Source organism: Vulpes vulpes, chromosome 5 (genome assembly GCF_048418805.1).
Source record: "Vulpes vulpes isolate BD-2025 chromosome 5, VulVul3, whole genome shotgun sequence".
NCBI lineage: Eukaryota > Metazoa > Chordata > Mammalia > Carnivora > Canidae > Vulpes > Vulpes vulpes.
In genome coordinates, this window is record NC_132784.1 from 22293338 (window position 1) to 22437516 (window position 144179).

The 144179-nt window shown below is 35.0% G+C and overlaps 1 long non-coding RNA gene across 1 annotated transcript; it reads left to right on the forward strand.

The window, feature by feature from the left end:
• Positions 1 to 1824: 1824 nt before the first annotated feature.
• LOC140598873 (uncharacterized) lies at positions 1825 to 74768 on the forward strand. Its single transcript, XR_012001423.1, has 3 exons — positions 1825 to 1894; positions 48205 to 48376; positions 74702 to 74768. It is a non-coding gene; the product is annotated as an uncharacterized lncRNA (long non-coding RNA).
• The last annotated feature ends 69411 nt before the right edge of the window (positions 74769 to 144179 follow it).

Genomic DNA, 144179 nt, shown 5'->3' on the forward strand with positions numbered 1-144179 from the left:
AAAATTATTCTTCTTTTATGTATTCAGGCAGAACAGAAGAACTTTTGCATCATAAAACATATGCATGTGTGCACACATTTTTACATCAGAAATCACTGGAGATTCAGACCAATATTATGAAAGAAGTCAGACTTCCTCCGATGTATCACTGTTGGCTTCTGGCTCCCCTTAACTTGACATTCTTGAGCTACTCCATTTGTCTGATCCAATTTTGGTAAGCAGCAGAGAAATAATGATGGCCTCCTAGATAGGCCAGAACAAGTTTGTCAAGGCACAATGACAAATGTTGAGTCTTTAACTCCCGCTTCAACCACATATTGAGAATATTTTAAAGCTTACTGCAACCACATATGGAGCATATCTTACTGGATTTTCTCATTATATCGGGGCAGAGTTTTCTTCAGCTGGTTGTACATAACTCCTTGTTTTAACTAACTGCCTCAACCATTATCTATTATAAAAACACATTAAAAAATAGAAACACATTAGATTGAGAATATGAGAAACAAGGACCCCTGATCCAAACTACAGAAAGGAGCTCCATCACTCACAGCATGGTTGTGGACAGGTTACTTAAACTTTCCGATTCTCAGTTTTATCACCTTTAAAATGGGGAGTGTAATAAAACTGCCAGCACAGGATTATATTAGTAAATAATTGAATATATATTAAGAAGTTAGAACAATACCTGGTACTTAGAAGTACTATGTAACTGTTAGCTATTAACTACACTCTAATATTTTAAAACAACTTTAAAAGACTCAGTTTATGCTCTGTGGGATAAAACATGTGGGCTGATGGATTCAAAAGGGGCATAGACAAGGTGAAGTAGAGGCATGCTGTGGAGAGTGCCTTGGTTGCTGAGGGAACCAAAAGACTAGAAATAGAGTTAAGGTGATTTTTTGAATGAGAAAAGGAATTTTTAACAAGCAAAGCAGAGGAAAGCAATTCTAGGCAAAGGGGACATTTATGTAACGGAATTATACTAGGAACAATGCACAGAGCACAGACCATCAAGAGGTAGTCTCTGCCCTATGCAGGCTTACGTGTAGGAAAGATGGGACACATAATACACAATCATAGAACTGGAGAGAGTAATACATTTCATGTTAGTATTGAAAAGTAGTAAATAGCCACACAATTATAACTGTTCTTTATTGAATATCACTTGATCCTCATACCAACTTTATATTGGTGGATATTTCTTCCATTTTACAAATAAAGCAATTGAGGTATACAAAGATTGAAAAAAAAAATCTACCCAAGGTCACACAACTAGTTAGTGGTAGAATGAGTTTTGCAACCTAAATTCACTTATTAAGGTGATAAAATTAACAACAAACTAAGTTTGATTATATTTAACCATATATTAACTGAAGAATAGAATTTATAAGAGGGAAGTTAGGGTTTGAGGGGTGGCATTAGGCACATGGTTCCCCAAAGTCATATTTTGAAAAAGCGATTCAAACTGAGAATCAGTTGATTTAGAGAGGACTTCTCCTCTTTTCTTTTAAATAAAGTGTCTCTGAAGTGGCTGTTTGATTATACAATAAATAATTACCATAATTACGCCACCCATGAATGTTCACTGAACATCAATTTAACTGACTCCTCCCCGCCCCCTGAAATGACTTGACACTGAGGAGAACAGTAGATAAGTAGAAGAATATCTATCTATTAACATTTATTGAATAACTCTCTGAAATTGTCCTTAACAGACAGAGCTTATCGAAATAAAACTAAAACCTTGATAAACATTAGTCATGCTAGTATAAATTGTTGGTTTGAAGGTTCTAACTGAATTGTGTGCCTTGTACATCCTTCTGGACAGTCGAGATTAAAAAGGAAACAGCAAGAGCAAGAGAAATCAGGCCGAGAAAATTTGCAAGAACAGGTTTGTTATTTTTCTACCAATCACCTCAGTCCTATCGACCTTTCCTTCAATTTAAGCTCTTCTGGTCTATTCTGCTTTGCTGTTTACTCTCTGTGCTGATGCATTTTCATTTCTGCTCTTTTTATTGACTTTTGGTTCCCATTCCACTCAAGGTCATGGCTCCCTGACTACCTTCTCCCCCACCCTTAACAGGAGGCTGGGTCTTCATATACAAAACTAAGAGCGCTAACCCAGTTATCCAAATAGTTGAGATAAAAGCATTTATGCATCCTAATCATCCATCTAATTGATTCTTTTTTCCACTTTACTTATCACATCTGTCCTGTGAATACTGTCAGTCACATTCCAGCTGAAGCCATAATTACGCCCATGAATGTTCACTCCATTCAGTCAAACAATCAATTTAACTGACTTTTCCCCCTCGCTGACTTGACTGGTCAGTGGGAGTGACAGATTAGTTGTTTCAGAGTCTTACAGGAACGGCCTTCGAATTTATGTTATAAAAGCATGTCTTAAAGCTAGTTCTGGGAGGGTTCTCTGAGGCTTCTTGCATACTGTGCACTTATTAAAGACTCTCTCTGAGTGAGTGGCTGAGCCCCTTTAAAACAATTACAAGCATTTAAAAAGCAATTACCAGAGAATTCCAATGCAAACAAAATATCTATTTTGACTACCATGAACAACTCTGCACATTTTTTCTTTTCCTCTCTCTGTCTCTCTCTGTCACAGATGTAGCTATCCATTTCACAGAAGATTTAATTACAAATTTGTCTTCCTTATCTTCTGGGCCCACACTGCTGCTTGCAAAAAAAACAGAAATAACACAGGTGGTGGTGGCAAAAGAGTTAGAGTCCAGAGAGGTTGAGAATAAAGATTTAAGGTTAGGGAGGACTTTTTTTTTTTTTTAATAGTAGTACACACAGCCTTGTAATCATTAACTTAAAAATACGTCATTTACAATTCATCGGTAATTAACATATTCTGAGAGAAAGTCGAATCTTCATAATATCATACACTGTACCACTTGTTGCTTTATAAGGAATATTTTTTAAATGAAGGACATTTTGGATTTAGTTTTTTGTTTGATTTACTCTCTTGTTTTGTTTCTCTTATTGAAGTAAGTTATACCATCACCTTTTGGAGAGAGTATGTATCTCTATAAATACAGGTGTGCAAATATAATATATCTGACATATATGCTGTTTTATTTTACATTCTATGCTTTTGTGGAACACAATCTCAAGACATGGGATTTTATGCATTTGTTAAATTCATGTCAACACTCTTCGAAAATACTCAGTCCTCTGAACCTGTTATGTAGTATAGTAGCCTTTAGCCACATGAAGCTGTCTAGTACTTGAAATGTGACTAGTCTGAATTGGGATGTGTTGCAAGAGTTAGTTAAAAGAAGAAAAAAAGACTGGAAAGCATCTCATTAGTAATTTTTATATAATGATTGCCTGTCGAAATGATATTTTGGATATAGTGGGTTAAACAAAATATATATTAATTTTAATGTCACCTATGCCTTCTTGCTTTGTCTGTGACAAGTAGAAAATTTTCAATTTCCTATGTGGCTGGCATTGTATTTCTATTTGCTAGCACTGCTCTAGATAAGGAAGGGCTGCCTCATGAATCTGTAAAGGCATTGGGAGATGAGATTATTCTATCTGTACAATTTTGTCCTCAGAGGAGATGGAAGTTGGCACTTCTGGGAGGAATGAAACTGATCACTGACTGCATTCTTAATTAGCCTTGGAATTAGAAGGCTTCTTAAGTCTGCAGTGGTGCCCACTGGCTAAATTTTTGGCAGAAAAGTACTGCCATTTCAGCTACAAGGAAAATTTGGTTAGAGGGAGTAGAGGAAGCAAAGAAACAAGAAAGGAGGCCGAAACATGGCTAAAACTTCACCATTAAACATAATAAATAAATAAATAAATAAATAAATAAATAAATAAATAAACAATTGCCTAGTTTGATATTATTCAAATAGAACAAAGACAGCTAAGTAATTCAAAGAACAAAGACAGCTAAGTAATTCAATAAATTATGTACTTTCTGCTAAAAAGCAATCTGTTTTTCCATTTGTTTTCCTGGTAAGGACCCCCAGAGGCAATTTTATGGTTTAGCTTAACTAGCCTTTTGTGCTTGTAGCATATTTTTTGGAAATTTTGCTTTTCTTTGCCAAGACTTTCCTCCTGTTGATACCTTAATAAATAGAAGGCTTTCTACCACTATTTTTTATTTTTCTTTTTTACCCTACTTGTCAGGGCTAGAACTACACTCTTTGAGACTAAGTTATTCAGCAGTGAATTGCCTCTGTACAATAGCTAATGTCCTAGGAGAGAGTGTTTACCACCCACATGATAAAACAGAAAGTTCTCGTGTAGGAGACCAATGCCATATATAAAAGGAAGTTTACTCTTAAATTCTACGACTATAAGAGAACTTATAGTCGTAGAACTTTATAGTCGTAGAACTTTACTTTAAAATATCCCATCCAAAAATAGGCAGAAAATTAGCATATCCAATCAGTCAAATTGAAAGCCTGGCTCCTGTCTAACAGTCCCTTGTTTGGGGACCACCTTCCATTCTTTTGAAACACATGGGAGAGCATGGTTGTCATGAAAATGTAATGCTTCTCCTTGAAATGCTAATCTTGTTGCCACTTTATCATCCCAATGAACCTGAACCTTCTAATGGGAATTTTATTAAGATAATGGCATTCTTTGTGGTGTTTGGAAAGATGATCTCTTCTGAAATGGATAAAACTCTAAATCATTCCCAAGCATCATGATACTCTGCTGCAAGTCAGGCAATGACACATGTGGTCAAATAAATGTAGGGAAAAAAATGTCAATAAACAGTTATTGCTGCTTGTGCATGCAGACTGAGTCTGTACTGATACCGATATTTTCTGATCAAATACATTCAATAAACAGTACTTTCACACAATTGTAACACAGAAAGTTTTGTTTTTTGTTTTTTGTTTTGTTTTGTTTTTTAATTTACCTTTACTGGTCTATTATAAGGGACACAATTTAAGAATAGTCAAAGGGCAGGGATGTATAGGGCAAATATGGGGGGAACGAGAGCTGTAAGTCTCCATGTTCTGTGTACATCACTCTCTCAGTGTTTCAGTGTGTTCACCAATCCAGAAGCCCTAGAAGGTAAGTGTAGCACTTTAAAATATATTATATACTTCATCTTAGCAACATTTTTAATCATTTATTTAATCAGAATCACTATCTCTCACATATCCTCACTATCCACAGCTTCAACCTATATCCCATTCTAAGGGGCAGTCAGTATAACCTTGAAGTACCTGAATTTCAGGACCATCCTTGTCCTAACAGAAAGTGCATGCATCTCGCCTTTTGTCTCCTGAAATGCAACTTTTCATATGGAGACTCAGTGCAAGGAGATTATACATTTCCCTCATCTGGATTAGGAGATCATTTTTTTTTTTTATGCCTAGAACCCTGCATGAAGTTATTTTTCCACCTGGCTAACAATTGAACTAAGTTTCTCTTAAAATAGTGACCATCTGACTACATCACCAATACCTAGGACACTTAGAATATAGAAGGTGATTAGTACATTGTTGAACTTTTCACGAATACTGGGCAAATTTGATTTTTGCCTCAGCGGGAAATTCTCCCATGCTTTTATTGTTAGTGCTTTATATTGTGCTTCCAATAAAGCATTCAGTAGAAATGCTTCATATGTGCAAAAAATTTGTGCCAAAGGAACAAATGAATTTGGGGAGTATAGGGAAGAGAGAGAAACTACTTAGTGATTATGAGTTCTTCTAATAAAGCACCTAATGAACATTTAGTCCCAGAGTGAGCATGAAACGGAAGATGTACATTTGTGATTCCTGTAGTTTGCCTCAGTTTGCATTTATTTGCCTTCCAGAATGTGAACATCTTGCTATACAGATTCTACTATTTAAATATCTATTTATTTATCTATCATTTATCTATCATCTAATCTATCTAAGGTAATGACCAATAAGAAACCCATCACAAAAGAAATAATGGTTTAATCCCATACCAAGGAAAAACTGCCTGGCTGTTAAGTATTGAAGAATGCTATTTTGATCCCAATTTGTCGTGTTTTTATTAGAGATTTAAGGGATAATCAAGAGTAATTGAAATGCACAAACTTCTTCTAATTCCTCATAGTAATTAAGAACATGCACTTTCATATCAGATAAATCTGGAATTGACACCTGGTCCTCTCACAGATTAACAGTTAAATTGGAAAGGTTATGTAATGTTTTTAGCCTCCAGTTTTTCTATCTGCGAAATGAGATAGTAATAGGGTTGTTGGGAAATCGATGAAGAATTATATTTGGAGAATGGATCATTCTACATAGTTATGCTAGACATAGTTATGACAATGCATTCAGCTACTAGTATTATTCTTCTTCTTTCCAGTTGTTTTGCTATCCTGCTTTTCTGACTTATTATTCTTGAAACCCACCAAGCCATTCTTTCATTGGTGATCACCTCTCTGGAAAGTCCCATTACCTCACAATGACAGTAATTTTCTCAAGTTTACAGTATAAATAAATGAACTATTCTGAGAGTGTTTAAATTCAAAAAGGGGATTGATTTTTGTAGTTATTAAGCATTTTCAATGTCAAAACAAGTGGCTAAATGTCATATGTATCTCCTTTATGTCATATTCACCATAGTAGCAATTTTTAAATTATTTTAAAATATTCTTTTTCTAAAATTCTGCAAATAAATAAATGAACAAACCCATCATTAGATTTCTCATCTTTTAGTTAACTGGATTATGAAATATGTTTCATTATCACTTTGGAATTTGTACACTATTGATCTGTAGAATCAACACAATAAAAGCCCTAAAATGGACTTAGAAGGAGAAAAATGCTATTTTTTATGTAAACCTCATATTAGTTATTTATGTAGTTCTTCACTGTACTCAGAATAAAGACATTAATTTATTTCTCATACATGAATGGTTAATATTTTTTAAACGTGAAATTTATCACTGGATATAATAGTGTATAAAATGTATTTGTAGATTAACTATATTTGAAAATTCTTAATTATAATTTTAAATTGAGTAAATGGTCATTAAGTTGGGTAATGACCATTTACAGAGCAATTGGTGATTGATACACAGTCATGTGAAGTTGCCATGTCTGATACTACTCTAATAAGACATTTATCTTAGATCTGTGTGTCTAAAATTAATGATTAATTAGTTTAATTTAGTATAATACCTCATGGAAGCCCTGTCCTCTGTTCTTATTTTTTTTTTTTTTTAAGAGAGCAGCTTTAGCATGGGAAGAACTATTCAAGATTCAGTTTCCTGCAAATTCCCAGTAGCAATCATCTCTTATTTGCAATATTTCTAGTGCACATATTAGTTACTTTCCTATTCCAAAGACATTTTGACATATTAGCATTATCCCTTGCTGAACATGTGAAATTAACATAACTTTTTTCCAATCTCTTTTGGGGAAAAATTATCTTTCATCTAAAGATCAGGCATTTAGTTGAATGCCATTCTACCTTACAGTCCAAAATGAACCCAATTTGAAGGGCAATTTCTTTCTTTATTTGTTAATAACAAAATAACTCATCCAGTTTATGGTCAAATCATTGAAATAAATCTCAGTTATAGTTCTTCCAATTGATTCACATTGATAACATCTCATTTTCAAGAATCACCACTGGTAGAGGGTTTGTCAGATGTTTCCATTTATGCTCATCACCTGTGCAGATGTCCTGATATCAAAAGGGAGAGGTAACTCCTTGGTAGGGGTTTATATGAAGTCATGCTGACCCAGGTGTTCATTAAAAATATGATTTCTTCAGTCCAACACCAGAGGTACTAAATATAAATATTTGAAGATAAGCCAACTAAATCTGCATTTTAAATATTTTAAAAATATTTACTAATATTTAGATAATAGCATTTACTAATCATTTTAAAAATCTTTTTGCTTTTTTTTTCAAAGATTTTATTTATCCATTCATGAGAGACACAGAGAGAGAGAGAGAGAGAGAGAGGCACAGAGACACAGGCAGAAGGAGAAGCAGCCTTCATGCAAGGAGCCTGACGTGGGACTCCATCCAGGGTCTCCAGGATCATGCCCTGGGCTGAAGTCGGCGCTAAACAGCTGGGCCACCAGGGCTGCCCCCTAATCATTTTCTTATGCACAAAGACATAACTGGTAAAGTCAATGGGTAGATCCTCATATTGACAGATATCCACCCTCAACGATGTTGAACATGAAACTAAGTGACTATCTGTCACTTACATTGGATCATGTATTTTCAGTTCTGGATTATGGGCAACATATACATTTGTTAAATATATATATCTGGGGCAAAACCTTTTTAATCATCAAGGCAAAGTGTCCCGCTCAGTGAAAATAGAAGCAACATTGGAAGCTGAGGAGAATGCGTATTCTAGTAAGTAGAGGGAAAATAATGTTTATAAAGTAAACAAGGCTGTAGACTGAATCACGTTCTGAAAAGTGAGGGGTATGGCAAAGGAAAGCATCAGTGTAATACAGAGAATTTAGGACTTAAGTGGAACCAGCTCCCTGAATGTTAGAGAACTTTAATACAAACAACTAGGAAGTTGGAGAACCCAGGAGAAACAGGCTTCCGCTGAATCATTTTCCTACATAGTACCATTGCTTCAGTAAATGTGCACATGGCTCAAAACATTTACTTTGAAGCTCGATGGAATCAGCCTTGCCTAAACCAGTTGTGGTTCTTGGACCAACAGCATCAGCCTTTCATGGGAATTCATTCCATATGCAAAATCTCAGATCACACTCCAGACTGACTGATTCAAATCTGCACATTAACCAGATGCTCACGTGACTCACGTTTCCATAAAAATCTGAGAGGCACAGGCCTGAAAATTTTTCAGTTCAAATATGAAGAAGTGACATCTACCTTCTCCTTGTTTCACTGATGCTTCTCTCTTGCTAGCATGCCCTTCTAATCCTACTTTTTATCCTGGAGCCCACTGTCTTGTATGAAGCTTTCCTCGGGCACCAGATTTCAGGAAATCCTCTCTTCTAGGATTCTATATAAATTTAAATTACGTGCTTCTTCTACATTAATTCTTATTTATGCTTTTTTAATTGAGAAAAAATATGATGTTTATGTATGCCTTCATCATTCAGCAGTGTGCTTGTCTTATTATTTATTTTTTAAGCACTTAGTTACAGTAGAGATGTTCTAGATTTGGGGACTGTGCTCAATGATGCACCAATCATATAACTCTCTGTATAACAAACAAAAGTTTGAAATTTTCTTTTTTTTTAAGGTTTTATTTATTCATGAGAGACACAGAGAGAGGCAGAGACATAGGCAGAGGGAGAAGCAGGCTCCCTGCGGTGAGCCCAATGTGGGACTCGATCCCTGAACTCTGGGATCATGCCCTGAGCCAAAAGCAGAGCTCAACCACTGAGCCATCCAGGCATCCCAAGTTTGAAATTTTCAAACATGAATGTGCAGAAGTAAGAAGAAAGTCCACTGTAACTGTGTGGTTTGGGCTCAGAATACCTCTTCTAATTTTCTTCTAGTGTGGCTTCCCATTCCAATGGGGAGCAAAAAGCTAAAAACAAACACTTCTCCAACTTTTTTCGGGCTGGTGATCCAAGTTTGGTTCAGATTCCACATCAGATGCAATCACCTGAGATTTGACATTGGAATGGAGATAAGTGGGGTATTGAGCATGTGTTTTATCAATGTGGATTATAGCAAATATGGCATAGGTCTGGAACAAATTCTGTCTCTGAAGCTTGTTGATTTAGCAGAAATGGCTCCTTGATAGTAGAAAATGTGGCACAGTGTGGGACCCTGAAGCTATAATGGCAACATCCTGATTTTTGCACATGAGGTTTCCTGAGTGGAGCACAGTGATTCTGATCTGGAACCAGTTACTGTAGCCAATTTAGCAGCTCGTACTAAGGCAGTCCTTTATTGATGTGTGCAACGAGAGATGTCCCCTGATTTGATAAGCAGCTTCCCAATCACAGCAGGTGAAAGCAACTCCTTTGGAAGCCTGGTTCTGTAGTGTAGATCTGAGAATAGATTCTGGAATCTCATCCTACAGATTTTTATTCAATCATTTTAATAAGTCTATAAAGCCATCTGACATGCTGTAATAGATACTTTTATTAAAATTATCTAAAAAAATAAAAATAAATAAAATTATCTAAAGTGGAGGGGCAACTGGCTGGTTCAGCTGGTATAGCATGGGACTCTTGATCTTGTAATTGTGAATTCAAGTCCCACACCGTATGTAGGGATTACTTAAAAATAAAAAATTTTAAAAAATCTTAAAAAAATATTATCTAAAGTGGAATATGTTCCCTGCAGAACATTGACCAACATGAAACACCAAAGAGAATATATAGAACACATAAAAGGACAGTTTTTAAAGGCTATTTTTTTAAAGTAAATCAAGTAATCCAGCCAAATAGTATGTGACTCTGATAATAGGTCTCTCAGGTGATCTCTTTATTTTTCACTCCCAGTTAATTTCTGCTTTCTTCTCTCTATTCCTCATCTGTTGTCTTGCCATTCAGAGAAAAGGTAAGTGTAGACTATACACTTAGCCATAATAGCTGGGAGGAAATGGTTGTTTGAAATGCAGTGTCATATATCTCATTTGCAGTGTTCGATTTCTCATTATGGTGCAATGATATTCATCCAAATCAAACTCAGTCTCCATTTTATCCTCAACTGTACACTCTTTTACTTTTTTTCTTTCCCTATAACAAAAATCCAAACCAAACTAAAATAAAAAACAAAAACAAAAACAAAAAAAACAGCCAAATTCCTTTTTTTTCCTCATTCCCTTTTCTTGAAAAAATTGCATTTAAAAAAATTACTGAATTTACATAAAACAAAATAAAGCAACACAGTTTACTTATTTCTACCACCTTTCACTTCTCACTGCTTACAAACACCAATCTGTTCTCTATATTGATGAGCTTGTTTTTGGGTTTTGAGTTTTGGGGTTTTTTTAGGTTCCATATATAAAAGAAATCATATGGCTGACTTGTTCCACCTAGCATAATCCTTTGATGTCGTCGAGGTCCAGCTGTGTTGTCACAAATGGCAATACTGAGTTCTTTTTCATGAATGAATAATATTCCATTATGATTTATTCATTCATCCATTGATGGACACTTAGGTTGTTTCTATAACTTGGCTATTATAAGTAATGTTGCAATGAACAGGGGAGTGCATATATCTTTTTGAGTGAGGGTTTTATTTCCTTTGGATAAATACCTAGAAGTGGAATTGCTAAGTCATATGGTAGTTTTATTTTTAATTTTTTAAGGAACCTCCATTCTCTTTTCCATAATAGTTGCACCAATTTACATGCAGAAAGGTTCTCTCTTGTCCCATCCTTGCTAACACTTGTCAGTTCTTTTTTTTTTTTTTTTTTTTTTTAATAATATCCACTCTAATAGATGTCCTGTGGCACCTCTTGGTGGTCTTGATTTGCATTAACCCAATGATTCATGATGTTGAACATCTTTTCATGTACATGTTGGCCATCTGTATGTATTCTTTGGAAAAGTGTCTTTTTAAATCTTTAACCTATTTTTCAGTCAGATTGGGTGTTTGGGATTAAGTTATATGAACTCTTTATATATTTTGGATATTAGATCCTTAACAGATATGTGATTCACAATTATTTTCTCCCATTCAGGAGGTTTCCTTTTTATTTTGTTGATGATTTCCTTTCTGTGCAGAAGTTTTTTGTTTGATGTAGTCCCACTGATTTATTTTTGCTTTGCTACTTCTACTCTTGGTAGCATATTAAAAAAAAAAAAATGATCACCAAGGCCTATGTCATGGAGCATAGTGCCTTTTTTTCTTTTAGAAGTTTTATGGTTTTAGTGCTTACATTCAAATCTTTAATCCATTGTTAGTTAATTTTTGTGTATGGTACACTATATACCATACATGGTCTACTTTCATTCTTTTGCATATGGCTGTCCAATTTCTCCAATACTATTTACTGAAGAGACTGTCCTTTTCCCTTTGTCATAAATTAATTGACCATATATGTATAGGTTTATTTCTGGGTTCTCTATTCTATTCCATCGACCTATGTGAAATCATGGAGTAACTTTGTTCTTTCACAAGATTGCTTTAAGTTTTTGGCATCTTTTGTAGTTCTATAAAAATTTTAAGATTACTTGTTCTATTTCTGTGAAAAATACCATTGGAATTTTGATAGAAATAGCTTTGAATCTGTTTATTGCTTCATGTTATATGGACATTTTAACAATATTAATTCCATGAGCATGAAATAGCTTTTCATTTATTTGTGTACTCTTCAATTTCTTTCACCAATGTCTTAGAGTTTTCAGAGTATAAGCCTTTCATCTCTTTGGTTAAATTTATTCCTAGGTGTTTTATTCTTTTTATTCAATTGTAAGTAAGATTGCTTTCTAAATTTCTCTTTCTGATAGTTTACTATTAGTATAAAGAGACAGAGCAGATATTTGTGTATTGATTTTGTAAAATATATAATGTAAAAAAACATATTTATGTACATTTGTATTTTTAGCATTCTGCTGTGTGCTTGTCTTATAATTGGTAATTTGTAGAATTTTATGGATTATAAAAATCCAAATGATCAAGTGATTTGGTCAAAAAATAGCAAATTGTCATAAAGGCAGGATTATGATGACAAATAAAGAGATATATGTAAATAATAACTTAATCAACATTAATTATTGGCAAAATTATATCATGATAATGATGACTGTTTTGTTTTCATTTCCAGTGACATAGCTGTTAATTGTTAGGCATCTTAAGCTGGTATGTGGACCAAAAGAAGAATTCCAAATAATTAAGCTAAATTTCAATATTTTCAGTCTTTATTTTGTATATTCAAAGTAAAAAGGAAATTATACTTTAAAATAAACAAATAAAGTCATTATGTCTGAAGTGGAAATAACTTGCATTTATTTAAATATATATATTTCCTTTCTTTTCTCCCTAGGTCTCCTATGTGACTCTCACTGTAGTTAATATCTCTTTCCTGAAAATGCATAGCTAAAAGACTTTAAATTTTTTAGTAACTGAAAACTTGGAGATGAAATAACTTACGTATCTAGTTACAAATTTTATTTTAAATAACAATAACATGTGAGCTTATGCACAGAGTATTATAAAATGTCAAATTCCCTCTTGAGAATTCTTTCTCAGGAAAGTAATTATATTAAAGTAAAATAGTCATTTAAAAGGACCAGCCACTGGATTAAAAGTCACTTTTATTGTTGTTTTCTTTGTTTTAGTCTCTATAACAAAAAAGTATTTCTTTTTTAATAAAATATTTTAAATGGAATGTAAGAAAAAGTATTATCTAAAAACCAGGAAATATTCATTAGACTACACAATGTATAATAAAGACATAGCTTTGAGCTATGGCTACATAGTCTATGAATGAGATTATTTTGCCTCTTTAATGGCAAACTCTGTCAGATAAATGTCAAATTAGTAGTCATGTTGTCAAATCATGTTAAATCTAACCAGTTTAACTGACTTATTTTTACTTTATTTGGGTAGACAGTATTTTCACCTTAGTTTTTAAAAATATTTAAATGCACAGGGTGAAAAAAAAAAGGTACCAAAGGACTTGTATAAACACCATTCTCTCATCTTACTTTTCCCACCAACCTCTACCCCATCATTCTGTTTTAATCTTTGGTGGTTATTGCAATAATTTTATAGTGTTACCTCACACACTATTTCCTATTTTAGATCAAAGTCTCCCGCTACATAAGGTGATAATTTAACTTATAATGTCTCACCTTCAGTTTGCTCCCTCCTATTCCTCATTTGTACAGTTTGTCTAAGGTCTTATATAATTAAACCTCTACTCTGTGTTTCATTTACTTTCAGTATTATCACTTGGCTTCCTACTATGTCAGACGGAAATATTAGCACCCTTACATTTCCTCATTCCTCTCATTTGCTAGATTTTTTTTTCTTCAGATTTATTTATGTATTTGAGAAAGAGAAGGGAGAGAGCCTGAGTGAGTGCAGGGGAATGTGGGAGAGAGAGTTTTAATGGTACAGGACTCAGTCTCAAGATCCTGAGACCATGACCTGAGCTGAAACTAGGAGTCACATGCTTAGCTGACTTCACCACCCAGGCACCCCTTCATTTGCTGGTTTTTATGAGATGGACCTGCTCTTTTTCATTTTCAAAATGTGTGTATATTTGTGTGTATTAAATTTGTTTTGCCATGTCTGTTTCTTTTGGTCAGACCTTTAGAGTTTAATCTATTTTGTTAGTATTTACGAGAACTAGATTCTGGATTTGTTTGACCTTTTGTATTGGGTCTTCGTTGGTTTTTGTAGCAGTCTTTCCTTCGATGATAGTAACTTGGATTTTTTTTTTTAAGTTGCATTCTAGTTACAATAAAATCTTTCCTTCTTTCCAGGTCAATTGTTTTATTTCTTTGGTTGGTTTATATAGGTCTTTTCTCACTTATTCTGCTGGTGATCCATTGATATCATTCATATATAAGAACAGAAATCATGTTATCAATGCTAATATTCTCCTACCACCAGCCCTGATGTGGGGTATCTGGATCTGTGCTCTTGTTAAATCTCTCCTCTAATTAAGAAGATGAGGAAATGCCATATTCATGGGCAGAGTTTGATAAGCAGTATGAGTTCAGCAGATGGAGAACTAGCCATTGCACTACTTTCTTCCAAAATGCTAGAGTAAAGAGAGTTTTATTTTTTGGTGTCTATGCTAACAGTAGGAACCCTAGTTCTCCATGGTTAGCTAAATATTTTTAGTTTAATGTCTCTGATTTTTGCTTAGGAGTAAGCACCAGGATGCTGGTAGCTGTTAGTAGAATTATAGGGGGCTGGGGAGAGATGGTGAAAGGTAGGAGAAGAAAGTCCTAGGGCAGCTTTCCAGTGAAACTTCCTACGTCCAGCCCCTTTCTCACTCTATCACCTTGCACTGTGGACACCAACACTGAAGTCTTTCAAAGTTCATTAGTTAGAACCACCCCCCCAAACATTATTCTAGCTGGCATATCATTGATCTTATTCTATTTTTACATTTGTTATCAGGCTTCCATCAACATTTTCCCTTTTTGAGTGTGTCAGATATATTCATGGGCCTTTCTTGTTCTTTTTGCTGATGGCTATGGGATTATTTTGTTTGTTCTCTTCCCATTTGCTATTATATGTCAAGAATTATGTTCAAGTTTATAGTGTAAAATGATCTTTAATGTAGAATGCTGGTAAGAATCTAAAAAAGATCTAGAATTCCATGGAAAAACTCTTCCATATCTTTAATATATTATGCCATAGCTAACAACAGCAATACAATAATTTCCATATACAAAAACTTAGGTAAGTATGTATTTCTCCGAGTTGGGCTGAGTGCCTTTCCTTCTGTTTCTCCAGGGTGATTCTTTGTATGAGTTTCATGTGCTTATTATGCTGATAAAAATGCAAGTGTTTAAAGAACATGTAAAAATATGCCCAGCCGCATCTTAGGGACACATACTTAAGCATTCTACAATTAGAAAATATAAAATATAGTAACATAACACTGTCTTGCACATGTTTAGCATGCCAAAGGATTATATGTTTCATGCCTAAGGTTATTTAATGTTGACAACACCCCAACTCGTATGTGGTAGGTAGGATATATGACCTCTTTTTACAAATGAGAAACTGAGACCCAGGCTTATTAAGTAATTGTATCTGTTAAGCCTCAGATAGTAGGGATTCCTCAATTCCACAGCTTTGGCAGCTTTGGAAAAAAAAGGCTCTGAGGTTGGAGGTGACTCTTAGAAGTTTCTGAGACAAGCTGAAAGAATAGAAGTGGGGCAGTGGGAGTGTGGCTATGGCCACCATTCTAACCAACTCCCAGAATGAGAAGCATGTTTTCATCCAAGTTCACAAGTATTTCATGCAGCTGATAACTCGTGGCCTGAACAGGCAAACCCACTTTAGACATAGTAAAACAGGGCCTGCAAGATTTCTGAGCAGAGCAACAGACTGGAGAGACTGACCAGACCACCCTGACTTCTCTGAATATAGGGAATGACTCAATCACAAAGATCAATCTAGAAACAAACTACAACAAACTATTCTGAACACACTGACTGTCCAATCTGCATCCACACCTAGCACCTAGCACTTTAGATACTTCCTGTCTTGACTAAAAGCCTAGGCTTCCAAACAATAGCTACAAAAAAATGTAGTCTGACGTGATACCACTTGTCTTATGTAGAAGATGATTCTCTCTTCTGCTGTATAATATAAGTAGGCTCATCTGGGCAGTTTTTATGTACTCACTTTAGCCAGCATCCAGTGATCATTTGAAAAGAACAACTGCAAATGTATAGTCTCATGACAGATGACAACAGATCATTATATTATTTTTAAATATGTATGCATTTATGAAAATTAATTTACTTATCTGAAATTAATCTTAAATTTTGTAAAATATATTACTTGTCATATTTTGAAGTTAATTATCTACATAATTCCTGTAAGAATTTTATTAATTTTAACTGAATTACAAGAACAGATATTTTTCTAACAGAATCTGCTTATGCCCTTTAAAACATGTATTTAATCATGTATTGCTCTCTCAGACTTTCATTATTTCATATTGAGAGAAAGTAATAAGTTACATTTGAAATATGGAATACAACTGAGCAGTAAAGAGGAATGAACCACTGATACACACAGAAACTTGGATGGATCTCAAGTGCATTAGGCTCAGGGAAATAAAAACAAATCCAAAAGGTCACATAAGGCATAATATCATTTACATTATATTGAAATGGCAAAATTATAAGGATAAAAAATGAATTAGCAGTATCCAGGTGTTAGGAATAATGGCAAAGGTGAGTAGTATTATAAACCTTACTACAAGGGAGGCTTATAGTGATACACTATAGTGTATGTATACACTATAAAGAACAATAGTGATGTATGTATAGTGTATGTATAGTGATGATTGATTTTGTGTCTTGACTGTTCTGGTGGCTATAGGAATCTACAAGTGATCAAATGACATAGAACTTTACGTACATATTGTACCAATATCACTCTCTTGCATTATAATTATGCAAGAAGTCGGTATTGGAGGGAAGTAGATTAAGAGCACACAGGACTTGGGACACCTGGGTGGCTCAGGGGTTGAGCATCTGCCTTAGGCTCAAGGCATGATCCTAGGTCCTGGGATAGAGTCCTACAAATCTATAATTACTCAAATAAAAGATGTTTAAAAATAAAAATTAAAAGATAACTAAAGTAAATATTTAAATAGAAAAATGTATTATGTTTGGAAAGAAGAGATTTGCTAGTATTATGTATATTTGTTTGGTATAACTGCTATAGAGGGAGCATAGTCTACTGCTTAAACATGAATTCTTGAGGTAGACCACTTATGAACTTCATGACTTTGGGAAAGTTACTTAACCTCTCTGTCTCTTAGTTTCCTCATTTATAGGATTTACATAATATTAGTACCTACCTGATTGGGTTGATGTGAGGATTACAAGTGCTTCAATTTGCAAAGCATTTAAACAGTGCAGAGAACACCATCAGGGGCTTATAAGGTAAATAAAAATACAGACAGTAGTATCATTACCATAAGGGCTTAAGTAATTTGTATAATGAATATGTACTATCTATTATAATGTAGACCATATTCTAGGTGCTGTAGATAGAACCACTAAAATCAATCAATGAATCAATCAATCACACATGTGATTTCATCCTGGAGTTCACACTCTAGAAGAAAAGAAGAAAATAATAGGTAATATAAAGGCAACTAAAGCCAAAAATAGAAGAGGAAATACAAAAGAAACCCAGCCCAAGGTTAGAGAGTTTGGATGCAGTGATCAGGGAGGTGTCCTCTAAGGAAGAAGAAATGAAGGGAAAGTGAAGAAGGCAGGAATATGTTTGATGTGTCCTGGGAATTCCATAGAGTGCAGTGCAGCTGACAAGGTATAAAGGAGGATGAAATAATAATAAAGGAGAGGTGGTAAGCACCAAACCATTGAGATTTTATAGGCCATGGTGTAGACCTTGGATTTTATTCTGAAATAGGGCGTCATTGGAGCATCTTGAGCAGGGGAAGTGAAATGACTTCATTTGCATTTTGAAATAAATATACTATGCACCTTATTATCAACAGATTATAAGGTCATGAGAGCATAAGAAGGCAAATGTATTAGTTTTCTGTTTCCACTGTATAAATTGCCAAAAGTTGGCATCTAAAAATAACAAAAATTAATTCCCTCACAATTCTAGAGACCAGAAGTTCAAACTCAGTTTTATGGCGCTGATGTCATGAGATCACTGGCATTCCTTGGCTTGTGACCTGTTTCCTCCCATCAATCCCAACTGTTGCTTCCATTGTTTTCTACTTCCTTCTTTGACTTTCCTGCTTCCCTCTTACAAGAGACCTTGTGATTACAGTTAGGTTTCAACTGGGTGATTCAAGATACTCTCCTTATCTCAAGATCCTTAATTCAATAACATCTGCAAAGTCCCTTTTGGCATATAAAGCAACATTCACATGTTCTAGGAATTAGAACATGGATAATTTGGCACTATTACTCAGACTACCACAATAAAATTCTTAGAAAGCTATTGCAGAAGCCAAAGTTAAATCTACATTTGTAGGTTGTTTGGATTAGAAGAAAGTAGAGGAGGTGAGGACATATTCCAGAAAAATTATCTTTGGAATATGGAGTAGATTTGTTGGGCATTGGATATAGATATCTGATGTAGAGTGTACAGGGGAATCAGGATGTCAAAGTTATTAACCTGAGCAAATGAGTGATTGTAGATGCTATTGAATGAGAGGGGTGTAATAATCTCTGAAATTATCAGAATAATCAAAAATGTTGATGCAAATAGTGGTAGAGGAAAAAATCATCAAGTTGATATAACTTTGCCAGATAAGAGTGACTAGGGCAATAATTGGCACCTGTTCTAGGAAAAGGCAGCAGGATTAGTGTGAAGTTATTGGTCCATAGGATCTGGAGTATTTTTTTTATAGAAGGTAGAGGAGGATAAAAAGCAATGGTCTAGAAGAGACAGTGAGAAGCATGGTCTAGAAGAGAAGTAAGAAGTTTAGTCTGAGACTAAACTCAACCTCTGCTGAGAAGATGTATGTGAGCTAAAGAACAGGCATCACTTGCGAGGGATGTGTAGGATCAGGGTTTTTGGTTGCAGGTTTCAATTAGAGCAAAAACATGGAGGAATGACAAAGAAGAGACTGAATATTCTGTGGATGCCCCCCATGGCAGATGGGAGTAACTCCTCTATGCACGCACACGCACACACACACACACCCCTAAAATTTGTTTGAATGCCAAGACTAATTATGGTACACATGAGGTTCATGTTCAATGGGGACTTTCTGGAGAGATCAGAATAGGCACTCAAAAATCTTAACAGCTTAAGTGAAAAGAGAAGTGATGGCATTTGTATATACTGTGAAAGGGGGTGGAACTAGGTGACAGATCCAGAGCCTGGGCTGAGATTTGCATGGTTTGAACTTCCATGCTAGTGCCAATGGGAGCGTCTGGACTTTACTATTGTTTTGTCAGATGTGTTGCAAAAGGGGAAGGCAGGGGTGTTGGATCTGTAACCTGTCAGCAGTGAAACATTAACATGAAGTTGGACCTTCATTACACTAATAAGGATATAAAGAATTTTGCCAATGACAGGCCATGAGTTCCATACGGCACAGTAGACTGTTTACTGCCAGGGTCTGATTGGTGGCAGCTTGAGTCAATTTCAAAGATATATAGGCAGAGCCACAGAAATAAGAGTGACCTGAAAAGCTCTGAGCTTCTTGTAGTAATTGTGGTAAGTTGGGAGATGGAGGATGTTGAAACTAGTTCTAGTTATGGTCTCTATTTGGGAATAATAATAATAATTATTATTATCAATAATAATAATAATAAATGCCACATAGCCAGTATATTAAAATGACTTTTTTTAAAAAAATAATTTTTTAATCCTAGTCTATTCAGGTATATATTTCTCCCCCTTTGATTTACGATCAGATTATTTATTATCGCTGATAAATGTCAGCTTTGAGAATCCAAAACAGGAGTGTGTGATTTTAGAGGCTATTCCTTTTCATCAGGCTAGGCTACTTTCTTCAGATGGGAGTAGCTAATATTCACCATATGATTCCACCTAGTAATTTCATTCACTTAGCAGAGAGGCATCTAGGTTGAACAATTTGCTAATATTGATTTGATTCACCCAGGAAATTCTAGCCTGAAGAACTCAATATATTTTCAAAACATTTCTTGTTGCACTCTGACTGATGCCAAAATATCTGAATTAAAAGTAAAAAATGCAATCACAATCCATCATCTCCAGATAGTCTTGTGTCATGTAGCTACTGACTTTGACAACTACCAGAGCCACTCTTTGGATGGGTTCCTCCTCTAATTATATATACAAAGCCAAGAGCTGATAGTTAATCCTTCACTGCTTTCTATTGAAGGTTCCATTCTGCAGTGATTTATCACATATCAATTTTAATTCTTGTTGAACCAAAACTTGTCATGCACGATTTCTATTCTGTTGTATTTTCTGGTGAAAGAAAAATGCTTCTAAACACCTTTATTTAATATAATTTTTTTCTTTTTAGTTGTAAACATGAGAAGATGGATGTTGGTTGATTCCAGGGCTGAGAGTGAAGGCCTATTAGGCTCCATATGGAATCAGTAACACTGTCTCCAGTGATGTATGAATTGTTATGGTTTTGAGTTGACATCTTCCTGAATCTGAATGAGCTGTAGCGGTATGTATACTGTCACTTTTAAAAACAGGTTTCATACATCTGAACCCATACACTGAACAAATGAATAAAAATGGTTCTATAAAAGCAGTGTAATAAGGACTTGATTAACTTTGTCACACAAAGCTATTAGGGAAAAGCCTGAGGATCATGTCTTATATTTAACTTAGTTAAATACTTTTCTCTCCAATGTAAAAAATGGTCATTTACAATAAATACATTTAGATAATAGCTTAGATAATGTGAGGCCCCCACAACAGTATTTTTAGTCAATATTGAGGGAATAATTTTAAGAATTAAGGATAGATTTTTAAAAAGAAAGTTGCTCAAAATGATGGTATGTACTAGATTAGAAAGCTAATTACACTAAAATAATCAAACAATGGACATACATATTTATAGATGCTTCTTCAACTGAGACAGAACTTTTTATTTTTTTTTTTAATTTTATATTTATTTATGATAGTCACAGAGAGAGAGAGAGAGGCAGAGACACAGGCGGAGGGAGAAGCAGGCTCCATGCACCGGGAGGCTGATGTGGGATTCGATCCCGGGTCTCCAGGATCGCGCCCTGGGCCAAAGGCAGGCGCCAAACCGCTGCGCCACCCAGGGATCCCCGAGACAGAACTTTTTAAAGTTATGGCCATATCTACTTCATTTTTTGGTTTATTTTCTCTATAACTTTTGTGATTGATTAAAGATAACAATGAATGTTCGCATACTCTTGTACACTTGACAAAGAATATTCATCTCTACTGTCTCAGGAAAGAGTGATTATGATCTTTACCTAATAGCTTAGATCACCAAGACTCAGAAATTAATAGATTTGCCCAAGATCACACAGCAATCTGAGACAGTAACACACATCATTTATTCCAGATTCTTTTCTTCTATAGCATTCTGTGAATTACAGAAACTTAATTGTTTTATTAATTATAGATATACTGCTACTTGCATATAAAGAAGGTACTTAGTAAATATTATTGTGTGATTACAGATTATTTTATGTTTTGATTAACTGAAGATAATATATTAATAAAGACTGAATAACCCTTTAAAGAGACAAAGGGAAAAATGACATCCCAAAGTCATTTCATATACTGGTACATTTAGTGTATAATTTATAAACATAAAGCACATAAATTTTTTGATTCATGGCTCACATTTATGTTTCAAACTTCCCGACTTGAATAGCAGACACCGAGTCCTCTCTTTCTTTATTCTCATTTACAGTGCCAAGAAACATGCACTATCCGCAGTAAGTGCTTGTTGTTAGAGAACTTTCAGATTCAGGGCCGATTCTGTGTCAGTGCAAATACACTAAGGGATATCGATCTAAAGCAATTTCATTAGAATGTAATGATGATGCACCATGCCATGAAAATTTCACTTTTATGCCCTCAATAGGTTGCGGTTAGCTCAGAAACTAAAAAATAAAGGTAAAAAAAAATTGTTTTGTTAGGCCAATACACTTTCTCATTGTTTAACTGAGACAACATTTAAAAACAATGAGATGCAACTTAAGCCTGGACTTTTCGACTTTCCAGAATATTGACAAATGGCCCTCCAATGACCAAAATAGCATTACCTGGGGTAGGTCATGAAAAGCAGCTGTCTCCTGTAAGCAACTCCTTTACCCTTCTGTTTGCTACTTTCCCTGTCTGACCTGGCCCTTGATTGTGGTGGTCTCCTGAGTTTGTAACTTTATGCCAGGGGAAGTGCTCCTTGACTCATACTTAAAAGAGAGGGATGTGGTAAAAAGAACAAATCATGAGACTAGTTTACTTTCTTTTTAATTTCAAAGAAATGAAATTAATATCTCAATAAGAATACAATTCTACTTCATTCTATCCATTTTCATGCTGTTTTCCAAGATCAAAATCTCATCAGCTTATTTTCCTCCTCCCAGGAAGTCAGTACAATGATCTTTCCATAGATCTGCGTAAAGTACTAACATTTATTTTTAAGTAAGCAGAATTGCTAACAGGCACAAGTAAATTATTTTGCAGAGATAACCTGCACAAGTCCTTAAATTTTCTTAAAAATTACTGAAATACTCCTTGAAAGAAATGAATATACTTAGCTTACCCCTCTTCTTTCTAACTTTTGTTGCAAGATAATGAATGGACTATCAGCACTAAAGTTGGTATAATTTTAATGATGTTTAAATTTAAATTTAAAAAATTAAAATAATAGATTATTATTCTTGGTGAATCAAGTTAAATGTTTACATCAGTGGTTCACGTTTATGACATTTTTCAACTCATCTCAAATTGCATATAATGCTTTATAGAGTTTAGAACTTATTTAACAAGTGTTCTTAAGACTATAAAGAGAAAATATTGTTTTAAAACTTTGCTCATAGGTAGTAAAAACTTTAAGGTTTGGCTTTAAAAAAATGTGTATGCCTTCAAAATGTTTAGCTGAGATTTCATTCTTTTTAATAATTTATCTCAACATCACAGCCACATTGACTTACCCATATTAACGACAGAGTCTGTTCAACTGCAGAAAGCATGAGCAACTAGAATGCAGTTTTTTTACTCTATGAGGACACAAGATGTATTATGACAAGTGTGTTAAGAAAATGGGATTGCCACAATATTAAAGAAAAAGTTTATTACAAATAATTGCTTGCTCTGTTTATGCTCCTTCTGTAGAACTAGGATAAGCAATTTAGGTTACAGAGATTTATAACAGTTTTCATGAAGATGTATGAAATCCCAAACTTGCAAGCTTTTTTAATCCACCTATAAATCATTTTATACATTTAATTTCTCCCTGTATAAATTTTATGGGACCATATACAGGCAGAAAGTTTAAATTACTACATGCTTTCTGAAGAGGGAGATATCTCTGGGATTTTTTTTCACATGTTTCTTATCTAATACATGATATAAATTCCAAGGGTTCAGTTGTAAATAGTTAGCAAATACTATTTTATTGCGCAAACATCTGCAGTCCTGTGAGGTACTAGACAGACTCTATTTTTGACATAGAACTACCTCAAAGTTGGGTTTTTCTATACAACATGAGAGACTATAATATTATACATTCCATAAATCTCAAGAAAAACAAGTTCTAATCCCACATCAAACCAATATATTATTATTATAAGGATTTGATCTACAAGTGGGATATAACTGACTTTCAACTTGCATACTTGAATTCAAATCATTATTAAATCTATAGTGCTGTGCATTGCTAGATGTAGAAATGGTGTTTGCAATCTACTGAAAACTTTCAGACAGTTTTTCTATCATAGTTTACTAAAGGGAAGTCATGGGATCTTGGGATGTTGTGACAGGCCCTAACTGGGCTTAAGAAGAAACATTTTCACAGTCAGATTTTCAGTTGGTAACCTAATCTTTGAAAGAACATTAGGTCCCTGAGAAGTTGTATTATTATTTTACTACTGAGAGTTCCAGCAGTATTTAACCTAATTTTATGGAACTATTTGACTCATTCTAGGTGACAATTTGCCTATATACGATTTGATATGAAATGTGTGAATAGCCTATTTTTCTCATGTTGATTTGGGGTGGATTTTTGCGGGGAGGGTGAGGAGGTGATGATAGGTTTGATTAAGTAGAGCATATGTATTTCTGGCTCTTTTTCAAACAGATATTTTGACTCTTTCTTTGACCAAACATTAATAATTGGAGTAAAACTGAAAATCAAATTTGAACTCCTTGGGAAACCCCATGGATTTGACTTACCATTCAAGGTAATGAATCTAGTGCATGTGGTTTTGTTCAGATGGGCTCATTGAAATGGGACTTTGATTTATTTAGCTGGTGTCTTGTGCTTTCCCCAACAACGAGACCTGCTTTGGAAAATGCAATTTCCTTTTGGCACAATTTCAACTCTTTATAGGGATCTGTCTCCATTCATTTCTTCTACCTTTTCTTTAGGGAAACAAAGCTTTTGCATTGTGAACATTTTAATTTCTGAAGAATAGCCTGTCTATTCATGCAGATATACAAATTAGAAAACGACTAGCTTTTATATCTGACTACACTAAGAAAAAAGTTATATTTAAATATTAAAGTAACTATTACAATTACATAAAGACTTTAAAAAGAATCAAATGTTTTATCTGTTTCTGTTTTAAATTAGGTATGTTTAATCAAATATATATGGGTTGGAATGTAAATTTTTTATTTTAAAACATCTTTGAAGAATGATTTATGATCATAGAGATTTTTTGCTATCTTTGCCTTAAATATTTCCCCACGTATAAATTATTTAATGAATATGATTGATATTGACCAAGCTCTTTGCAGATTTATGGCATATCCATGGCTTGGAGTATTAAGTCTTATTAAGTCTACCTTTTAAAATATGAAGTGGCATTGACTATTGCTCATAAAGTAATAAAGTTTAATTCACTTGAGAGGTCAATAAGACTTTCAGAAACTCCTTTAAAAAGACAATACCAGAATTACTTTACACATGCACATTTGAATGTGTGTGCCCAATTTTAAGTACACTTCTATGCTTCAAAAAGAAACTTTTATAAGACCAGAAGTTTAAAAATTAAGTCAGCTATGGAGCTGCCTTGACAAAGTCATTTAATCTTATAAACATGATCTAGAAAATGAGAACACTAGTTAGTTTCTGTTTCCATGAAACTCCAAAATTCTGCAAACCTATTTACTTTAAGGTAAATATTCCCTAATTTTAGTGAGCATCAGAATCATCAAGAAGCTTCATTAAAACACAGATTTTTGGGTCCTCCCCCAGAATTTGATACAATAGTTATGAAGATTTGCCAAAGAATGTACATTTCTAACATTTTCCAAGGTGATGCTCATGTAGATGCAGGGACCATGTTTATGGGAACTAATACACTAAGGATCTGACTGAGGTGTTAGTTCATCAACATACCAGACTTTTGCAATTGTGAACTTAAGGACAGGTGAATTTACCTGATTTCATTAGAAAAAGGGCAACAAGTTAGTGGGGGTCCCAAGTTATGATGAGCAATATTTATGAGCCAAATATATCTTCAAAAGCATCTCCTATATATGAGATCTTATTGTGAATTTGAACACTGATCTATGTATCCTTAATATCTCAGTAGAAAATGATATTTAATTGAAGATTAAAAATAAAGATACCTAGATAGTTGTATAGATAAAAAAATAAACAACATATCCTTCATGTAATCACTGAATATACTAGGGACTCTAAAGAAATCTCAATTTTATTTAATACACTATAAAAAATCAATGAGTTAAGTATCACTTTATTACTGTAATTCAGGTTACCTGTTGGGACATTCAAACACAAGTAGTTAGTTACTTGTGCTAAAATGAAACCACTGTTGATTATCAACTTGCATTTTAAAGCAATAGGTTAATAAACTTGTATTATGCTTATTGTTGTCATCAAATATAGCAGGCAACATTAACCTTCTAGAATTTAATTTTGCTTTGATTTTAAATCTATTCTCCATTGCCACAGCGATTTATAGAATTTTTTTCATATTTGACTTCACAGTTTATGCATGAAAAAACAATATGCTACAGTACTAAGGTAATTTTCTAGTTGATAGTTTTAGTATCGTCCTCTTATTTTCCAATATTTTACATATAACAAAAGTTCTATGCTACTAAATTTTTATTTAGTTTAACAGAAACATGATGCCTCTAATATTTCCCTAACAAGATAATCAATTCAGCCAGACACACCACCCACCATCAACAAAAGTACTTCGTAGTTATATGCCAATATCTTATTAGAAACAATGACATTAATTAATCTAAATTTAACACTGATTAATTTTGAATGTGATGTTATAGTAAGTTGGTTGCTCTAGGGACAAGACTAATTGCAGAAAGAACTGAATTCTAACAGGATGAGAGCCAGTTTTTAAACTCATAACAGTTCTGTTTCAAGAAGCTGTTTCATTTTTATTCATAAAACACTTACTGAACATGTATATTTGCAAGGCCTTGAAAATAAAAGTTAGTTCTAGTATGGTGAACTCAAAAAATATTACAATGTAGTAGATAAAAGACAAAGGCAAAGAAACCATGAAAATTCAGTGATAAAATGTAGCATCAAATCTACATATATAGTTTGGGATATTTTAGAGGTGGATTATTGCCTGGGTATGAGCAAAAACACTGATAGTTGATCTTGTTTTCAGTATTTTATTGTTTATTTTTTAACATTATTATTATTATTATTATTATTATTATAAACTCTACACCCAATGTGGGGCTTAAACTCATAATCCTGAATTCAAGGGTTGCATGTTTTCCAACTGAGCCAGCCAGGTTCAAAAGCAAGACCTGAAACCTGGAACCACCAACATTTATGGACAGAATTACAAGTGGCTGAAAGGAGAAAAAGAAACATCCACAGAGGGATCAAGGAAGCCTTGAAAAGAAAAGCCAAGATGGACAATTTTTGAATAAAAGACCTTCTCGTCCACTTATTTATTAATTCAGCATATATATATATTTTTTTTAAGATTTTATTTATTTATTCATGAAGGACACAGAGGAGAGAGACAGAGGCAGAGACACAGGCAGAGGAAAAAGCAGGCTCTATGCAGGGAACCTGATGTGGGACTCAATCCCGGGTCTCCAGGATCATGCCCTGGGCTGAAGGCAGGTGTTAAAGCGCTGAGCCACCCAGAGATTCCCTAATTCAGTATATATTAAATAAGTGTTTACTATGTGCCAGTTACTATCTTGGGAATATATTGGTACACGAAATAAGTGTGATCCCTACCACCATGAAGGTTTAAGTTCAATGGGAAGGAAGAACAATTGTTTTTGCAAAGTTGTAATAATAAAGTACAAGGTGCAACATGAGCAAATAGGATGAGTTTCTGACTTTTCTTGGAAAAGATCAGAAAGGTTTTTCAGAATACATAACTTTAAGGTTAAAGCCTTAAAGGATGAACAATCACTAACTCAATAATAAGCAACATAAATTTTCCCCAGGCAGATTGACCAGCAGGTGTGGAAGCTCAGAAGTGAGGCAGACCATCGCATGTTTAGGAAGCTAAAAATTTGTATGACTGGAAAGTAGCATGGGTGCTCAAATGAGATTGAAGTTGTTACCTTACTTGACTTGTGAGGAACATCTGATGCTGGTGACTATTTTCTTCTTAAAATATTATTCCCCTTTGGTTCTCAGATAGCATATCATTCTTTATTTCTTTCTATTTCTCTGCACTCTATTTTCAATTATTTTAGTCAGGTCTACCTCCACTAGACAGCTTTTAAATCGGTCTTCACTATGTACCACCTCTCTGCACAATCTTACCTACTCCCATCACTTTGCTGGGCATCTCCTTCAATATCACACAACCATCCCATATATTTTACTGTAGCCCAGAGTTCTCCTCAGAGATCTAAACACAATTATATCCAGCTGCCAATTTGGCATCTTGCTTCACATATCTGTCATCTCAAACTGAACATATACAAGATGAAACTGATCTTTTGTGCCAAATCTGGTTCATAGCCACTACTCTCAACTTGGAGACACCCAGCCATTCAATCAGACTTAAACCCAGATATATGGCAGACATTCTTGAGCCTACCATTTTCCTCAATGTATATCCAAGACTCGTAGGGCAATTTATAAGAAAAGTAGTTTGAAATATTTGAAATATTTGTTCTTCTATTTTTCTTTCCTGCCACTTGAAGCAAGTTTCTTTGTTCTATTGCTTAAAAAAAAAATGTTTGTTCCAGGACTGAAAGTATAATTTTTTCCAAGATGATAGCTCTTTTTTCCTATGGTTAGTGGATTCATTGTGGTTTCAGACAAAAAGAAGAGAACACTACCAAGGAGGTGACCAATCTGAGAGCTTTATGCTGGCCCTGAGGAGGAGGGCAAAGAAGGAGATGGGACCTTATGTATGATAAAAAGGAAATTCTGGGTTTGGATAATAAGATTAGAAAATGGCCTTTGAGAATTGAGATTAGAGGTATTTCTAAACACATGTTTATGGTATAATTTTTGGTATACACATTTAAGCACGCAAGAAATAGCCTCTCTATATTACCATACCCCTTCACAAATACCCACACAGACACTCACTGACAGGTCTCAAAGTCCAAGAGACTATCTATGTTGTAGCTGCCATATTGGGGAAAGAAGCTTTAATCTCCAATCCTTTGTCATCAGTTCTCACAACCTCATTGCACTCAATTTTCTCAACCATTTTTTTTAAGATTTTGTAAAATAAGGGTAGAGTACTTGTAGTCACCTGTAATGTGCCAAGAAACGAGTGTCTTATTCTAGGAACACTCCTGAAAATATCATCAATTAAAGTGAGTTATTGTGGTTTTGTTTTCATTTTGTGAGACTCCCCTGCTAGATGTCTTAGATGAACACATTTGTTTGTGGGTGTATTAGGGGAGTTTCTTAATGTGGGAAAAGATAGGTTATAAAAATATTTTTATCTTCTAATTTGAAGGCCCATATATAATCAGTCTTGAAATATTTATATCCCCTCAGTAACTGAGTGACCCAACCATCTGTCACTGAACACAATCCTGCAACAATAATAGGCTAATGCTGATACAGGAGAACTTGTATGTTTAAAGGTCCTTTAACTTATGCTTTATTTATACTTGAGAGTTTTGGGAAACTGGAACTCTGATAGCGTGTTATATATCTTTCTTCTTCCTCCTCTTTGTCCTTCTTCTTTTACTTATATTTAAATTTCAATAACCCAGACCTAAAATAAAGGGCGAATCTTGACCATTTCTGTCACTATCTATGTGACTTAAGATAAGTCACCTAATTATGTGAACTCTTTTTCTACTAAGTGGTAGATGATCTCAGGTATTTCCCTAAGTTTCACCATTTCATAATGCTATCTATGTAATTTTTTTTCTTTAACTATATTAAATATATGTATTTTTCTGTTTTATTTTTATATAATGTATATTAGAAGAGTAAGGTATATATATTAGATATATATTAGAAGAATAAGTTCCATTTAGAGGAAAATCAATCAAAGATGTTTGATATAAGGATAATCTAAGTATTTACTAATGTTTCCCTCATCTATGTAAAAATATTTGTGACTGGAAGCATGCTTATTCTTCACAATGTGTCATCATTGTTCTAGCTATCTGTCGCTGCATTATGAAATACCCCAATATTAGAGGCTTAGAACAACAGCCACTTATGTTTATTAGTAGTTCACAAGTTGAGTAGTGCTTATTTCTATTCCATGGGTCAAGACCTAGGGCAATGTAACTGAGGCTGGATGATCCAATTCCAAGACTGTTCCTTGCATGGAGGGCAAATTGGTGCAGGCTGTTGACTAGGAATCCAGTTCACATTGTCGCTTGGAGGATTCAATTCCTCCCCATGTGAGTCTCTCTGGAAACTGCTCAAGCTTCTTCACAACGTGATAACTGAGTTCTAAGTGTGAACATCCCAAGGAGGGCATCCTGAGAAGGAAATGTTCAAGAGGCCCAGTCAAAGTACCAAGGCTTCTTGTGGTCTGGCATCAGAAGTCCCAGAAAGTAACCTTAACTACATTGTTTTTAGTGAATCCAGTCACAAAATCAGCCACTTCAAGGGTGGGCTCCAGTTCCTCTCAATGGGCAGAGTTAACAAAGATTTTTTTATTCATCCTACTGCAAAGTGTCTCTCTCAGGATTTTTTAAAATATTTATTTATTCATGAGAGATGCAGAGGCAAAGATACACACAGAGGGAGAAGCAGGCTTCCTGAGGGGAGCCTGATGCAGGACTCAATCCCTGGACCCCTGTCAGGACCTGAGCCAAAGGCAGATGCTCAACCACTGAGCAACCCAGGCGCCCCTCCCTTAAGATTCTTTATTAAGAACTGATAACTGAGGCCTTTATCTTCTACTGCAATTATATTTTCTATCTAAGGTAGACTTGAGGATATGGTTAGGTTTATAATTTTCTATTTCCATCTTATGGATATAGACATAAAAATCATTATAATTCAAAATGAGAAATTTAAAAATAGAATGTGAGGTTCATAAAAAAGCTGTGGATATACAGAATTTTAATTTTTCTAGATAACATTGAAAAGATTAATTTAAAGTATGGGGTCCTGTGATGCTGGCTAAAGCCCTGGAGCAAAATATTTCTAGTGTTAATTTTTTAAAGAATTTTCTCTTTGTTTTTCAATAATTCAATCAGGTATTAAGGCCAGTGCTTTATTACCTCTGAGAAAGATTATGGCAGAGTAGAAAACAGAAGTAGCTAGGTTTGAGAACTTCTTTTCTCTGGGTATAGAGTAATAGGTACTAAATTAGGGAAATCTAAAAGAAGATTTAAAGAAAGAAGTTAATAACTTAAGTACTTATTTGTTAACCTTTATAATAATTTTCAAAGAACTTCATACAGAACCATCGCATTTATTTTCACCTATGTCATTCATTAGTCTTGTTTTTACATGGACTCAAGCCAAAAGAGAAGAAATTACACCATTTTCTCCATTTCCACTCAGTTTATGGAAATGCAGCAGACTACATTGTGCACTTTAACTAAAATAGTCTTGCTGAGAAAGGCACTTCTCAGACAGGAATTTCATCTTTCATGCAGACCCCAGACACACTATATAAATAATGCATACATTACTCCTGCCTGGGTAGGGTGATCTTTCCCTTCTATGGCTGCCTCTCTGGGAAGCCATTGTTGTTTCACTTGTAGTCATGCTCTTCTAATTTTTGAAAAGGTTAGCACAGTTTTATCTTTAATAGCCACTTGATCATTGTAGAGATTAACAAGTCACGTTGGAGACATTAGTCAAGGAAGCCGTGGAACACATCGTGAGGTCTTTACATCCCCCTAGACTGTGCAGCAGCACACTGATGGGTATTTTCATGCTGCTCTCTCTAAATTACATACGGGAATTGAAAGGGTATGTTTATTAGATATGAGCCCACTGGTTCTTAATCAAATGGAGAGAGTTGCGAACAGAGCTATCCACCAATCTTTAACTTCTTCTCAGAGTAATGAATTTATCCTTCTTCTCATGACATTCCTCATAGGGATGCCACACTACTTTCTATTAGATTCTCCTTAAAGGCTTTGTGATGATCTAGGGGAGCAGTGACTCACTGTGGCAAAGGCAGAGCTACTAAATTAATGTTTGATTGTAATTTAAGCAACATTGACCTAGAATAAGGATAAGATACGTAAGGGATATTTTAGAGATTAGTTCAGATTGCTGGCATAACAATAAATAAAAAAATATAGTGCAAGAAATAATAAACTGCACCACTGAAATGTATAATACTCTTTCAAGATTCTCTCCTTAATGAAAATTTCCCAGACTCTTCTTCACTGACATTGAACTTAAATATGTCTCAATCCCCAAGATATACCAAAGCTTTGGTAACTATCTTACAGAAAAGGGTCAGCAAACTCTCCTGTGGAGCATATCTGGCACTCCACCTGTTGTAAAAAAGTCATCTTGGAACACAACCACACCCACTGCCTAAGGAATTTCCTGTGTCTTTCATGCTAAAACAGCAAAGTTAAATAATTGTAACAGAGACCAAATGACTGGCAAATCTAAAAATATTTTTTCTCTGGCCCTTTACAGAAAATGTTCACCAATTCCTTCAAAGGTATGAGTACTAAGAAAATAATTCTTTCTAGATAGGTGAATTTTGAAAAGAATTTATGTTTAACACTTCAAATGATTAATCTAAAATTCTCTTTTATAAGGTATGTATTTCACTAACATCCTAGAACAGTTGATACAGATATTTTTGTAAATATACATTTTTCTGTCATCTCTAACAAAGAACATGCAAAATGACTTTAGTTTTACCTGAAGACTATTTAAATCTAACTTGATTTTTTACTGTTAAGTGCAATATTTGTAGTGTGCAAGAGATTTTAGTCAGGGTGCAGGAGTAAATGAGCACTTATCCTAGAAATAGGCAGGCACTTACTTTCCAAAAATAAAGAAATAAATCCCCTGATGCTAGCTGGGTTTCTGCTCACTTGATTCTTTACACTAAAGGTAAAGTGAAGGACATAGAATCAGGTTTCACTCTAAGGCTGTATTTCTGCAAAAATGAATTTTATAATGAAAGATTGAAGTAGAGTTTTCCCAGGTGGTTTTTCACCCTTCAGGAAATCATTATCATCATCACTATTTCTATCCTTATCCTTAGATTTGTCATTGGCATCCAAAACATTGCCGGTGAGTTCTACATCACTGGAACAATGAAGATAAGGTACCTCCTTGTCAGACTGTACCTGTTTGCCAATTTCACAAGGTGGAAGACAGACGTATCTGTTGCCATTAAAAAAAAAAAAAAAAGATAAGATATTTTGCTAAGGACTAATCTTAGAAAATCCTTACAATTTGACAAAGTGAGGTTTTATTCATATGAAAAGAGTGACCTTTCTTCTTTCAAGAACACTACAGGCATCCATATACACAGTAAAAAATGATAATGGTAAGAAGCAATGAATCTCATGTATTGTTGCATATTTTTTGTCAACTCTCATTTGTAATGGTATTTTATAGATTGAATTCTGCTCTGATTTATAGGTTAAATAAATAAAGCAAAATTAGCAAGAAAGAAAATGGTAAAATAGAAATCCTTAGTCATTAATCTTGCTTTCACAAAATGAGTTATAGAGTAATCTAGCAATAATTTTAGCTTTGCCAAATCATATGTCTATAAAATAACTTTCCAACAATGGAAATGCAATTCTGACTGGTAAAATTATTTTATTAATTATGATTTCTTAGATATAAAGAGAAGATTATAATTGTGCATACCTCACATGGTATTTGTGAGTAAAATACTTATTAATCAAGTACTGAATGGTATCTCGTACATAAGTAGACTCCATTAAGAGTAAACATTATTTCTGTTGTCAGTCCATCAGAGCGCTGTTTGAAAGAATAGATAAAAATAAGGTAGAATTGAAGATTTTTCGGTAAATTTCAATTAAAAATTAATTATAAATTTTATTTTGTAAGATTCTGAAGTAATAGAATATTGAAAAAAGTAGCATATAAATATTCAATCGTGTTCATGATTCATTAGTATACACATACACACAGAAGTCACCATAACAATTGAATTTTAGCAGTAATTTAAAACTGATTGATTATACAAAGAAATATTCTCTATAACACTGATATACACCAACTTGTATATAATTATAATATTTAACCATTTGTTTTGTTGTGTTTTGTTTTGTTTTTTGACCATTTGTTGCTAACTAAACATGTGACTACCACTATTCTAAGGGCTTATATTCATTAACACATTCAATCCTCAGGTGTATCTTATCATTTCAGCTTTCAGATGAAGAAACTGAGACATGAAGAAGTTAAGAGAATTTCCAAGGACAAAAGGATGATGATTGGGGGATCCATAATTTGAACCTAAGTAGTATAGAGCTAGACCTATGTTCCCTATATAAGCTCAATCACAAGTATCAATTCTATATTTAAGCCTATATTTATACTGTATATTTATACTGGCTCAATTTATGAAAGCCAAAAATAATATCTTGGAGTGATGTCAGGAAAATGGAACTCTAGGGGACTCCTGGGCCTCTTTCCACATGAAAACATCAAAACAATAGGAATTTGAACTAACTTTATGGGACCATGAAAAATAGCCAAGCAAATAGTCAATCAAAAAAAAAAAAAGACACTTTTAATAAGGTGAGAAATTTCATGGCATTTTTATTTGCCTTTTCTTTATCCCTTTCATGGCACAGCATATTTTTGATCTGGAGAAGTCATTAAGCTAGTTCCAAATTCCCTCTTTCAAAGAAAAGGGAACATAATCTACCAATTTTATGGAATGCAGCAAAAGTAGTGTTAAGAGTGAAATGTACAGCTATAAACACTTAGGGTAAAGGATACGAGAGGTCTCAAATCAACAATCTAACTTTATACTTTAAGGAACTAAAAAGAGAAGAGAAAACCAAACACAAAGCTAGCAGGAAGAAATAAATGTTAGCATGTAGATAGACAATATTAAAACAATAGAGAAATCAGTAAAACTAAAAATTCATTCTTCAAAAAGATCAACAAAAATAATAAGATTCCCTAGATACACTAAGGGAAAATGAGAGAATTCTCAAATAACTAAATAACTAAAATTAGAAATAAAGGTGAGGACATTATTGCCAACTTAACAAAAATAAAAGGAATCAAAGAAGAGTACTATGAATAATTATAAGCCAACAAATAGTTTGGCCTAGATGATATGCACAGATTTATAGAAACACAAAGCCTATTAAGACTTAATCATAAAGAAATAGATAATTAGAATAAAGTATAACTAATAAGGAGATTGGATCAGTAATCAAAAACTTTACAACAGGGATCCCTGGGTGGCACAGCGGTTTGGTGCCTGTCTTTGGCCCAGGGCGCAATCCTGGAGACCCAAGATCGAATCCCACATCTGGCTCCCGGTGCATGGAGCCTGCTTCTCTCTCTGCCTGTATCTCTGCCTCTCTCTCTCTCTCTGTGTGACTATCATAAATAAATAAAAATTAAAAAAATAAAATTAAATTAAAAAACAAAAAAACAAAAACTTTACAACAAAAAAAATCATGGGCCAGATGGCTTCAGTGGTATATTATACCAAACATTTAAAGAACAATTAGGACCAATCCCCTTTAAACCCTTCCAAATAATTAAAGAGAAAGGAAAAGGTTCTAGCTCATCCTATGAGGTCAGCATTATCCTGATATCAAAGTCAGACAAGACAACCTGTGTTTATGGATCACATGACAATATTGCTAATAATACAGTACTACCCAAAAGCAACCTACAGCTTCCATACAATTCTTATCAAATCCTTATATCAAGTTTTGCAGAAATATAAAACTCCAAGCTAAAATTCACATGTAATTTCAAAAGAATGTGGATAGACAAAACAGTCTTGGAAAACAACAAAGTATACGGATTTATACTTCCTTTTCAAAACTTACTATTTATGTTAGGGTATTCAAAATAATGTGTATTGGTCTAAAGACAGATACATAGACTAAGAGAATAGAATAGAGATTCCAGAAATAAATCTTTGCATATATTGTCAAATAACCTTTGATAAAGGTGCCAAGATTATTCAATGCAAAAAGGACATTCTTTTCAACAAACAATATTGAGAGATATGGTATCCTCATGCAAAAGACTAAATTGGAACCATTACCTTACATTGTATACCAAAACTAAAATGGATCAAAGACAAAAGCATAAGAGCTAAAACACTTAGAAGAAAACCTAGGAGACACACCTCATGACAATGGATTTATCAATGACTTCTTGAATATGAAACAAAAAGCACAGGCAACAATAACAACAAAAAGAGAAAAATTAGACTTCATCAAAATTTAAAACTTTTATGTATCAAACACTATCAAGAGAGTAAAAAGGACATCTATAGAGTAATAGAAAAAATTTGTAAATCATATATCTGATAAGAAGTTAATATCTAAAATTATAAAGGACTCCTACAATTCAGGAATAATAACACCAAACAACTCAATTGAAAAAATATTGTCAAAGGACACAAATAGACATTTTTCCAAGAAGACCCACAAAATGCTAATAAGTACATGAAAGTCCAATATTACTAATCATTATGGATATGCAAATTAAAAATCATACTGAGATATCTGTTCACACCCATTAGGATGGCTTTAAGGGAAAGAAAAAAAGAAAAAGAAAGAAAGAAAGAAAGAAAGAAAGAAAGAAAGAAAGAGAGAAAGAAGAAGAAAAGAAAGAAAGAAAGAAAGAAAGAAAGAAAGAAAGAAGAAAGAAAGAAAGAAAGAGAAAGAAAGAAAGAAAGAAAGAAAGAAAAAAAGAAAGAAAGAAGAAAGAAAAAAAGAAAGAAAAAAGAAAGAAAGAAAGAAAGAAAGAAAGAAAGAAAGAAAGAGAAGGCGAGGAGAAAGGATGGAAGGAAAGGACAGCAAAAGAAAGAAGTAAAAACACCAAGTGTTGGCAAGGATGTGTGGAAATTTTAACCATATGCATTACTTGTGGAAATGTAAAATGGTATAGCTTCTGAGGAAAATACTATAATAATTCCTCAAAAAAATCAAACCTGAAAATTATCTTATGACCTAGAAATTCTACTTCTGGGTACACAGAATTGAAAGCAGGGACTTGGATAGATATTTGTATAACAATTTTCATAATAGCATTATTTATAATAGCCAAAAGATGGAAACAACACAAATATCCATTAATGGATTAATGGATAAATAAAATATGCATATCCATATGATGGAATATAATTCAGCCATACAAAGGAATAAAATACTGATACATGCTACAAGGATGACCCTTGAAAACATCCTAAGTGAAATGTGCCTGACACAAAAGGATAAAGATTGTATGATTCCACTTATATGAAGTACCGAAGAGTAGACAAATTCATAGAGACAGAAAGTAGAATGGTGGTTATAGTTACCAGGGGCTGACAGGAGAGAGAAGTGAGGAGTTATATTTTATGGATACAGAGTTTCAGTGTGCAATGATTAATTAATTGTTCTGGAAATGGGTGGTGGTAAGGACTGCACAGCAATGTGAATGCAAATGTGAATTCCCAGTACCTTATAGGTCCCCATCTGTTCATTTAGATTTAAAGAATACAAAGAAGGAAATAATATTCAGCCAAACAGCAGTTGAAAGAGACATCTCACATCTTAATGTAGTTTCCATGCTATTCCACTGCAGAGGACACACTGAGATGTAAGATGTGAGTTTGAGAAAGGTACATATCCCTTCAGTGCAGGGTACACATTCTCTGATACACCACCTGAGAAGTTACAAAGTCACATGTCCCCAGTAAAACCCATCAATCATGAGTTTCACTGAAAAAAATGTTGCTATAATCAGTACAGCGTGGAGCTGATGACATTCCACATTATCCCAACTTACTAACTAGTCTGTGGAAAGTATTAGAAGATAGATAAGGTTCATATCTATCTTCTCAATGTCTCTGAGTTTGGGTTACACTTTAACACCAGCTGTTTACCTGCAGATGTCATTCCAGATGTTTGACTCTGGATCTGGAGGTTGGATCCTCCAATTATAACACTAAACTTAAAGGCCTAGAATACAATTCGGCACTTGGTTTTGCAGTGACATTTTAAGTAGTTTTTGCCTGTCAGTAACAAAGTGAGTCAAATCAGCCATAGCTAGACACCAAATAAAGAAAATCTACACAAAGTGGACTGTCTATGGTAGAATTAGCTGTGCACCTCTGCTGGGTTCCAGATAGACAGACATACTATAAGAAGGGCAGACAGGAAGACATCATAGCAGGCAACATACAACTATACAAGCAGATAGAACTTTAGAGTCAGGGGTTCAAGTAGATGGCTGGCAGGATGACAAGATGAGTTAGGGACAAATGGGGCTAGGCAGGGCTAGGTAGGGGGCCAAGAAGCAGACTCTTAAAAATCCCCAAAATGCTGAGGTATAAGAAAGCCAGAGATAAAGGAACAAGCCAGATGACCCTGTCCTAGGTGTGGGCAGGGAAGGCATCTTTTTTGACAGTCATCTGTGATCAACAAAGAATAACTAGACCTAAAAAAGAAATAAACCATTAAAGATATAAATAGTCCTTCTCAATGGTGATGTCAATAGATAATGTTAAAAGATTTAGGTTCCCTGGTTGCTTTCCAATAAAAGACCAACCCTACAAGCCCTCAGTGGCAACCCTGTGGGGAACCCTCTCACTTCTGAGAGCTTTCTCTATATCTTTGCTTAATAAACTTCTATCCCTTTACTCACTCACTGTTGTCCACAAGATTCATTCTTCAACTATGTGAGACAAGAAGCTAGCTCTCTCATATCAAAGATATGGCAATGAGAGATTGGTAGCAGGTACTTTGAGGAAGCTTGGATGTTAGTCATCAAGTAAGAGTTAGTAGGACTCATTTCTTGATCTAAGTTTCTGAATATCTGGGGAGACCAACATATCCAAGGCATGGTCCTCAACTCAGAGGGACAGCTTACCAATAGTAGGACTCTTATAGTATCTATGGGGAGAAAGACAAATCAGGATACCAACCCCTGGAACTGAGGTGCAAAGCAAGATGAAGAACATCAGTAAGACATTTAATGCTTAGTAAATAAGCTAACTAACATGTACTCTAAATTCTCCTCAACAGGATGAAAATATGTCCTTATGGTATTGATATAAAGATGGATACATAGACCAGTAGGATAGAATAGAGAGTCCAGAAATAAATCCTTGAGAGTCATACATTCCAACTGTGGTAATGACCCAGACCTGCTGATGGAGCAGTCTCCAACATCATCATTATTATCGTATTGTTAGGATACTTAGTTGTCTTTAACTTCCCCTCTACATTCACCATTGCTCACAGAGTTAACTGATTATTCAGGAGGAGCTGCATAATACTTACTAATTTTTAGTAAATTCAAAGAGAAGGAATGTACATGATATCAAGAATGAGAAAATGTACACTTTCATCTGCTTCTCATAGAATTAACTGATACGATATTTTTCAGAGGGCTGTTTAGCAGTATCCATCAGTGTTAAAATTCCTATCTATTTGATCTAGAAATTCCACACCTAAACATTTTTCCCGAAGATTGTATGAAGGTACAAGTCTAAAGACACTGATTAAAAACTTGTTAAAACCAAAAATTAGAGACCCTACATCATATAGTTGTGATGATGACTCAATATATTAATACTTACAAAGTGCTTAGGATAAAGTCGGGCATATAGTAAATGTTTGTTGAACAAAATACCACATGTAACCTAAAAGGCAGAATGGACAATAAATATTGTCTTATTTAAACAATAGAATGTATGATGCTCTTAAAAATAATGAAGCAGATATTCATAAAGATATGTTGAGTGGAAAAGTAGTTTACATAACCACTTATAATGTGATTCTATTTTTATAAATATATATGCACAAACTATGTAATATAATACACATAGACATAGTTATATTATAAGGCTGTTTTTCCTAATTATTATAATCAAATGTCATACATTTGAGTATTATGCTTGGCAAATTATTAATTAATTTTGAGTTAAGAATAAAGAATAAAGTTCTTAGCATTCCTTCCGTGTCTCTGAAGGACTAAGAGGACTCTGCATGCTTCATTTACGATACAAAGGTACAGTAGTACCAGATAATTCTCACTGAGCCTCCGGAAAACTGGAAACTTTGGAGCTCTAAAGAGTGGCACTGTAGCGAAAGAGACAATCTGTGAGGTTGTTGGGGACAAATACTAAAATCAAGCACTTGCCACCGTCTTTAAAAGAATATGACAATAAAAAGGCTCAAGGTTTCTGAAGATATTCCTATCATCCAAGCCATAGAAAAAGCAAAGCACAGTCATAGAATTCCCCAGATGAAAAAGACCAGATGCTGGGTTGACCCTGAGAAGGTGTGTGAGTACTTGAGATTGAGGGGAGCTGAGAAATCCTTCATAATTCCCTTAATTATTGAAGTTTGTTTTACTGAAGCCCTGATTTTACAAGAGAAGTTTCCTTTATGTAAACAGCAAGGTAAAATGCAATTTTTCAATTTTAGAATTTTTCCCCGCAAGCTAGTAATTCTGACTATTTTCTTTCATCTCACATATCCTTCTCACTTCTGTTATTTCCTATTATTGTATATAAAACTTAAGTTGATTGCCTCACATTTTCTAAACTGAAAACTTCTTGGAGTAGTGACCATACATCCTATTTCATAACTCCATCATAGTTTCTAAGGGCACATTTTCCATATTACTGTATTTCTCTAAATCTTAACTAAATGGGTAAACAAAACTCAGCTTTAATAGGATTAAAGAACAGAGAGTGAGGCCCAATCGTAGTGATGGATGGCATGATAATTATGATTTTTTTACCATAATAATCACTAGAATTTTAATGCAATTAGAAATCTAATTATTTATAATTGAAATTCCTGCTGTCCATTAACATACTTATCTGAATATATTTAGATTTCCCCAATGTGTTATTTTTATTTTCATATTTTCGGCCTAGAAAAAAATGCATAGGGTACAATTAATGTTTGCCCATAGGAGGCTAAAGTCTCTATTGTACATGAAATTTTTATAACTAGAAACTTAAAAGCTTTGCCGTCGTTCTGAGATTTAAGAAAAGTACTGCATGTGGCTTCAAACATTCTTCTGTTTATATCTAGAAAACTATTACAACTCCTTAAAAAAACAGAAAACTATTAGCGCCACTAAATATTCAGAAAAAAACTACACTACAATCAAGTAAAATTAAAGTGCATCTTTTTTTTTTTAAGGCTCAAATGTTAAGACAGATTTAGAATTTAGCTCAAGTAATAATTAGAGTCAAAGTAATGTTAGCCCTAAGAGCCTTCTCTATGCTAATATCAGTCCTTTAGAAACAAATGAAAACCATAAATGAGGAGTAAATAGTTTCAACTGCACTCCTCTTAGTCACTTTTAATAATGTACAGTTTGTATTTTTGTTTTAGAATTAGGTGAATAGTAGATATTTAGCGGCTCATACTTTCATTTCCTATTATACTTTGTTACCCACCCCAGTTCCTTCCAGAGTCAGTAACTTCCTCAAAAATAACTCCTCAGAGGAGTCACTATGAGACCAAGGTCACTGTTTCCAGTGATTCCGCAATTATCTGAATTATATCTCTAAGGCAATTTTGCTCTTTGATCCCGGTTTTCAATAACATTTCCTTGGCTTCTAACTGTATTAGTTTTTAAGAACTTGCATTTTCCCCCACAAGATCTAATGACCTCTATGTCCGCTTAGAATACCTCTAACTTTTGTTTAACAGCTTAGAACAATGCAAAAGATACTTGAGAAAAAGAAATCACTTAAAAAGGCAACAATAACAATAACAACAACAACAAAACATTGGTGAGGCTTATTCTGAAAATCTTGATTTTCATTGTGGTTATAAAGGTTTGAAAAGGTTTAAATGGGAGATATGAATGTGTTTTCAACCTTCTGGATCCCCCAGTTATTTTAGTCCCGCTTCCCTCCAGTATTATGTTTTACTTCTCTATCCACTTGTATATGTGAATCACTGACCTCCAAATAGTAAATCTGACGTGAGTTATTACTGCATCATCTTTGCTACGACTCTGTAGTTATAACATCAAAGACAGCTTAAATGTCACCAATTCTATCTTAAAATCATCATTATTAATTTTCTGACTGAAATAGAGATGTTTTGATTCTCATCACATATTTGGATAACTAAGCTGGATGTTTATACTGGACAATATAAGTCACTATTCTGAATTCGTTTTAAAATTTTGTGTATGATGCTTATTAACAATGAATATAGTCTCCATCACCAGGCAACCAGATCCTTTTGGAAATGGATCCAGATTTTCTGGGATGTGAAGCTTAAACAAGTATAGGGCCCTTTTAAAATAAAAGAACAAAAATGATAAATAAAAATTAAATATAAGCATGAGTGTTATTTAGAGTGAACAAATAAATATAATACAATGCAAATATAAAAAGAACTGTGATTTACTGAAAGTATCATAAAATCCTTAAAATAAAATTTTTTACTATTTGTGTTTAATAGAATTCTAAAATTCATTTTTATGCATTTTTACTATAGATCTTTAGTTACTTTTTGAAATGACAATTATTTTACAATATCTTTTTTTTCTAAGGAGAATATATATGTAGTTGAGGTTTGCCTCTAGAGTGCTTGATTGAATTTTTTTATTATTATTGTTGTTGATGGGATGCATCAACTGTAATTGGTAATTATAGCACTACTATAGATTTGGCTTACAAACTCATGAATCGTGATAAGTTCTACTGTGTGTGATCTTCTATCCAAAATAAAAATAGTGCGTTGTGCATTTAAAATGGCATATGAGTATATTCCTGACAGAATTTATGCCCTTAGTTGGCATCTTTAAGAATCATATCCTTTGCTTACAGTTTTATGCATTTAATGGTAAGAACAATTTTCCACTTAGTAGTCTGTGGTTCCATACATTTCACCTTATTTCATCTCCACTTCTCACATATTCTCAGTGGTGCCTATTACTTTTAAACATAATCATATTGCAAGATGACTTCTCATCTCTGCACTTTTGGACTCGATGCTGAGTGGGGGAGGGATCCTCGCAGTGGAAGGTAGGCATATTCCTGGAACCCACACCTAGTTTTGGATAGCTGCAAACAACATAAATATATTTCACTCAACCTAAACTAAAAGTATTTTAAATTCAACATCCCTTAATTGAATCTTAAAAATGCCTACCATCACATCACACCAATACACACAAGGAGGAGTTCACATTGTATGGGTCATAGCAGAAGGAGCAGTGGACTTAACTGATTGGAATAAACGTATCAGAGTCAGCAAAAATATATGGCCATGTGAGGATGTAGTTCTAGGGTCCATTCCAGAGTCCTGAAAGGAGTATATACAAGTGCATTTTATTTAACATCTACCTCTGCATATGCACAGTATTTTAAGCCCATGGTTGGCCATTTTACATATATCTCATTTTATTCTCTCAATCAAACTTGAAATTTTGGAAATAATCTTACAAGTAATAAATCACAAGAGTCAGTTAAGTAAAAAAAAAAAAAAGAGTCAGTTAAGTTACATGATTCTAAGACTCTTCAAGTAGTAAATGATGAAGCCAGAATTTAATTCAGGTCTGTATTTTTCTGGAGCTCATATTAGGCTCTTTATTCAGGTTGGTCATAGACATTAATGGGTAAAGTAATTGATGCTTTATAAAAAGAAAATTTCTGAACCTTATCCCAAGGATCCCAGACTATTCTGATAATGATGGAATGAGAACAACCCACTGAAAAACACTATTTTATATCATGCTACTCTAATATATTTTAATTCCTTAATGCTTACTAAAATTATGAACCAAGCATTTGCATACCTAGTTAGAAACCTTCCCTCATATACTTGAGCCCATATACTTGAGCCACACGGCTCATATACTCACACTTGAGCCACACACTCATATACTTGAGCCACACGGCAAATCTTTAGCTCTTCCTAAGTCCTATGGCTGACATGAGTGGAGGAAGATAATTTCATTTCAGTCAGGGAGGTGATTCTGGAAGTGAGCAGCAGAAAGACAATGAACTTCAAGAAGATAAATCAAAGGTACTCAGGGAGCCCATGAATAAGAAAATGTGGAAGACTAAGACAGGTGAAATTCATGCTACAGAAACTTAATCTTTCATTTATTTACATGGTATATACAGGACCAGTCACATAAGTAAAAGCTTCTGTGTTCACTCTTCCCATTTATTTTTAATTTGGTGGGAGGCAATAGGAGTAGCTATAGATATATTTGTTTGAGAGTGGAAGTGGAAGCCTATAGAACTACTTTTGACCCACCTGGTCATGGCGTTTTCTGACATAGATGAAAGTAGTCCATGTGATCTGCCTGAAGAATTGGTGGAGGGACGCCTGGGTGTGTCAGCGGTGGAGCATCTACCTTGGGCTCAGGGCATAATCCTGGTCTGGGTATAGGGATAGGGCTCCCTGCAAGGAGCCTGCTTCTCCCTCTGCCTGTATCTCTGCCTCTCTCTCTGTGTCTCTCATGAATAAATAAATAAAATCTAAAAAAACATAGCTGGTGGAAACCTTCCCTTTTGCAAGGCCAAGCAGATTATTTCACATATATTTTCTTAAAATGTATTTTCTTATTTATTTATATATTTATATATTTTTTTACATTATTTAAAAAATTTTAATAGGCTCTGCACTCAATGTGGGGCTTGAACTCATGACTCTGAGATCAAGAGTTGCATGCTCTACTGACTGAGCCAGCCAGGTGCCCTTGAAATGTGTTTTCATTGCATTGTAATTCTCATCATTATTATTAAAACATTTAGTAAGTATTTTCTCTACTCAAAGTAATATGTTGACAGATGTAGTACTTGTCCTCTAGGCAGATTTGGCAATTAATTAAAACTACATGACCTTATTGAGCAGAACAGACTGTCCCTTTTCTTCATTTATACTAATGACTATTTTGCATACAACTGGTGAAATATAAACCCCAACAAACCAGGTCAGAGGCTTGCATACCATCCTTTTACACCCGGTGGGTTTTGCACACAGTACACAATGAGTCAGGAAATAATAATGCTTTCTCTACTATAGTATATTATAATTCTATCTAGCTCCTACTGAGGTTTACAGGCCTAGTGAATTCACAAAGATGACCTTAGTGAAGAATATTAAAAAAAAAAAAAGGAAACAATTCACAGAAAATGTATTGGACCATTTGGTGTCCTCTAGATTTTTACAAAATCAGGTGTTTGACAAGATACGATGCTACATCTACAGACTCAAAGTAGCTACAAACAAAGCACCTTTGCAAAAGTATTCTGTAGTTAATATACTGTCTTGATGGCCACATGGGGTTTGATTTTCTATACCATGTTGCCAGAAAAAAAAGAGTTTGAAAATTTACACACTGGGTTTCAAACAAATCCTACTTTGTCAAGTTTAATTTACAGGAGTAAACTCCAAGCATGGACTAAAATTGAACAACATTCTTTTGGCATGAGATTCAGCAGTAAATGTAAAGGCCAACAGCATGCATATACACATGTACAAAGGACAGGAGCACCTGCTCTCCACCTGCAGAAAAGACTACTGGAAACCCAGGTCAAGGATACAGAATGTGACTTACAGCCGACTAAGTCAATTTAATGAATTCTTTTTCCTCAAGAGAGAAGAAAATTGGTGTAGTTAAAATAACAATCCTTTAGTGTTCTTAGAACTAAAACTCTAAGGATCTCCTTAGGAATGTCTATCAGACTGTTCTAAATTAGTCATCATTAACAAATATTTATATATTAATATTAATCAACTTACTGTTAATATTATATCAGTTTTTTTTACCATTGCATTAAGGTGTAATCAGCATATGACATATTAGTTTCAAGTGTACAATATAATGATCCAATATCTGTATATGTTGCAAAATGACAAAATGGTCACTACAATAAGTCTAGTTAACATGTTACCATACGTAGTCACTATGATGTACATTATATCCCATGTTTATTTACTTGTTTATATCTGGAAATTTGTGTCTTTTCCCCCCTTCCATTCATTTTGCCCACCCTTTTGGCTCTGGCAACCACCAATTTCTTCTCTGTATCTGTGGAGTTTTTTTTGTGTTTGTTTATTTTTTAAGATTTCACATAAAAATGAGATCATGTAGTATTTGTTTTTCTCAAACTTACTTCTCTTAGTATCTTGCCCTCAAAGTTTAACCATGTTGTCATAAATATGTCAATTTATTATTAATCTACTTGAACTCTGAAGGGGACAGGGGATATGCCATCCCAAAATATTCCACTTTGGCATAAGACTTATTTTGAGTCAAAGGCATTTGAGTTCCTGAAATTTTTTGTCTTCTACAAGCAAAACTTCCTCAAATAGCTCAATTTTCATAAATCCCATCCAAAGAATTCTCTTCTTGGAGACAAGAAGCCAGCATTATAGATGTGTGTGTGTGTGTATATGTGTATATATATATATATATATATATATATATATACACACACACATAATATTATATATAATATAATGTATTATATTATTAAAATTATATAAATTTAAAATTATATAAATTAAAATTATATAAATTATATATATAATTATACACATATTTATAATATATATTATATGTGTTTGTGTGTGTATATTATATATATAATATATACACACACACACACATACACATACTATATACAACCTATGTATACACACTATATATATAGATATAAATATATAGATATACAGATATGCATGTCTTAACAAACCCTAATGTATAAGGAAGACATATAGTCCAATGTCTTTTTAACATTTGGTATTATAATTCTTTATAAAGCTAAAACATAAAAGAAAAGAATGAGCCAACCTAATCTGATTTTTGGGTTAAGCAGAGAGCAAACTACTACCACTACAGTACTCTAATAATGATAATAATAATAGATAATTAATATTGAGTTTTGATTTATTAGGTGTTATGCTAAATGTTTTCGATATATTATACTTTTAATTTTTACACATGTCCAATGAAGTAGATAGAAATTGTATTTTAATGAAAAAGTTAAGTTTTAGGGATGTTTTGATACTGTATGTAAGGAAGAAAACAGCAACAACAACAACAAAAAACTACCTTTTTAGTTTCAATGGCTAGGGCCTGCCTGAACTGAAAAACTGAAAAAGAGACAGATAATATAACAAGAGGAAAACAAGAAAAAAGAAAAAAACAAAAACAAAAAAAGATTTAAGCACACACATACACATGGGAATTCACAAAGAAATACGGTTCAAGGAAGTAGCCAGAATTTGTGGGATATATACTTCACCTTAGGCCAGTCAAAGAAAAAAGGATTTGAGGGGCACCTGGGTGGTTCAGTGGTTAAATGTCTGCCTTTGGCTCAGGCTGTGATCCCGGGGTCCTGGGATCAAGTCCCACATCGGGCTCCCTGCATGGAGCCTGCTTCTCCCTCTGCCTATGTCTCTGCCTCTCTCTTTGTGTTTCTCATGAATAAATACATAAAATCTTAAAAAAAAAAAAAAAAGGGAAGAGAAGAAAGGATTTGGGACTTCTGGGAAGGGGAAGGTAAATTATGGAAAGGGAACTAGAAAGTATGTTGTAAATGAGGGTTGTTTTGTAAAATTTCTTAAGCAGATTTAAATGGGTAGCTCCTCCACTGATGAGTTGTTAAGAGACCTCCTCCTGCCTGGTGAAGGAGAGAGAGACATTTTTTTTGCAAATGGCAATTTCCTTTATAAATGTTCATTTCTTTTACAAAAGGGAAATTTATGCTCTCTTTTAGAGCTTTTCCTTTATCTGCTGCTCCTCAATTGCCTTCAGCTCAAAATGGTCCTTATGCCAAAGAAGTATATTTTGGTTCCTTCCCTTCAATACTTTACTAACATTATATAACTAACAAGTGTGGCACAAAGATTTGACATCTGGTAAGCTATTTCTTAATTAAGGACATTGTACAACAAACACACATAATAATCTGATACATTTAACAATACATATTCTATGATCCTTCACGGCCTTGAAACATTTATGGTAAAATACTTCCTCCAAATCACTATAAATTATAAATTGGAATGATATTTGTAAAGTAAAATCTCACTTATTTGCTAGGTTTCCTGAAAGCAATCACTTGTCTGGCTTATTCACACATCCACTGATACTAACATAGATGAGTCCATTAAAAACCTGGATAGATCTTCTCAACAACTTTCCCTCTCTATCTGTTCATGGGCTGTAGACATTTGGGGCTGGGTTCTGGTGTTCTGGGTTTCAGAAACGAAAAGGCAATCAGACTGTGGAAAGGAATGAGGAATTGTTTTTTTCTAGTAGGCCTCTACTAGAACAAGGCAGCTTCCAGAAAGGAATTAATGAGAATAAGTGTTGACTAATCTGTTTCCCAGAAACTGCCTTTGAGCAACACCAGTCAAGACAACCAGAGCCCACTGACCACAAGGAGGAATAACATTAGCAAGAAAGAAGAACAAGAAAGATCCTAAAAATGCTATCCTAATGGCTCATTCCTACACAGCTTAGGTACCAGAATACTGCTGAAGGGATATAATTTTGCAGAGGGTAAGAATTTTTGTTCTGTTTTATTCTGCTGCTTGAATTTATTTTATTTTATTATATATTTTTTTTAATCTTTTTTTTTTATTTTTATTTACTTATGATAGTCACAGAGAGAGAGAGAGGCAGAGACACAGGCAGAGGGAGAAGCAGGCTTCATGCACCAGGAGCCGGATGTGGGATTCGATCCCGGGTCTCCAGGATCACGCCCTGGGCCAAAGGCAGGCGCCAAACCGCTGCGCCACCCAGGGATCCCCTTGAATTTATTTTAATAGAAAACACCAAATCCTTCTATTTCTCAATTACTGATGAAGTACAGAAAGCAAAGTACCTAAATGTAAAGAAAACGCTTTGAATTTTTAACCTGGAAACTAAACAGACCAGTAATTTATAAATGTAAATAATACAATAGGCACCTTGAATAGTAGGACTTTGTGAACCTAAAGATACCGTAAACTAAAGCACTTTCACATTTTATTCAGATGCATTTTTATTCAGACACATCCTACACCAGAATTTGTGTATTATTTTCATTTTTCAGGGTGTAGAACATTATGAAACTTTTCAGTAATGCTGACATCATCAATTCCTCATCTCCCATAAAAACTCAAAATTAAAGAGTCTTGACATATTTGAGTATTCATCTCTAATCCCTCTGGCTCACATCCTGACTCAAAGCTTTAAAATTTGCTGAAAGGATTTTAACTATCAGAGAAGATTGTATGAAGTGCTCTTAAAATCTGGTGTATCTAAGAACCATCTGAGAAACTTGTTAAAATGAAGGTTTCTCTTATCCCTCCAAGTACATTGCCAAATTTAGCATGTTTCATGTAATTTAAATAATGAAACACCCTATAGGATAAAGGCCAACATTATTTCTTTTCTTTTCTTTTTTTTTTTTGTATATTTTTTTATTGGAGTTTGGTTTGCCAACATATACTTTAACATCCAGTGCTCATCCCTTCAAGTGCCCCCTTCAGTGCCCATCACCCAGTCACCCTGTTCCCTCCCCCCACCTCCCCTTCCACTACCCCTTGTTTGTTTCCCAGAGTTAGGAGTCTCTCATGTTCTGTCCCCCTCTCTGATATTTCCCACTCATTTTCTCTCCTTTCCCCTATAATCCCTTTCACTATTTTTTATATTCCCCGAATGAATGAATCCATATAAAAGGCCAACATTATTTCTATGAGAAGAAAACTATTAGGATTTTCTTTTTAAAGATTTTTTTATTTATTCATGAGAGACACACAGAGAGAGACAGATAAAGGCAGAGGGAGAAGCAGGCTCCTCACAGGGACCCCGATGTGGGACTCCATCCCCAGACCTGGGATCACACCCTGAGCAGAAGGCAGATGCTCAACTGCTGAGTCACCCAGGCATCTCTAGAATATTTATTTATTTATTTATTTATTTATTTATTTATTTATTTATTTATTTATTGTTACTATTTAAAAAGATTGTATTTATTTATTTATGAGACACACACACACACACACACAGAGAGAGAGGCAGAGACACAGGCAGAGGGAGAAACAGGCTCCATGCAGGGAGGCCAATGAGGGGACTCGATCCTGGATTCCAGGATCATGCCCTGAGCTGAAAGCAGATGGCTAACCACTGAGTCACCCAGGGATCCTTCCCTAGGATTTTTAAAAGGCTAAAATAAACATCTAGGTGAGAAACTGTAGCAGATACAATGCATTTTAAATGTACTTTTGGACAACCAATACCGAAAGCAATGAAAATAAAGACATTTTAATGGTGTTGGATGGAACTCTCTTAACATATAGAATATTGGACTAAGGAGAAAAAAAGCATCGTGGTGAATGAGAAGTATAAAAAAAGAGAAAAAGCACATGTGGGTTTTACTAGCCTTTGTTTACATTATTTAGCAAAAAGAATAAATAATGAAATATCAAATTAAAAATAGCACATTCTCATCTTTTATAACTTATCAAATTATTTCCCCACATCATGGCATAGGTAATATAGATTGGCTAGCAGTTTCAAATAACTTTTTCTAGAAAAAAAATGTTGTCTATAAAATATAAAAAGTTGAAATGGGTATTTTTAAATCCCAGATCTCTTTTGAATGGATCACTGCTCCTCAAAATAAATCCCCACATGTAATGAATTTGTGTTATATATGATGCACACTCAACTAGTTGGATGACTGAATATTTTGCTCAGATGTTAAATATATGGTCAGTACCAAACTGATCATTATTTATATAGGAAATAAGATTTTTGTGTGGAGTCTATAGAAATACCATGTTGGAACAGATCATTACCCAAACAATTTTTATTTCACAAAATAAATAGTATGATCATTAAAATGAACTCTAGGAATACAATACTTGGAGCAGGTAGTGTATTTCCTTATTTTTTAATCTTTGAAGAGCTCATTGGTTCTATTATCAAGCCTGAAAAATCTTAAATTATTAAGTGAGTCATGTACATTGAGGAATTACTTTCTCATGAATTACTGAAACACTTGATTGCATTAGTAACAAATTCATTTCACTGTCGTATTTCAAGCCCAACCTTAACTAAATCTATGGTGCAGAGATAGACCTGCCGCAGTACCAGATTTATTGATAGAGTTTTAAGAGGTCTCTGCAGTATTCAAATTACTTTATATTCATTTAACACATTTGCTCTAATTAAAAAGTAAGATTTCACTTTCTCCAAAGTCTCCCTGTGTGTATGCTTGGGCCATTTAGCTCAAAAGAAAAAGATCAAGTGACAGATCAAAAGAAAATGTTAAAATATAAATTACATGCTTTAAGTTGCTTTCTCTGGATTTAGAAATGCTCAGATAAAAGTTGAAATTTTAGGGAATGGCTCTTGATTTTCTGTATTTTAATTTTCCAAGTCAATTATACTTTACATATAGGAAATGTCTCATGCATATTAGAAGACATATGGGTTTTCAATTAGTTCTAATTGAAGGGAAGCCCCCCATTGTCAAGATATTTGTAGAGTCAGTTGAGACTGTGCAATGTTAGTGGAATAATGAAATTATTTCAAATTCATTTACTTCTCAAGTTAAAACTAAAGATTTCCCAAAATGAGAGAAGATAAGACAAACTCTTCATCTCATCTTTGAAAATAGGAATTATGGGGTTGGATTCTGACCTAATCATTTAGGCTTAACATAGGACTATCTAAGTATTTGTTTCATTTCAAGCTTTTTCTAGCAAATTTCTTCTAATCTACATCAAGATCCAAGTAACTTACCACTCTCTGAGTAGGTAGACAAAAAGCACTTCTGCTACACAGAGCTGCTACCCAGAGAGCTAAAGAACCTTAATCACATTAGGTTTCCTTCTAAAACTCCAAGTGCTCTAGAGAATTCAGTCATAAGTATAGTTGTTCAGCTTAGTGATAACAAATAGCTAACGAGATGAAAGAACTAACCAGTTCCCTTCATTCACCTACACAGCCACTGATTTCAGTTATTTTTTTTTTCATTCATTCATTCTTTCATTGAAGCTCCATGATGTGTCTGGCATACTGTGATGGACACTGGGGTTATTATTATGTATAAAAGGAAAGTACCCATCAAGGAATTATGAGGGTGCATTACTTCATCATTTTGCAGATGTGACATCAGTTCTAGCAGAACATTAGAATCCAAGAAGATGTGTTGTTGGCCATTTTAGATATTAAATATAATGATAATAGTGAAAATAATCAAAGAAACAAAACCCACAGGTATTGGGCAGATAATAGAAGTGAATAAAGAGGTCAACAGGAATTGTGGTGGGCTTGAAGGTATGGCAAGACTGGAAGAATTCCTGCTCTTGTCACCAAATCTGAGTTTTAAGTGGGGGTGATAATTGTGATTTCTTATGTGACTCTCATGATGTTTCATCTAATAATTGCTCAATTTAAAAACCAAGTGAACAGAACATTGTGGTAGCCAAACATTACTTGGCCTGCGCATTTGAACCAGCAGCCATCATTTATCACATTTCATCATAAGCCCCAAATCATTAAAATTATTGACATCCTATGTTGTTTCTTTCTCTAAACAGTAATAGTTTGGTGAGTGCTTTCAAGCAGAGTATATGTTTCTACACATGTAGATCAACAGATTTATTTGTGTTTTAAGAAATAATTTTGTACTATATATATTATATTATTATTATTATTATTTTATTTATTTATTTTTTTAGAGAGGGAGAGAGGCAGGGGATAGGGGCAGAGGGAGAGGGAGAACCTTAAGCAGGCTCCATGCCCAGCATGGAGCTCATCTCAAAGCTCAATCTCACAATCCTGAGATCATGACCTGAGCTGAATTCAAGAGTTGGACACTTAACCAACTGAGCCCCCCAACACACCCTGTGCACATTTTTAAAGGTTACTTTTAATAATATATTTTAGAGATCATTTCCGGTAAGTATATGGAGAAGTAGGTTAATTACACTGACTAGTGCATTCTGTTTCCTCATATCGATACATCATATATTGTTTTGACCATTCTCTTTTAATTGGTATTTAATTATTTCTAGATCTTATTAAAAGTAATGCTGCAATAAAATAAAATATCTCTGTATGTGCATTTGGGTAGTCAGGCTCCTCTTCCAGACTCTCTAGGTTAAAACGAATGACTGAAACTGTTCTTTACCAGTCAGCTAAGTTTGGGTTTCTAGGTGTGTCTGCTGGTAATGTGATTAGGCAGGTAGGTAGGAACTGCTATTTTGGTCTATTCTGGGTAAGGCAGCTGTTGTAGCTCTGAGGTTGGGAATTGCAGGGGGTGATATGCCTTTCACTGAGAACAGTTTGAAAGGACTCTTGGATTGGCCCCCTACCCAAATGCAGTAGGATGGGTACCACAGTTACCTGGATTCTTGGATCAGGCTTACTAGATGGTCAGGACTGAGTACTGTATTCAGTAATCAATGGAGTTATGAATTAGCTTTCCCTGCCCTTGCAGGGCAGCAGGATGGGACCCAGGGCCTGCATAGCTATTTGTCTGGGAACTCAAATTGGATCAGAGTGTATTCTAAATTCTCCAGCAGATGAATCCACCAGTTTCTCTGCAGATTGGCAAAAGCATAGGCTGGGCTGTGTGTTCTAGTGCCACTGTACATAAGGCTGTAGAATGGGTTCTGTAGCTTCCTGGGTGCTCTGATTAGATTCCCTGAGAAGATAGGTTGAAGGTTGTATTTAGCAATTAGCAGGTCTATAAGTTTGATTCCCTGCCTGAGTGCTGCAGGAGAAGCAGCTCTAAAGCCAACAAAGCATGTTACCTTAACTCAAGCCAACCCACACTCCAAGTTTCAAGCTGATCAGGTTTTCTTTGAAAAAGAAAATATTTACCACCTGCCCTTCTCTAGGCTCCAGTACCACTAGACTGAAGAGGAGTTGTCCCCAGCCATTTTGGTCAGATGGAGCTAAAGGACATTCCATGTGGATGGGGCTATGTCTCAGCTCCCTTGCCTGGGTGGTAGTAAGGCAGCAGGAGTTGGGGGGTACAGAGTGAAGGGTTGCTCTAGACTACTCTCAATTTATCAGATAGGCTGTTTGGAAGACCCTGGTTCTACCCACAGATTCAACTGCCAATCCCATGGTGCAAGATCAGAATAGGGGCTCCCATAAAGCAATCCCAGGGATGGGGTGGGCTGGTAGTCCCTTCTCGGTTCTCTTTTCCCACTGGAGCAACCAGAGGTCCAAGAGAGTTCTCTCTGCATGGTGCTGACTGTTCTGGGGGAAGAACAACGTGGTCAGTGTGTATCTCTTCTCTTACCCCCTAATGCGAATGGGTCTTGGTCCCTGAGGAGCAGGGAAGTGTTTCTCAGTGGGGGTCCTCAACAGCTCTTACTTCTCCTTCTTCTTCTTGTGAAGGAAGCAAAGGAAGGAACTGTCTATTTCACTACTTTGGTGACATCACTCTCCACAAGCTTTCTTATTGTTTTGTTTATCTGAAGGGTGAAAAAATTATATGTCATGATATTTTTTTCATTGCTACAATAGTGTATGAGTTTTGAATTTTTTAATGTTTTATGTTTAATTTTATGTATATAAAATCCATATTTCTTACCTATTAATTTTCTCATTTTTTTATGGAAAATTTATTATACACTTTGATATTAATCCTCTTTCTGTTACATATGCTTCAAATACCATATACCAGAATGCTATTTTGTTCTTCGTTTAAAAATAAATAGTTATAAAATCTGCCATGAATTTTTATAATGGCATAAGGATTTTTGTTAATTTTGGAAGATCTTATCATGAGATTATTGTATTTTGCTTTAATTCTAAAAATATCTTTATTACAATTCCATTTGAGATTTGTTTCCATACATTGTGTGAGATAAAAATCAATTAATTTTTTCTTGCAAATAGATTCCTAGTAATTCCAACATCACTTAGGAATTACCGTCCTTTTTTCATCACCTTAAAGTTCCTCCTTTACCATGTGATTTATTGTTAATATTTTCTGGTCTGCATTTCGGTGTGTTGCATTCCATTAACCTATTTGTCAATTCCCATGGTAACACTAAACTGTTTAAATAACAATAGCTTTACCACATATTTTGATAACTTGTAGGGCCAGAATCAACTTTGCCCCCAGAGTGTCACATTTTCATTGAGCACACACGGATTTCCCTACTTCAGTCCTATTTTTGCCAATGCCAGTCTTTTCAAAGATAATTTCCTCATCTTACATGAGGGGGCTTATTTGGGATGCTTTCCATTCAACAATGCCTCTACTCCTGCTACTACTACCACTGGCTACATGCTATTGGGTGTGTACTCTGTGTCAGCTAACTTTCTATGTATTTTAAATATTGACAGTTTTTAATTAAGGCTGTGCAAAAATCTTTTCAAGTATTGTAGCAGATAGCAAGCACTCTAAGCATATTTTCTCAAATCCTCTTACCATTTTCTTGCACACTGGCTTCCCTGTGATTACTATCACCAGCCAACATCTGTATCTCTTTGTGACAAAGCTAGACTCATGTTGCCAGACTGTTTTGCCTTTGCACAGGGATAGGCAAGTTCTAGGGACATTCCTCTAGGATAGCTTTAACCCATGACTCTCAATGCAGAATATAAATTTTCTGGTTCCCTATCTCCATGCCAGCTCTTAGGTGAGGCTTCCCCTGTCACCATGGATCCCCTGTGGGACCAAAGCAAACCCTCCTCTGTATTGTAGTGGTAACTCCTCCTTCCCTTTTCTCCCCCCACCCCTTCATTTCCTTGCCATACTTTCCTAGGAATACTTCCTAATAAATCACTTTCACACAAAAACTTACCTCAGTATCTGCTCCTAGGTTACGTATTTTAAGACAGTTATAATGTTAAGTCCATATTAAAAAAGAAAAACCAAAATACTGAGAGTTTACAGATCAACTCAATGTCACATAGAAAGTACTAAGTGGCAAAAAGGACTAAATCTTATCATGAAATTATTCATAAATTCAAGATTTTTGGATTTAATTTACACTTGTCACTAAAAGTAATCACAGATCAGACTTCTCTGGGTGACTTCTAGTCAACCCACAGCTGCTGCCAGTGCACTCTGTAGTATCTGCTGTTACAGTCCCGTGGGTTCACTCTCCAGACAACAAGAACTAGAGAATGACAGTGAAGAGTGTGCTAGATGGTGCCCTTTAACCAGATTCTCAGACCACAGTTGTCTGGACCTTCTTTCCCTTGTGCATCTAGATTAGAGTTGGCCACAATAGAAACTTGAGTAAGATCTGAAAGCCACAGTCATTGTTCTCAGAGAGTGTTTGCAGTCAGGTGCAATGGAGACAAATGCAGAGGGGCCCTTCTTTTCTTGTATGTCCCATCTGTGTCTCTCCCTTCTGCTGGCCAGCACGGACCCCCAGCTCACCTTGATGCTTGATGGAGGAGATCCGCCAATAGTACTAACAGAGGTAAAGTTCCAAAGACCTCTGAATGAGCTCTGCTTTTGTTACTCTCCTTTGGCTGCTGGGTGTACCTGGCTCCTTGGATTTTGCTGAAAGTTGAGTCATTCACCTGAACTGTTTTTTCAGGAGGATGGGCTAGTGACCTTTTTATTTTTTTTTTCATTGCTTAAATACACCATCCAGATTTTCACCTTCCCAGCTTCTCCCATCTTATGCAATATCTTATTCCAAGTCACTTAGTCCCTTCCTGCTCAGTAGCCATGCTTCCCTGATTGAACTCTGACAGATGCAAAAGTGTTCGATATCAAGAAACTTCTAATTGATACTTTCTCCCAAAACACTTGAAATAACACCAAAAGGAGAAAATCCTTATAGTTTTTTTTTAATTTTTATTTATTTATGATAGTCACAGAGAGAGAGAGAGAGGCAGAGACATAGGCAGAGGGAGAAGCAGGCTCCATGCACCAGGAGCCCGACGTGGGATTCAATCCCGGGTCTCCAGGATCGCGCCCTGAGCCAAAGGCAGGCGCTAAACCACTGTGCCATCCAGGGATCCCCTTATAGCTTTTTTATAGTCAAATATAGTTTATTTTCTTTATTCTGAGCATTTTAGAAGTATCTTCTTTGCACATGCAAGATCTCTTTTCCCAACAAAGGCTGTACTATTTCTCTTCTAACTTCCCTCTTTTCTTTTTTGCAAATGTAAAAATACTAAAGGAAGGAATTCTGAAGTAAAAACATGCTGCATGCCTTTTCCTCCCTAGATTTTTTAGGAAATTATATTGCTTTAATCTTACTTAAGAACTGACACAACCGGAAAATTAAGAATCTATGAAATCAACTCATGCCAATTCATGAGCATAAAGCTTGACAATCAAATTATGCAAACCAGGGAAATTTTTAAAAAATAGTCTGGGGTATATTAATAGTAATTTTTCTTTTACTGATAAGAATCTCACCATTTTTATGGGTTACTATGGAGTTAACTTAAGGCATTTAATGTTACAGTAAAAAAAAAAAAAAAATCAAATTTAGATTCCTAACTGGGAGGAGGCAAATTTGAAGGATTTAAATTAGATATAAATAGTCAATAACTGAAATATTTCCATAATGATGAAAATCATTAAAATGATCTTAAAATGAAAAAAATAGGCTACTATCCTCACACTACCAATTGACCTAAATAAAAGTATCTAATTTTATCACAGCAAAAAAAGAAACTAATGTAAAATTTAGGACGTCATGACCCTGGAGGAAATCTCAGACAGGCAGCATATTGGGTTTCTGTCCTGTGTAAATAATTCTATAAGCACAAAAGCCCAAAGAGTTTCATTACAGCAAATTAATGTCAGGGGAAGAATAAAAAGTGACAGAAAAATGGAGGGAACTCAAGAAGTCTAGTACAGCAGGGACCCTTACAAGGCAGATTTATTGTGTCATAGAATGGAGGAAGTCACCTAAATGGAGGAAGGTATGGAAAGAACTGCTTTCTATCCTTACTTTCCAAAGTCTGGGGTAATTAAAATTGATGATAGTTTTCTCTTACTTTTCCTATCCATGAAATCTCAAATCCATCCAAAAACATTTTTAAAAAAAGGAAAAAAAAGAAAGAAGTAGCACATATAATTTCAGTGCTCGCAAGGAATATCCCTAAAGAAAATGCAGAAAATGTTTTGATAGAAACATAAATGGAGGTCACAGTAGGAGAAGTTGGGAGTAAAAAGTCATAAGAAAAGTTGGGGTTGGAATATAATGTTGGAATAAGTCAGAAATGATGGGTTGAAGTTAATGGTATTAGTTTACAGTGGAAGAAGATGTGCTTGACAAATTGTGGTGAGGGTTCAGGGTTGACAGATCATGCTCCCATCTGAAGCATTCTCTACGGGATCATTTTTTGTGGGTCACATTGTAGCTTTTCTTTTTCTTCTCCTATAATGACTAGTGAGGCAGTGAATAGAGATAGTAAAGATTTAATAATAATTTTAATCAAATTTGAAGGTGAAGCATTAGCCTGGACTAGTGTGAGGCAAAATAAGAGTTTAAATGCAAAACTTAAGGAGACACTTACTCTCGGGGTCATGAAAAGGCTGGTCCTGCAATTGCACGATCCTGTCAGTAAGCTCTTCCTTAAATTTTGTGCATCAGGTCCCTGCCTTGCTTTGCCAGTACTCCTGGACCTGAGGATAGAGAGTGTATGGAAATTCGCTGAGAAAGTAGAATCAAAGGAAGAAATTTTAAGCTAGAGGAGAGAGATATACACACGTCTGTGGTCACCTGAAGCAAGAATTTGGGACACAGTATTAGGGGAGATGCTAATCAAAGCAGGTGGTTCACTTCAGAAAATTTAAGCACATAGTATTAGTCATGTCCTGAGAAATACATCAGAACGGGTGACCAGCAGTTTGAAAATAGTCATATATAGAAATCACAGGAATTGGAGTTCTAGGCACGATTCACAGAGTAAAGACAAAACTAACTTTAGAACAAGGTAATGGTTAGTTTTAAAGACATTAGGCCCCAACAGGGACTAGGAGAACTGAAATAGTGACACCAGTGTGAGAAATTGGCTATCCGGTGAGGCCTTGGTCAAAGACACAGGATAAGACCTCACCTGTCAGATGGTTGAATTGTTTAAATGCTAAAATTTGGGAGCCCATCTTATTCCCAAATAATGAACAAACTAGTACTGAGATGTGGCAGTACTGAGCTTTTAGTCAGGTAATCCTAGCTGACCATAAAGAAGAATCTTAAGGATAGTGAACTACAATGGGCAGGATGATGATCTACCAAAAACTGTTCATGCTCTAGTTCTCAGAATCTGTGAATACAATAGATTACATGGAACAGGCAGTAAAATCATGGTAGCAGATGGAATGAAGATTGCTAATAGGCTAACCTTATATTACTGAGACTATCCTAGATTATGTGAGTGAGCTCAAAGTAATCTCAGGTGTACTACAATATGCAAAAGAGACACAGAAGAGTCAGTATCAGAGTGATGTGATGTGAGAAAGCCCCAACTGGCCATTTCTAGGTTTGTAGATGGAAGGGGGTAAATGGCCAAAGAGTGAAGGCAGTTTCTAGAAGCTGGAAAAAGAAAGAAAATTATTTTTTTCCTAGAGCCTCTGGAAAGGAACATAGCCTCATTGACTCTTTGATTTTAGACCAGTGAGAGCCATTTCAGATTTCTGAGCTCCCAAACTATAATGTAAATACTTCATTTTGTTTAAACTAGTAGCTTTATGTTAATTTGGCATAGCAACAATAGAAAACTAATACATGAACCAAGTAACTGGCGCAAAGTTGATACAATCCTTTCCTCCATCTCCTAACACACATACTTTTGGTCTCAAATTTAGGCAAAGGAAGCTGATAAAATACATAACATCTGAAGTGAACACAATCAAATTTCAAAATCCAAGAGACAAACTATGGGATTAAAAACTTTATTTTTTTAAGATTTATTCATTTGTTTATTTATTTGAAAGAGAGAGAGAGCTGGGGGGGGGGGCAGGCAGAGGAAGAGGGATAAGCTGACTGTGCTAAGTATAGAGCCCCACTCGGGGTTCGACCTCATAACCCTTAAATCATGACCTGAGCTGAAACCAAGAGTCCAATGCTTCTTAACAGACTGAAACACTTAGGCGCCCCAGAATTAGAAACTTTTTAAGTTTATCTTCTTTAAGAAGGCCTTACTTCATATGGAACACAAAGAACTGGTTAATTTTGGGTGAAGAGTAAAAAAGAACATTTCAGTTGAGGGGTTCTTCATAAGCAAGAGCAGAAAGTTGGGAATGGAATAGAAAGGTAATGGTGAAGAGGACACACAGATCTGGAGGAGAGCGCATGTGAAGAATGGTCATTCAGAGAGACAATGACTGTGTTTTGTGTGAGTGGCACTGTCTCTTCATTGATCAATTGTCATTCATTGAAGGTCTATTATGCACCAGGCACCATTTTGGTGGTGGAGATACAGTGGTAAACAAGACAGTAAGGCACCTGATCTCCTACAGCCTACCTTCTAGCAGGTAATGTATTTTTTAGGAAGTGCTTTAATTGACTATTTATTTGTTTTATCTCATTAGTCACTACAACCACCAAACAAGGCGATAAGAACTAGGGCATTCACATTTTACAGGTGGAGCACAAAACTGCTCATGGTTTTCTTCAAGGACACCTAACGGTAGGTGTTAGTACCAGAATTTGAACCAAAACTATGTAAGTCAGAGTGCGCATGCTTAATTACTATGCTGCCTGCTAACAAGTAGAGAAAAGTTCAGGTGGGTAAGGTAGCCCAAATAGTTGGTGACTTTAATATGTTAAAGTTTTTTTTTTTAAGATTTTATTTATTTATTCATGAAAGACACACAGAGAGAGGTAGGGGGAAAGCAGGCCCCCTGCAAGGAGCTGGATATGGGATTCGATCCAGGACCCAGACCACTCCCTGTGCCGAAGGCAAATGCTCAACCGCTGAGCCATCCCTGTGTCCCTAAAGGTTTTCATTTAAGAATGAAAACTACCATTTATTTGAGAGAGAGAGAGAGAGCACGAGTAGGGGGAGGGCCAGAGAGAGAGGGAGAAGTAAACTCCTCACTGAGCAGGGAGCCCGATGCTTAACCGACAGAGCCACCCAGTTGGCCTGGTAATGCAATCCTTTGACATTCTTCATTATGCTAAGTGTAGATGTTCTATAGTCCTCAAGGCAATCATTCAGGACTGGTGTTATTATACCCATTTTACAGATGGAGAAACTAAAGTTCAGAGATCTTAAATGATTGCTGAGCCAAGTGATTGCTGAGTGGCCAAGAGCACTCAGCAAGCATCAGAGATGAAATCAAAACCGTGTTTGTATATGAAGAGAAACAAAGATACTCTTGACACAACTTCGTATACTTACTCAAAACTAAAAGTGAAATAGAGAAGACTCATTTGTTCTCACTATAAATATATCACTAGACACATATTTAAGTTTCATTTTAGCATAATATGCTGCTATGTGGGAGGAGGAAATAAAATGAAGTAGTAGTGGAGCAATCTAGACTCATGCATAACAGGGAGCAAATGGCCAGATCTCCGTGTCATTAGAGCCTTTACTTTATAGAAAAGCCCTTTCTGTCTTCCCCTAGGGGGAAGGGTACAACCTTCTGGGTACGACCCACTTACAGCGGTTTGGGAAAATAAAGATCTACATAAAAGCTGACCTTAACTTTTGGAATTATTTAAATTAAGAAACTGATGCAGCATTGCAAGCGGTTATGAAGACAAAAATATTTTTATGTCCACTTGAAAAAATAAAAAAAAAATTGAATGTTATGTTTTAATAATATTTTTTCTCAAGGGTCAGAGAAATATTGTTTTTTAATAAAACTTAGAAGAAGAAAACTTTTTACAGTGCATTGTTAGTATATGATTAAGTTAATTGCTATATAAATGATTAAAAAAAAACAAAAAAAAAATGATTAAACTCTATATAGTCCTTATTTCTAATTTTCTTCTGATTGACAGATGTACTTACCACAAAAGCTATTTTAAGACAAGCTTTTGAGAAGAACGGCATTTTTTAGCCCCTAGTCTCTTGCAGAATTCTGCATTTCGTTATGCCCTGCCGTCAGTTTAATTGGGAGCACCTCGTGAAAATATGATCTATGTATGTTTTATTCTGTAATGTAGACTTTGAAAAAAGGAAAACATTTTTATTACACTTGTGTCTGGTTTCTTAGCTCAATGATATACTTTCCTTGGGGTACATAATGCAAAACCAAGTGTTAAAAAATGGGAAAGAAAACCAATAATTCTGACTTTGGAGAATGTTATGGTGCAAATTAAATATATTTATTGAATAACACACTTTTTTTTTAGTATTTTCTATGGGATTTCATCCAACAGAGAGTGACTTCTTTAAATGCAGGAGTTTTAGGAAGGAAAGTGCCAGTGGGCATGGCACTCTATGTGGTTAATCATGGAGTTTCATTCCCCAGCACGTATGCACAGCGCCTCCTAGAAGACACTTTATAGTTATCATAATCCACTCCTGGGGCCAACTCTTGTCCTGGCAACGTGGGATGGACTCACTCTAGGAAATCCATTCTCTGGTCTTTTCATATAAAGTTCACTGAAATCACTCTGGCTACTCATTTATTAAATTATCTTCTCAATCAGTCTCAGGCAACCCAGAATGTGATTGATCTCAGAGAAAGGAGCTGCTTTATCTATACCACGTGGAGCCAGTTTGGTCCTGGAAATTAGAATATCTTTTCTTTTGCCAACATAGTATATATTCATCAGACCACTAACTTTTCAGCTTTTTTTTTTTTTTTCAGGTAAACATGAAATTACAAATACAAGACTACAGCCTCAAGTTCAGTGCTGCTATTAATTTTTAAAGCAAGTCAAAATTAAATCAATTTTTAAAAATGGCAGCACTAACACAAAGGTCTCAGTGGCCTCAGCTTTTATGGAGTGAGAATTCAAATGTGTCACATTGAAAGGAAAGCAACAATTCCATTAAAAATACCTGATTTCCAAGTGGCATTTAAGGAAACGGGAGATGAATAAAAAACAAATAAAATTGAAAAGAGGAGCTTGTTTCATAAATTATAAATGATGTACCTATTAGCAGAGTCATAAAGCAAGAAAATAAGGTAATTGGACTGACGGCAGGAAGAGGAAAGTTATGTAAATGAAGAGAGCCTTGTTAAAATAATCAAGACAAAGAGATTCACTGATTTAGAAGGTAGCAGATTTTGAATTGCTGTTATAATTAATCCTTTTCTACTTTTTCAAAGGATCCCTTTTACTTGAAACAAATTAAAGTGGGTTGGACAAGATCAGCATAAGTTGAAGCTTCAAAGTGATGCTACAGCTAGCACTAGCTCTAGAAAGATGCTCTAAAAATTGCAAATCCTCAGAATATAAAGTAATATGACCCACTTCTTTCCCCCAACCACCATGTTTTATGAAGTACTCTAACTGGTGATAGAAAATTGATAGAACTCGCTACCTTTAAGCTCTGCAATTGCTCACAGGTAAGACCTCTCTCATTTATGCTTCAAGTTTTCTTTATTAATCAATATGAACCCATTGTTAACACAACTCTGTGTTCCTCAGCTAGGTTTAATGGACACACTAGGGAACTCTCTTCTGGTGGAAAAAAAAAAAGTTCTTGTCTCAAGGGTGGGATTATAATAAACTAAGAAATAAAAAGCAAAATATCTCCCACCTCCATCTACCTGAAAGTGTATATACATATAATGACACACTCACCCTTATATTTCATATAAGAAACAAAATAAGTTATACAATTCTAACAAAAATAATGAATCTATTTTCATCTTGGCAAAATTAATTACATTTATACATGACATAATATGAATGCTCCTTCCAAAGAACTTACTTATTCTGATGATGCATTTTTCAGCACATTTCAATATTCTTTCATTTATGGAACACTAAAAAAAATCTGTATTTGATTTTTACTCTGACCTCATTTGTAGAGAATACATTCATCTGCATGCATAATACCTGCATCTGGGTGTAACACAAGTCTGAGTAGAGTATTGATCCTGAGAAACAGAGGCCAAGAACTGTGAAATAATTTGTCTAAGCTTCCACAGTTACTTCTGGAGGAACTTGACTTTGAACCATAACCTTAGCTACTACATTGTACTATTTCTATTTTTTTTAAGATTTTTTTTTTTATTTATTCATAAGAGACACAGAGAGAGCGAGAGGCAGAGACACAGACAGAGGGAAAAGCAGGCTCCAAGAAGGGAGCCTGACGTGGGACTCAGTCCTGAGTCTCCAGAACCACACCCTGGGCTGAAGGCAGCGCTAAACCACTGAGCCACCTGGGCTGCCCCAACATTGTACTATTTCTTTAATATTTTTTCAAATAAGATATTGGATTTTCAATAATACAAAAAATTGTTTATCTAATCATATATACTTTTTCATTCACTGTATCCCTACTTACTCCTCATGCTTATGGACATGAATTGTTTGAAGATGCATGCTTGTAATCACTGCCTCTATCTTGGAAAAAAGAGCATTTGGTTATTCATGCCAACTTGATGGCTCAAATATTTTATTCTCTAGATATAGATGTTCTGGTATAGCCAGCACATTGATTATGCTTCTTAATTATGTTTTATTCTATTGAGCCACTTACTACAAATGAATAAATTGGACCTTATCTAGGCAAACCCATGATTCATAGTGCATTTTATTCTAAAAGTATTTCTTTTTTTTAGATTTAAATTCAATTAATTAACATACAATGTATTATGGGTTTCAGAGGTAGAAGTCAGTGATTCATCAGTCTTATATAATGCCCAGTGCTCATTATATCACATGCCCTCTTTAATGTTCATTACTCAGTTATACCAACCTTCCATCCACCCTCCTCCCCTCCAGCGACCCTCAGTTTGTTTCTTATAATTAGGAGTTTCATGGCTTGTCTCCCTCTCTGATTTCATTGTTTTATTTTTTCCTCTCTTCCCCTATGATCCTCTGTTTTGTTTCTTAAATTCCACATACGAGTGAAATCAGATTATAATTGTCTTTCTCTGATTGACTTATTTTGCTTAGCAAAATATCCTCTAGCTCCATCTACGTCACTGAAAATAGCAAGATTTCATTTTTTTTTATTACTGAGTAGTATTCCACTATATATATCACTGCCTCTTTATCCATTCATCTGTCAGTGGATATCTGGGCTCTTTCCATTATTTGGCTATTGTGCACATTGCTGATATAAACATTGGGGTGCAGGTACCCTTTTGGATCACTACATTTGTATCTTGGGGATAGATACCCAGTAGTGGATTGCTGGATCATAGAGTGGCTCTATTTTCAACTTTTTGAGGAACCCCCATACATTTTTCCAGAGTGGCTGCACCAGCTTGCTTTCCCATCAACAGTGTACAAGGGTTCCTCTTCCTCACCAACATCTGTCATTTCCTGACTTGTTCACTTTAGCCATTCTGACTGGTGTGAGGTGGTATCTCACTGTGGTTTTGGTTTGTATTTCCCTGATGCTGAGTGATGTTGAGCATTTTTTCATGTGTCTGTTGGCCCTTTGTGTATCTTCTTTGGAGAAATATCTGTTCACGTCTCCTGCTCATTTCTTGATTGTATTATTTGTTCTTTGAGTTTTGAGTTTGATAAGTTTTTTTTTTTATAAATTTTGGATACTAGCCCTTTATCTGATATGTCATTTGCAAATATCTTCTCCCACTCTGTCAGTTGTCTTTTGCTTTTGTTGACTGTTTCCTTTGCTGTGCAAAAGCTTTTCATCTAACAGAGCAAAATACACCCAGAATCTAATGTATGGCTGAATTCTCTTTACTTGTTTAGTATAAGAGTATTTCTTAAAGTGAGAGACAGGTACACTAAACCAGCACTAACAAATTTTTTAAAACTCTGAGTGCAAATATAATGCAAAATTTAGTACATTTTACAAAACTTGTGATCATGTTAAATGTATTTATTACCCTCTATCTTTCAGAATTTTGTTATTGAAACTGAAAAGTGATAGAATAGCTCAAAATATTCATTTATCCAAGTGTACTATAAAATGTAAATGCTGTAAAAGTGACTATGAGCCCATGCAATGGAAAGTTCATGACTATATTTCTTTTAAATCTAATTCAAAGTGGCATTTAAAAAATATTTTCCCAATTCTCTTAAAAATAAATATTCCATTGATTTCCAAATTACTATTTAAAACAAACAGAAACTCATAACAAGATAAACATTAAGACTCAAATACGTAAATGGGTAAATGAGTATGCAGTTCACAGAACACAGAACTGAATAACATAATTTAAAAGTATGCTCAATCTTACTTATAAGCATAGAGATGTAAATTGCTCCCCTCCTTTTTTATTTGCAAACTAACATGGTAACATTCGATGCTGGTGAACATGCAGTGAGATAGGTATCCTGATACATAGTAGGGGTATTATAAAAGTCTATGGTTTCCCAGAAATTAACTCAATGATATCTATGAATGACTAATAAATACTTGTGATTTTTATTCCAGTAGTTTTACTTTTAGAAAACATTTCAAGAAAACTACCAGGAACATAAAAATGCCTACAAATACCTTTTTAAAAAATCCTGAAATGGCACTTTTATAAATATTTAAACATAGAAGGGGCTTAATTCCACAAAACAAAGGAATTATACAATAAATTATATTTTGGTCATAGAATATTGTATTACATAGCCATTAAAATTATGTTCATAAATGCTTGATTTAAAGGAAAATCTTTGTTTTAAAAATAGTGTTAAGGGGATCCCTGGGTGGCTTAGCGGTTTAGCGCCTGCCTTTGGCCCAGGGCATGATCCTGGAGTCCTGGGATCAAGTCCCATGTCCGGCTCCCTGCAGGGAGCTTGCTTCTCCCTCTGCCTGTGTCTCTGCCTCTCTCTCTCTCTGTCTCTTAAATAAATAAAATCTTTAAAAAAAAATAAAAAATAAAAATAGTGTTAAAAAGAAAATCTCAACCCTAAAATATGTATATACACAGAAAAATCAGGATTGTAACAGCAGGTAAGAGTAAGTATCTCTCATTGGCAGAATCTGTAGATTATTTTTATTATCTTCTTTATCCTTTAAATATTTGAGAATGAATATCTACTACATTTAAAATTATATGTTTTATATATGTGTCTATGCATATGCATGCATGTATACATACACATATATAAATGCAAACATTTGTATTTTATAAACCTCTACTACTTAAACATCAATTCCTTGTTACCTATGTATTCTTTTTTATTTTTTTAATATGAAACTTTTGCATTTGATTACTTTTTAAAAATTAAACTCTATGCCCAATGTAGGGCTTGGACTCACAACCCAAGACCGCAAGTCACACGCTCCACTGACTGAGCCAGCCACGTACCCTCATTACCTATATATTCTTTTGTCTTTTACACAGATATTTTATCTGCAGTTTTAGCTCAAAAGAACGCCACATTAACAAATAATTTCAAAAGCATACCATTGTTCGCTCAATTTCTCAGTCTAGGATGTAGCTTTTGCTTATCAAATATTAATAAATGACTGGTCACTGGTTTCCCTTCTTTAAAATTTATAGATTCTTTTTAATCTATGCATTTTTTGGTCTCAGCAGATGAATGCAGTAATAAAAGATGTCATCCCACCAATTTGGAATGTATTTCAGTTAGGGACATTGATAATAGGATAATAACTTTGTCTACAATCAAACTGATTGACAAACACATAGCTTTGTTCTTAATTAGCACTGTAGCCTCTGATCTTATTATAGAAAAAAGCTTTAAACTTTCTACTCATTTCATATATATAATATATATATACATTATATATACAATATATATAATATTGTATACAATATACATAATATGTATATATTATATATTTTTTTTTTGTTTTGCAAAAAATTCAGAATGATTCTCCAAAAGCCTAACATTTCTATATACTAATGATTTCCCAATTTTTTTTAATGAAAGTAAAAGCATTTCTTAAATTTTATGCAAAACCAAACTGTTTGTTTTTTTTATGACTTCCACTTCAATTAGCCCCATGCCTCATCTCTCTGAAGGAAGCTTCTAAGACATTTACAAGGATCTCTTGGAATCTGTAGAACACATAAAAAATGTTGCTCTGGACACTTCACTTATCAAAGATAAAAAATAATTCATAATGCATCTGGACCAAATTTCAAGTAAATTATGTTTGTCATGTTGCTTGTGTTATATTTACCATGAGAAACACCACCACAAAACATTCTATCTGAAGAGAGCATGTTTCAGGTCAGATAATTCTATTTAAGGACCCATGGGAGAAACTCCTCTTGGGTCTAAGTTTGAGGAAAACTTTAGCTTCCCCTGATATGCAGTTTTCTTTAAAGATATTGTGATTCAGGTGACAGTTTCTCTGCATTGGCTATACAGAAATTTAGAGAAATGGACAAGTATAAGGATGTCATGGTGTAAATTCTCATGAGTTAATATTAATTCTGGTCTTGTTATATTCTCACTCTTTTTCCTTCATCCTCAATCATTTAATTTTTTTCGAGAATATTTTGTGTCAATAACAATTAGAAACAAAATAGATTCTTTTTTCCAGTTTTTTAGATATAATTGACAATAGCATTGTATTAAAGTTTAAAATGCAATGATTTGATATACATAGACATTGTGAAATAATTGCCACAAAAAGTTTAGTAAATATCTATCACCTCAAAAAGTTATAATCTTTTTTTAAGATCTACTCTCTTAGCAAATTTCAAATACACGATACAGCACTATTAACTATATTAACTATAGTCACTATGCTTTACTTAATTACAAGAACTTATTTATCTTATAATTGGAAGTTTTGCTTTATGATCACTTTCATCCATTTCCCTCAACCCCAACTCCCACACCTGGCAACCAATAATCTGTTCTGTTCTTGTGAGTTCAATTTTTAAAAACACCACGTGTAAATAAGATCATATAGTATCTGTCCTTTGTCAGAATTATCTCGTTTGGCATAATGCCCTCAATGTCCATTTATGTTGTCAAAAACAGCAAGATTTCCTCCTTTCATATGGCTGAATAATATTCAAATATAAACACACACGTAACTTCCCTTATGTATATATCACATTTTACTTATCTATTTATCCTTCAATGGATACTTAGATTGTTTCCATTATTTCCGTTGAAATAATATTGCAATGGACATGGGGGTGCAGATCATTTTGAGATAGACATTTTCTTTCTGATATATACTTTCAGAAGGTAATGGATGGATCATATGACATTTCTATTTTTAATTTCTTGACTAACATTCATACGTGTTTTTTACTATGCCTGCATTAGTGTATATTCCCATCAATACTGGACAAGTGTTCCCTTTTCTCCAGACCTTTGCAGACTCTTGTTACCTCTTGTGTTTTAATTGATAGCCATTCTAATTGGTGTGATGTGATATTTTGGTTTTGATTCTCATTTCCCTGATGATGAGTAATGTTGTGTGATTTTTCATGTCTCTGATGGTCATTTGTATCTATTCTTTGGAAAAAGAATGGGCAGCTCCTCTGCCCATTTTTCAATTGAGCTGTTTTTTGTGGGTTGTTTTGTTTTTGCTATTGAGTTGTATGAGTGTTTTATATGTTTTGGATATTTACTATTTATCAGATACATCACAAACAAATATTTTCTTCCAAATCTTTCATTTGGTTGATAATTTCCTTTGCTGTGCAGAAACTTTTTAGTCTGGTGTAGTCTTTTTTTTTTTTTTTTTTTGTCTCACTTTTTATTTTTGTTTTTGTTCCTTTTGATTTTGGTGTCAGATACGAACAAATCATTACCAAGACTGGTCAGGCAGCCTACACTCTACGTTTTCTTTTAGGAGTTTTATGATTTCAGGTCTATGTTCAAATCTTTAACCCATTTGAGTTGATTTTTCCCTAATGATATAAGATAGTGATCCAATTTCATTCTTTGGTATGTGGCTGTCCAATTTCCCAACACTATTTGTTGAAGATACTGTCCTTTCCCCATTGTATATTCTTAGTTCCTTTGTTATAAATTTATTAACCAAATATGCTTGAATTTATCTGTAGGCCCTCTATTCTATTCCATTGATCTATATGTCTGTTTTTATGCCAATACCATATTGTTTTGATTACTATAGTTTTGTGATATAGTTTGGAAACAGTGAAAGTGATTCTTCTCGCTTTCTTCTTTCTCAGGATTGCTTCAGCTACTCAGGATTATTTTTTGTTTCATACAAATTTTAGGATTTTATTTTCTATTTCTTTTCTATTTTTCTATTTTCATGCCACTGAAATTTTGATAGGGAATGTATTGAATCTGTACATTGTTTCAGGTAGTATGGACATTTTACCAATATTAATTCTTCCAATCCATGAGCATGGAAGAAAACCCTTCTATTTTTTGTCTTCAATTTCTTTCATCAATGTCTTATAGTTTTCAGTGTATAGATGTTTTACATCGTTGGTTAAATTTACTCCTAGGTATTTATTTTTGATGCAATTCATTGGTTTGAATAATGTTTCTGCCCCCTTTTCTCTCTTTTCTCCTTCTGGGACTCCTATGACATGAATATCAGTCCTCTAGGTACTGTCCCATAAATCCCTTAAACTATCTTTGCTCTCTTTTATTCATTGTTCTTTTTGTTCCTCTGATTGGATAAACTCTACTGCCTATCTCTGAGTCGCTGTTCCTTATACTTATTTTAGTATGCTGTTAAATCTCCTTATTGAAATTTTTAGTGAAATTCTTATATTCTTTAGTTCTGTGATTTCTGATTTCTGTTTGGTACTTTCTTATTTTTTTCTATGTCTTTGTTAAAACTTTCATGCTGTGTTCTCCTGACCTCAGTGGGCATCGTATTTATTTATTCATCCATTTGTGGATTTGTTCAGAAAATCTTTATGGTACAACCTAGATATGCCCAGCTCTTTGATAAGGATTGCAACAGTGAACCTGACCACTTCTTCACCTAACAAATTTAAGGGAGCTCATTTACCAAAATGATTAATTATTAAATGCCATATTTTACCCATAGCCCATAGCCTTCCAATGGTACTCTTTAATAAATTTTAAGGTGCTCAATGAATTAAAGTCAAAATTGAAATCTATTTAACTCAGATAAGTAAATAGATTTTAAAAATTATGCTAATATAATTTCAAATCAATAAAACCTATAAGCATCCTTTTTGGCCTCCTTTTAAATACAGTGTGTGATTTCATGTTCTCTAGCACATTTTGTTAAAAACCATTCAATGAGATATATCTCACCCAAAATTAGCCCTGATGGAATAGTGTAGCTTCTTCATAAATAAAAAGATTTATCTCTTCCTAAACCATATAGTGTACATTGTCTTATTAAATCAGAATATCAATATCAATATCAATAAGCCATAGCAATGGATTTGCTTGCCTGGTAATGGCATGAACATCTTTAGATATAAACTATTTATTAAATAACTTTCAATGTAATTTTAAGTAAAATAAAAAAAGAGATGATTAGTAAATTAAAATATTAAAGCAATCAGGTTTCAAATTTAAGTCTTGAGTAGTATTCATTTTTTAAAATTTCATTTTAGAGAAGAAAATAAAAATTTGATGATATGATTGCAAATGACAAGATCAAAAAGTAAACCATGTAGGTTTTAGAATCAATATCATCAAAGCAATTTCCCCTTCAAAACATAATTACCAATCTTTATGACATTATCTTGTATTTTAGAATTGAAGAATGGAGTTGCACTTAAAATTGAAATAAAAATGTATATTATTATCTGCAAAATTAATTTCAACATAAATTTACTTTTCATGTCTCCTAGGAGTCTCTACAAGGAATAAAAATTATGAATAAAGAATCAATCATTTCTACTTTGAGACCATGAACATACTATTCCCCCTCTCAAAAATTTTTATTTTTATTTTTCTATTTTTTTCCCTTAAGAACAGAATTTTGCAAGTTTTAAAGTCTTGAAAATGTAGTAGGATGGGTAAAATTTGGACTCACTATTGCTTAATAACATTTGTATTATTTAAATTAGACTCATTTAACTTCAGTTCAACTGATTATTTTATACATTTATAAAAGTTATTACTTCGTATGGTGCAATTGGAATGGCTTTTCCATATCATTTACCAAATCCCAAAGTCCCAGAGTGCACTACTTATCAGTAGAGTCATTACTAAGATTCAAAGAACTGACATAAATTACATCAAAATCTAATAGCAAGGCTTGATACCTTCTGACAGGGGATTTAACAAATCAAAATGTACAAAAATATGCCTATGCAATTTTACATAGCAGAATGGAGAATGCTGTATCAAATAGGTCCTTATACTATAATTTGTTGGAATAAAGACCTGCTTTGTCCAAATAAACAGATACCATTGCAAATGGCAAGACCACAGGGATTATAGTAAACTGACCATTCATATATATTCCTATTTGCCTTTGGCTGAGGTCATGGTCTCAGAGTCCTGAGACTGAGCCCCACTTTGGGCTCTCTGCTGAGCAGGGAGAGTGCTTCTCCCTCTCCCTCTGCCCCTCCTAACCCCCATTAGTGCTCTCTCTCTCTCTCCCTCAAATAAAATCTTGAAAAAATACAAAGAGAGACTTATTTAGAGTAACAATTTAACAAATTACAGTTTAATAGAATGTTAATGATAGCTACCATTTATTGATCTATTATTATTATAATATCCTAGACTTTATGTTAACATTTTAAATATATTGTCCTATTTAATCTTTATAAAAGTACTACAGAGTAATTATTAATATTCACATTCAACAAATGAGGAAAGTGTTCAGAATTTTTTAGCAACTTGCTCCAGTTCTGACAGATTCAAAGCCAGCACTGAAAGCCAGATGTGGCCACAGAGCCAGGATTTTATCCTCTATTTTACGTTGCATCCCATCTAAGTTTCAGAAATCTAACAGTTCACATAAAAAGAAAAAAGGTAAGCATATGCAAATAAGATATAAGATAAAAATATTTCCTTACAGTGAGGTCAATATAAGTATCATATACTTGCCAAAAAGATTTAAAACATTGAAGATCTCAATTATAAAAGTGAAGTGTAAAGAACAAAGAATACAATAGTTCTTAACTGATGACCTCAATGAACCCTACCTAGAGTTCTATGTTAAATTCAGAGACCTGTGCTTTCAGAGGAACATTGATGGACAGAAGAGCTGCCATAAAACAAGGGTAATAAGAATGTAATGACTGTTATTATTATAGTTGCCTTTCATTTAACACATGTTATGTACCTGGTGCTATCTTTGTACTTTACAAAGTTCTTTCATTTAATCCTCACAATATTCCTGGGAGCTGGGTGTGATTTTCCTTATTTTGCAAAAGAGAATAGTGGAGCTAAGAAAGATTATGTAGTTCTCCTGAGACTACCAAGCTATTATATATCAGAGTTGATATTTATCTAACAACAAAGTCAAGATACTTCCTATTATACACTCTTGTAATGTTGAAAAGAAACGAGGAAAAAAAAAATAAAAAATATAAAAAAAAAAAAAAAAAAAAAGAAACGAGGAAGTTTGGTATTAATGAGCTAAACGTTAAGAAAGATAAGCTTATATTATTGCACAATTCTAAAACACTAAACTAGAAACAACTGGAAGGTGGTAAAGGAAAGTATATTTTCCTGAAGTAAAGATTTTCTACTGATCATGCAAGTTGTAATATGTAATTTTAAGCCATCCCCAAATGATGTCTTGCCATTTGATGTTATTTCCCCCCATGTTGTCTCATCTCTAACTTAAGGAGTTTTTACTTGCAGTTCTCTTAGCCTGGAGTGTTCTTACCTTGTATTTTCTCTCTGAGGAGGTAGCATTTGAGCTGAGTATTAGTGATAAGAGGCATCTTTGTTCTCAGAAGAATAACCCTTATCTTATTACCACATTGCCCTTGTTTATTTATTGTTAACTTGTTGGTTGTCTTTCTCCCTGACTAGAATGAATGTTCCAAGAGAACATAGATGAGAAGTGTTGTAAGATACAGGGCAGACACTTAGTGAATATTTGTCGAATACTGAATAAATGTTGTTAAAGCTATTATGCCTTAGATGAAGTATCATTAGATTAAATTCTCATGCCCTCTAAGATTCTATGGTTCTCCTTTTAGTGTGATAAATAATAAAGGCAGCAAATGGGAGATGGTATGCATAAGGACTGTATGTGCTCTCAAAACAGCTTAAACTTTACAAAACTACGCTAACATAGTGTTTACGAATGCATATGGACAAACAAATGTACAATTATATCATAGCACTTGTAAGAAATTCTAAAGAATTATGCAAGAAAGTTCAGATAGTCTTAACATAAGTTGATTTTTAACTGATTTCAACATAAATTTTCAAAACCCACACACCGTGCTCCTTGTATGACAGTATGTATAGACATTACAATAAGATACTATTCCTCATGCTTATATACAAAAGAAATGAGAATATGCTAGCACCATAATAAATGACATTTTCTTAGTGTTTCTGATGTGTTACAGGTAGTGCAGAACATTACAAATGTATCTTCTTTTTAAACATTCAAAACACAGGTATTTCTTAGATAGTTTTTCTAAATAACAATTCTTTAATTTGGCAGACACGGGTTGTGAACCATAGTGACTTAAGAAATTTGCTCAGAGTTAAACCGTTGATTAGCCTTGAAGTCATATTTAGACTTTAGGTCAGTCTGACCCCACAATCTCACTCCTGAATGCTAATCATTACACAATCTCATCCTAAATGTCATTAAAGCAAAAAGGAATATCTCCAATATCTCTCAGAGTAGAAACATAAAACTGAAAATCACATTTGTTTCAAAATTTAAGATTTATACATTAAGAACTCACTTTTCAGGACACTTTGAACTAATTGTTTCTTTTTTTTTTTTTAGATTCTAACAAATACTTGGGGAAATATAAGGAAAAGAGAGCAAACTACACCTCTCTGTGGTAAGCAAGTGATACATCTACTATACCTCAGTTTCCTCTTCTCAAAAGTACCCCACTGTTTGAGAGGCTACTCCGTAGAAGAGGAACATCTTATGCTGTGAGGTTATGGGGAAAAAATGAGGATCAATGGATGATGTTACAGGAAAAGAGATTCTGTCTTAATGTGAGAGAGAACTTTCTACTAGGTTGGAAAAACAGCTCCCCTGAGAGTTGTGACTGCCACATTAATGAAGAGATACTTTTAGAGGCAAGGAAACTATTATCAAAGTCACTAGAAAAGGGTTAGGCAAGATTTTTCTTTGAAGGTACAGACAGCAAATATTTTAGTCTTTGTTGGCAGTACAATCTCTGTTGCAACTACTTGGCTCTGCCTTTATAGCGCAAAAGTAACCATAGAGATTACTGGAAGTACTTATGGAAGTAAGTGGGTCTGGCTTTATCAAAATGAAATTTTATTTATACAAATAGGCCACAGGACAGAGGTAGCCTGGATGAAGTTTGCCAACCCTTGTTATAGAGTGCATTAATCTGAATATGCTTATGGCTATTGCAAAACCTCCAAATTTCAGTGGTATAAGGATTAGCAAACTAGGGCCACAGGCTTATCTGTCCCACAGACTGTAAATGACTCACAAGCTAAGAATGATTTTTACATTTTTAAAGGTCTTAGAAGGAGATGAACAGGAAGAGAAAGAAGGAGGATGAGGGAAAGAAAGAGAAGTGACAGACATGTGGTTCACAAACCCTAAAATACTCACAAAGTTGGTCTTTTACAGAAAAACTGTACCAGCCTGAACAGATGTGCCATAATAGCTTTCCTCCAACCAGACTCAAGGATTCAGATGTCTTGCATTTTATAAGGCTGAGCTCTTCCACATGGGGCCAACAAGTTTTCCATGGTGTGGGGGAAAGGCATGAGAAAGACACATAGACTGTAACTCCCGTATTGAAGAAGTGATAGTCATTACTTTTGCTCACATTTTATTAGCCAGAGTTAATCATGTCTCTGCTTAGATACAAGATGGCTGAAAAACACATGCTTGGCTGGACAGCTTTATTCCAGCACTTGCTTCAAGCCATGAAGAGAGCATGAATCTTGGTGATCAGAGTTGTCTCTACCATATAGAAGCAATATGTAGATCAGATCTGCAGCTTGGAATAGATATAATCCAATAGGCATTTCGATTATGAGCCATGATATTTCTATGTTTCTACAATCCTGAAAGTTGTAGACATATAACATTTATGAGCTAGACAGAGGTTGATTCTCCCCAACACAGTCCTCCATAACTTCTTGCTTTTCCTTGATTAGAAATGGCATGGTAAGATTCCAAAAACAACATCTAATAACTTTTTTCTCATAAAGCTCTTCTATGTATTTATATCTATATAAAGAATCTCAGTACTACGTACTTATCTGACAGATTTACAAGTCTGAGTTTCATTAGATACATATTTCAAGTAAATTAGGATTGATGCAATCATATATTTTTTCCTCTGGATTTTGAAGAATTTGGTTTTGAATATTTCAATTTAGCCTCTATTTTCTGAATTTTTACCTCATTTCATCATCCTTGTTTACATATTCACTAAGTCATGGCTTTTGTGATTCTGAGTTATTAAGTTTCTACAGATATCAGTAGCAAATACAGGACCATATTTTTTCAAGATAATTTTTTCATCACATTATTGTTTCAATGCTCATTGGCATAGACTTTTTTCAGGAGAGAGAGAGAGAAGAGATCGAGAAAAAGAGAGAGACTGAAATCTGAAATAAATCTTGCTACTTGTTGTAGTAAACATCATTAAAGGTGTGAGAGACTAATTGACAAGACTTTAAAAATTAATCTCTATTTTAAGAGAAAATGGTGTAATCACTCAAATAATTAAGTGAAAAGAACAGTGACAGTAATAGAAACTGCAGGCAAGTGATCAACAAAATAGTCATTAAATCAGACAAAATAAGGAATAACAGAAAGAACCAAGTCGTCTACTGAGAAGAAAGTGAAAGAACCAAGTTAATCTTCAGAATTTATCAAGACAACAAAAGCAGTAACAAGTACACTACCACATCATGAACTAAAGTTACTTTAAAAGGGAAAGATCAACCAATAATTTAAGTCACCTATACTGTATCTGTACAATGCAATAGAAAAGTTGTTAAGCGGTAGGCTTAGCTGAATTCTTTGAAGCACAAAGTAGAAAAGGAGGCAAATCAAGGTTAGAAATACCAAGTGACTAGAAATAAACACAAGGAAGTCATTGCTGTATTTTTTAACTATATTAATATGTATGAAGCACTGTAACATTTCAGGTATCTACATTAAAAGACAGTCTTACCATTAGGTTTTGAAAACACTATACTTAAGTTAGAAGGATTCCCAGGAAAATCTTTCTTGACCTCAGTTTCTTAGTTTTTGTTTTTGTTTTTGTTTTTTCATACATCATATTGTCAGAAACCCCAGAGATAGTCACCGGGCAGTCAAACACCTTCTTGGAAGGTTAATCATTTTGTTACAATGATGTAAGTGTTGGCGTGAATGTTAAATTAGTGGTCTTACTTGCTGGAATAAAATGAAAAATCAAACATCTGAGAATTATCTACAGTCAATGAATGAGAACCTTAGCTCCATTCAATTGTACCAAAGGAAAATTACTGGATTTTGGTTTTAGTGCAATCTTGCCACAATGAGGGTAACTCTTCAGCAAAGTCATCATTGCTGTACTCATGAGGCTCCTGTAATGGAAATGCTGCCCTTCTCTCCTCTTTTGGAATAATTACCCAATATTTCTGGGACTCATAAGCTGTTGAAGATACTGTCTTCTCTCAAAAATGAGTGTGTGGTGACTATCTCTAAACCTTAGAGACATGGGTTATGTCATTATGTCCTCTCGCTGGGGACATGGTTTCTTTTTATTTCTGATACTGGAAGACTGCAGTACAATGATTTGTGTTGTTTTCATTAAGTTATATTAGTATAAATAAAAATTAAAAGAAAAAGAACATAAGATCAGCATGAGGTTTATAACCTTTCTGGCAATTCATGATAACTTTGGGATAGTTCTACCCATCAGCAAAGTCTCCTCCTTAGAAATCTCCGTACCTTCCCCCAGCATATACTTACTCTCTTTTCCACAAGAACTTGGTCGTTACTGGAAAAAAAAAAAAAGTAAAGTTCAGCTTTAAGCATAAAAGAAGGCAAACATAAGAAAGTCAGGTATTTGGGATCCCTGGGTGGTGCAGCGGTTTAGCGCCTGCCTTTGGCCCAGGGCGCGATACTGGAGACCCGGGATCGAATCCCACGTCAGGCTCCCGGTGCATGGAGCCTGCTTCTCCCTCTGCCTATGTCTCTGCCTATGTCTCTGCCTCTCTGCCTCTCTCTCTCTCTCTCTCTCTCTCTCTGTGACTATCATAAATAAATTAAAAAAAAAAAAAGTCAGGTATTTGACTTTAGCTTCTTCTTTCCACTCACCTGAAAGAAATCTCTGCAATCTTACTGTTTTGGTATATCCCCTATATCTTTTCTGTTCAGGATACAACCAGAGGAGGTCACATTTGTATTTTACACAGACTTTCTGTGGTTGTTATTTGTTTGTTTGTTTGTTTGTATTGGCTAATTCATGATGAAGGTCAAGTTCTATATCTATAGACAGTAATAGTTTCTCTTTAGATTCTGACCCAGCATGAAGTTCAAGTTAAGAACAAGTTTTAAAATCCTATACATAAATCACAGAAACTATGTAAACAAAACCACTCAAAGAGATCTTTCAGTCAAACATTTGGGAACTGAAATCCAGTTGATTAGCAGATACTTGGTACTGTAATCATATTCTCTGGCCTTACTCTAAAGGCTTTGGGATCATGAACATAGAACAGGAAAGATGTGCTACAGAATTAACATGGGGCCTGTCCACAATGGCAATCGCAATGTACTTTTGACTTATGTGCTGACCTGGAGTCCCCAGGGATACATATTGTTCCAAAATACTGAGGCAAAAGCAGCAAAGATTCTTGTAGTTGGTCTCTGTAATTACGCAGCATCACTTCTGTCATACATTTCTACTCTACTCTTCGGTCGAAGCAGTCATCACCTAGCTTTCATCAAAGCAGTCATAAAGCTAGCGAGTGGGTAGACCTCATTCTTCACACACACACACACACACACACACACACACACACACACACAAGTCAGAGAATTTGAGCTCATCTTTCTTCCGCCACTCCGTTTTCTTGGATCACATCCAAATGAAATACATGTATCCATATCCTTGACTCTGGACCTGCTTTTTTGGGGAACCAAACTAAAACGATCTGATCTTTGTTGATTTCTCTTTGAGATAAGAGCGGTGCTGGGAAATATTGGTGGAGCAGTAGCTTTCATGGTGCCAGGCTGTTGGTTGAGAATCAGTTATTCGGAAACAAAGCTTAAGCTATGTATTATCCCCTTGCTTGTGGGATCACTTATGTTTCTCCAATAATACCCAATGTTTTCTCATGAAATAACAAAGATGGGATTTTTTTTGCATTTTATTATATAATTTTTCAGAAATAAATTTGCATGATCTCATTGCATAATGGCAAAAATTAATTAGACTCCTCTGGTAACCAGTAGCTATTAGAAAAACTTGATTTCCTCAGGTGCTGGAGTAGCCAATGAATAAAAATGTCCATTTTAGAAATATTACAATGTTAGAATATAAGTTCCAAAAATAACAGTAACCTGCCTATTATGTATTATTGCAAAAACAATTCTAGAGATAAAACCGGAATATGTAAGGGCTAATTTTGTTAAATGTGTGCATAAGAGGGCTCGTGGGAAAATTGGAAATGTGTTCAAGTTAATAAGTACACTCCTAAGATAAGCAGCAAACAGAAGTACCCTGTGAAAACCTAATAATACATTCAGGGCAAAATTTCCCTGATTCATGGGGAAGTTATAAATTTAATACATACAAATACTGCTGTAGCCCTGACCCACACAGTTCAGACCTAGGGCAATGTTGCAGTTAAAATGACACAGCCCCTGAAAACAGAACAAATTCAAAATAATTCAAGCCCTTTATTCGACTTCTACCTCTTAGAACACCATGAAGGTGACAAATAGTCCAGAGCAATGGTTTTTAAATTTCTTTTTATTTTTCTCTGTCTTTGACAGACCTCCGTATGCAATACCTCCCTCATTTCTCACTTCGAAAGCTTCTCTTTGAAATCTCTATCTACAGCTCCTAGCTTGCATGTCTTATATTCACATATTTCTTCTCCTTTGCTCTTCTTTTGTTGGGGGGTAGGGTTTGGAAATAGACTAAATATCTTTTGCTAGGACCAAAAAATGGAATCTGGTTAATTTTCCATGGATATTAAGATTACATGTAACAGCACACATTCAACTTGCATGTTTATCAAAGACTATATGTGTTAATATTTACTTACCTTCACAGAGTCTGAAAGCCCTGTATGCTTTAGTCCTACAATCATGCTATTCTCCAATTGAGAAGGTATGAGAATAGAATGGACTTGAGAAGGGTACATGGTAACCAGATATCTGACGTGCCTCATCATTATTCAACTGTGACTTAGAAAGATAAAACAGAGGACTGGTCATATAAAGACAAAGTCATATAGAAGATAAGCTTGTAATGAATATGTAGCCAGCCTCTCACACTTTAGGCCAAAAGTAAGAGGTTCACTTTGCCTTTGTGAATCTCCCATTGTATTAGTTCTGAAATTTAACTTAGTGTGCATTTGACTTCCCTAGGCAAAAGTCATCCTGGCTTACCACATGTACAAGTGTTAATGGAGAACTATTAAAGGAATAGCAATGGAGACAATAGCAAGAGGACAATACTGAGGTCCCCAAATTTATTACATTTAAAGGTTATTTTCATGGTTTTTGTTGGGGTGGGAGGAGTGGCTGCTGTGTAGGTAAAGCTCCTTCATTAAGGGTGGAGGTGGGGAAGGCAAATAATAAGGGACATGATGAACATGTTAATAAATGTCAATCTGTCTCACTTTCTCTCTTGCTAATCTTGGCAGGGCCCTGGCTAAAGACATGCATATTCAAAGATATTACTCATAATTTACCTAAAACTGTATCATCTTCTCTTGATGAAGTATTTGAAATTCTGCTTGGATCTTAGTGCAAAGCTTTCTTGGATGGAGATACCATAGCTTCTAGAAAATCATATACTTTAACAGGGATAAATCTAGAGTATGAAGTCAAAAGGATAAAAAAATATAGGTAAGTTAGGAAGTCAACAGATACTTCTCTTGTGATAGTGGTATTCATAAAGCTCTTAAAACTGTGATTAAATATCTTCTTTAAATTTTTTTTTTCCAAAAACAAAAGACCTTGTGAATATACTGCTAGAATGCTCTCTTAAGTGAAATCCTTTAAGCTTTAATAACTTCATGATAAATTCATGTCTGCACATTAGTCCTAGCATTGCATTCCTTTCCTGTCCTAAAACCAATTCATCCTCTATCCTAACATGCAAATATCCAGGGAGGAAAAAGAGATTGTGAAGAAAAGCAGCCAACAGGTACATTTTTTTTTTTTTTTGTCACAAACAAATCAAGTACCAAAGCATCTTTCTGGGTGTATAACACTCAGATTCAGACATGCAGATGAATTGGGAGGTAGCTGCAGTTTTGTCACATAAGGCACTGGTACAAATGATGTCCAGTCTCTACCTGGACCTCAGTCTGACACGGGTTTTCCAGGGCTAGGTGAACATGACTACCTACAAGGACCATATCTGTCAGGAATTTGCCTCTTGGCTTCCTAAATTCCCTTTCTGTATCTCATTTCTGCTGAACAAATGTTTGCAAGTCCTTTTTCTAGTCTCTGGTTGACAGCACATTGTTGTATTTATTCTAATGGGAAAATGCAGTCACAATATATCTTTCTGGATTGCTGACATAATGGCTAGGAGTCTAGCACTTGAGTTCCATTTAGCACTCAGGCCACTATACTCTTCTTCCAGGGAAGTGATTCAGTCCTGCAGAGTCACCACAATTTATTGCAGAGAATCCAAGAATGTCCCTTTCTGTATAATGTACATATTAAAATGTGTGATATAAAGAAAGCCACATTTAAAATAAATTTTTAGCCATAAATTAATATGTTAGACAAGAAAAAAGGCTGATAATCAATGAGCTAAGTGTCCATCTCAGAAAAGAACATCAATTTAAATCAAAAGAAGGTGGGGTAAAATAAATAATTCAGATGAAAGAAGAAATTAATGAAATGTAACACAACACACAATAGGAGAAATTAACAAGGGTGATAGTATATTCTTCAAAATTAGCCATAACATGGATTAGTACTTAGGAAAACAAATAAAAGAAAATAGAGAAAGCAAAAATTAGCCCATTTCAAGGATGGAAAATGGGAGATCCTCCAAAATTTAAAATTTAAAAATTCAACTTAATGTAATTCTATTTGAAAATGTAGGTAAAATTGGCAATTAATAAAAAAACTTATCTAGACACAAAAGAAATAAAACAACTGTATATTCTACATCAATTAAAGAAATTGAATTTGTTATCAAAACTCTTTCTACAAAGGAACTCCCCATAGCACAATGGCTTCATTTATGAAATCCTCTACACAAATAAGAAAGAAAAAAATACAATCTTATAGAAACTGTACAGAGAATAAAAAAGTTGGGAACACTTTCAAACTACTCAACTCATTTTATGGGAGCAGTATAACCTTAATATCAAAATTTGACAAAAATGTTAACAAAAAAAGAAAGAAAATTATAGATCAATCTCTTGTATGAGTAAAAATAAAAAATTACAAAATATTAGCAAATCAAACCCATCAATACATATAAAGGATAATACATAATGAATAATTATTCATTCCAGAAATCATTTCAGGAATGTAAGTTTGGTTTAATATTTTAAAAATCAGTTAATTTATTTCTCTACATGTTTTCTTCTGCAGTCATAATAATCATGACAAAATTAGTGGTGTAAAACAATACAGATTTATAATTTTGTAGTTCTGTGTCAAAAGGGCGGGTACAATGCAGCTCATCTGAGTCCTCCGCTTGGCATGTATCAAGGCTAATATTATAATATTTGACATTATAATAGAGAGCCTAGAGGCTCTAGAGATGAATCCACTTCCAAGCCCATTCTAGCTCTTGAGTGAATTCAGTTCTTTGCAGTTGGAGAACTACCATCCTGTTTCCCCACTGACATCAACCAGCACCTAGTACTAGAGACTTCTGGGGCTCTTCATGCTTTAACACGGCCACCCTCAGGAAATGACAGGGTGATCCTTTCTTACTTTCCCAGCCAGAGAACGTTCTCTGCATTTAAGGGTTCATGTGTCAGATAGAGATGATCTGGATAATCCTCTCTATTTTAAGGTAAATAACCTTACTTATAGCTGCAACGTCTCTTTAGCCATGTAACAGCATATTTATAGTTTCCGGTTGTACCATTTTTCTGCCTACTGCATTACATTAATGGAATAAAGAAGAAAAAAAATATATGATCATTTTAATGCAGGATCTTAATAAAAATTCTGGACCCATGTATCATTTTTTAAAACCTTAGAAAAGTAGAGACAGAAGAGCAATTCTTTATTCTGTTAAAATGTCTAGAAAAACTCTTTTATAAAATTTATGAGTGAATGAGTGAATTCTGGAAATTAAAAATTTGAATCTAATGTTTATATGGAAATAGGTAGGCCCAATATAATATAATAATCTTAAAAGAGAATAAATACTACCACATTAAAAAAAAACTTACAAAGCTACAATAATTAAGACTGTAGTACTGGCAATAAAATACACTTAATAAAACAACGGAACAGAAAAGCAAACACCTAGCAAACCTACACGTATGTAGTCCCTTGATGTAACAGAAGGTGACACTACACTTTGGTAAGGAAATGGTGATCTTTCTAATAAATGAGTGGCGCCTGCAGTACTGAAGATATTGACAGAGAGAAATTGGCTAACTCAACATTTTGAATTTTTTTTTCAGTTCCATTGGTAACATGGTTTGCTTTCAAAGGTACATTAGGTGACAGTGTACCAAATATTTTACCATTGTAACAAGTGTCACTAGCTTTTTATTCTGCTATGTCTGTTTTTTTTTTAAGATTTTATTTATTTATTCATGATAGACAGACAGACAGAGAGAGAGAGAGGCAGAGACACAGGCAGAGGAGAAGCAGGCTCCATGCAGGGAGCCCGACGTGGGACTCCATCCGGGACTCCAAGATCAGGCCCTGGGCCAAAGGCAGGCGCCGAACTGCTGAGCCCAAGGATCCCCCCATGTCTGGTTTTTAGCATCCATCTCACCACTTGTTCCTTGAATCAAATCCACGTGGCAAGTTCTATTCTTATTCTATTCTTTGATGGAACTTTTTTAAATTATAAAATGAAACTGAAGTAACAAAACCTGCCCTCACAACAAACAAGAAACAGTGGTTCAAATAAACCAAGGGTTTTATTTTTTCATCATATATAAGCCATTACTGTATGGCTAGTTGTTGTGGAAACACAATCTATTCCGGTGACATAGAGTAAGAAGGGATTCATTAAGGATTATCATATATATACATAATATATATCATCATATATCTGATAAAAGAGATGCTGCTAACCCATGCTTTAGACCACATAATCATGTGGTGATTAGAAAGGGGCCACATCAAGAAATCACTGCCACCACGTCTAGATTTAGGATTAGTTTGGCGACATGTTTTCCAGAAGTCTTGGTCTCCCCAGACTCATGCTTCTCACCTTCTCCACGTTTCACGTGTGTATCTGCCTAGTAGAACATAGTCTTTCTAAAAATCCTAGCTATAGAGGAATCTAGGAGACATAGCCCATGCTAGAAAGAAGCTGGAATGAAGCAATCAAAAACTGAATAAACAAAAAGTTACCAGGTTTTAATAGAAATACATCCAAGGGGCACCAGGGTGGCTCAGTTGCTTAAGCATCAGACTTCGGCTCAGGTCATGATCTCAGAGTCCTGGGATTCCCTGTCCTTGGGGATCCCTGCTCAGCAGGGAATCTGTTTGTCCCTCTTCCTCTGCCCCTCTCCCTGCTCTGCTCTCTCTCTCTCTCAAATGAATAAACAAAATCATTAAATAAACTAATCACTAAAACAATAAAAATATATTTTTAAAAACTTTGCCCAAGCTCACCAAATTATGCAATGAAAAAGCACAGAACCATTTCAGTATGACTTGAGTATTCTTTATACCATTCCTTATTTCTCTCAAACCATTATTGTATCACTATAACTTAAGGTTTTTATTTTCAAATTTTATGAGTTTATTTAAGGGTGGACTAAAGTAAACTCTGGGATGTATGAAAAAGTTGTGTTAGTTTTAAAAGATAGATAAAATCAATAAAAACAAACAAACAAAAAACAATGAGTGACAGGATGCCTAGATAATTCAAAAGGAAAAACATAAACCAACCCAAAAATGTTAATGCTGATTTATTCAGTGAGCCAGAATGTGAATGTAATATTGCAGAAAGTTCTGACTCCATTTAATTGATATGTGCTTTTGGCAAAATAAGTGAGGATTTGGCCCAAGATAACAGCTTAGACATCTGTGTTCTAAGACCTCTGAGCAAGTGCTCCATGTCATCTATATTCAGCATCAGAAAATTCTGTTATATCCAAGTTTCTCTGTCAGTCATGCAATTTAAAATATGACAGAAATATCTTCAAATAGGACAATAATGAATAGATCTAGAAATTATGGGCAATAATACGATTCTGAACATCAATTATGTTTTTTCATTCACAGACTTAGCAAAATAAATACTCTTCTTCTAAATATTCTTTATCTTATTAAAAAAAATGCAGGGTAGGGGGAAGTACCTAGGCTTAAAATGTAGGTACAAAAATGAAGAGCAAATGACAAAGAGTACCCCATCCAGGAAAATACAATTCATAAGGATTTTGCTTTCAGTAAAGCTGAAGACAACTGAGAAACTAAATAATGTAAAAATTTACCAAAGACCTTGAGGGTTGGCTGAAATTTTACCCAAGAACTTAGAGAACTTAATCAAAGTCGCCTTTGTTGAAAAGTAGATTTACATTCCAAATGAAAACATTCAGAGTGCTGGATCAGAAGAGTAGAGGAAGAAGGAAACTGAAGGTCACCCCATATATTTAGCATCATTGCAATGTTCTCGGCCTTCTGTTGCTCAGCTAAATCACAAAGAGAGGTATTTGGCTCAGAAAACTCTATTGTGGTGTAGGTAGTAAAAGCAGTACAAAGTGCAAGTAACCAATATCTAGGAAATAAAAGATGGGGAAATTAACATAAGTCAAAACTTAATTAGAAGATAAATGGAAAAAAAATTAACTAGTAGATCAATAGAATCATTAATGCACTCTAGAAACATAACTGTAACTCAGTGGGGGTAACTACAAATGGTTCAAGTAGCTGAGATATGGGATCCCTGGGTGGCGCAGCGGTTTAGCGCCTGCATTTGGCCCAGGGCACGGTCCTGGAGACCCGGGATCGAATCCCACGTCGGGCTCCTGGTGCATGGGGCCTGCTTCTCCCTCTGCCTGTGTCTCTGCATCTCTCTCTCTCTCTGTGTGTGACTATCATAAATAAATAAAAAAATTTTTAAAAAAAGTATCTGAGATATATCTAGCCTTTACTTTTGGCGTAATACTCATATGGTTATCTGAGCACAGCTATAATTCTAAATTATTATTATTAAAAAATTTTTATTTACACTTAAATATGTACTGGGCATTCTGCTAGGTATATCCCACACATTACCCTCTTCTTTATTTCACGTTGATGCACAGAATTTTCTGAAGGGCTGGTACCATGCCTTTTAATTTTTTTTCATTGATTTAACCTATCTGCCTAATAAGAATTCCAAAATTTATACCTCAATGTAAACGTTTCTTAGGGATTCCACTTTCTTCTAGCCAACACTGGATTGACATCTGTGCTTGGTATATGTCATAAGCATCTCAAATTCAGTATATCCTAAGCTGATCTCTTGGTTTTCCCATGCAAGACTAGTTTACCCCTAGTCCCTCTTCCCCAAATCAATATTAATCCATCCTCATTTTCTTCCCTCTACTTGTGCTAACATATCTAAACTATTGGATCTTTTAGTGTTACCTTGCTTCTCTATTTCAAGTCCATCATCTTCTCTCCATCTCCACCAGCCAGTGACTTTGCTAAGCCTACTGTAATGTCTTCCTTGGACTCCTGCCTTGGAGTCTTTCCTGATGTATGTGCATCCACAGGCATTCTCCTCACTTCTCATTTAGAGTGGACAGAATGATTTTTTAAATAGGATCATGCTCATCCCCATTTTAAAGTTTTTAGACTGTAAGAAGGAGAAGAAAAAGAGTCTTAATCTCGAACAGGTCTTTGGATATTCTGAGCTCTTAAACTTCAGTTAAATCTCAAGCCAGTAGGAAGCTTGGGAGCAAGGATGACAAAGAAGTGGGACCCAGGAGAGAGAGAGTGTGTATTTTATTCTTCTTCCATATCAGTGCCTAGCAAAGAACAAGGCAAATGATCTGATTTCAGATAAAGTTCAGTAAATGAATGAGAATCACCAAAAAGCAATCTCATCTGGTCATATTCTAAACCAAGGTTACTGCTCTTTTAACATCAAGATCGAGGATGATAATATGTCCACTTATATAGTACCTTATTAATTTACTGTGCACAGTAACACTATGAGGTCCAATCTAGTTAATCTCGTGCTATAAAAAATAGAGTATTAAAAAGTTAAATATAAAGCCATGTGGCTATTGGCAAATCTGGGATTTGTCCCATGTTTATGTGACTCCGAATCTCATGCTTTTAATGTCTTTTCTTGGGCAAGAATCAAACCAGCACATGTTAGAATCACAATAGTGCCAGTAAAAGGGTCTGAGCTTAGATGTGTGGCCTTTGCTTAAATGAATGTACTCATACTTTTATGAATTTTGTTGAGCCTTATAATTTTAGTCATGTGACAGGAGCTGCTATTTGGTTGACTATATGGTTTATCTTTTTTTAATGAGACAAATTTTGCTATACTTTGAATGTTCATACTATGTTTCAGCTTTTTTGAATATGTCCACACTAGAATAGAGTTATATTTGTGCTTTAAAACATCAAATTCTTTTTCTTTTTTAAAGAGTGAAAATACAAGTTCCAAGCACTTTAGAGGAAGGATTTTAGAAATTGGACTTTCTATATAATTGCAAATACAGAAAATAAACAATTGAACCACACATGACTACCACTGACACTGAGTGTCTTCAGGATGAGCAGCATGAAGTCCAAGAAGGCCTTAGACTTCAAAGAGACTAAACTGGATTTGTTTATTATTCTGTCAGTTTTCAGAAGTGTCAATTTAGGCCATTTTTTTTGTCCTCTGTAAACCTCAAATATCCTCACCTATGAGACTTTGATGATAATATCTAACGTGTAGTGTCCTTTTAAAGATTAGGAATGGCAGTTTTCATTGCTTGTATTATCACCGATGTCATTATCACTATCACCATCATCATCATTAATAGCAGGAACAAGAGACATTTTTTTTTCTCTTAAATTATAACCTTCACTTTGTCCTTCTTTAGGTTTTGTTTGGGTTTTTTTTTTGTTGTTGTTGTTGTTTTTCTTTTTTTTTCTCAGAAAAACACAAAGCTTTTAAGATTGATTACATACTTTGCTTTTCCTTCTAGCCACCATTTGTCACTGTTATAAGTAAACAGCAGAATAAAATCTTCTCTTCCTCAATGAGACACCATACAAATCCCACACAGTTTGTTCTTGCTGGAAAAAAGAAAGGTCTCTTCTCCAGGTGTCCAGATTTTATCTTTCTATATAAATCAATAGTTACCTATGTACACCATTCACTGATCTTAGACATATACCTTTAGTTACACATTATACAAAATCTACATTGCATAACACATAATTTAAGCCATTTTGCAAGTCCTTATAAAGAAAATCTTCTCATTTAAGCTTGTTACTCTTCAGCTAACTTCTGTATCCCTATGACATAAATCTAATTAAGACTTTGACTAGCACAATTTAGAACTAGAATTCAAAAATACAATTAAAAGGTTTAAAATGCAAAGAAAGTGATTTTGGGTATTAAATGTAAATGACATTTTAATTCAAAGAACTCATCAGTTTGGAAGCTAATGAAATTAACGAAGCAAGAAATAAGATGCAAATCCAAAAGTTTATATTCCTTTGCTTAGTTGGCTGCCCTGAGCAAGCCCTGAAGAGGAATCAAAGCCAATTACAGCCATAAGTAATAATTTGGGATGTGCTTTCATCAGATAGTTATATACAATAAAATACTCTGAAAAAAAACTTTCTGAACACATGGCACATTTACTCAAAAACATCTAACTGTGTGTGTGTCGAGGGGTCTGTTAATGAATGGATGTTGGGAAAATAAATTAAAATGGTGGAAATACAGAATAAATATCATCATTCTTATTTTAAGAAGCCACTTCGGGGGCACCTGGGTGGCTCAGTTGGTTGACCATCTGCCTTTGGCTCAGGTCGTGATCCTGGGGTCCTGGGATCGAGTCCCACATGAGGCTCCCCCAGGGGGAGCCTGCTTCTCCCTCTGCCTGTGTCTCTGCCTCTCTCTATGTGTCTCTTGTGAATAAAAAAATGAAATCTTTAAAATAATAAAATAAAATAAAAAATAAAAAGCCACTTCAGTGGCCTAAAATTCAAGAATGAAATTTTAGAATACAACAAAATTGGAAAGTAGAAAGCTCTGAAAAACTCCGAAATCTTGAAAATTATGTTGTCATTCTGAGCAAATGATTATAGGTATGTTGGTGGTGATATCTGAAATTTTCTACCTGTCTGGTAGATAATGCATACATTATTCAGGAGAAAAAAACAAAACAAAACATGGATAGTCACCTATCTACCTCTCATAAGAAAATGTCCACATTTATTTCCTTAAAAAAACACTGTACTAGCAATTATCCAACTAATTGTTTGGTTAAAGCCATTCATTCATATCATTTCTTAAAATAAGCAAAATTAGTTTTTTGTCTGAAAAACTCTTCTAAGCATGGCATGGTAATATAATTCTCATTAATCTAAAAATTGGTTTGATAGTGTAACAGGTATCCTTTCAAAAAGGCTCCCAAAGATCTTTGACTTTTCATATTCAAACCACTGTGAAACCCCTCCCTTTCATGTGTGAGAACCCAGTGATTGCTTCTAATGATTAGAATATAGCAGAAATGTAACTCCTTAGATTAGTTCATAAAAAATTATAACTTCTATTTTAATGTAATTTTTTGTTTTGTTTTTGTTTTTGTTTTTGTTTTTGTTTTCCCCCCATGCTTGCTCTGATGAATCAAGTTGGAAAGGTACACATGACAAGGAATTGAGAGCGGCCTCTGGCCAACTGGCAGCAGAAGTTCTCAGACCAAAGGCCTTTAAGGAACTGAATCCTACCCACTATTTGAAGAGAGCTTCGAAGCTGATTCTTCCCTATTCAAGCTTTTTCTAACAGACTATCACCTTGGCCAACACCATGCCTTAGTACCCTTTTGAGGGATCCTTAAATTGAGGACTCAGTTAAGCCATGCTCAGATTTTTGATCCACAGAAAATGTGAAATAATAAATGTGTTGTTGGACAAAACTATGTTTGGGGGAAATCTTGTAATGCAGCAATAAGTAACTAATAAGTAACTAACAAGACTATCTAATTTAAAAGTAACTAATCAGACCATCTAATTTAATAAGGTTTATGACCCAGTTTTAAAACGTTGCAGAAATCCATTACTGATAAAAATCAAGAAAATTAAACCTATCCGCAGGTCCATTGAAAGGTCTTATACCAGTGTTGAATAATGGTGTTACTATAAAAGAAAGGAATCTGTCAATCATAAAACAAAAAAGAAAGTTAACTTTCTTTTGTTTGAAAACTGAATTGCTTCATTTGTGGTGTGGGTTCTTGGAAAAGAGATTAATCTAGCAATCTTCATGTATGAAAATATAGGCAGAAAATTCTTTTGGTTCAAACTTCTATTCTTGAAAATCTACAATATATAAATCTACTTTTCTGCCTTTATAAATATAGTACAGTGAACTTAGCTGCCTTCTTTTGATGGCTTTCATGTAATTACTCCTCCATTATTATATTGAAAATAGATTATCACTATATAGTTGTTTAGATGTAGAAAGGAAAAGAAAGGATGAGTAAGTACTCATTCTAGAAAGGTTTTTGGAATAAAATACTGAACTTTGATTACTTTCTTCCAATTTGAATTTCTTAATTGACTTTAAGTATGTAACAATGATAATTAATACTAATAATGTAATAATAATAAAGGGAACACTATGTATTTATATATATATGTATTATTGACAGATTGAGGTTCCATGGTAATATATACATATATATAAAAATATAAAATAATGGGGATCCCTGGGTGGCGCAGCGGTTTAGCGCCTGCCTTTGGCCCAGGGTGCGATCCTGGAGACCCGGGATTGAATCCCACATCAGGGTCCCGGTGCATGGAGCCTGCTTCTCCCTCTGCCTGTGTCTCTGCCTCTCTCTCTCTCTCTCTCTCTCTCTCTCTCTCTGTGCGACTATCATTAAAAAAAATAAAAATAAAAATAAAGATTTAAAAAATATATAAAATTATATATATATATATATAAAAATAAAGATTTAAAAAATATATAAAATTATATATATATATATATATATATAATTTTTCCATACTAATTGTTTAAAAATTTCATTACTAGTATTTCTTTGTTTTTGTCAAAGATCTTTTGGGGGGAAAAAACAACTTTTTCCCCTGGAGTGCCTTGGTGGCTCAGTTGGTTAAACATCTGACTTCAGTTTGGGTCATGATCTCAGGGTCCTGGGATTGGGTCCTCTGTCAGGCTCCATCATCAGCTGGGAGTCTGCTGGTCCCGCTCCCTCAGCCCCTCCCCTCACTCATGATCTTTCTCTCTCAATAAATAGAATCTTAAAAAAAAACAAAAAAAAACAAAACAAAAACCTTTTTCCATTTAAAACATAATAATTTTTTAGCTAACCAATGCATTCCTTCATTATTATGTTTTCATATTGTACACATATGAAAGAGTATTAAAATGTTAGATATATCATGACATATTAAAAAGAGCATATGTTATCTTTTATTCTTTTTAACATGAAAATACAAATATGCCATTCCCGCCTGTGAAAGGTACATTGTCCTTAGACTTGAGCTTTTGAAAAAAATATATATGTTTATTTTATACATTCCTATTTTACATTTAAGACTTTACTCAAAATATAAAAATGCTAAGTCAAATGACTATATAAATTCTGAGAGAAGTCAAATGACTATATAAATACTGAGAGAAGGATTATAAAGGCCATTATCAATATAAGAGATGGAAAGAAATACACCTTGAGTTGTATCCCAGGTGGAGTTTGTTACTCTAGAAATTAGGAAAACAAAACCTTTGACATCCATGCTAGGAAATATAGATATGGATATTATTCTGGAGAATTACCATGGAACCTCAATCTGTCAATTTAATTCTTATTTTTGTGATTATTACCACATCTAATATATTCATACATGTTTGTTCTTTAAACCAGCAAAGATTCACAACAATGAATTTATGACAATCCATTCATTACTTAAGTTCTACGTCTCACCACTTTTATCTCCCACACCCATTTATTATTATATTATTTTTTCTTTATTTTAATTTTTAACTTCAATTTAATTAACATATTCTGTATTATTAGTTTCAGAAGTAGAATTTAGTGATTCATCAGTTGCATATAACACCCAGGCCTCATTACATCAAGTGCCCTCCTTAATGCCCATCACCCAGTTACCCCATATCCCCACCCACCCACCTCTCCTTCAGCAACAGTGATTTTCCTATAGCTAAGAATCTTGTATTGTTTATCTCTCTCTGGTTAATCATCTTATTTTATTTTGCCTTCTCTTCCCCTATGTTCATCTGTTTTGTTTCTTAAATTCCACATATGAGTCAAATCATGTGGTACTTGTCTTTCTCTGACTGACTTACCTCACTTAGCATAATATCCTGTAGTTTCATCCATGTCATTCAAATGGCAATATTTCATTCTTTTGATGGCTGAGTAATATATATATATAGGAATGTAGGAATATACATATATAATTTATAAATATAAATATATATATTTATATAAATATGTAAATTCCTACATCTTCTTTATCCATTCTTCTGTTTTTTAGACATTTTGTTGCTTTCCATTGTTTGGCTATTGTGGACATTGCTGCTATAAACATTGGGGTGCTTGTGCCCCTCTGAATCAGCATTTTTGTATCCTTTGGATAAATACCTAGTAGTGCATTTGCTGGGTCATCATTTTTAACTTTTTGAGGAACCTCCATACTGTTTTCCAGAGTGGCTGCACCAGTTTGCATTCTCACCAGTAGTAGAAGAGGGTTCCCTATCTTCACATCCTCACCAATATCTGTTGTTTCCTGTGTTGTTAATTTTAGCCATTCTGAGGTAGTATCTCATTGTGGTTTTGACTTGTATTTCCCTGATGCTGAATGATGTAGAGCATTTTTTCATGCCTCTGTTGGCCATTTGTATATATTCTTTGTAGAAATGTCTTTCATGTCTTCTGATCATTTCTTCACTGGACTTTTTATCTTTGGGATAATGAGTTTGGTAAGTTCTTTATAGATTTTGGACGCTAGCCCTTTATCTGATAAGACATTTGTGAATATCTCCTCCAATTCTTTAGGTAGCCTTTTAGTTTTACCAACTGTTTCCTTTGCTGTGAAAAGCTTGATGAAGTCCCAAAATTTCATTTTTGCTTTTGTTTCCCCTTGCAATGTGTCTAGCAAGAAGTTGCTGCAGCTGAGGTCAAAGAGTTTGCTGCCTGTGTTCTCCTCTAGGATTTTGATGGATTCCTGTCTCACATTTAGATCTTTCCTCCAGTTTGTCTACTTTTGTTTATGATGTAACTAAATGGTCCAGTTTCTTTCTTCTGCATGTGGCTGTCCAATTTTCCTAACACCATTTGTTGAAGAGACTTTCTTCCATTGGATATTTTTTCCTCTTTTGTCAAAGATTAGTTAACCATAGAGTTGAGGGTCCATTTCTGAGTTCTCTATTCTATTCCATTGACCTACGTGTTTGTTTTTGTGTTAGTACCATATGTCTTGATTACAGCTTTGTAATAGAGATTGAAGTCTGGAATTGTGATGCCTCCAGCTCTGGGTTTCCTTGTCAACATTCCTTTGGCTATTTGGGTATTATTATTATTTTAAGGATTTATGTATTTATTTGAGAGAGAGGGAGTGACAGAAGTGGGAAGTTCTGAGGGAGAGAGAGGATATCAAACAGACTCCCTGCTGAGCACAGAGCCTGAAGCAGGGCTTGATTCTAAGACCCTAAGATCATAACCTGACCCAAAACTACTAGTCAGACACTTAGCCAACTAAGCCACCTAGGTGCTCCATACTTATTTATTATTTTAATAATGAGATAGACTAAAAAATATTTCAGTGTTGCCATTTCTATTATTGAAAGGTCAAGAAAACCCTGTGCGGAAATGAGCATTTGTGAAGAGATTTTATTCTGATGGTTTTTATTTACTACCTCTCAAAAGTAGCATATTTTTCTGGAAGCACTGAGAAGTCCACATAGAAGAATTTGTTAATACATCAATTTGTTCTAGTTGAGGGTCACTACTATCAACTTGAGCTCAGATTACTCACTCTGTCAACCTGAAAGTCAAACATTAAATCTAGGCTCACTATCATGGCTTGCAGCTGGAGTTTATCTGTGGGATACCACAAGGCTATAGATACTTAATTCTAAGTTGATTTTTTAACTTTAACACTGGTTGAAATTTTCGAAATAAAGGAATGACAGTGGATCTCAAAATGTTTATGTTGTTGGCAGTTACAGGAGTGCAATTTTTAAGTCTGTTTGAAATGGAATTGTTTATGTGTAACTTGTATAAAGTCATCCCAGACCTTATTTATTCCAGGCTCCTATGGAGCTGGTTCAAAGAAATTTAATCCAATAGATAAAAATTAATAAAAGTAATTTGAATTTTTAAGGCCATCATTCTTATAAAAGAGCACATCCTTAACATCAATAAAACTTCTTGGAGCACCTGTGTGGCTCAGTCAGTTAAGCATCTGCCTTCGGCTCAGGTCATGATCCCAGGGTGCTGGGATCGAACCCTATGTTGGGAACCCTGCTCAGTGCGGAGACTGCTTCTTTCTCTCCTTCTGCCACTCCCCCCAGCTCATGCTCTCTCTCTCTCTCTCAAATAAATAAATAGAATATTTTTTTTAAAAAAGCAAAATAAAGGAAAACTTCTTGACAACAATTGGGAAATTATGGAAGATCAAGAAATAAGTGTGGTGAGGACAAATCCTTTCTCCTTAACTGGAAGGAGAAGGAGAAATTCAAAACATTCTGTCATTAATTTCATATATATTAAAATATTTGCAAATAAATCATCAGAGAGCTATAGAAAGTTAACAAAAATACTTCTAAAAGGCTAAGCTATCAGAGAAACTACTATCTGCTTCAAATGGGGAGCTATTTCTTGCTGTCAATAAGAGTATTGCTGTGATAATCACATTTCTAATTGGATATAGGTTCTAGCAGAAGACACAAAAATTCATTGAAAGTTCTTTAAAATACTTTAATTCTGAAAAAATATCTTAAGTTAAAAAGTTCGTCAGATTGATTCTGTTTGTTAAAACATATTGAAATAGTTGGGGTGCCTTGTTGGCACAGTTGTTTAAGCATCAACTCTTGGTTTCAGCTTAGGTCATGATTTAAGGGTCTTCAGATCAGGTTCTGCATTGGACTCCCTGCTCAGTGTGGCATCTGTTTGAGATTCTCTTTTCCTCTCTCTATGTCCCTCTCATGCTCTCTCACTCTAAAATAAATAAATAAATCTTTAAAAAATATATTGAAATAGTCATCTTTACAAAATTTAAATATTTGATGGCAAAATAACAGATTTATTTATGCAGCACTTTTTTTCTTCTAAAAATCATAAAATAATGTAATGTTTAAAAAGCTGTTATACAAGACAATGTCAAGTCATATAACCTAACTTGGGATGTTTTCTTCAAGTGAAACTGTATGTTTCCTTAAGAGTTAAGAGCAGCACAATTCTATTCCATGGCAGTACCAATTTAGAACTCTGGAAAGATTGATGTGGAATTTTAATGTTTCACTATTTATATTAAATGTTTTCATTTTCTGGTTCCAATTCATCTTTGGAATTTTTACATTTTTATTCCCTTCCAAGAGTAGGCAATTTAATTTTTAGAGAATGAATCTTGCAAAAATTAAATTCAAATCTGATCATTTTGCTGGAGTTCAACCATCTTGTCATGTTGTGTTTACTCTGGAGGCTGCTGCCTTATACTGCAAAATGTCTTTTGTTGTAATTGATAGCTACCCACAAATAGAAGGAGGAAAATAAAGTTCTATGATGGTGGCAGTGGTATAAAAGTTAGAAGTGGAGCTAGATTAGAGGATGTTTCTGTTCTAGTCTCTATTGTCTAGAGAGCAGGAATAACATGTGAAAGGGCCAGAGTTGATAGTAATGGTTGGATCTCCTTAAAAACTCATCCAAATGACTAGTACTATGTTCTATCTCAATTAATTTCCATCATCACCACCATCATCCTGGATTTCTCTTTCTTTCTCATAGTAGTTCAAAGGAGAATTGTCCAGGACTCATTCATCAAAAAGGGAGGCCAAACATCTTCCTCCTCCTCTCAAGTAGGTGGGATGCCAATTTCTCAGGGTCAGTCTATCAGATCAGGCTCTTCTAATGCTCATTTCTCCTCATTACCTTTTTTTTTTTCATGTGACTGGCCAGTATACAGTAATTTCTAAAAGTTTGTCTTTAATTTAGTAAGGAAAAAAGCCTATAAGATTTGAGATCACAGTATTTATAATCCAAACCAGTATACTTATGCTAGGACAAGAGGCATAAATTAAGAATGTATTAGGCAAACCTAATTAGAGTTTTACAAGCCAGTCCAGCTTATCAGAGTTTTATAATTGTTTGTGCAACTATTCTCTAGATATCTGTCTACTTAATGGACCTCAGAGGAAGTGAAGATGATGCTCTGGGACAATATTTTAAATAACTTAAAGTAAAGCTCATGAGCTCTGAAATAGCATCATATTTAAATATCATCTCAACCCCCTAACAACGGACTTATTTAAATTTTCTTTCTCTTGGTTTCTTTATAAAATGAAAATAAACACAGCATGTATTTCATAAGAAAGTCAGGTGAATTATTGAGATTTGCATGTACATTCCAGCCTATGGTCTGCCTTAGTAAGTGTTGCATGTGCAATTGGAAAGAATATGTATTGCACCATTGTTGGATAGAGTTCTCTGTAGGTGGTCAGGTTGGATTATAGTGTTGCTCAAGTCTTCTATATGCTTACTGATTTTCTGTCTGCTTGGTCTATCAAGTACTGGGAGACACCATTCAAATCTCTAGCAATAATTGTGAATTTGTCAGTTTTAATTTCATTGCTACCAGTTTTTGCTTCATGTAGCTCGAATCTCTTTTACGGGTACATACCCATTTAGGATGGTTATATTTTCTTGATGAATTGTACCTTTTATTATTACAAAATATCGTATTTTATCTCTAGAAACATTCCTTGTCCTCCAGTCTACTTTGTCTATTATTAAATACATGTTCTTCATCCTATCATTAAGGTTTGCTCTGTTTAACTTTTCCATTCTTTTTATTCTAACCTGTATTTTTTTTTAAAGTGGGTATCCAGGGGATCCCTGGGTGGCTCAGCGGTTTAGCACCTGCCTTTGGCCCAGAGTGCAATCCTGGAGTCCCGGGATTGAGTCCCACGTCAGGCTCCCGGCATGGAGCCTGCTTCTTCCTCTGCCTGTGTCTCTGCCTCTCTCTCTCTCTCTCTCTGTCTCTCTGTCTATCATGAATAAATAAATAAATCTTAAAAATAAATAAATAAATACATAAATACATAAATAAATACATAAATAAAGTGGGTATCCGGTAAGTAGTATATAGTTGACTTTTGCATTTTTATCCAAACCGACACACTCTTTTAACTGAAATGTTTATCCTACTTAGGTTAAAAATGATTAGACAGATTTTGGTTAATTCAATCTATGGTTCTTATATGTCCCTTTTTTCCCCCTCATCCGTTTTCTTTAAGATTCATTTTGTCTGCTTTGTTGCTGTGTTAACTATAATTCTTACTATTTGTTAGCAATTGCCCTGGAGCTTAAAATTTGCACCTTTAATTTAGCATAGTCTAACTTCAAAGAACATTAACCCACTTTATATGTCATCATTTATGACATTTCTTTGATATATTTTACTTGTACATATTTTATAAATCCTATAATACAGTGTCTTGAGTTTCTCTTTGAATAATTCTTTTTAAAAGACCATTAAGTAGGGGTCCCTAGGTGGCTCAGTCGGTTAACGTTTGCCTTCAGCTCAGGTCATGATCCCAGGGTCCAGGGATTGAGCCCTGCATCAGGCTCTATGCTCAGTGGAGAGCCTGCTTTTCTTTCTCCCTCTGCCTCTCCCACGACTCATGTGTGCTCTCTCTCTTTCTCACTCTATCTCAAATAAATAAAATCTTAAAAAAAAAAAGACTTTTAAATGAAAAAACTCTTTTTTTAAGATTTTATTTATTTATTCATGAGATACACAGAGAGAGAGAGAGAGAGAGAGAGAGAAAGAAAGGCAGAGATACAGAGGGAGCAGCAGGCTCCATGCAGGGAGCCTGCTGTGAGACTCGATCCCGGGATGCCAGGATTACACCCTGGGCCAAAGGCAGGCACTAAACTGCTGAGCCACCCAGGGATCCCAAGAAAACTCTTTTTATTCAGCTATATATTATGCCATTCCAGCATAATTTAATCCATTGCATAAATCCAAGTTTCTAGTTGTTATCATTTTCAGCCCAAGAGTTTCTTTAACATTTCTGGTGGTATAGATGTGTTATAAGGAACTCTCTTACTTCTTTATGAGAAAGTGTGCTTATTTTCTTTACTTTGCCTTTTTTTTGCTTGGAATCTATTTATCTGATATTTTTATAACCTGTCAAACTTTCTTTATTTCTATTTCTTTTAGAGATTTTTAAAATTTATTTCAGAAGAGAGAAAGAGAGAGAAAGAGAGAGGGGCAGAGGGAGAGGGAGACAGGCAGACTACATAAGGGAGTCCTATGCAGGTCCTTGATTCCAGGACTCTGAAATCATGACCTGAGCCAAAATTCAGAGTTGGGCGCTTAACTGAATGAGCCACCAAGGTGCCCCCGTTCTTTTTATTCATGTTAGCATCATGTCTTTTTCCATCTTTTCTCTTGTGATCTATTGTGTTCCCACTATGTCAAATGGCTTTCTCTGAAGCAGTAGAGGGTTGGATCTTGCTTTTGATCTATTTTGAAAACCTCTGATTTTTAACTAGAGTGTTTATACCACATATATTTATTTTTACAATTTGTTTGTTTATTCATTTATTTATTTAAAGAGCATTTGTGAGCAGGAGGGGAAGCAGAGGAAGAGGGAGAGAATCTCAGGTAGGATCCCTGTGCAGCACAAAGCCCAAGATGAGACCAGCTCTCACCACCTTGAGATCTGATCATGATCTGAGCCAGAGTCAGACACAACAAACTGAGACACCCAGGTGCTCCTAAACCACATATATTTGATGTAATTAGTGATATGGTTGGGTTTAAATCTTCTCTTTATATTTAATTTCTGTCTGTCCTTCCTTTTTTCATCTATTTCTACCTTCTTTTGGATTGCATTTTCTTAATGATCTCATCTCCTTGTAAGTGTTTTAGCTATAACTCTTCATTATGTTACTTTAGGGTTTATAGTATAGTATACATGTCTAACTTGTCACGGTCTACCTTCAAGTTATATTACATTATTTCATGAATAAAATAAGGCCCTTAAAATAGTATACTTCTATGTTTTTCCTTTCTCGGGCTTTGTGTTATTATTTCCTTGTAATGTGATAAACCCCACAACATGTTGTTATTATTTTCTCCAAACACAGTTAATTAATTTTAAAACAAATTTATGTAATAAAAAGTATTTATTTTACACATGCAGTTACCATCTCCTATGCTCTTCATTCCTTTGTGGAGGCCGAATTTTCACGTGGAGCACTTTGCTGAAATTTGATGAACTTATATTATTATCTTTCTGGTGGAAATCTGCTGGGATAATTTTTTTCAACTATTGTGTTTTTGAGAAATTCTTTATTTCATCTTGCTTTTTGAAAGATATTATCACTGGATAAAGGATACCATGTTAAAGAATTACATGTATATTTGGCCACTTGAAATTTTCTCCTAGTTCACCTATGCTTTATTATTCCCCCAAGGCTCTATTGTTGGATAATTTATACTGCTCTTTTTTTAAAGATTTTATTATTTATTCATAATATACACAGAGAAAGACAGAGACAGGCAGAGGGAGGAGTAGGCTCCCTGTGGGGAGCTCGATGTGGAACTTGATCTCGGAACCCTGGGATTATGATCTAAGCCGAACGCAGATGCTCACCCACTGAGCCACCCAGGTGTCCCTATATTGCTCAATCTTCAATCTCCTAATCTTTTCTTATGTAATATCTAAGTTGTCACTAATTTCATCTAGTGTATTTTTCATCTTAGATAGTATAGTTTTCAACTCTAAAAGTTTGATTTGAGTCATTTAAAAATCTTACTTCTTTCTACTTAACCACTCAACCTTTTCTCTAGGCCAATGGTCCTAAATCAGGGATTATTTTATCCCTTCGGATGTCCTTGGTAAAGGCTGGATAAATTTTTGATTGTTACAATGAGGGGAGAGGAACTGGCTTTTAGTAGTAGAGGCCAGGGATGCTGCTAACCACTGTTCATTGTGTAGGACCCTAAACAATAACAAAAATAAAATAAAACCTATTAATTTATTAAGATGTCAATAATACCTCATTGAATGATATAGTCCTTTCAGTTCTTGCTTTCTTAGCTTTGCTAGGTGGGATCAGAGAAGCATTTTATATATAATATAAATATATTTATATTTTTGCCTCCCAACTACAGAGGCAAGACCCATGCTAATTCCTAATTAGCTGGTGAGTTAGGAGGCTTTGCACCCTGGCTGTTGGAAACCGTTATCAATGGTGGGACTTTTTTAATACTGGGTGCTGTTTCCTCCATTCTTTCAGACGGTCTTTCCTGGGCCTCAGTAGTTTTCTTTTTCTTTTCTTTTTTTTTGTTTTTTTACATGCATGCACTAATAGGTAATCAACTGAACACTTAGGTGATCCTTTCTCCATATCCCCAGGGTTCTTTGTCAGTGTGTCTCCCCACTTTGGTAATCTGCCATGAAATTCTAGCTGTCCTATTTTCCTGGACTCTCGACTCTATTTCCTCAATTCAAGGAGGCTCTGCTTGAGACCTGGAAAACTTCTCTAGGCAGTGAGCTGGTGAAATAAAGAAACTACCTAGTTGGTTTTCATAATGCAGGGATCACCATCCATCATTGCCTAATGTTCAATGCCTTAAGAGTTATTTTATATTTTTTTCCATATTTTTTTCTCTTCTTTTATTCATTGTTTTAGGATATTGTGAATATTCTATTTTGGGTGGCTCTTTTTGGTATCTTCCTTTAAATTATATTGTTTAACTAGGCAGCTATGTTATTATAGATAAGCTTGAGCTTTCCCAGGCTTTTTTTTTTTTTTTTTTTGCAAAGCATGTTTACAGATTTTATTAGGGCTTGTCTGAAGTCACCTTTATTCTGGGTTAGTTCAGCCCGATTATTAAAGTATGACCCTTCCAGGGCTCTACTGAATGTCTCACATAACCAACAAGGTTTTGTCATTCTTACTGTTTAAAATTTGAATGTCCTCTAGCCTTGTGTTGAATTTGGGAAATGTTTACCTTACAGCTTTTTGGTAGTTATTCTTTCCTGGCCTTGCTGAATCTTATCCTTTTCAAGCACAGTTTAGTGTTCAAAGACTCAAGGGCACTTCTGTACATATTTCTAGAGCACTTTTTCTGCGTAGTTTCTGCCTATCTAGTACCTTGTCCTGTATCTCACTTTAAATGTAATTTTCTCAGTGATGTGTTTTTTGACACCCTTCCTTACAATGCACTCCAGTGTTCCTTTATATTATTTCATGGAAACTTAACAATTTTTATTCAAAGGGAAACTCACAGTTTGTAATGATATATTTTTATGTGATTATTTGAATAAAGAATCTCTCTTCCCCTAAAATCAGTATTTAATTGGGCTTCAGGATTACTTAGCAACAATCTGACCTTAAACAAGGTCAAAGATACTACCTTCCTTTGTTCACCACTGTATCTGAGTGTGTTTAAGTCCTAGGCACAGAGCATATACTCAATACAAATTTAATTGTAGGAATGAATTTATAAATTCACTTTGTGGTTCTTCAAAGGCTATTTGGGATTTTACTGCCTTATCCTTGAAAGTAAGTAGAAGTAAACATTATTATCGCATTTACCTGAAAATAAAATTCAGTGAAATATAATAAAATGCATTTTATAAGATCATTTACTATTACTTACTCCTGTAAGTAGGTCTTATCTCTGCTAATGCAAAATGTTTTCTCAGAAACATAATTCCATCAGCTCCCCAAATGAAACAGGAAACAGTCAACAAAAATAAAAACATTAAGACCCTCTGAATAATTTAAAATAAATAAACTCCCAGTTATCCAGCACCAAAGGAAATAAACAAATTCAAACCAACTTAATCCCTTGCCACATTTGAACATGTTACATATGGGATTTCACTTTAAAATTAGTTACAAATCTCCCTAAGTTAACAAAGAAGAGTGAATTTCCTCATTTGGATTTAAATCTCCTGCCCCAGGGTAAAAAATCTTTAAGGAACAAATTAAAACTCCACCTAGGAAAATGTTCAAAAAGAAAGCAAAACACAAAAGGACATTTAAAGACATTTAAAGATTAATACTTTATAAGAATGGAACCCCCAAACTTCTTTAAGTGGTTACCATCTATATAGGATGGAGGAAACTAAAAAGAATACCACTCCCATGTACAATTACTACAGCTACAATATCAGCAACAAAAACAAAAAGCTGTACCTACAAAATCATAGCATTTCTTGAGAACAGTCAGAGGGCAACCATCTAACCTGAAATCTAAGGAAATATATGCTTCCAAGAAGAGACTGAATGAAAATACTTGTTTTTCTAGGGCAAACGCCATACAAGAAGGTATGAAGAATTCCTATGTCCATTGTAGCATTGTTCATAACACTCAACATAAGGAAACAATGTACATGTCCTTCAAGAGGAATGGATAAAGATGTGGTATAGATATCCATTGGAATATCATTCAGCCATAGCAAGGAAAGAAATCCTGTCCTTTAGGACAGCATGGGGGGATCCTGAGACCATTACACTAAATAAAATAAGTGTGACACAGAAAGATAAAAAGTATCTGATATTACATGTAGATGGAATCCAAAACAGCTGAGCTCATAGAATCAGAGACCAGAATGGTGATTACCAGGGTGTGGGAGGTGGGGGAAGTGGGGAGATGTTGGTGAAAGAGTATAAACTTCCAGTTATAAGATGAATTAGGTTCTGGGGATCTAATATCAGCATGATGATTACTATTAACAATAATATACTGTAGATTTGAAAATTGCCAATCTAAGAGAGTAGATCTTAAGTGTTCTCATCACAAAAAACAGTTATCATGTGATATGACCAAAGTATTAGCTAAGGCTATGGTGGTAGTCATTTCAACAATATATGAATGTATAAATTTAGTTTGTTGTATATCTTAAACGTATACAATGTTATATGTCAATTCTATCTCAAGGAAGCTGGAGAAAAAATTCATAAAAGAAAACATTGATGAAAAAGTCTTCTGTGACTGTGTTTATTTACTGAATGTTCTTTAATAACTTTTCCACTGAACAAGCTCTTTTTCATCGAACAGTTAATTTTTGATACCTCTATCACTCAACTCTCTAACAGTTAATATTCATCTAGTACAGGTTTAATGTCAAGTGAAAACCAGCAACACATTCAAAATATAAACCTTAAATTATCTACTATCTTTTTAAAAATGTGTTAACAGTTTCACTTCCAGGTCTGCATTCTTTTTCTGTGTAGAACAGACTCCAACCTAGAAGTTTCTCTGATCCCACTGTGTTTTTGTATGATTGCTGAATTCTACAGGCTTTCAATATTTTTATTTCTTCTCAGGATCAGGACTTCTAAAGTCAATGAAGTTGGGTCAACTTTTAAAATTATTCCCAGTTCTCAAAACTCAAAATGTTATATTATGCTCCCTTTACTCATCTCTATCCACAGGTCAAAATGGAGTCTCACAGGTTTTATGCTTCTAGGCCTAAGCCACTCATACATAAATGTAGATTTTTTGAAGTTTAATTTTCCAAGAAAATGACAAAATCCACAATTACCAATAAGTGAATTAATCATCTGTGTTCAAAATACATTGAATCATTCTATAAACTGATTTTATTTATGCTTTTAAGAACTTGACCTGCTTTCAGAATTCTTTTCTATAAAAAACTAGATCTTCTCAAGTCTATATTTTTATGACAGGATCTATCTTTGCTGAAATGTTTTCCAGATATGATCTCTAGCAAAGGGACTATCTAGGGAAACAATCTCTGGCAATGAACAATGTTGTTCTTAAATAAGATATATTTTTTAAAATTACTTTTGTTTTTAATATATTTTGGAAGATAAGTAGAGTGTTAGTGTGTGGATGGGGAATTTCCTAAAGACTTTTGTTGATGACAATTTAACATAAAAACTAAATGATTATGTTTAGATTTTGCTGTTGATTATGCTTTGCATAAGAATGTACAATGCATAGACATTATATTTTAATTATCATAATCTAACCACAATGTTGATTTCATTTATAGTATTCTTGGATATTCTTTTAAAAAGTAACATAGCACATCAGGTCCAAGAAGAATAAAATCCATACTCAATTATAAGCCAAAAATGTTTTCTCTCCTCTTTCCCACACATACTTCTGTTACAGATATTAGGATTTGCTTACTTCTAATAAACAGGAACAGGAAGAGAGATCATTGCATATAATCCTTACAAAAAGATGTTGTTGTCATATTATTCTTTGCATTGCTTTGCTTTTCCTTATAGAGAAATTGAAGTTTAGAGAGGTAAGAAAGACTTTACTCATGTGTGGAATTTAAGAAACACAGAAGCAAAGGTGGATAAAGGGAGAGAGAGAAGCAAATAAAGAAACAGGCTTTTAACTATTAAGAACAAACTTATGGTTACCAGAAAGAAGGAAGGTGGGTGGTGGGGGTGGGGGTGGGGGTTTAATCCCCATAGGTGATGGGGATTAAAGAGTGCACTTGTTATGATGAGCACCAGGTGCTGCATATAAGTGCTGAATCACTATATCATACACTTAATATTATACTGTCTGTTAACTAACTGGAATTTAAATAAAAACTTAAAAAAAGATGTATAAAATTCTCAATTAGGAGTAACACAAGGCTTTTTTTTTTTTTTTTTTTTTTTAATGTGCAGTATAGCTTCGGATCCCATGCTTCAAAGCACTGCTTCCCTGTAAGATGGTGAAGGGACATTGTAAATAGACAGAGGTTGTAATATATCTTTCTTTGTCACTTGATTCTTTGAGGTAAGTATCTCTTAATTTAAATGCCTTAAAACATGTGTTTTTTAGAAAAAAAAAACTACCTTGTATAGTAGCTACCAGTAGACAAAGTATGTTCTGAGAATGAATATTAACAATATATCTCTGATCTGCCATAACTCAGAGGAAAATACCATAAATGTGAGATTAGTCTGCCTTAGAAACATGGGAGTACTCCTCCCCTTTAAAGGATGTATCTGAAAAACAGGCTTTCTTTTCATTTTGTAAGTTCTTGGTTGCAAAGTATTGAATTCAAATGGAACATAAAAATGGATTAAAGTTGATTAAAATAGTCTGTTTTTCATTTCTCTAGCTAACTTATGAGCCAACTGGAACAAATTTCATGGAAATTAAAACCTTAAAAGTGCAGTTTGATGTTTTAACTTATGTAAATTTAAAACTTTTTTGCCACTTTTTCTAAGAAGTCATTACAATTCCACTAATGGTAAGATAAAAATGATGATATGGCCCAGTAATGGTAAAAGTGTGGTGAAATGGCTCTCATAGTCTCACAATGATGTTAATTCATACAATTTTATAAAATCAATGTGAAAATGTGTCAAGGATGTTACTATATTAACAGTCTTTGATTCAATGATTCTACTTCTAGTGTCCTATTATAAAAAAATAAATGCTATAAACAAATAGTTATGTACAAGGATATCATAACAGTGGTATTAACAATAAAATGCCTACGTATTCCACAATGGAGGAATTAAATAGAATTTGACTACATTCATACAACAAAAGAATATGGAGCTATTGAAATGCTTTTTGAACTTGGAGACTCTGAGTGATTTTTAAAATATTTATCTGGGGGCAACTGGGTGGGTCAGTTGCTAAGGGTCTGACTCCTGATTTCTGCTCAGGTCACGATCTCTGGGTTGTGAGATCAAGCCCTGCTTTGGGCTTTGCACTGAGCATGAAGTCTGCTTGAGATTCTCTCTTTCCCTCCTGTCCTATCTTGCCACAACCACCATGTACATGCATGTTCTCTCTCTTAAAATAAATAAATAAAATATTTATCTACAGTTTCTCATTTTTCTCTAAAATAAATATTTGTTATAAGTAGGATGATCTTGCATTCAACATTTCCTAGAAGAGCTCTAGTTTACCCCCAAATAATTACTTACAGTGGCCCAGTCTACTTGGAAAATTATCTTTGAACAATAAATTCTATGGTCCACCTAAGTATAATTCAGAAAAAAAGGCTTAATAATAACCACAAAGTGGTATAGAATAGGGCCATGGATATATGCACAAGAAATTTGAAGGATATATACAATTTAGCCCAGTATCTATCAACACAAACTGACTAGAATTTTTAATTCTATAGAGAGAATAAAAGTTATGATATTGATATAACCTATGTATAATATAATTTGTGAACAAAACATATTCAAAGAATATCTGAAACTCCAGCTACTGAGAATGTAACTATAAAGTTGAGATACTTGAGTTTTGACTAAGTAAATTTTTAAAGATTCCCTGAAGTATTTGGAGTAAGAATCTTATAATTCCAACAGCAGGGATTATTAAACATTGCAAAGGTACTAAAAGTAGAATACCAGATTAAGTGTCTCCCAAGGATAGTGAATTAATCTTTCACCTGAATTTCCCCTGGCACTAATAGAAAAATCTGAATCATATAAACAAATATTTTAAAAATACCTCAGAGGATAGTATTCTAATAAATTCTAAGCAGAAAAAGACAAAAAGATCTTATAATGAAATAATTATAAGTCAATGAAACTTTAAGTACATTTTCTCTAGTTTAGCATATTTCTCTGTAGTGCATTTTATAAATGATCCCTTTAATTATAATCTTTTTTCTGGATACCACTTCAAACCAAGCTTAGTTTAAGGATTTAGTTCCAACACTGTCCACTCCCTGCAGTGTCGCACACGACAACTTTTGCCTCTCATCTGAGAAATTTAAGAAAATCAAATTTTAGGAATGCATTTGACTGAAACAATGAATGTCACAACACTTTAGTTAATAAGTTTGTTCTTAATTAACAACAGTATTGGATTAAACAGTATGGGATAAATTGTCTTCAGGCCAATAGAGAGACAGATGCTTACAACGCGATCATGAGATGAAGTGAGCCAGGACACTCAGGCAAGGAGGCCATCAAGCAAAATGAACCCAACTGCATGGTAGTATCTACTAAACACATGCAAATGGATGATTCTTGTTTTCTCTCATATGCTGTTTTTTCTTCACATGTATGGCCATAGACTTTTGTCTGGAATGTACTACATTCATTTTATCTGTAGATATTGCTTTTTGGATCCACTAAATGAAAATGGAGACACAGAATGGGGAGATGCTAATCAAAAGCATCACTTGTACAAAAATATATATATATATATAATCTTAAAGGATTTTCAATTCACTATCAGTCAGAAAGGTGATTCAACAACAATAGTAACAACAAAAGGGGATGTCTGCGTCGCTCAGTGGTTTAGTGTCTGCCTTCGGCTCAGAGCATGATCTCGGCCTGGAGATCGAATCCAGCAACGGGCTCCCTACAAGGAGCCTGCTTCTCCCTCTGCCTATGTCTCTGCCCCTATCTCTCTCTCTGTCTCATGAATAAATAAATAAAATCTTAAAATAATAATAACAAAAGCAATAATAGCAGTTCATCAGCACAGATAGAACAAGATGAGCAATGATGCCTACTGCCACTCTTATCTGTGCTTCTAAAAGTATGTCTGAAATATATATTCTGTTCTTTAAGCTAGAGATTTAGAGGAACAGTTAAAAACAAAATTAAAAAAAAAAACCCACAAAAGCAAACAACCAAAAAGAAAAAAAAATAACCATAACAACAACATAAGCCAAAATAATAGAGCACATACATAGAGAGAGAAGATGAATTGACCATGTGTGGACTGACCAATAGATCTAAGCATGTTTACCTTGGAGAAAAGGGGACTTAGTGGGAGGTACATAGTTCTCTTCAACAATATAAAAAGTAGGTACATGAAAAGGAGACAGTTTAGTTTGTGGGCTTTCAGAGGACAGGTCTAGAAATTGCAGAAGAATATTACTAGTAATAAGAACATTATAGAAAATGGAGGGGTTTGATATTAAATGAAGCTGCTTTGGAAAATAACATGTTCTACCCACATCATTAAAGGTATTCACAGAAAGGTTTAATAAGGATGCAGTAACAATAACAACAGAGCTGACATTCAGAGCACCAATTAGGTGCCAAGTGCCAACTGTTCTGCATGTAATGCTTCACTTAGCCTTCCCTACATTGCTGACATAGGTGTTATTAGCTCCATTTTACATAGGAGGAAACTACCCTGTTTAAGTTCATAAATCAATAAAAGCAAAACCAGAATTTAGAGCTAAGAACTTCAATTTTAGAATCTGGTTCCCACTTGCCAGAAGTCTATATAAATCTGTTAAATCACTGAATTAGACAAATTGATGTCATTTCCACCATTTTTATTAATTCTACAATTCTCTGCCTCAAAGTTTCTATGGAAGTTAGCAAGTTGTCTCAATCTATCCTGTATTAATGCTACTAAAGTCGCTTACTCTTATATGATTGAGAAGACCCTGCACAGCATGTGGCTTCTTCTACACTGCACATCTGAAGCCAACCAACACCATACTCAACTAAGTCCTGTGAGAAATCCAGGAAAGTATAACTTTATCTCTTCCCTCAAGCAACTTTCAATTTAAGCAAAAAAGGTCAGGGTTAAAAAAAACCATGTGAGAGAAAGGTAAATTCAGTTTGGTGAGTAAAAGGAACAGGAGAATAGCGGGGACAAGTTCCATTCCAGAATTCTCTTGAATTTTGAATGTTTATAGAGACAGAGATCTGTATTTAGGGAAGAAAGCCCAGTCCCAGTATCCTGAGACATGTTTTCAAATGTTTTGTTTTGAAGAAAAGTATATAATTCCACAGTTAGACCAGACTTTTGCTGTGAATGTTCATGCCAGCTTGAAGTTTCCTAGGGGACAGAGAATATAGGCAAGATTGTCTTGTGAAATACCGGGTCAAGGCAGCCCATTACCCTCTTGAACCAGATATTCAACAACAGAAATGGAAAGATACCTGGGAGGAGAGAAAAATGCTTAGAAATCAAACGTATGAACCAGTAGCCACATCAAATACCTATACACAGAGGCAATTTCTTATCCACTTGTGTGCAAGATCCACCTGACTTTGTTCCTTTTAAAGGACTGTGGGTGGTATAGAGATGAGAACTGGGAGAAGGTAAGTTTCTTGGGAGCATAAAGAATCAACTCAAAGAGGGGAAAAAACTTCACTCAGGAGCCAAATTTGCCTATGCACACCATAGGAAGAGTGGATTAAAAAAAAAAAAAAGATTCTGCTAGAATGCTAGGTCCAGTCATCTTAGAAGTGTAAGAAGTATAAGAAGTTCACATGAGTATAAACATCCTTTGCTGGGACACAGAGGAAGGGTAATGGTGTAAATATTTCGAAAACATTATTCTGATGTGTGTTTCTGGTTGTCCCTAAGAAATCCTTTTCTTGAGTTGTTCTCCTGAAATTACAGTCATAGGAGAAAGGAGGTGAGTGAAACATCCCTGGGAAAGAGGATGATATGACTCGTGTCATCTGAGCCATAATGAAACAAGTGGATGGCTTGCTTCTAATATCCTGGAAGACTTGCAAGAATAGAGGAGAGAGTCAGAGAGAAGGGGTAATGCTCATATATTCTGGCCTCTTCTCTGTGAGATAATGTCTTAGAATGGGGAGATCTATCAGAGAGGTAGAAGAAGAAGCCAAAAGTAAGTGCTCCCATTCCCACTGCAGATTCTAGCAGGAGACACACATTGCTGGATGCCTCAGCCACACTGTCACACACCAAATTCGAACAGCCATGGAAGAGAACTAAGGGTAAGGGAGCATTTTAAGCAGAGAAAAAAAAAACTTGAGCTTTTATTTATGTTTACTGCATAGTACTGAATTTACCAAATTTTCTAAAATTGGAAAAAAATAAGTGTTTTCCAATTCCCATATGTGTGGGGACAGATGATGAAGGTTTAGATGAATTACAAAAAGCAAAAACTGTACATTTATTTTATTTGTCCATTTGAATATAGTATATCCTTTGGCAAATCCATAAATGAGTCACTAGACAATTACTGGTAAGTTGCGTACTAGATCAGTCTAACAATTCTAGCATCTTTGAAGTTCCTAATATTATTTAAAGAAAGAACTTAGCATGTCTTCAGACTCTAGATTAATTATGCTAATAAACCCACCATGAAAAAATTATTGCTCCTTCCTTCCTATGCACCTTCTCTGCCAGTGAAATGGCAACACTGTTTTTAAGCATAGCAATAAGCTAGCTTCCAGAAGTTCTTTAGTTTTAATCCTATCACTATCATCCACAAATTTACAAATTTTCTACAGTTTCAAAAGCAATATCACCTAAAATGCCCGCTCAGAAACATCCAAGAAGTAAAGTAGTGAAACTGTGACCAGCATCATTGCTTCTAGCCAAAAATATATCTAGGCAAAATAATAGGGAATGTACAATCTTTTGTTAGAGGCTCCGTTCAACACCTTTAAATAGCACCTTCCCAATTTAACATTCCTTCTATGTGTTTACTTCCTTTGCTTCTATCCATTTAACGTCACCTCTCACCCTCGCCTTTAATTTATCACATCTCACTGGGGGGGGGGGGGGGTCTGATCCAGTTTTAAAGAAATGCAGGGGATCTGTATTAGTCTTCTATTGCTGCCATAACAAGACACAACAAACTAAGCAGCTTAAAGAAAACAAATTTATCTTTCTACAGTTGTAAGAAAGTGGGTTATAAGTCCAACATGGATCTCACTGGGCTACGACCAAGGCACCAGTGAGGCCATGTTCCTTTTTGGAGGCTCTAGGGAAGAATCGATTTCCTTGCTCGCTTGAGTAGTTAACAGAATTCTATTGCTTGCAGTTGTAGAACTGAGGTCCTCACTTCCTAGCTATCTGTTCACCGTTGGCCCCAGCTTCATGAGGCATCTTCATTCTTTGGTTTGTCACCCCCTTCCTTGATTCTGCAGTCAACGGCAATGGTTAGAGTCCCTCCCACATTTTAAATCTCTCCTTCCTCTTCTTTCCTTATAGATCTCCCTCTAGGTGGGGTTAAGTTCTCCATGTATCAGGGTCCATATGATTAAACTGGGCTCACCTAAACAACCTACAATACTCCAGCTAAGGTCTGTAACTGTAATCATATCTGCAAAATCCTTTTGCCACATATGGTAACACAGTCACAAATTCTGAGGGTTGCGACTTGTGCGTCTGTAGAAAGACATTATCCTGCCTATCACAGCAGACAGTGGAATGTTGGTGCTTCTTTTTTCCAAATGATGGGGCTGGCTTTAAAAACGCTGCATTTTAGTTCAAACATGCTGCTTTCATAATATGATGCTGATGATAACCTACCATCCACTGACATTTAGATTTTTTTTTCTCTTCCTTTAAAAGCAAACTCTCAGCCTTCTCAATATGTCAACAAGTTAATCTGATAAATCCATACATGCATCTTTGCAAAGTAAGTTAAGGATGCCACTTCCAAAAAAGCTGAACATTTGCAGTTCTTATTTAAATGATCCTGATCTCAACATCCCATACATTAATGATCTAGAAGATACTGGTGTATGGTTTCATGGCTGGCATCAGAAGAGGGCTCCCTAAAGTCCAGGTGGTGCTAATAGTGCACTGTAACTTAGGGATGGCAAAAGCCTCCTAACATGTAGAATCATTACAGTTTGTCATGAGGTGAATGCTGTGGTGTGCCATGAACATCTCCTACTGGAAATGAAGCATTTATGTCCACAACTGCTGGAGTGTGCAGGAAGACTGCCTTGAGCCCTCCCTAAGGACTGTCTAGCTACAACTCTCAAGGTAGAACGTTCTTCCAGGTGCATGTGGCATCAAGTGCTTAAGCAAATTGGGGAAAAAAGGTTCAGGCCCTTGCCCAACTCAGGGCGACTCTGAAATGCTCCTCCAAAGTCAGCATGCCTCGTGAGATCAATGCAGGCTTTTATTGGGGCTGACTCGAAACTCTATTTCTCCCTCTTTTCAATTCTGATTTCATCCTCTCTCTTCCACAGGTATTGATCCCATGGATACCCTAAAATAAACTTCTCACCTGCTAACTTGTCTCAGAGATTGCTTCTGGCAGTAAGACAGTCTGCAGCGCTGAGTAAAGCTTAGAGTTTTGTTAACATGAAAGAAGGTTATGCTGATCATTATTGGTCTGCGTAGAAATTGATGTAAATTAAGTCATCTCAAGTATTAAAAATTGAGGATGATAATGATTTTTTAAAAACACAACTAATTACAAATTTCATATTACATTATATAGAATAACCTTAAAAAGCAACCACATTTTTGTAATAAGATAAAAAACAATGGCATACTTTATCACAAAGATTTTTTCTACCATGTCTTCTTCATAACAATGTAGTTATGTTAATGTCTTCATTATTAGAACAATTCTCTAATGCTGTTAGATTTGTTGTTAGGGGTTATTTTATAGAAAGAAGTTCATAAATGTCATACTGGTACAAAATAATACTCAGAAATAGATCAGTCTTTAACAAATCTTTAGTATTGCTCAATTTTGTTAGATGTCATAAAACAGCGTGGGCATTCAGTGAGAATGCAAAGGTTTGAACCTGCTAAAGAGTTTATATTTTTCTACTTTTGAACAGTGTCATGATCCAAATCACATACACATAGGACCAATCTGAGAACAATATCTTACATGAAGGAAGAGATGCGAGATAAGACAAAAACCTAGGACACTGTAGCAATTGAGAGGTATTGAGTAAATGAACTAGGGAAGAAAAAAAGAATAGGGGTAAAGGGCATTCTAGGATAAGAAACAAGAGGTCTTGCCAATTGATTGAATGCACAAGGCAAGGTAAAGAGTTAAACATAACTATAAATTTTTGGTCATAGTTGACAGGGGCTACCATGCTACTTAATGAACAGAAATAGAGAAGTATGGGAAAAGGTGCTTTTGGGATAAAAGAGGACGCATTTGGTTTTGAATATGCTGAGTTACAGATTTAAACAAATCCAGGACTAAAACATGGAAACTATTAAATAGTTTAAACAGCATTATACTAACGATATATCATGGGTTTAAAGCAGAAACAAATAAGTGAGTTTAAACAGTACAGATAATTTAAATGAAGTTTTTTTTCCCTGTGCAATTGAGTATTCTATTAAAACTATCAGACAAAGAGTAAACAGACTAATTTATTGTAATGCTTTCTTCAGTGTAATGCAATTACAAATACAACTAAATATAACACTAATATCTTCTTTCAACTATCATCACAAAGAGAGAGAGCTAGCATAATTAATTTACAACAGTAGATAACACAAAAGAGTAGCTATTCAAATACATATGTTAGGATTTGGATTTATTTTCACCATGGACATGATGTGATTGCTATTCTGGAATTGAATTACATCAAACAGAAAGCAGAAGTCAATCGTGAGGATTTCACTAAGGAGAAGCTGGTGTACCAAATTCTTTTTATTCAAGCTCTTATTTTTGAGTTGAGGACATGGGACACAACTAACTGGACCTGAGTGTGTACAGTCTTTCCGGGCAGAGGGATGGTGTAAACAGTGGGCAGAAGGGAGGAGATGCAGGGCACTGAGGTACCTGCACTTTTCTGATTTATCAATCTTGGAGAGATTATACTTTAGCTTTACATAATTACAAAGAAAGTAAGTCCAACTCAAATCATTAGTTTAAAAAATACTGGAAAGAAAAGGTTTAACCATCATAATTATAAAATTGTTCTATGTGACTTCTTAGCAGATTAACTGAATGCTGCTAATTACAAATGAAATTTACTATTTCACTCAAATAGGCTTGAATGATAATGTGAAAATGTTATTCAAATTACTATGTGTATTTAAAAGCAATAGTGTTACATTAGGCCTTCTTTTGTATAGTATTATACTTAGTTATTTAGAAAAAAATATTTTTGGCTTATTTTTTAAAGATTTTATTTATTTATTCATGAGAGACACCGAGAGAAAGGCAGAGACACAAGCTGAGGGAGAAGCAGGCTCCCTATAGGGAGCCTGAGGTGGGACCGATCCCAGGACCCCAGGATCACGACCTGAGGATGCTCAGCCACTGAGCATCTTATTTCTTTTCTTTCTTTTTTTTTCTGATTTATTTCTTAATGTATATTTATTTTAGTTTTAAAACATGGATTTTTAAGTGGAAGTGCTTATACTTACATAAGATGATCCATTAAATTCAGTTAAAGATAAGTTGCCACTTTCACTATTCTATCTTTACTTAGTTCTTCTATTTCCTCTACTCTCCTAGAATAGGTACACAAGTGCACATGCACGTGCACACACACACACACACACACACTCCCTGCATTCATGTGGATGTGCAAATGCCAGGCAGGCTACAGCAATGACCCTGACGTTTTTTACTCATAAACTGATTATTTCAACAGATAATTAAAACCAAAGGGGGAACTTAGGCTCAATCTTTCAGTAACTTATGGTTGACCCCCCTTTTCTTCATTTTCCCTCATGCAACCCAACTGTTTGCTTTAAAATGATCCTTCTAAGAATTATAGTTAATGAGGAAATTTTAAGAAGCTAATCAAGATATTTTTAGAATATAATTAAAGAGGCTTTCTTTGTGTTTATTTTTTAATGTTTTTTTTCTTTCAAAAATGAGAGTAAAAATCTCAGAGCTTGATGAAATTTGCCAAGAGTGGTGCCGAGATGTTATGTGATTATCCCTTCCCTCTCTATTTTAGATCACAGATACTGAAAGAAGATTATTTTACGAGTTAAATACAAAATTTTCTTCTATAAAGAAAATTGGTTTTCTCTCTAATTTATTTGTTTTAATGCTCCTTTTTCTGCATTAACACATGTTGAATTACATATCAGAAAACAAATATTTTGATTTGGGGTCAATGGTATCTTTTTTTGCTGCATAAATTCTTAAGAATCTTCCACTGAACTCCTTTTAGCTATATATTGGCTGCCTGGAGGAGTAAGTTTTCTATTCAATTTGCTGACATTATTTTAAGTACTTAAGTTTTTTTTTTTTTCTGGATTTAAACAAATGAATCTTGATTAGACTTGCACAGACACTGCTGGTATCCAATGTATATTTTTTCTCATTTATACGAGAAATATATATGACTGACAGCTAGACTATGTTTCTTGCCGCATGTATCTAAATAGTACCCGCCTATCATTTCTCCCTGCTAGAATGTAGCTAGAAGTGACACATGCATTTCCTATCTGAGGTCGGTGAGAGCATGTGGCCTTTCTCCATGCTCACTCTCTCTTTTCCCATCTATCAGCTAAGGAGAGAGAACTTCAAGGATATGAAAGAGGACAAAGCTACAGGCTACAAGGAGCCCGGGTTCCTAGATTACTATACGAAGCAGAGACCACCTCCCTGAATTGCTCATGACAGATGTCAGCAAAAAATAGATTTTTACTATTAAGCATTAAGATATGGAGAATTTTTTACAACAGGTAAGGAATTCAAGACAAGTATGAACCTACCTACCACTTAAATTAGATTCAGCACCATATAATATGCTGTGTTAAATTGAATATACTTAGCAAAATAGTCCTAAATATGTATTTTCCAAGTTTCAAACACTATCAGCGGCTCTTGTTCTGATATTAGTTTCTTCATCACACCAATTAGAGCTTTAATTTTGCTTTAAATTTCTTCCTGTAGTCTTTCCTTTATATTACAACTGCCATAGAACAAACCAAAGGCAAAGGAATTGGAACAAGGTATGCATTAAAAAACGAAAACAAAGGACTGATATTTAAAAACAAACAAACAGAAAGAGATTTCCATGAGATTTTCAAATCATGGATATGCTAAGAGGAGTGACCCTGTTGCTGACATTAACTTTTCCCCAAAATTGATTCACAAAGTTATTTTAATTGATTCACAGAGTTATTTTAATATATCAAACTATTATCGGTGTCTTGACATTTTTGAGAGTGGAATAAAGCCAAATTAACCTTTTATAAAGATTACTTTATTGCGTCATATAGCTGGTTTCTAGAATTTTATGTGGTATAAACTTAGAATTAAAAATGATTTCTTAAAATAAAGTCTCCTTGAATCTTTTCTGGTGCTTTAGGCACTGACTAAATAAAAATCAAACGTCTCCAGTTATCCCATCCCTCCCTAACTTTTCTAAACCAAATTTTAAAAACTATATGCAATCAGGTATATTCATATGCATTTTATATGTGACTTCCATATAGCACTTATATCTTCAAATAAATTTTTAACTATCCAGAATCCAATACCTTGTATTCCCCAAGGCACCTAACAAAATGTTAGACATATATTAAGCATGAAATCAACATATGCTTGTTCTTCTTGCAGAATAGACAAACTTTAAGAATTGATTCTCAAGGCATAGGATTGGCTACTGCGGTGAGTGGGTAAGCCTGGGAGTTTCTTTACTACTATCTCTTCAGCAAAAAGTAGAATCGGTATGGCAGAGTGCTATTTGTAAAAAAGAAAATCAAGAGAAAAATTGGTCACTTTTGGCCAGTTCCCAGTGTACATATAGCCTAATGTGTGAAAGTATTTTACATGAGATATTGAAAAAGGCATTGGAAGGATTTATTTTTCTAATTGTATATCTTTAACAATTTAAAATAATATGTGCTTTATTAATACAAAATCAAAATATTTTAAAGTCCCTATTTTTACATGAATAGTAAAGTCTAGACAAACATATGTGTATCAAGTTTCTAAAAATACTTTAGAATATACTTTTAATAATCTGTGTCTTTGTCTAACTAGAAAAATAGCATTAGGAGGAATCATGTCATTTTATAGCCTCTCGACTGTCACTCTTTCTTTAGTCTTCATCATTGTCTTCTTGTTCAATCTATAATATCCTCAAACTCAAAAGAACACTAAACCATGGAGACTATGAGGTTACACAAAAATATATTAACCATTTACTAGATTTTTACTAAGAGTAGATTAATATTACTATCTTAAGGGGAAGTTACTATATAATTTGTAATACAAGTTAACTGGTCCTCTTAATCTTAAGTTTTCACTAACATGTATAGAAGTCCTATTGATTTACACAACTATATAAATACAAGTAACCTGTGATTAAAAGCTAATTAACATTGGAAACAACTTTCTAATTATAAAAATATGAGTTTATACACTCTTTATTTTTTTATTTAAAAAAATTTTTTTTTATTGGTGTTCAATTTACCAACATACAGAATAATCCCCAGTGCCCGTCACCCATTCACCCCCACCCCCCGCCCTCCTCCCCTTTCACCACCTCTAGTTTGTTTCCCAGAGTTAGGAGTCTTCATGTTCTGTCTCCCTTCCTGATATTTCCCACACATTTCTTCTCCCTTCCCTTATATACCATTTCACTATTATTTATATTCCCCAAATGAATGAGAACATACACTGTTTGTCCTTTTCCGATTGACTTACTTCACTCAGCATAATACCCTCCAGTTCCATCCACTTCGAAGCAAATGGTGGGTATTTGTCGTTTCTAATGGCTGACGAATATTCCATTGTATACATAAACCACATCTTCTTTATTTATTCATCTTTCGATGGACACCGAGGCTCCTTCCACAGTTTGGCTATTGTGGACATTGCTGCTAGAAACATCGGGGTGCAGGTGTCCTGGCGTTTCACTGCATCTGAATATTTGGGGTAAATCCCCAGCAGTGCAATTGCTGGGTCGTAGGGCAGGTCTATTTTTAACTCTTTGAGGAACCTCCACACAGTTTTCCAGAGTGGCTGCACCAGTTCACAGTCCCACCAACAGTGTAAGAGGGTTCCCTTTTCTCCACATCCTCTCCAACATTTGTTGTTTCCTGCCTTGTTAATTTTCCCCATTCTCACTGGTGTGAGGTGGTATCTCATTGTGGTTTTGATTTGTATTTCCCTGATGGCAAGTGAAGCAGAGAATTTTCTCATGTGCGTGTTGGCCATGTCTATGTCTTCCTCTGTGAGATTTCTCTTCATGTCTTTTGCCCATTTCATGATTGGATTGTTTGTTTCTTTGCAGCTGAGTTTGATAAGTTCTTTATAGATCGTGGAAACCAGCCCTTTATCTGATATGTCCTTTGCAAATATCTTCTCCCATTCTGTAGGTTGTCTTTTAGTTTTCTTGACTGTATCCTTTGCTGTGCAAAAGCTTCTTATCTTGACGAGGTCCCAATAGTTCATTTTTGCTTTTGTTTCTTTTGCCTTCGGGGATGTATCTTGCAAGAAATCACTGTGGCCAGGTTTAAAAAGGGTGTTGCCTGTGTTCTCCTCTAGGATTTTGATGGAATCTTGTCTCACAATTAGATCTCTCATCCATTTTGAGTTTATCTTTGTGTCTGGTGCAAGAAAGTGGTCTAGTTTCATTCTTCTGCATGTGGATGTCCAATTTTCCCAACACCATTTATTGAAGAGACTGTCTTTCTTCCAATGCATAGTCTTTCTTCCTTTATCGAATATTAGTTGACCATAAAGTTCAGGGTCCACTTCTGGGTTCTCTATTCTGTTCCACTGATCTATGTGTCTGTTTTTGTGCCAGTCCCACACTGTCTTGATGACCACAGCTTTGTAGTACAACCTGAAATCTGGCATTGTGATGCCCCCAGATATGGTTTTCTTTTTTAAAATGCCCCTGGCTATTCGGGGTCTTTTCTGATTCCACACAAATCTTAAAATAATTTGTTCTAACTCTCTGAAGAAAGTCCATGGTATTTCCATAGGGATTGCATTAAACGTGTAAATTGCCCTGGGTAACATTGACATTTTCACAATATTAATTCTGCCAATCCATGAGCATGGAATATTTTTCTATCTCTTTGTGTCTTCCTCAATTTCTTTCAGAAGTGTTCTATAGTTTTTAGGGTATAGATCCTTTAGCTCTTTGGTTAGGTTTATTCTTAGGTATCTTATGCTTTTGGGTGCAATTGTAAATGGGATTGACTCCTTAATTTCTCTTTCTTCAGTCTCATTGTTAGTGTATAAAAATGCCACTGATTTCTGGGCATTGATTTTGTATCCTGCCACGCTACCAAATTGCTGTATGAGTTCTAGCAATCTTAGGGTGGAGGCTTTTGGGTATTCTATGTAGAGTATCATGTCATCGGTGAAGAGGGTGAGTTTGACTTCTTCGCCAATTTGAATGCCTTTAATATCTTTTTGTTGTCTGATTGCGAGGCTAGGACAATACTATGTTGAATAGCAGTGGTGAGAGTGGACATCCCTGTCTTGTTCCTGATCTTAGGGGAAAGGCTCCCAGTGCTTCCCCATTGAGAATGATATTTGCTGTGAGCTTTTCGTAGATGGCTTTTAAGATGTCGAGGAAAGTTCCCTCTATCCCTACACTCTGAAGAGTTTTGATCAGGAATGGATGCTGTATTTTGTCAAATGCTTTCTCTGCATCTAATGAGAGGATCGTATGGTTCTTGGTTTTTCTCTTGCTGATATGATGAATCACATTGATGGTTTTACGAGTGTTGAATCAGCCTTGTGTCCCGGGGATAAATCCTACTTGGTCATGGTGAATAATTTTCTTAATGTTTTGTTGGATCCTATTGGCTAGTATCTTGTTGAGAATCTTTGCATCCATATTCATCAGGGATATTGGTCTGTAATTCTCCTTTTTTGGTGAGGTCTTTGTCTGGTTTTAGAATTAAGGCGATGCTGGCCTCATAGAATGAATTTGGAAGTACTCCATCTCTTTCTAGCTTTCAAAACAGCTTTAGTAGAATAGGTATGGTTTCTTCTTTAAACGTTTGATAGAATTCCCCTGGGAAGCCATCTGGCCCTGGACTCTTGTGTCTTGGGAGGTTTTTGATGACTGCTTCAATTTCCTCCCTGGTTATTGGCCTGTTCAGGTTTTCTATTTCTTTCTGCTCCAGTTTTGGTAGTTTGTGGCTTTCCAGGAATGCGTCCATTTCTTCTAGATTGCCTAATTTATTGGCGTAGAGCTGTTCATAATATGTTTTTAAAATCGTTTTTATTTCCTTGCTGTTGGTAGTGATCTCTCCTTTCTCATCATGATTTTATTAATTTGAGTCTTCTCTCTCTTCTTTTTAATAAGGTTGGCTAATGGTTTATCTATCTTATTAATTCTTTCAAAGAACCAACTCCTGGTTTTGTTGATCTGTTCCACAGTTCTTCTGGTCTCGATTTCGTTGAGTTCTGCTCGAATTTTAACTAACTCTCTTCTTCTGCTGGGTATAGGATCTATCTGCTGTTTTTTCTCTAGCTCCTTTATGTGTAAGTGAGTTTTGTATTTGAGTTCTTTCCAGTTTTTGAATGGATGCTTGTATTGCGATGTATTTCCCCCTTAGGACTGCTTTTGCTGCATCCCAAAGATTTTGAACGGGTGTATCTTCATTCTCATTAGTTTCCATGAGTCTTTTTAATTCTTCCTTAATTTCCTGGTTGACCCTTTCATCTTTTAGCTGGATGGTCCTTAACCTCCACGTGTTTGAGGTTCTTCCAAACTTCTTGTTGTGATTAAGTTCTAATTTCAAGGCTTTATGGTCTGAGAATATGCAGGGGACGATCCCGATCTTTTGGTATCGGTTCAGACCCGATTTGTGACCCAGTATGTGGTCTATCCTGGAGAAAGTTCCATGTGCACTTGAGAAGAATGTGTATTCAGTTGAGTTTGGAGGTAAAGTTCTGTAGATATCTGTGAAATCCATCTGGTCCAGTGTATCATTTAAAGCTCTCGTTTCTTTGGAGATGTTGTGCTTAGAAGACCTATCGAGTATAGAAAGAGCTAGATTGGGGATCCCTGGGTGGCGCAGCGGTTTGGCGCCTGCCTTTGGCCCAGGGCGCGATCCCGGAGACCCGGGATCGAGTCCCATGTTGGGCTCCCGGTGCATCGAGCCTGCTTCTCCCTCTGCCTGTGTCTCTGCCTCTCTCTCTCTCTCTCTCTCTCTCTCATAAATAAATAAATAAAAAAATTAAAAAAAAAGAGCTAGATTGAAGTCACCAAGTATAAGTGTATTATTATCTAAGTATTTCTTCACTTTGGTTATTAATTGATTTATATATTTGGCAGCTCCCTCATTCGGGACATATATATTGAGGATTGTTAAGTCCTCTTGTTGGATAGATCCTTTGAGTATGATATAGTGTCCCTCTTCATCTCTCACTATAGTCTTCAGGGTAAATTTTAGTTTATCTGATATAAGGATGGCTATCCCTGGTTTCTTTTGAGGACCATTTGAATGGTAAATGGTTCTCCAACCTTTTATTTTCCGGCTGTAGGTGTCCTTCTGTCTAAAATAAGTCTCTTGTAGACAGCAAATAGATGGGTCCTACTTTTTTATCCAGTCTGAAACCCTGTGCCTTTTGATGGGGTCATTAAGCCCGTTCACGTTCAGAGTTACTATTGACAGATATGAGTTTAGTGTCATCATGATATCTATTCAGTCCTTATTTTTGTGGATTGTTCCACTGAACTTCTTCTTAAAGGGGAATTTTAAGAGTCCCCTTAAAATTTCTTCAGAGCTGGTTTGGAGGTCACGTATTCTTTCAGTTCCTGCCTGTCTTGGAAGCTCTTTATCTCTCCTTCCATTTTGAATGAGAGCCTTGCTGGGTAAAGTATTCTTGGTTGCATGTTCTTTTCATTTAGGACCCTGAATATATCCTGCCAGCCCTTTCTGGCCTGCCAGGTCTCTGTGGAGAGGTCTGCTGTTACCCTAATATTCCTCCCCATAAAAGTCAGGGATTTCTTGTCTCTTGCTGCTTTAAGGATCTTCTCTTTATCTTTGGAATTTGCAAGCTTCACTATTAAATGTCCAGGCGTTGAACGGTTTTTATTGATTTTAGGGGGGGATCTCTCTATTTCCTGGATCTGAATGCCTGTTTCCCTTCCCAGATTAGGAAAGTTTGCAGCTAGGATTTGTTCAAATACATATTCTGGCCCTCTGGCCCTTTTGGCGCCCTTGGGAACCCCAATTAAACGTAGGTTTTTCTTCCTCAGGCTGTCGTTTATTTCCCTTAATCTATCCTCATGGTCTTTTTTCTCTTTTTTCCTCAGTTTCCCTCTTTGCCATCAACTTGTCTTCTGTGTCACTCACTCGTTCTTCCACCTCGTTAACCCTCATCGTTAGGACTTCTAGCTTGGATTGCATCTCATTCAATTTATTTTTAATTTCTGCCTGATTGGATCTAATTTCTGCAGTCATGAAGTCTCTTGAGTCCTTTATGCTTTTTTCTAGAGCCACCAGTAGCTGTATAATAGTAGCTGTATAATAGTGCTTCTGAATTGGCTTTCTTTTTTTTTTTTTAATTTTTTTTAAATTTTTTTATTTATTTATGATAGTCACAGAGAGATAGAGAGAGAGGCAGAGACACAGGTAGAGGGAGAAGCAGGCTCCATGCACCGGGAGCCCGACGTGGGATTTGATCCCGGGTCTCCAGGATCGCGCCCTGGGCCAAAGGCAGGCGCCAAACCCCTGCGCCACCCAGGGATCCCCTGAATTGGCTTTCTGACATTGAATTGTAATCCAGATTTTGTAACTCTGTGGGAGAGAGGGCTGTTTCTGATTGTTTCTTTTGAGGTGAGGTTTTCCTTCTAGTCATTTTGCTCAGTGGAGAGTGGCCAAAAGCAAGTTGTATTGGGAGAAGGAAAAAAAGAGAGGAGAGAAAGAAGGAAAGAAAAGAGAAAAAGAAAAAAGAAAAAAAAGAAGAAAAGAAGAAAAAGAAAAGAAAAGGAAAGAAAGGAAAAAAAGGGTGGGGGAAGGAAACAAATCAAAAAGCAAAAGCAAAACAAAACAAAACAAAACAAAACAAAACACAAAACAAAACAAAACAAAACCACGGGGGAGTATCTTCCGATTCTGTGTACTTTAAGTCCCTTGACTTCCCCTGGAACTGGTCCGTCCAGCTGGTCTTCTGGGGGAGGGGCCTGCTGTGCTGATTCTCAGGTGTTAGCACGTGGGGGAGCTGCTCTGCCCCTGCCTGGTGCAGGGCTCAGTGGGGGTTGTTCACCCCGTGAGGCCCCGGGAGGAAGCCACAGTGGCGGGGGCAGCTCTGGGACCCTGGAGTCAGCTCCCGCAGTAGCTCCGGGGCTCTCCGTCTGCAGGGCCCCGGGGCTCCGGGCGGGGCCGCTGATTTGCTCAGCTCGGGGCAGGAGCGTCCTTGCTGTCCTGGGCCCTCCCGGCCTCTGCCTGTCCCGGGGGAGGCCGGATCCTGGGCTGTGTCCCGGCGCCCTGTGCCCCGGGGCCTGCGCTGTTGGATTCGCGCTCCCGCCCCGCAGCCCCCTCCGCGGAGCCGCCGCCCGAGCCCCTCCGAGCTGTTCCCGGGGTCGCGCCGCCCCCTCCGCGGAGCCGCCGCCCGAGCCCCTCCGAGCTGTTCCCGGAGCCCCGCCGCCCCCTCCGCGGAGCCTCCCCCGAGCCCCTCCGAGCTGCTCCGGGTCCCGCCGAGCACTGCAGCCCTTAGGGAGCTCGGCGCATCTCTCCCGGGGCGTTGGTGCCTGTTAGTGTCCCCGGGAGCCCGAGGGCATCCCCGCCCTCCTGGATCCTGCTCCAACTCCCTGTGAGCCCCTTTCCGCCCGGGAAGGTCGGTGCAGCTCCTGCTCCTCCGGGACGGGGCTCTCCTGTCCTGGGGACACTCGCCCCGGCCTCAGCCCGGCTCCTCGCGGGCCCCTCCCCCTTGGAGGCCTTTTGTGTCTTTATTTCTTTTTTCCCGTCTTCCTACCTTGATAGAAGCGCGAACTCTTCTCACTGCAGCATTCCAGCTGGTCTCTCTTTAAATCTCAGGCCGAATTCGTAGATTTTCAGGATGATTTGAAGGTTTTCTAGGTAATTTGGTGGGGAGAGGTGATTTGGGGACCCTACTCTTCCACCATCTTGCCCCTCCTCCCCCCGAGTTTATACATTCTTTAAAGCATTTGTGCATAATTCATGATATATCTTATAAGTACCCTATGTGAACTTTGGAAACTACATGTTTGTTGAGCATTGATAGCTGTAACAAGTTAGGAAATGAAAGCTCAAGAAATTGAAGGTTATAGTTGTTCACTAAGCAAATGACCAAGTTCGTATCTACAACTTTTCAAAGACTCATATATATGTGGTTCTATTAATGTAATATTACACTCAAAAACCGTAGAAGTGCTAGGCCCTGTGAGAGATACTTTCATATATAATGTCTTTTTCAGGAACTCCCAACTGATATGCCATGAAGAGATTATGGGAGTGCTACCTAAAATATCAAACCCTTATACTATGGAGTAGCCAAAACAGCCAGCTACTTGTCTCTGCTTAAGTAGCTTCATTTGGATTCCTTAAAGGACTGCCCAATGGAACAGACTCATTGGCATGCTTCAGACTCCATGTCGTTGAGTGCAATGAGCAACCGCTGTCTGCATGCCACCATGCCCTGAGCATGGTCAATGAGGTGCTCTACCTTGGATATCTCGTCCATAGTCTACAGGAGCATGCACCAACTCCTTGGATAAGGAGCCTATGGAGCTTCAGGGAGTTTGTGTTCCATGTGCTCAACGGTTTGAAAATCTTAAGAAATGCATGTGGCCATTTCATGGAGGCAAGGTTAGATTATTTTTCAGCTTGGCACACATTTCACTAATAATTTTATTTTTTCTTACCATGACTATATTGCATAGGATTTTTTTCACCATGTCATGTCCTAAAGAGATATACACAAACACTTTCTATCTTTTCCCAGTGTGTCATATACATTTGATGTTCCACATATGACATGAAGTGAAATATATTGGGAAGTGTATAACCATTTTAATATTAACAAAAAAGTTAATTTTTATTAATATGTAAATGTAAATATGTGAAATCTATGGACATGTGGGAACAATTTAGATTCACATTATGAGTTGATAATTATTTTAAAGTTTGAATTCTTAGTGATTATGTATCAGCACACAGTACTTATATGGTACTTCATAGGGCTTATACATACAACACTATTTAATTTTTACAACAACTCTAATGGAAAAAAAAGTATTATTATCCTTATTTCAGATATTTGAACCAAGTAATGTCCCAGAATCATAGAGCCAATAAACCATAAAGTAGAAATCTAAAATGTGATCTTTGCTAACACTATCACTCTCTCTAAATTTTTAGTTATATTAACCTGAATTTCTATTTAAATGTTATGAATAAAAATATAGATTCCTATTAAAAGTCAAATAGTAAAGAGTTCATTAACAAACATTATTAATCCCTACTATAATATTGGTTTTGCAATTGCTTCCTTTCTATATGATTGGTTTCTGTCAACTTAATCTTCTTACAGACATGTTCTCTTTTATATTGCCAACTCTTAGGAAGAATAAATGGTAGATGAGAGCAATGAAGGGAAAAGACTTGAAACTGGTCTTTCAACTAAGTTAAGTTTAGTGCCTCAGCTAAATCAAGAAATTAAATTGAGGCGATGTCCATTATTTCTCATGGACAATCTTATGTGGAAAAAAAAAAGTGAAAAATTTGCTCTTTGCCAAAATACTAGGAATCGGAACTATATATCTGATCTGTTGATGTTGTCTACAAATGTTTACGGAGAAGAGTTTTTTTTTATCATTAGTTTGGTTTCATCACTTCAAATATTATCTATTTCTAAAAGCTTTTCTTGATAAGTTACGATCACAGTTGACCTGGGTCTTCTCATTTCCCTGTCCTATTAGTTTTAGTAATCATTTTTCATTCTCACTGGACCATGTGTAAAGTAAATCTCAATTATCAAATTGTCCAATATGTATCTACAATATGTTCCTTGGGAGCCAGAAGATAAATTAGAAAGAAATGCAGATCACCATTATCTCTAGAGGAGACCTGACTTGCCCAATGTCACACAGTAAGTTAGTGGCAGACTTGTTTAATGTCACCTCTCTTAATACTATATCATTGCTCTTGCTGTCACTAGGGCGAATTTAGCTTCAGTTGTCTGTGAACTAGACAGTATGGTTTACTGAACACTTAATGGAAGTGAGCATTAAACTAACATTCTTTCTTCTTTCATAACAAGGTTTGTGAAATAAAGCCTCCTCTACTGAACCCTTCTTGATTAAACAGAAATGAATACAAATTGCCTTGCCCTACTTCTAATTTCAGAGGGCAACTTGTATTTCCACAGTATGAGAAGTCATGGAAGCTCCACTAAGTACTTGAATAATTGTAGTACCTAATATTATGACTACGGACTCCTCAGAGTACAATAGTTTAAAAGAATTCTAAATATTTTGGCAGTAAAACTTCAGCATTATGTCCTTTTTACTACTATACACAAACAACTGTTTATTATTTGAGTTTTTTGACCAAGTCTCCACATCAACAAAGACTAAAGAACATTGTGCTATTTTATCCAGTAGAATATAGTCTGACTTAGGATGGCCATGGGAGATAATCAACCATTTTGTACAAAATGGACTCCTGTAAGTATCAGCAATCACCAGTTTAAGATGCTAATTTTGCAAATAGAGGAATGACTGCTTAGAAAAGTTAATGATTTATGCAAGTGACTTTGGTTATAAGCAGAGCTAGGAATGTGACTTTCTATCTTCCAGCACATGTTCTTGTCACCTCAGCACATGTTTCTTAATAGGTATCTTGGTGTTTTATACATAACAAATGCAATAAAATGAATATTAAAATGCAAATAACTTTATATTTCTATTGACTCTAATGATTAATTTAACAAATATTGCTTATCAACACCACAGTTCATTTGGAACATAGCAACTGAAATTCCTGGGTTGGATTCATCTTCTACAATATATAGTTTTAAAAAATAGCTAAAGATAAAAAGTTCTATTGGTAGTTATGCAAATAGATAAATACTATTTCTACTTATAATGTGTAAAAATATACATAATTATAAGGCATTTGAGTCTCCATCTACAAGATCAAAAAATATATTCATTTAATTGAATGCGAGGCACTATTTCTGGTAAGATTCACCAATATTTTACATGATAACAATGGAAAAACCCAATAATACCAACATAGCTATGTCATAATGCTAAGGTGCAATCCACCACAGACACATTGATATATCAGAGATTTAAAAATATATAGAAATGTTTTTTTATAATTTATAAAGGATGCTCTATCTTTATTTATATGCTCTATCTATATTTATAAGGAAGAGAGATAGGATCCCTGGGTGGCGCAGGGGTTTGGCGCTTGCCTTTGGCCCAGGGCGCGATCCTGGAGACCCGGGATCGAATCCCACATCAGGCTCCCAGTGCATGGAGCCTGCTTCTCCCTCTGCCTATGTCTCTGCCTCTCTCTCTCTCTCTGTGACTATCATAAATAAATAAAAATTAAAAAAAAATTTATAAGGAAGAGAGATAAAGAAAGGGAGAAACTACTATGCATTAGGCACTGAGTTCACTGATTTTACAGGTATACTTTCATTCAATACTCACAGCTGTCCTTTGAATTGCATACTCTTTTTATTCCACTTTACAGATGAAGGAGCTGGGATTTACAAAATGACTTTCCTAGACCACGTTCTTTCACTAATACTAAACAAGCACATGGTTAGTAATAGTTTGTTAGGTGATCACTATTCTGCTAGGTGACTTGTGCTAAATTGAGTGCTGTCCTCAGGTGCATTACACCTAGTTAAATCAAGTCTTGCACACTGGGAACAAGCAAGAATCCTGTATGTTAACAAAGTCTAGTCTATGATCATATATTGAGTTTTTTTGCCTAATGCCCTTTTGTGACCAAAAAAGATGTGCACATAATATGTGCAAACCGAAACAAACAAACCAAAAAAACCCAACAACCTTGAAACAAGAATTTGCTTTAAAGGGTTAAAAATAAAATGGAGCTCAATGTTCATGCCTTTATAAAAATAAAGTATAAAAGAAAAAATTGAACATGGATTCTCATATATTTGTAGTACATTATTTTTCTTCTTTCTTTCCTTTTACTTCTGCCTCCCAGAAACACAATAAAGTCAGTTAAAACTTGAAGAATGGGAAAGCTTGAATAATACACAGGAGATATTCAAATCTCTTCATTTGGATGATTAGGGAATAGGGAGGTTTCTGTTTTGTATTGTTTTGTTTTCTTAACACCATGGACAGTTTTTAGCAAGTTCAAAGTAATTGGGATTTGTGCAATCCATTTATGTGGTATTTGTCAAAAAAAGGACAGAATGAAAGAAAGAAAACACACACACACACACACACACACACACTGAACTAGTATGCATGCTAGAATATCACAGAGAATTCAAACAGAATTGGGAGCTTTTGCACTAGGGAACTGTATTTATTGAAGCAGAAAGTATCCTCTGTGTGAATAAGCTTCCCTGAAATATGTTGGCGTAAATGTGCTTAAACTCATTTAGAATACCATACTGTCTACAAATTCTCCATGCTTGTCAAGTCCCTCAAACTATACTTCAAGTCATCTCATCACAGTAGTGTTCTATTTTGTGATAGTTTTTGGTAAGAAGCACTCAAAATTTCAAAACCTAACCACCAATATTTTAAAATTCAATAATCATCATTTAAAATTGTCATTTGCCAATGTCATTATGTGTTTTAATAGTTTTTAAATCACATCTCTAAATGTCAGTGTATATATATATTTATACATACATATAATATATATATGTACATATTCTCTAATATAAGTCAAATTCATTTGTTATCTTGGTTTAGTGATGGGAATTATTCTGACTTCTATTTACCTTACCACCTAGGAATATTTTGGAAGTGGAAGTTTATTGTCTCTTTTTTTTTAATGTCATTCTTGGGATAGAAACAAGGATACATAATAAGCTGAAAATTAGTTGAGAATCTTCATTAATTTATCACAGATAGGGCCAGACATTCTCCAGGTGATTCTAGTGTGCTACCAGGTTTAAGGACCATGGACGTGTACAATGAAAGTGCGATTAGCATGAAAGGTACTTATTAATACAGATGTACTTCATGGAATCTATGGCAACATAATGACTACACCTCAACAAAGATTGGGACCAAAATATAAGAAAAGAGTAAGAGAACCCAGCAAGTCTTTCCTTTGTCATCTTGGCATTCTCCCTTTTTGCTATTTTTCTCTATCTCTGACTTTCCTGTTATTTATTTTACCAATACTTCTGAAATTCAGAGTTTAGTCAAGATTACTCTGGAATTTCTCAGCTTCAGTTATAAATTGATGAGACAGTAAGCCTGGCCATTCTTGAGTCATATGCTCACCCTTAAACCACTCAACTGTGACCTGACTCTGAGGTTATATATGGTGAGTTGGTGGTTCTCTTATGAGGATGGGAGTAAATCGATGGAGGTGGGGGAAGGGAGTATGCACAGACAATCCCAATGTTGACAAGGGAATTTATTAATTTATCCTTAATGATCTAGCCTCAGTACTATCTACATAGTGGTAGATTAGGACCTGGGAATACATGTTTTGATCCTGAAGATGCAAATAAGAAGTAACTTTAAAACTGACTTACACTATTAATTTCATTAACATTCTACTACTAATTATCCACATATCCAAATGACTCCCATCAATAGAACATTGGCTCCTCGTTTTCGGTCATGTATGTTAATGTAAGTCCCTCTTCTGTAAGTATATACATTTATTGACTGTACGTAATGTAAGTAGCATCCATTATTTTGTCTCTTATGTTATCATTATTTACAATTATGGAATGTTTTTCCTATTAGATTGTTCAAAATGATAGTGCTAGAGGAATAAGAAGACATCATAAACAATCCCTAGCTAGGATATATCCACATTTTATTCAGCCAATTTGGGAGGCTTCTTTAAGAAAATGAATAAAAATTATGAACATAAAGTTAAGTATGCAAAGGATATTTGTTCGAACAGATTGTAAAATAAATCAAATTATTTTTAAATATGATAATTATCACAAGTATTAAAAATTTTGGAAACATGACGTTTTTAAATGGATTAACAGACATACCTCTGATAATACTTTATTCCTACATGTTTGGCTCATCCTTTTTGATTGCCTCTTCATATGGCAAATTTTGTTATTATCTATGTAGAGAATAGAAAATCTATTCTTTCTTCTAGCAAACTTGATTAATTTTTATATTGAATATTAGACTATATAAGACCTAATCAAACCCAGAGAATTTTTCAGTATTTATTATTACTACTACAAAGTCGTGGGCTATATTCATAGAAAATTTGGAAAATTCTGTTTTGTGTGATTTCTCTTAAAAAGATGGAAAAATAATGAATTGATAACTTTACATTACTAATTATCTATTTGACTTGGATAAACATCTTTTAACCAGGTTTAAACGAAAAACATTTTTTCTTTGCTTGTAACTACATAAATAAATAAATATAAATATATGTATATAAAATTCTCCCAATCACTAGATATATATAAATACATGAAGAATTTTCCACATGCTGGCTTCTGCCTCTATATGTTCCAAATTTTTTACTTCTTCTATTATCCACATACTTCCTCTGGCAAATGATACTTGACAAGTTAATTTTGTAGTAAGATCACTTGATCTAAACCTTCATTTCATGACTTCATGTAAATCAGTATAGTGGTGAGAAAGGATATTACTAAATTATTTGTATACAGAGGATGACAACAATAACCTTAAGTAAATACAAAAGTGACTACAAACCATGGTATACATCAGTACTCCCCAAATAATTTTATCTTGTCTATTGCTAATCCTTTAGAATGTTCCCAACTGTTCTAATGTCTCTGCACACAGAGAAAAGTGACTACAGAGCTACTGAATAGCAAAAGGCCATGGACTTAATGGATTGAGGTTTGGCAAAAATACAGGATCATGTGAGTAGATTGCTACTTAGGCCAGAAATTTGTGCCTTTGAGGGACCTATGTAAGAAAGGATTCACAAATTTCTGGCCTAAGTAGCTTCGTGGTACATCCCCTCCAAAATAACAATAACTCCCCACCCTGTCACTAACACAATATTTATGAGGAATGAATAAATAAAAATTACGTTGTTCTGGTAAGCTCCTGATGTTGTATAGCAGAAATTACAAATGGGGGAGCAGGGTTGGGAAGTGAGGCCTAATACTTTCTCCTCTACTTTCAAATTAAATAAAAAACTAGGGATGTCTGAGTGGCTCAGCGGTTGAGCCTCGGCCTTTGGCTCAGGGTGTGATCCCTGAGTCCCACGTCAGGCTTCCTGCATGGAGCCTGCTTCTCCCTCTGCTTATGTCTCTGCCTCTCTCTCTCTCTTTCTCTTTCTCTCTCTCACATGAACAAATAAAATCTTAAAAAATATATAAAACTAGATATGAAACTAATATTATGACTATATAATTATCTCTTCCATCATGAGGGAGATTTCAAACGTGGCTGATAGAGATTAGTTTTGTTGGTATGGCAATGTAGACATGGCATAAGAATGGAAATGCAAAATCAAAATCAAGTACTATCGAATGAAAATCTAGAACAGAGGCATAATTTCATAATCATGGTTTCTTAAAGCAAAAGCCAAAAAGTTTGGTGATGAATAGAATCAGACACTTCCATAGCAATAAGAAAGAGCAGAAAAACAGGAAAAGACACAAAAGACACAGACTTTGTGTAAAAATTTCTCAAGAATGACCACAAAGATTAGAAATAACAAAAGAGAAAGCATCCTAGAAAAATCAACACTGAGGGGAAGGAAGGACTAAGGTACAGCATGGTCTTTCCTAGACTTAAGACTCACTCTCCTCTGAAGCCTGATTATTCAGTGACATTAATATAAGAAACTTTATGAAAAAATCTAATTCTTTTGTTAATTGATTTATCAGTTACTTATTTTCTACTATTTGCTAAGCACTATACTTCTCATTGGAGGTTACAATTCATGATGAAATTTTCATTTTGACAACATAGATTGCCAAAATAACAAGGAGAAATAGGAAGTGCAGAAATGTCCAAGGACTGAAATTATTAATAAAACTCTAGGTATCTTAGCAAGAAGAGATAGTGGCAGAGATAATGACATAATCAAATGGCTTCCAATCACTTTAGGATGGAAGGGTATTTTCTTTCTTTTTCTTTCTTTCTTTCTTTCTTTATTTCTTTTTCTTTCTTTCTTTCTTTCTTTCTTTCTTTCTTTCTTTCTTTCTTTCTCCTTCCTTCCTTCCTTCCTTCCTTCCTTCCTTCCTTTCTTCCTTCCTTCTTTCTTCTTTCTTTCTTTCCTGATGTAAAGGAGATCTGGATTTATTTTTAATTTGCTATAAATAATACTCAGGACATTTATATTTATTCTCATTGGCTAGAAATGTACAAATGATGGTGTTAAATTGATTATTTATTTAGTAATTTTTCTTATTCTCATTACACCCTATTTTTTGTAAATTCCATTAACAGGTTTTTGGGGGGTTTTGTTTGTTTTCTGTTTTTTTTTTACACACTAGAACATTAAAGGCAGGCAAGGCAAAATTCTAATTATCTTTTGTTGCAAAGCACCATATGTTGCTGCTTTAACATCAGAAAATACAATGAAGAACATTCAGATATTAAACAAAACTTTGATGAATCTAGCTGGGGTGAAAAAGTTAAACTGGTCAACACATTGCAAAGTGAATCCATTTATGACATACTTAATCATGCCAAAATATTTACCACTCAGCATAAGCACCCATCATGAAAAGGAAAGATGTGGTTCATCATTTTAATATTCAATATAATTCTGTATCCAGCTGTGGCCCTCAAGAAATTTAAAAATTTTTTGTGTATGTTTGGAGTTAGGAAAGGGGAAGGATGAAGTGGGAGGGAGATGTGTAGATCCCTTACAAAGCAACCAGATGTTTACTCTGGCACTTTACATAAAAGTTAAGAGAACATTAAAAATATTGATTGTGTGTGTACACTTTGGTTAAAACTGTTTTTAAGGCGTGCTTTATGATTTATTTGATCTCTTGCAGAGAAGAAAGATGGGAGTTGTTTCTTAAAAATTTTAAAAACAAATATGCATCTAATTTTGCTAGGAAAATGTTATAATTCCATTATATGCATTTTTAGCTGGAAGAAAAGTATGAAAGGGAATTCTTATCGACTACTAAACAGCAAGTGTGTTCTAAGTCATTATCTTTGTGTTTAGGTAGCTGAATCTCTCTTCCTTCGTAAGAAATGACTGAGAACCAAGTAGGTATCAGGCACTTGCTTTGTTCTAACATATCGATAGAATAGCATTTGTTTAAATCCTAACAAATCAACAGAATAGCATTTGTCTGAAGGAAGACAGGCCTTTTTCTGCAACTTCCTATCACTGTAAACATTTTTAAATAATAGATTTTCTCACAATTGGAAATCATGTCTTTTTGAGACTCATATAAGTATTATAATCAAATAGCAAGAAAAGCTAGTCTCAAGACTTAAGCTAAATGAAGAATCATGAACACCATATTCCAAGGTATTTTAACAAATTTGAACCTCACCTTCTGAGGACTTTTGATCTAAAGCTACATTCAGTTGGAGAAAACAGTTATTTTGATTTTTTTAAATCAAATAAAACTGGGAAAATATTGATTTGTTGACAGAACTTATCAAGTTTTATTAAGATATTTTCATACTGTCTAGACTTGTAGCCATAGAGCACTTTGCTTTGCTAAATAATTCATTTGATTTGACTTTTACCCCAAATTCTGGTTTTCAGTATTTCAAAAATATGTTGAGATCTCTTTAAGTCACTTCTCTCTGTCTCATACATTTTTCAATTTGAGAAGACCACAACTTAAATGGTTTTCTTTTTACTTTTTACAGACAGACATACGTTAACTATTTGTAAGAAATATGTCATGGTATATCAGCTCCAATGTCGGTATTCGGTTAATGGATCATATCCTAGTTATTTTCAGTGTTCCATACTTTGTGCTTGTTCTGCTGCCTACAGCTCCCTCTCCTAAACTCCTAACTCCAAATATCCACATTCTGCTCTTTAGCCTCAGAAAGCACATGGTACCTCCTTAGACAAAATGATGCTCTGACCCATAGATTAATGCACATCAGAACTGCCCTTCTTATTTGTCCTTATTTCTAACCTACCTCCGCCAACGGTCCCATTCTCATGATGGAATTGGAGCTACCTACCACAACAAATGAATCTCACTCACATTAAAGGATGGGTATCAATAAGCAATCCTTCTTGTTGAATTTTTATCTGAGTTTATTTCCAAATTAATTGTTAACTGAATGGAGTATAAAATGTGTTTTTGGTAGGAAAATAATTTTTCAAAAATTCTTAAAATTAACCTCATAAACGAATGATGTTTAAAAATTGACAATTTTCTATTTCATAGATTTTTAGGTTTTTGATATGAATCTCTGAATTATATTTTGACCTCTAATTAGCTATTCTTGTGTCTCTTCTATACTTAGTTAGGTTTTTAGAAAAGTTATTTGTTATTAATTTTTCTCTTTTTTAAATGTATAGATGTATGAATTCTATAAGCCTTTCTGTTCATTTAATCTTACTCATAGACATGTGCGATCCTTTTCCAATGAGAAAAAATATGTAAATCATAAATACTATTACCTTAAGATGAAGTTATTAAACATTAGGTGAATGGGGAGAATTAAGAATCCTTCCACCCCACATAAGCCTAGTACTTCGTAACCAGCAACAGCAGGCTGCTTCTGGAGACAGGGTAATTGTGTGGAATGAAGCCTCACCTAAGCACAGGCTTGCAGGGACTCCAAGAGCTACGAGTAGAACACTGACATTGAGGAAAGCCCTCTGGGACCCTAGGAACTACACTAAGTACAGGTACCCGCGGTCAACTGTAGGAAGACTTATGTTTCTATTCAGGACATAGAAAACCACAAGAAGATGTTCCCACCTAATAATGAGAGCAAATGAAAAAAGAACAAAAAACCACCAAACCAAACCAAGACAGATAGTCTGGTTAATTTGATAAAAGTCAACAAGTGGGTTTCTAAATTAAATTTTAGTTAAAAGTTGCAGCAAAATCATCAAAATGGTTCCAAGAAAAGTAGCTAAAAATAGAAGCATAATATTAAAGTCTCAGGAATGTGAAACTTGTGAATAAATTCCCTAAATATTCTATTTTTAAAAAACTTAAAATGCCCGTATATCAAGGCAACAGTATTATTTAATAAATGGATGGCATTCCTCGAATGACTGAATCCCTGCCCTCCATTTGAATAGAAAAGGTTTTAGCCTTTTGTGACTATAACCAGACCATGTTACTGGATGTTGACACTTCTTCAATTTCTTCCATAAGTGGTGTCAGAATTCCTCCTTTATCAGTCAATCACTCTGCCCACAGAGTTTACCGTCCTCCCCCTACATCCTCTAAGTTATTCATACTTCATAGCCTATATAAGAGAGAGCCAAGCATGGGGAACTGGACAGAGAGGGCACCTTTCTCATACATTTCCTAGCAATGCTCCATGGCAGAGGCACTCAAGAGCTGCCTGTCTAAGTGACTATCATTGCCACTTATTAACAGGTATCCAATGTCAAAGCATATTCAGTGTGGGATATAAAGACATTTCTTGATTTACTGGTTTCTATTCCTGAGCTTTCAGAGAAGAAATTCAATCAGTATGGAAGTAGAATAGAGGAAATGAAGAAAAAGAGAAAAATATCACTAAAGATTAGTATAAACTCAATTAAAAAATAATGTTGCATATCTTTTTTCCCATTTTTTAATAAATTAATTTTTATTGGTGTTCAATTTACCAACATACAGAATAACACCCAGTGCTCATCCCGTCAAGTGTCCCCCTCAGTGCCCGTCACCCATTCACCCCCACCCCCGCCCTCCTCCCCTTCCACCACCCCTAGTTCACTTCCCAGAGTTAGGAGTCTTTGTGTTCTGTCTCCCTTCCTGATATTTCCCACACATTTCTTCTCCCTTCCCTTATATTCCCTTTCACTATTATTTATATTCCCCAAATGAATGAGAACATACACTGTTTGTCCTTCTCCAATTGACTTACTTCACTCAGCATAATACCCTCCAGTTCCATCCACGTTGAAGCAAATGGTGGGTATTTGTCGTTTCTAATGGCTGAGCAATATTCCATTGTATACATAGACCACAGCTTCTTTATCCATTCATCTTTCGATGGACACCGAGGCTCCTTCCACAGTTTGGCTATTGTGGACATTGCTGCTAGAAACATCGGGGTGTAGGTGTCCTGCAGTTTCATTGCATCTGAATCTTTGGGGTAAATCCCCAGCAGTGCAATTGCTATTGCACTATTTTTTAACTCTTTGAGGAACCTCCACACAGTTTTCCAGAGTGGCTGCACCAGTTCACATTCCCACCAACAGTGTAAGAGGGTTTCCTTTTCTCCGCATCCTCTCCAACATTTGTGGTTTCCTGCCTTGTTAATTTTCCCCATTCTCACTGGTGTGAGGTGGTATCTCATCGTGGTATTTCCCTGATGGCAAGTGATGCAGAGCACTTTCTCATGTGCATGTTGGCCATGTCCATGTCTTCCTCTGTGATATTTCTCTTCATGTCTTTTGCCCATTTCATGATTGGATTGTTTGTTTCTTTGCTGTTGAGTTTAATAAGTTCTTTATAGATCTTGGAAACCAGCCCTTTATCTGATATGTCATTTGCAAATATCTTCTCCCATTCTGTAGGTTGTCTTTTAGTTTTGTTGACTGTATCCTTTGCTGTGCAAAAGCTTCTTATCTTGATGAAGTGCCAATAGTTCATTTTTGCTTTTGTTTCTTTTGCCTTCGGGGATGTATCTTGCAAGAAGTCACTGTGGCCAAGTTCAAAAAGGGTGTTGCCTGTGTTCTTCTCTAGGATTTTGATGGACTCTTGTCTCACATTTAGATCTCTCATCCATTTTGAGTTTATCTTTGTGTATGGTGAAAGAGAGTGGTCTAGTTTCATTCTTCTGCATGTGGATGTCCAATTTTCCCAACACCATTTATTGAAGAGACTGTCTTTCTTCCAATGGATAGTCTTTCCTCCTTTATAGAATATTAGTTGACCATAAAGTTCAGGGTCAACTTCTGGGTTCTATATTCTGTTCCATTGATCTATATGTCTGTTTTTGTGCCAGTCCCACACTGTCTTGATGACCACAGCTTTGTAGTACAACCTGAAATCTGGCATTGTGATGCCCCCAGCTATGGTTTTCTTTTTTAAAATTCCCCTGGCTATTCGGGGTCTTTTCTGATTCCACACAAATCTTAAAATAATTTGTTCTAACTCTCTGAAGAAAGTCCATGGTATTTTGATAGGAATTACATTAAACATGTAAATTGCCCTGGGTAACATTGACATTTTCACAATATTAATTCTGCCAATCCATGAGCATGGAATATTTTTCCATCTCTTTGTGTCTTCCTCAATTTCTTTCAGAAGTGTTCTGTAGTTTTTAGGGTATAGATCCTTTAGCTCTTTGGTTAGGTTTATTCCTAGGTATCTTATGCTTTTGGGTGCAATTGTAAATGGGATTGACTCCTTAATTTCTCTTTCTTCAGTCTCATTGTTAGTGTATAGAAATGCCATTGATTTCTGGGCATTGATTTTGTATCCTGCCACGCTACCAAATTGCTGTATGAGTTCTAGCAATCTTGGGATAGAGGCTTTTGGGTTTTCTATGTAGAGTATCATGTCATCAGCGAAAAGGGAGAGTTTGACTTCTTCTTTGCCAATTTGAATGCCTTTAATATCTTTTTGTTGTCTGATTGCTGAGGCTAGGACTGCTAATACTATGTTGAATAGCAGTGGTGAGAGTGGACATCCCTGTCTTGTTCCTGATCTTAGGGGAAAGGCTCCCAGTGCTTCCCCATTGAGAACGATATTTGCTGTGGGCTTTTCGTAGATGGCTTTTAAGATGTCGAGGAAAGTTCCCTCTATCCCAACACTCTGAAGGGTTTTGATCAGGAATGGATGCTGTATTTTGTCAAATGCTTTCTCTGCATCTAATGAGAGGATCGTATGGTTCTTGGTTTTTCTCTTGCTGATATGATGAATCACATTGATGGTTTTACGAGTGTTGAACCAGCCTTGTGTCCCGGGGATAAATCCTACTTGGTCATGGTGAATAATTTTCTTAATGTGTTGTTGGATCCTATTGGCTAGTATCTTGTTGAGAACTTTTGCATCCATGTTCATCAGGGATATTGGTCTGTAATTCTCCTTTTTGGTGGGGTCTTTGGTTTCGGAATTAAGGTGATGCTGGCCTCATAGAACGAATTTGGAAGTACTCCATCTCTTTCTATCTTTCCAAACAGCTTTAGTAGAATAGGTATGATTTCTTCTTTAAACGTTTGATAGAATTCCCCTGGGAAGCCATCTGGCCCTGGACTTTTGTGTCTTGGGAGGTTTTTGATGACTGCTTCAATTTCCTCCTTGGTTATTGGCCTGTTCAGGTTTTCAATTTCTTCCTGCTCCAGTTTTGGTAGTTTGTGGCTTTCCAGGAATGCATCCATTTCTTCTAGATTGCCTAATTTATTGGCGTATAGTTGTTCATAATATGTTTTTAAAATCGTTTGTATTTCCTTGGTGTTGGTAGTGATCTCTCCTTTCTCATTCATGATTTTATTAATTTGAGTCTTCTCTCTCTTCTTTTTAATAAGGTGGGCTAATGGTTTATCTATCTTATTAATTCTTTCAAAGAACCAACTCCTGGTTTTGTTGATCTGTTCCACAGTTCTTCTGGTATTGATTTCATTGAGTTCTGCTCGAATCTTAATTAACTCTCTTCTTCTGCTGGGGGTGGGGTCTATTTGTTGCTTTTTCTCTAGTTCCTTTATGTGTAAGGTGAGCTTTTGTATTTTAGTTCTTTCCAGTTTTTGAATGGATGCTTTTATTGCGATATATTTCCCCCTTAGGACTGCTTTTGCTGCATCCCAAAGATTTTGAACGGGTGTATCTTCATTCTCATTACTTTCCATGAATCTTTTTAATTCTTCCTTAATTTCCTGGTTGACCCTTTCATCTTTTAGCAGGACGGTCCTTAACCTCCACGTTTTTGAGGTCCTTTCAAACTTCTTGTTGTGATTAAGTTCTAATTTCAAGGCATTATTGTCTGAGAATATACAGGGGACTATCCCGATCTTTTGGTATCGGTTCAGACCCGATTTGTGACCCAGTATGTGGTCTATTCTGGAGAAAGTTCCATGTGAACTTGAGAAGAATGTGTATTCAGTTGAGTTTGGAGGTAAAGTTCTGTAGATATCTGTGAAATCCATCTGGTCCAGTGTATCATTTAAAGCTCTCGTTTCTTTGGAGATGTTGTCCTTAGAAGACCTATGAGTATAGAAAGAGCTAGATTGAAGTCACCAAGTATAAGTGTATTATTATCTAAGTATTTCTTCACTTTGGTTATTAATTTATTGATATATTTGGCAGCTCCCACATTTGGGGCATATATATTGAGGATTGTTAAGTCCTCTTGTTGGATAGATCCTTTGAGTATGATATAGTGTCCCTCTTCATCTCTCACTATACTCCGAGCTGCTCCAGGTCCCGCCCTGCGCGCTGCAGCCCTTAGGGAGCTCGGCGCATCTCCCGGGGCGCAGGTGCCTCTTAGTGTCCCCGGAGCCGGAGGGCATCCCCGCCCTCCTGGGTCCTGCTCTAATTCCCTGCGGGCCCCTTTCCGCGGGGCAGGTTGGTGCAGCTCCTGCTCCTCCGGGACGGGGCTCTCCTGTCCTGGGGACACTTGCCCCGGCCTCAGCCCGGCTCCTCGCGGGGCCCCTCCCCCTCGGAGGCCTTTTGTGTCTTTATTTCTTTTTTCCCGTCTTCCTACCTTGATAGAAGCGTGAACTCGTCTCACTGTAGCATTCCAGCTGGTCTCTCTTTAAATCTCAGGCCGAATTCGTAGATTTTCAGGATGATTTGAAGGCTTTCTAGGTAATTTGTTGGGGACAGGTGACTTGGAGACCCTGCTCTGCCGCCGTCTTGCCCCTCCTCTCCAATGTTGCATATCCTTCACAGATACTTTAACCAATATTCTTATTGTTCAAAAACTACTGTAGTATTTAAATATTTTTGATTCAAGATATGTTTAGGAAGTTAGCCATACATTTTTGAAAACTTCTCACACATCTATCCAGTTGCACATTTTATAAGGAAAGAAACCATTTGACTTTTCAGAGAGAGAGAATTAGTAGAGACCATTCCCAAACTTCGTTATTACCTCTTTTCTTTGAAAACAAGTTGATTTGTTTCTGGGCCAAACATCCTAATTTGACACTGGTTTTAATGAAACTCTAATTTGCTAGGTTTGTTGGAGGGACGGGGGGCTATTAGTTGTTTTATTTTTTGGTTGATTAGCTTTGTCAAAAACTTTGATACCATGTAAAAGATAACACATTGCTACTTCTTAAAATGGAGTTGCTTATACTCCTAATTTGTTATAAATTATAGGAAACTTTTTGTGTTTTATAAAAACAAAAACAATGAATCATCATTTTGCCTTTGATAATAGGTATCGCCCCATTGCCTATTTTGTGAAGAATCAGGCTGGGGATGTAATTTAACATGAAAAAATATATATCTCTAGATTTATAAAGATTGACCAATATATAGATTTCATCAAAACCAGTAACTTGTTTATTTTCTTGTAGAGAGAGAATGAGGCCCATTATAATCAGATTGCATAAAACAGCAATGAAATTTCCTTCAAATTTGCTTTCCTTATGTGTTGTTTCCCTAACACAACTTTGCAGGGTAACTAGTCCTGTATCTATCTATGTATCTTATGTACCTTATGTCTGTGGAAAGAGATGAGTTTGATAAATCAGGTGACAATGAATGATCAACTTTACATGAATAAAGACCTACTAGCACTGTTTCTGACTCTTTATATGTCTAGAACTGTCTATGGTGAATCCTACATAAATGTTTGTGTATTTGTTTTTAGTGAATGGTTGGACGACTGAGGGTGAATTCCAAAATTACTTTTGTGACTTCTCAGCTTATCTATGCTACTATTGATTATACACTTGGAGGATGATCCCAAATCTCCATGTGGTCAAACATCCCCAAAGAAGTTCCAGTCATATACCCTTGTAAGATGGGCCTGTAAGAGACTGATGAAAGGAATTCACAAATGTGAAGACTTAATCTTCTTTGGCAGGGAATTTGCATGTTGATCTGAAAAGCATCTATCCCCTTCTCCTGCACATCTAACAATTTTTTTAATTATAATTTTAAAGGAAAGTGCCACACACTTATTCTAATTTAAAAGGAAAGTGTCATACACAGGTGACAAGAATCCTGGGATTCTGATGAATTTAAAATGTTAATATGAGGAGAATTATGGATGTTATATAGAAGCTGGAAACTTGGGCCTTTATTGTTGTTCACTCTGCAAGTCTAATCAGATGACACTTCTCAAATTACCGATGTATAAAATGAGATTTTGCTACTATAGCTCCTTTTCATGTGTGAAAATGTTCATCATGATTTAGGTTAAAATGAGTGTCATATAATGTCTAATGTGCAATTAAAATAAGGTGATGTCATGAATTATCCAACAATTTTAGACGCTCTATTCAGGATTTATTCTTTCTACTTATTTCTCTTAAGGAAATAACATGCTATAGTTACAGCACTTTTTACTCCTTTATTAAAAATAGGTGATGATGAGACACCCGGGTGGCTCAGTGGTTGAGTGTCTGCCTTCGGCTCAGGGTGTGGTCCTGGAATTCCAGGATTCTGCAGTAGGCTCCCCATCTCTCTCTACCTATACCTCTGCCTCTTTCTCTCTCTGTCTCTCATGAAAAAATAAATAAAATCTTAAAAAAATAAATAAAAAATAAAAATAGATGGTATTTAAATATAACAATATGGATGATATCATATTAAAGATTTAATAGTTTAATTACTAGATAAATAATAAAATTATGATATTTTAAAGACAAATTTGCTTTATAATACTTGTAAAAAATATGCTTAATACCCAAAAAAGAAAAATATTTTATATATTATATTATATATATATTAGAATATTACTTAACCATCAGAAAGGATGAATACTTACCATTTATATATATATATATGTATATATATATATATATATATATATATATATATACATATATATATATTAGAATATTACTTAACCACAAGAAAGGATGGATACTTACCATTTACATTGACATGGATGGACCTGGAGGATATTATGCTGAGGGAAATAAGTCAATCAGATAGACAATTAATGTATGGTTTCAGTCATATGTAAAATACAAGAAACAGTGCAGAGGATCATAGAGGAAGGGAGGGAAAACTGAATGGGAAGTCATCAGAGAGGAAGACAAGCCATGGGAGACTCTTAACTATAGGAAACAAACTGAGGGTTGCTGGAGGGGTATGGGTGGGGGAATGGGGTAACTGGGTGATGGGCATTAAGGAAGGCAAATGATGTGATGAGCACTGAGTGTTGTATGCAACTGATCAATTGTTGAGCTCTACATCTGAACCTAATGATGTACTATATGTTGGCTAATTTAATTTAAATAAATAAATAAATGTACATCTCTATAACGGAATGTTACATAACAATAAAAAAGAAATGTACTACTGATATATACAACAATCAACACCAAATTCATTCTGATAAGTTAAAGAACCCTGCTCTAATAGTCTACATACTACAAGATTCCATTTCTATGACATTCTGAAAAAAATATTAAACTATAAAGGCATAAAACCAATTAGTGGTTGCCAGAGGCTGAGGTGGTTGTGGGTTTGACTATAAGGAGCATGAAAGGGACTTAGGAGGGGATGCTATATTTTGACTGTTGTGATTATGCAACTGTATGTGCTTGTCAAAATTTGAAAATTTTACACTAAAAAGAATTTCACTATATGGATACCTTAATAAGAAAAATTTAAAACATGGAAGAATAAGCCACTGAGAAATGAAAAATGATTATATTTACATATAGAATGGTAATAGTGAGGTGGCATGGTGAGGGATAGAATCTTTTCTAAGATTGCAGATTCTTTCAAGAGATTTCATTGTTAATCTTTATTTCAGATGTATTGTTGAATCTATGTAAATAAACATAATTGTAAAACAATTAAATTTTAAAATGCAGGGATCCCTGGGTGGCTCAGCGGTTTGGCGCCTGCCTTTGGTCCAGGGCACAATCCTGGAGTGTCGGGATCGAGTCCCACGTCAGTCTCCTGGCATGGAGCTTGCTTCTCCCTCTGCCTGTGTTTCTGCCTCTCTATTTCTCTCTCTCTCTCTCTCTCTGTCTATCAAGAATAAATAAATAAAATCTTTTTAAAAATTTAAATGCAATTTATAAAAATTAAAGTAAATTAAATAAGTCTGTCATAAGTCAAAATAGCATAGAGATTTAAAAACAAAATGAAAACAATCTTTCAAAAACAGTTTTAAACTATTTTCCTTTATCATGTTTGTCAATAGTATTGATAATATTGTTTGTGTTATTCAGACCCAGCTGTATGTGCATTTTGCAATACAGGAAATGAGTAATTGTTCTCATGTCATTGAGAATCAAGCTATTCTACACAAATGAAAGCAGTTCTATTTTCAAAGTAAGGTATATAGTGTGATCGCCAGGGTAGCGATCATGGGCAGCAGGTACAATAGGACAGCAATGAATTGATGTTAATCACATAGGAATAAAAATAATAGTAACAATTATAATAGCACATGTTAATAGTGCA